General features: G+C 33.8%; 1 protein-coding gene across 4 annotated transcripts; it reads left to right on the plus strand.

Moving 5' to 3' along the window:
- The first annotated feature begins 20465 nt into the window (after nt 1–20465).
- On the plus strand, nt 20466–113853 carry LOC145277043 (coiled-coil domain-containing protein 28A-like). 4 transcript variants are annotated; one of them, XM_080128683.1, is made up of 8 exons: nt 20504–20639; nt 23201–23313; nt 102997–103195; nt 104715–104843; nt 106290–106389; nt 109297–109357; nt 110962–110984; nt 112648–113853. In XM_080128683.1, exons 3-8 carry the CDS (start codon nt 103024–103026, stop codon nt 112730–112732), a joined length of 570 nt encoding a protein of 189 aa, XP_079984809.1. In that variant the 5' UTR covers nt 20504–20639; nt 23201–23313; nt 102997–103023; the 3' UTR covers nt 112733–113853. The 4 variants fall into 4 exon arrangements, with proteins under 4 accessions (XP_079984807.1, XP_079984809.1, XP_079984805.1 ...); XM_080128681.1 differs by lacking the exon at nt 23201–23313 and having other exon boundaries at nt 20466–20639; XM_080128679.1 differs by lacking the exons at nt 20504–20639; nt 23201–23313 and adding an exon at nt 32459–32614.
- Nucleotides 113854–144179: the final 30326 nt, after the last annotated feature.

Genomic DNA, 144179 nt, shown 5'->3' on the forward strand with positions numbered 1-144179 from the left:
TCCGACAGTCAGCTTGTCATCTTAGCTTTTTGTCACATCCATTACTCTCCTTTTAATGAATGTTGCAGCTGCCCTGAACCACTTTACCACTGGGAAATGCATAACCAACTTCCCACAAAATAAGAATGCACTTCGTCAGGTAAGAACACAGAGTATGCTGGGAATCTCATTCCCTTGTTCCCATATCAGACTGTTGTCCCCTTCCTGAACAGGTAGGCCAAGCATTCTCAGACCATTTTGCAGACGCTCCAGTTCTGTGCTCGGTAATTCAAAATTGACCAAATGCTGTTTCATTATGGTTGCAGAAACCATGTCTTCGTTGATAAACACGTTGTCGATGTCACCTGTCGTATATTGGTTTTCCTCAAGCGTGTAACTTCAACAATAGCTCGTGTGATGGATGGTGTTACATTGAGGCCAAAACCCATGTGTATCAGCCAGTATCTCTTTCCTTAAAAGATCGGAGTTTTGTACAACCACAAGGATTTATGCACATGCACTTCAAAGGTCAAGTAATGACACACTGAGCCTTTCCTCCTCATATTCTCATATTCTCATATTCTCATATTCTCATAGCTTTTGTGTGCAGACATCGGCATGCACTGTGTAGGCCTTGATGTGTTCATTTAGCTCACGAAAGTCCAGCATTGGATCCACCCTGGATATCCTCTTGGAAAATTACCGTTGATGGAATAAAACCTTTTGGAGGACCATGCTCTTCCTCAGAATATGGAAGTAGCCATCCATTGCTCAACCACATGTTCAATTCATGACAGTACTCTTGTCAAATTTGTTTGGAGATCAGATACTCAAGTACCTGGTTAGTATGTCCATTGGGTGGCTGTTGCTTGACTACTTCCATGACGCTGTCGAAGCCTTGGTCTGTTCATTGAACTTGGCACTGAAGTCTGGTTCTTCTATTCTGATCGTGGCACAGGCACAAGGCTCCATCCTAGCAAAAGTAGCATCACCAAACTATGGACTCCATCAACATTTTGATTATGTCCATCCCAATTAGCATATCAAAGCCCAACAGTGGTTTATGTTGTGGTGGGTTCATGACCAGAACATCAACTTTCATGAGGCTTGCATCTTTTACTGCCAATGTGAGAGCCCCAATACCCTTGATGCAGAGAATTTCATTGTTGACTGTTAGGAATTCCGATGCTAGCCAACTCCAACGGTCATACACTGACCCAGTCATGAAGGACTGAGAGCATCCAGAATCCACCACCACTATGCACATTGCCACCCACTTTTTAATTTGAATGGGGAGAGAGTGGAGCTGATGTTTTGCTCCTGTTTCCATTTCCCAGACAGTCTCTTGCTAGATGCCCTGTTTTGTTGCAAGAATAACAGCGCATGGTTGGTCTATCTCTCTGGTTGCTACCACTGCCACGCTGCATGCAATTCCTAGCCAGATGGTTCGGGCCCCTGCATCTGAAGCAGTTAATGCACTCCTGCTACCCCTGCCAGGTAACTCTCGCTTCTATTGTGTCCCTCAGTCCTCATTTACAATGAGCAATGTTTCTTATAAAGGGAGAAGAAAATAGCTGTACACTGGCCCGGCAGTTTTCCCTGAGCAGTCGCTTGAGATGTCCTTATTTTATCTTCCTACTTCTATCCTAAAGGGTGCTCAAAGTAAACGTTTTACTTGGGCTGATGTGACATGAACTTTGGATTAACCACTAAGGAGGCTGTCCTATCAGCAGATGCAAAGTACTGGGGCTGCTGTATTGCCATTTGGTGAATAGATTCTAGACCATGCAGTAGCTTCTGGTGGGACCTCTCAGTGTCATATTAGTGGGTAATGTTACGGCTTTTCCTCTATATAATTACAAAACTCATTCTTCCTTCTTTATTTTTCTCTATTCTGCTCTAATAACTCTGCCAACCTTTATCTCAATCCTCAAAAATGAAAAATCTTAAGAAACAAAACAAGATTAGACTCAGAACTCCAACTCCAAATATAGACTCCCACTACCACTACTCTTTCTCTAACATCAGGTGTGTATGTTTCAACCTTCCAGAGGTTGAAATCCAATTACAGGAGACTAAACCAGATTTATTGTTCCTGTGTGAAGCTGACACTGGATTGACTGTTTCCCGAGATGAGCTTGGAATTAAAGGATACTCCAACTTGACATCAAAATCTGACCCCCAAAATCGCCATGGACATGGCATATGTGACTAAATTAGAGATGGCTTTCCATGTGGTAGGGACATCTCTAGAGAAAATCCTAATTTGCCTTACATGTGCTTCAGAGTAGCACTTGCTCACAGTGTTCATATTTGCCTTTTATCACTCCCATAACAGTGGAGATATTATCACTGAGGAAATTGACCACATTCTATACATCCCTAACATTCACATTTGCGGAGACTTCAGTATTTACAATGTTGAATGGCTAGTCCACTAAAAGAAGACGGATGATGAGGGGAGGTATTTTCATGATTTCTCGATTGCCTATGACCTAACACAAATTGTTGATGAACCAACCTGTATGCCCGACTCCAACAGATAATTTGCAAGTCCCTTGACCTTTTTCTTACAACTTGCCCAAAAATGGCTCATTTTCTGTTCTGCCTCCATTGGGATTTTTTGATCACTCAGTTGTCTCAGTTAAGTTAAAAACAAAATGTAATAAACCCTCGGATGTACCTCTCCATCATACTGCCTATCGATACTCTATGGCTGATTGGGATAACTTCCAAACATTTACATCAGATATACCTCTGCACTCCATGTTCAAAAAGAATTTCCTCTATAGCATCAGACCCGACTAAATGGCTAATTGTCTGTATAGACCACTTCATATATTCCAAGAAATTCCAGCAAATAAACTTAATAAACTGCTGATAAACTTATTTCCTCTTCTAGTTATAATTTTTCCTTTTTTTTTTAACTTCCTAACACTCATTCGTTTAGGCATTCAAGCTTAATCCGTCTGCCCGGGCAACACAATAGAAAATTTTGAAGAATGAAAAATTTCTCAAATGATAAAATCTATATCTATCTGGTCAGTTAATAGGATTCTCTCTCTCTCTCTCCAGATTTCCATGTCTTCCATCAGCTGCCTCAGATCTTCAGGATCACAGTTAGTGTCATGTGCAATTTGCTGGATGTATGTGAATCTATACTCGTGCGCCCGTGCCATGGAGTCCACAGCAATACATTCATCACCAGCTCTTGCTTGCTCCTCTGGCAGTGACCGGAAAATCGTAGACAGCATTCCCTGACAGTAGCAGATATGGCAGGTAGGTTGCCATAAAGTTGCTGCTTTGTGGGATGGTTTTGCCAAGATATATTTACCACTGTTCACAGCATATGTGCGTTCGTGCCATCTAGTTTCCTTTCTAATTTTTTATGAGCGGCCAGGTTGTAACCCCATAAACAAGGACAGACTCCACCACTTCTCTGAAGAACTGCCTTTTCAGTTTGTCAGCTAGCCTTGAAGTTCAACTTATCCAATGTAGCCCATGCTTTTGAGATGCGAATTTTGATATATCCCTCCTGGAACCTATGTTGCTGCCCAAATAATAAAGTAAATGCACAAAAAGAAATAAATTTTAAAAATGTAATAAATATTTCATTTGAGTGTTAAATAGAAAAGTTCATATTAAAAAGTGCTTGCTTTTATTAATTACCTCCACCTGGGAAATGCCGGACAGATAAGAGAGAGAGAGAGAGAGAGAGAGAGAGAGAGAGAGAACTAACCGTATTCATCCATTGTTTCCTCGGTAGCAGTATATTGTTGAGTAAAGAGCTTAAAAAAAAAATTTTTTTTTTAAATGATATTCTTATATCAGGATACAGAAAACTTCCCCTTTAAAACCTATTGTTACATATTCGGGACACTACGTTAGTAGCGATTAAATTAACTTGTGTGAATTTTGACAAAGGTCACACAAAGTGCTTGATAACCCAGATCTGTAAAACAGAATCGATCCCCTGGTTAAATGAAAGACGGGTGTCATAAATGCGGTTTGTAATAAAACACTATGAACACGAGTTAGTTTATAAGAGAATAATGGTAATATTAGAAGGGATTTTCAATTATATTACGTTTATTTACAAACATGATGTGTCATACAAGATGGTAAGTGTTGATGTTCTTGATTTCTTTTAGAGTAGTATCTCTTCTTCAGGAGAGAAAATAAAAAGAAATGTATACAAGTGTTCAGCAAGGTTTTCCTTTTGTCTGTTTTACTTTTATTTTTATTTTTATTTAAAAAAAATTTTATTTTTATTTTTTTGTGTCCGTGGTGTTTCCTGCGAACCACATTGATATAGCCTTCAAACACAACTCCTTTCACACTATGCACAATGCTTCAAGCAAACTACAACATCCTTTTCAGGTGACATAAAATTAAGGCAGAGGTCAAACACCGTAGACAAAACAGAGTTGAACAATAACGCATGACGTCACGAGGGAGAGAGAAACCAAGGTTTTTAAAATCCATCTCTTTGTGGAAGCGATGCACACGAGTCGCCGTCAATAATATAGAAATAATCTGCTTGGAATGTAGAATAATCGAAGTGAAATGATACCTCGAATCTGCGTCTGTTTGTGTTACTCAGTTCAGTAAGTTAAAAATTAAAGAAATAAATAATTAGCTAAGACTAACAAGGAGACCCGACGCTGCCCGGAATTGAATGATGATCAACGAATGTATCACATTCCCATATTTTTATTGTCATTGAAATTGGTGAAATCACCCATTTTTCAGTCAAATCAATTGATTGCCTGCTCTAGTTGGGGACCCACCACGGTGCACCAAGAAGAAGCTTTATATGCTTCCACACAGTGACTTAATTTACAATACATCGTAGTCTACATTGCACTGTAGAGAACCTACTGTTGATTTTATAAAATTATTTTTATATATAATGGTTTGAATTAAACTTAAAATGCAAAAGTCAAGTATCATGGTTCATTTATATTCTAAACAGAAATATTCATTTCGAACGTGCCCTTATCCTATCAAAAAACCTACTGTTGATTTTATATGCCTGCCTTACTGCTTGTGCAGTTATGATGGCTTGAATTAAAGTTTAAAATGAAAAAGTCAAGTATCATGGTTCAATTTTGCTTTAAACAGAAACATTCATATCAGACATGCCCCTGTCATATCAAAGAACCTACTGCTGATTTTATATGTGAAGCCTTTCAGCTTGTGTGGTAATAAAGCTTTTCAAATGCAAATGTGATGTTAGGCTGTGTAAGGTGTTAACTTTAGTCAAAATCGCCTGTTCTTTCTTTCATCAGATTATTTCGATTATCAATTATCCATACTTTTCGAAGACATTCTGATGCAAAACATATCTAAGGACACTGCTAGGCACATAATTTTGTGTGAAATTTCATCAAAATCGGCCCAACTGTCTTCCAGTTCATAAAGAACAAAGTTTCTTTTATATTATTGTAAATAGATAACATTAGTCTCTCTCTCTCTTCTGGAAAACTCAGCAAACGTCTCCATGTGTGTCTTTCTTCATGAAAAAAGTTTTATACATTTTAGTTAAACAGATGAGACGATTAATGGTTATTAATGAAATGTGGTAAGGAGAAACAGTGTTGATGACAAGAATAAAAAGACCTCATATAAATACCCGCATGTATGCATTATCAGTTTAATTCATTTTAAGAGTTGTAATATTTTTCTATTTCGCTTATTTATACCTGTGGATATTTTTGTCACTCAAAAACATTTCTTCCTTGAGAATTGCCTTTTGCTTTCTGTATATTTTTTGTCAAAGAAATATCATGACATATGCAAGTTCTGGTTGGAGCTTTTTCAGCACTATAACTGGAATGCCGTCAGGGTCAGTTGCTTTACTGGAATCAAGGTTCTTGATTAGCTTAGCTACCTCACACACAGATATTTGTATGTTGCATAGTGTGTTGTCTGTTATAGGAAGAAATATGGGGAGTTGATGGCCTTTGTCGCTTAGGGTAGAATTAGCTGCAAAGTTCTTGGCAAATAGTTTGGCCTTGTCTGATGCTGACGAGATGATCTCTGGTCCATTGTTGATGGTTGGGATAGAATGTATGCTTCTGTTCAGGATCCTATTTGCTATTTGCCAAAACTGGTGGGATCCAAGCTGCTGCTCAGCTACTTTCGATTTAACGGACTGAGTATAATAATATAACAGGATATATAGCTCCCTTGCATTTTTTATTACTCTTTTACAGTGGTTGCTGGCAGTTCTGAAAGCAGCTTTAGTCTCAGTACATCTATTACGTTGGTAGCTATGAGAAAAGTGATTTCTGTGCGCAATGGCAGCAGCACATTCTGAGGAGAACCATGGCTGGCTGTTAGGTTTTTGTTGGAATTTTCTGGATGGTATTTTTTGGATGATATGAGTTTATGCCTACAATTAACCATTCTGTAAGGTCTGATACTATAGAGGACACATCCTTTTTAAACATGGAATGCAGAGGTAGATGAAATATAAATGTACGGAAGCTATCCCAGTCAGCCATAAAGTCAATACTTTATGGCTGACTGGGATAGCTTCCGTACATTCATATTTGATCCATATACAGTACGGTGGAGAGGTATGTCTGAAGACTTTACATTTAATTTTTATCATAATTGATACAATGGAGTGGTCGGAGGATCTCAGAGGAGATTGACACTGCAAAAGCATGTGGAGCTGATCTCATCCCGGCTGTGCTATTAAAAAAGTGCTCCACCAAAGTAGCTCCAGTCCTCTCCAAACTTTACAACAAATGCCTTAATGAATCTTGCTTTCCTGCCTGCTGGAAAACTGCTTCTGTGGTACCAGTTTGAAAGAATTCTGGCGAAAGAACTGATCCAGCAAATTACTGCCCCATTAGCCTCCTCCCACTTTTTGCCAAAATATTTGAGTCCATAATTAACCAAGCTCTAGTCCATCACCTTACAGATGCTGAACTTCTTACCGACCAACAATATGAATTTAGGCAAGCCCGTTCCACAGCAAACATTCTAACTGTAATCTCCGAGCGTATATACCATTCACTTGACAAAGCAGGGGAGGGTAGAGCGGTAGCTCTAGATATATCTAAGGCTTTTGACAGGGTATGGCACAAAGGTATTCTTAGGAAAATCAGATCGTACGGTATCACTGGAAAAATACTTAACATAATTAAATCCTTCTTAGATAAGACAAAAATCCAGGTTGTCCTCGATGGTCGTACATCTAAACAATATGATATAAATGCGGGAGTGCCTCAGGGGTCTATTCTTGGACCTCTATTATTCCTAATATTCATAAATGACCTCTCTGACAAAATTGTCTGTGAGATGGGTATATATGCAGATGACACCACACTCTATAACAGACACAACAGGAAAACAAATGAACACATATCTAAAGAAATGGCAGAAACACTAGAGGATGACCTCCAATCTGTAGTGGAATGGGGACATAAATGGATGGTCACATTCAATGCTGCCAAGACTAAACTTGTTTCCTTCAATCACTACAAGAAACCTTCTCTACCACCAATAGCAATGGCCAAAGACTCTTTATCTGAAAGCACATCTTTTAAACTCCTTGGCCTAACGTTCACAGGAAACATGAGTTGGAACAATTACATTGAGAGCATTGCCAGGACCGCTGCGTAAAAGGTAGGTTCTCTCTACCGTGCTAGAAAGCTACTGACCCCTAAAAGTATCCTGTACCTTTATAAGGCCACCATTCGCCCATATATGGAGTATTGTTGTCATATTTGGGCCGGTGCATCTGCTACTAGTCTATCACTCCTAGACAAGGTTCAAAAGAGAGTCGCTAACCTAATAGGTCCTGAACTATCATCCAAGCTTCAGCCTCTGTCCCATCGACGCAATGGAGCATCCCTCTGCCTGTTCTACAAGTAGGAGTTTCATTGTTATTATTGTTGTTATTGTATTTCTTTTCCGACCGGTCGTGGTTTTCATAGTCAAGAATTCAAGTTTCACATTCTAAGTTTCAAAGGTGATCGTCTCGCTTCTAGACGTTCGAATGTCCATGTCTGGACTCCAGACTCTCGTCTCTCGTCCTCGGACTCTCTCTCAGATTCTCCCTCAGTTTCTCTCTGCTTAACTCTAAAGTTTCTAACTATAGCGAGAACTTCCCATTTTCCATGACGTCATACACATGTTAAAATATGTGTCTTCTTTCACGTGTTCTGGAAATGCGTGTCCAAAACTTTTTCCTTTGTTTACAAAAGGAATTTTAACCTATATTCCCAGTAACCTATATTTCCAATATGTTAAAAACATGTTTATTAAATTATCTTGTAGTTGCATTCTTTCAATCGAATTTCATAACAGAATTGACAATGCACATTCTTTTCTTTAAACTATTTTATCTCTAAGCTTAACAATGGTTTGTTTTTTTACATTCCATTTGCTAATTCTCTCTCGTAATCTATTTCTAAACCTAAATTACGAGGTTCGAATTTCGTCTATTCTATTTCATTTTCATTTTAACTAAATCTCTCTATTTTTATACTTACATGAAAAGGGGGCAGCCCTTATCATGTAACACAAGTACTTTAATGGTGTATGTTCCAACGAACTGCAAGCACTTGTACCCCTTCTACGTAAATACCTCCGACAAGCCTGACAAGCAGTACAATCCCACCCTTTCACAGTAGAGATCCCTAGATGTAAGAGAGCCTTCTACTCCAGTAGTTTCTTCCCCAGAACCACTAGACTTTGGAACTCCCTGCCAGGTTCCTGCTTCCCCAACTGTACTGACATGCAGAAGTTCAAGTGTAACGTAAAACGACATCTTGTTGCCCAACTCCCCACCTAGTATCCCTGTAGCCTGTATCCCTAATAGTAGCCCCCTACATCAAAGTGGCAATGTGCCTTGTTTGGGGTGAAAATGTAATTAAAAAAAAAAAAGAACAGAACATGAACATAGCTCAGGGGAAGTTGTGAGGAAAAGGTCTAGAAGGCTTGCATACTGACCGGTAGTATCAGACACACAGGTGGGTTCATGAACAATCTGAGTGAGGTCACAGGCAATGGCAAAATCATGACAGAACCTCTCCTCGTCATCGGTCTTATTTGAATGGGTCAGCCATTCCACATTATGGACATTGAAGTCACCGCAAATGTGAATGTTAGCCGAAGGATGAGCAGACAGTATGTGGGCAATTTTCTCAGATATACTCTTAAAGATAGTAACCCCGCTGTTGTGGGGGTGATAGATGGCAAATATAAATGCAGTGGTGCAAGCTAGTGCAACCCGGAAGCACATATAAGGTAAATTAAGGTCTTCTTTGGAGATATTCCTACCACATGGAAAGCCATCTTTAATGTAGGCACACACTCCATGCCCATGGCGATCTTGGGGGTCGGATTTAGATGTTAAGTTAGAGTATCCTTTAATTATGAACTCACCTAGGAAAGTGGTCGGCTCTATGCCAGTTTCATTTAGAAAGAATACGTCCGGTTTCGTCTCCTGTAATTGTGTTTAAACCTCTGGAAGCTTGGAACGTAGACCCCTGATGTTGGAGAAGGAGACATGGTAGTAGGGGTCTATGTTGGAGGATGGGGTTCTAGGTTTATTCGTGTTTTTTTTTTTTTTGAGAAAGGTTGAGGATAAAAATCCTTAGCTGAGTTGAATGCAAGTGAACATCTGCTGAATGGACAGTTAACGTATCACCATCTTCATCATTGTCTTCATTGTAAAGATTTTCGTAAACAACTTGAATCCATTTTGTTTTGCTTCTTAGATTTTCTTTTTCCTTTTGTTGACTTTTTCTCAATTATTTCTGGACATGAATCGCCATTGTCTTGTATCCTTGACAAGACGTCTCTTGTTCTTCGATGAATGGTTTAATGTTTATATATTTTCACATGAAATATAACTAATAGGCTCGAAATGGTCAAGAAAGAATTCTATTTTTATCCATAAAAATATATTCAATGTAGAACCCTCTTTCTCTCAAGTCCATTTTTATCACTTTCTTCCATGTTTTACTTGGTATTCCTCTGTGAACTGGACCTGCTACCTCAACTGTGCTATACGTACTCACCCCAGAATTCTTATCTATTCTTCCAATGCAAAAATACCATTGAAGTCTCATATTTTTCACACATCTTCCTATAATGCTCAGATTTAGTTTTCCTCTGAGGTCATCAGAACTAAGCCTATATTTTTCTTTATAAACATTCAGTAAGTAAACCAAATGGTCACTTTTAGTTAAGTGCTCAGGAAATTTATCCCAAAAATACAGAGTATTCTTTTAGAGAAAAGATGGCACTTGTGCAGAATTTGAACCAGACATAACTAACCTTGGAACATGACATCATTCGCTCGGGTTTGACTGTAATCTGATGTAAGATGCTGATCAATGTGCAGCAAAGGAGCAGACGATCCTTGAGGAAAATATTGGGGAAAAAAAATCAGCAGGACTAGATGGGAATTTCTCAACAGTTATCTTTTCGAGTTTATGAGGAGACAGAAATTTGGTAATGATCATTTTGTTTCCATCTTAAACCATATATCAGAAAGCTAGCCATTTGGCGAAGTTTCTTCCACATCTGCCGTCTCTTCTCCCCCCACTTTGACATTGTTTGTTGCGACCATAGAAAAGTCTACCTAATCTGAAGGGAATTTCCTGCCTGTTTTAATTTAATTTTTAAAAATCGGTTGCCTAGCCTCCCTTCCCTACAAGGATAAAAAATGTTCAATTTACATTATTTACAACAAGGCCGATAGCCATTAGTCGCGTGCTCTCATGTAATGAATGAATGCGTGAATGTAGAATTGACATGAAATTCTTAAAGATAAACTAAAATGACCGAAAAATGGGCTGAAACGACTTAAATAAATAAAAAAGTAAATGACTTAGAATGACTTTAATGAACTTAAGGATGAATCGAATGACCTTAAGAATGACTTGAATGCTTAAAAAATAACTGGAATCCTTCAAAAACAACTTGAATGATCTGGAGAATGACTTGAACGGCTTTGAGACTGACTGGTTGTTAAGGTCATTTTACATTAAATTAATACAGAAAAGTGATCCCCCACTTTATATCACAAAGTTACAAATATAAGTACAGCATGTAGTAAGAACAGATACTACACTTTGATCTTGGCCAAAAGAGCTTAAAAACTAAGAACAGCATCTATTAACAACAGACCTTTGATCTTAACCAAAAAGGCCAAGCACAAAAGTGTTAGGGACAGACGGACCGACCGACTGACAGAGTGACTTGCACGCGACTAAAAACAAAGAAAAAATGCAAAAAAATAATTCTTGAAAAACACATCAAAAAGTGCTATTTTAAAAAAAAACAAAAAAACCTTTGTTAAAAAATATGAAAAACACAAAAAAATGTTTTTATTAGTTTTGTTCAGTTTTGTTTGACCAAAAAAATTGGTTGAAAAAAAAAATATAACTTGTTTATTTTTTTTCACTTAACTTTGTTACAAGAATAAAACAAAAATTGTTGTTTCTTTTATTTTCGTTATATTTTTTTCTGGTGATTTTACTATATTTAAACGTTGTCGTCAGTATTTTCCTTGAGTAGCGTTGGTACGCTTTGATAATCGGCGATGCTTGGCAAAAGTTGACGGTTGACATCATGTTCCGAGCAAAGCCGAGTGGCCAGTTAGTTACGTCTGGTTCAAATTCTGCACAAGTACTGAAAAAAATTTAATGTGTTTAAAATCTTTCATGCCTATTAGTGTAAGAAGTGATATAAAAATTATGTTCCATAGTTATAAATCCCATTATTTTGAAAGTTTAAATTAAGTTGCTCCCCATTCTTTTTTGTAGTAAAGTAGTTGAACCTAACGATTTCAACTTAATTAAGACATTTAATATGTTGGGGGAAAAAATGCTGGAAAATTGGTTAAAAAATGACACATTTTGTGACATTATGTACAAAAAAAAAAGAGAGAAAGAAAGAAAGACAAATAGAATTTGGATGAGTCATTTTTCTTCTTTTTTTTTCTTGTCATTAAATCTGACATTAAAAACCACGTCTCTCATTTAGAAAAGTTCTTCTGGCAAAAAAACAAAACAAAACAAAAAAAAACAATTCATTAACTTTGTGCAAAATGCGTACTTCAATTTGAAAGAATCATTTTTAAGCTCAGCATTTGGCACAAGGCCATTGTATAATAACAACGAAACCAGATCCTGTTGTGATTTAAGATTCACATTGTTAATGACTATATCCAAGTGGAAGTGAATACCGTAATGATAAAGTGAGCAATAGCAAATATATAGTTGTATACAGTTGAAATAGCACATAATTTCAAACACATACTTTTATAAAATAATCTAACCCTATAAAAAAAATTGATCCTAATTACTTTTGGCTAAAACTAATAAAAAGCTGAATCATGATAAACCAGGTGTTTTAACCCTTATAAAATTGGCAATTTTCATCTCAAAAACAAAGACATATTACAAACTGCCAATAAAAAAATCCCATAATGCACAGTGACTGTACAATCCAAATACATTTGTCATAAACCCCTAAAAGACTAAATTTATGATAACACATGCTACCCTGCTTGTTGAACAATGATTGCGAACCTCAACATTGTGTGCCATGGATTTCTTCTTGTTCATCTTCTATCCTAGCCGCGTCGTTGTTTCTAAAATTGGTGGCTGCCATGAGGGGTGCGCATAAGTTCACAAGTATAAAAAAATCAACATAAGTTCACAAGTATAAAAAAATCAAATAAAACAAAATGCAATAACACAAACTCAGACACATCCTGCAAATATCAGTTGCACAGTTTGTGTGTGTGTGTGTGTGTGTGTGTGTGTGTGTGTGTGTGTGTGTGTGTGTGTGTGTGTGTGTGTGACACTATCGACCCTTTACATACCAACTTTTTGTTAAGGTTGGGTTCATCAGTTGATGTCAGTTCAAACCTACGACTGTCCACAAACTGCTTCCAACTGTTGCAAACTGCCGCAAAACACACAGCCATTCCTAAAACTAACTTTTAAATATATTGACCTATGTCTGGCCTTTTGTCTGCCACACCTTGATTAATAATCTTATTCAGCTTCCTTTGTGTTCCTTGATGAACAACTTCCTCTATTGCTCTGTTGATAAACCTATTTCCTTTTTCTTTTGATATATTTTTCCTTGTTTTTTTGTACTTCCTAACACTGGAGAGGGGACGTTAATAATGTCACAAATTAAACAAAATCATTACAGTTTCAGAGATTAATATTTTACTATTAAACATATTTAAAATCAAGTGGGGACACATGAAATATTAATTTTCAAATGAAATATTTTATTTATTATTTTTGTCTCAAACAGAGATGTAAAGAGCCATATTCATTAAGGCACAAATATGTAAGAGGCATCCTAAGTGGGGAGCTTTGCAACAAATATTTATTCACATTACATTTAATTTCTGCATTCTGCAACCTTAGCCAACAAATTTCAGAGGTTTAAATAACCACATGGTTAGTATGACTAGACATCCTACCACTCACTCCTATCCACAATTGTACATATTCTGTATCCGGCATTGTTATAAGCAGAAATATTGAAAAATAACTCTAAAAAGAGTAGGGTTGTCTCCCCTGCCAGAAAAAAACGGACAAAATGGCAGGCTCACATTTATTTACAATATCTTTCTTTGATTGAGATTGTCGGACTGACTTCCTCATCTTGGTTGTTATTGTCACAACGTTTCGGCCGTTTTGCTCTCTGGCCTTTGTCAGATGTTTTGTATCGAACTGGGGAACCGTTTGCTTTTGAGTCTCGAACCCAATCCTTTATTATTATTACGGGGGGGGGGGTACCGTGTTCGGACTCCAGCTAGGCTTTGGGACATAATTGCTGATTCTCTGTTTTGAATGTTACTTTTTCACTGCCTTCGTTCAAGATTGAACTCAGCACCTTTGGGTAACTGTAAACTTTGATACACCGTCTAGGACAACTCGGCCATATTCACTAGGACAATTCTTAGTTGGTTTTTGTTAATGTTAAACCTATGTTGTTATTCAAGGTTTTCTCTCTCTATCAGAGGTGTCCAAATTGCATTCAGCTCTATGCTTGGTTTGCTCAGTAGGTTGTTATGTCCGAGCATGTGAGCTGTTTCTTTAAGTTTTCTCACTTTCCAGTGGGTCTCTCTGTTTATTATTTTTACTTGATCCCATAGGGGGCGATGGTCCCCCCTCTCCATCCAGACATGGTTGGCTATACCCGATTTTTCCGTCTCCCCTTTAGTTACCAGTTCGATACAAAACACCTGAGGAAGGCCGGAGGGCAAAACGGCCAAAACGTTGTGACAATAACAACCAAGATGAGGAAGTCAGTCCGACAATCTCAATCAATGAAAACACCTCATCTCAAAAATACAGACAATTAATATCGTTCTTGTAAAGTTATTTTTTTTTCTATTGCTAATAAATAGTTTCTTGCCTGTACAAATATTCTTATATGCTAATTCTCATAACCAGCAGCAATTCTTATGAACGAAACAAAATCGTTTTTGCTTTGAAAGGCGTTTAAAACATCACTTTCTGTAGGTTTGACGTTTTTTATCACACTCTTTAGATTTGTTCTCATGTCGCTTGATTTCAGGAATTTACTTTCAATTTTTGAGCTTTGCTAGTTTTCTGAATCTAACTAAACTGTTGCAGCTCATATAAAATATTATTAGATAGGTTTCGATGTGTCGAGTGATGTATGTTAAAGACAACCATTGTAATCTGTATTGACACATTTTACGAATGCTGTTAGTCGCTTTAATTGAATCAGGGAAGCAGCGTTTTTTTTTTTTTTTTGCTCTTGTTTATGTTAATTTTATTAATTAGAGGCTTCCGTACATATTTTTTGAAAATAGGGATTAAAATCAAATTACCCCACCCCCAGAAATAGACATCTTTTAACAATTAAAATAATTTCAAGTTGTAGTTAAACTTGCTATTTTATAATTGCCAATAGTCATTTTGGTGCTTATACAGTTTAGTCAAGACATTAAAAAATGAAAATATTGAAAAAAAAAAAACTTATATTGTACGTACTCGTTATAGTCTTAAGTTCTCTGAAAAAACATTTCACTGAATTTCATCAAGTAGTTTTTATTTTACAGCGAAAAAACAATTTGTTATGATACCGAGCAAAAGGTTCGAGTTTTAGGAAGAAAAGCTAGAATTAAAGATAGGAAGGGAGTGTCGGCGCTTTAACTGGAGTTATCTCCCTTTGGCGTGTTCAACAAATTTCGTAATGGTTGACTTCAATGCGCTCTCATAAAAACGTGTTTTTCTGCTGTAAAATAAAAACTACTCGATCAAATTAAATGAATTTTTTTTTCGGAGATCTTCAGTCCAAAACAGATACGTACAATATAACCTTTTTTTTCGATATTTTTATTTTTTAATGTGTTGACTAAACTGTACAAGTGCCGTCATTTTTTATATTATATGAAAATATTTTTTAAAAATTGGAAAACCTTACTCAAAAATCTACGTTAAAAACTTTATATTCTATTTAAATCTTTTAAAAATTAATTATTTTTTTTTTTAGAATTCTGCTTTTTTATGTTCTAATTTAACTAATTATAATATATATTATTGAGAAAAAAACATTGATTTTTTTAAAACATAACTGTAAAAGCAAATAAACACGGACAACTGGAGTAGGGTCAAAGAGCATTTATTTTACATGTGCGTACCGCTCGCGCTATATATTTTGAAAGTTCTTTTTACACCGTTTCCGGTAGGGAAGTTAACTCTCTGTTGTGGAGAGTGTTCAAGGGACACAACTGGGTAAAGTTAACAATACTTCCCCTTTTTTCTTATCTTTTAGATGACCCCTGGAAAAAAAAAATTATTTTTAAACATCAGTTTCTTTGGGTTCAGATACGAACTCCAGTATCTTAAATGAAGGGACCCCCTTCTTGGTTAAGCAGTCAGCTACCTGTCTTTTGGTAGGCATCCAAGAGAACTCTGCTATTTCTTTTCTTTCTAGCATTTCTCTCAAAATAACCATTTCAATACGAAGCCTTTTATCTAGTATTTGGGTGGATGAATGCACAGAGTCAAAGAGACAGGAATTGTCTGTTTTGCAGATTATTTTTATATTTTTGGGTTCATCCTTTAATTGCAGTATTTCTAATAGTAGTTTCCTATAAAATAGACAGGCCTCCGAAATGTTAACAATGGCTAGGGTTTCAGCAGCCAGTGTGCTTTTGACCACTCTTCTAATGCTTGGACTGCCAGGTTATTGATATATATTTGTGGTTATTGCCAACTAAAAAGATTATGTAACCACATTGAGATCCTCCGTCTGTCAGGTTGGCGAATGGGGCATCACTGAAGGCAACAATCTTGAGGTGATTGAGATCTCCTAAGGCAGGAATATCTACCTGGGATTTTTCTTTCTTGGCTTTCTTTACTACTCTATTGGCATGTTTTATACATTCCACATTGCTTTGTTTGAGGATGGAACTTAATGTACTGACATCGTAGCTGAGATCAGGTCTGGTCTGGGTAGCCAGCCAGTTAAGTCGGCTGATAACTTGCCTGATTTCAGAAATTTTTGCTGTGGATATTTTGTCGTTAATATTCCTGCCAGTTTCAACTGGGATATTTTTCAATTTCTTTACTCATTCTGTTTGAGTTTAATGTTTTCCCCATTCTGTTTGATGTTTAATCCTATGGACTGAAACTCTGCAATTTCTTCAGATTTAACTGCAAATACTTGATGGATTTTACCAATAACTTTTCTATGAAAAATCTCTGACCCTGCAAAGCAAAAATCATCCACATGTGTAGCAATTATACCTTGCAATTTGTTTTCAAAATGCCATATAAATATAGCCTGATCATATTTTGAAGCTATAGCTCCTGACTTCATGAATTCCTCCCTGGGTGTGAGATACCAGGACCTAGAAGCATCGGTCAAGCCATAAACACATTTGGACAGTTTCCAAATATAGCCTTGGGGTACATTAGCTTCTTTGGGAGGATTCAGATAAACCAGTCGGTCCAACTTCTTGCTTTGCAGAAATGCTGTTTTAATATCCATGGATTTACATACCCAATGGTTGGATGCCATTATAGCTAATGCTATGCATAAATCTTCTTTGGAGCATGTAGGACAATCATTTCTTAGATTCTCAGCATCTTTATCCTGAAAACCTCGGCAACGAGTCTGGCCTTGAATGTTTGTTGGTTATTGGAATTTTTGCTTGTGTAACTCCATCTGGTGAAGATTTTTAGTTGGCCTTGATCCGGTACTTGAACATACTTTATTTTTAACCCAACTCTGAAGTTCCTTTTGTTTAGCTTCCTCTAGTTCCAGGCTATAATTAGCAGAGGTGATCATTACTTCTTCCTCAGTGCAGGAATCATGGTGCTCTTCATTTTCTTCAGTCTCATCGGTTTGCCAATCGGAAACTCCATGTTCAAAGTCCAACCAAAAAGGTTCATCCTGTTCCATAACTACGTTCATCAAATGTTTATTTTTACTAGTGGCTTTGCCTGCTCTACTTATGACATTTAACTTCTTCCAGTCTGATTCTGTGTCATTGGCAAGCTTGCATTTGATGATTTGTCCAGGTTTGGGAAGTTTGACTTTCCTGGTGGTGGTGTCTCATTTATTGATTATATCTTGAGTCTCCACAGTAGGGCGTTGTTCAGTGTTGTCTGCTATTTCTAAATCTTCTAAAATTTTCTCTTCGAAGTTTGACACTCTTCGAGATCCTTCAGACTCTTGTGGGGTGCCCAATTGCTCGTTGTTACCCTCATTGTGATTTTGGTATGTTTCGGGGTAGAAAGCTAAACAAGATGGATGTACTCTAACATAGGTGCCGCCATGCTTGACAAGCACCTGTTTGTTCTCCCACCCTATGACTGTCCCAGGCCCGAGCCACCTATCACACAAGTATCTTTTGTAGAGAACAGCATCTCCATTTTTATAGGATTGGGTGATACCTGTTCTAACTTGGTGGCGGAGTGCTCGTCTAAGCTTTTCTGAAGATTCACTCGCTATGAAGTGTTTCCTGGCAGCATGCATAGCGTTAAGGTTATTTGAAACAATTTCACTGGTAGAGACACCTTCTAGTGCAGGGAGTTTGTCATTAAGAAAACCAGGTAGGTTGGGATTTCTGCCAAAAACGAGTTGATTGCGACTATATCCATGGACACTTTGAAGTGTATTTTCAGCACTTACTGTCCATTCGAGAGCCACCTCGAAACTGCAGTTTCTTTCTTCTAGGGTTTTCTTCACCATTTCCCCTAAAATCCCATTGTGTCTTTCATTTAGCCCATTACTCCCTGGGCTTTCAGCAGCAGTGGTACGAACGACAACATTCATATTTTGTGCCAAAACACTAACCTAGATTTAAAACAGATCAAGAAACTAAATATCCAGGCTAAATAGAGCACACACAAAGGAACAGGTCAACCAGAGGTCAAATAGGCCTTTGTTCGATAAGTGCATGCTCATTGGCTGATAGGAAGGGCGCAGTGGATAATAGAAAGCTGATTGGCTAACTAAAATCTCAATAGAAGAGGAGCATATAAAAACGATAAACAACCACAGAATTCGCGCATAAGCCTGAAGAGTCCTAGAGTGGATGAAACGCTGAATATTCAGTGTAGCTTAATCGCCATATATATTTTATAAATTACTAACTAGCTCTACCTACGTATTGAGCACTTTTGAAGGAAATATTTAAAGTGTATGCATAAATCTATACTTTCGTATATTAATTTTATGTGAGTAAACTAAGTAGTTATATATATATATATATATATATATATATATATATATATATATATAGATTGTTATGTGGAGATAGGTAACCAACCTGGAACATTCTACATAAGGAACCAAGTCACCGGATTTTACCGGACCCTTGTAAAAAACAGAGACTTCTCCTTGAACATTAACACGCTGTATTTGAATCTATGTAAATATGTAAATAAACTTCTTTTTCAATATTCAAACCACAGTGTATATTTATTTATTTCACGGAATACTTTATCTTTGATTGTCCGAATAATAGGCCACCTTAGGACATATCATATATATATATATATGATGATGATGATGATGATCATTGTTACGTCTTGTCAGACGAGTGCCACTCCTTCAGTCACTGAAAGTCCAAGATGACTTTTTAATCCTGCCAGCGACTTACACACTCTCAAGCAGACATGACACTGAAGACAGTCATTGGTTTGATAGAAACTAACAGCAACGGAATCCGTATCATCGTGTACTTTCATGTGATTAACAAGACCTGCCTTGGACAACTGAGTCCGATCACACACCTTACAGATCCAAAGATCTCCATGATTGGGCGGCAAAGTTTGACGTTTTATACATGCTCTCTTGAGCTTTGCTCAGTTTATCTTGGCTGCTCCAAAGTGTTCACATTATATATACATATTATCACATTATATATACGTTATATATATTATATTTTTTTTTACTATAATAATTAAATACCTAAAGACACTAGTGTTTCATCCTTTCGTGAATCTTCAGTGCAGGGTGTCACGATTAACACCAGTCGACAGATTCGAACTCGTCAACACGAGCCATCTCTAGCTCGATTAGCAAAGACTGTATCCATTCGGTTACCATTAACTGCATATAATAACGTTGAATTTAAACATTTTAATTTTAAATGTTCTTTACGTCAGTCAGTGATCTAATCGTTATACAATGATCTCTGCATAAGAGCTAAATTGACCGTCTTAATTCAACTGAAAGTGCTCAACGTTAAGAAACGAATTTCTTAAAGGGGCTGTCATAATTTCTTTTTTTTACTATAATAATTAAATACCTACAGCCACTAGCGTTTCATCCTTTCAGGAATCTTCAGTGCAGGGTGTCACGATTAACACCAGTCGATAGATTCAACTCGGCAACACAAGCCATTTCTGGCTCAATTAGCAAAGACCGTATCCATTCGGCTAGGAAAAAAGTGTAGTATCTGTTCTGATACTACCCTTCACTTTTTCTGTCCTCGGTCAGTGGAGGAAAAATCCTTCTAGACTGAGACAATTTTTATATTTATTCCTATCCAGAGTGTCCTTTTTGGGAAACTGGATTTTCCCCACATTAAAACCAACGTTGTGTCTAACTCTGCCCTTGAGGGGAGGCAAGTAAATATATATATATATATATATATATATATATATATATATATATATATATATATATATATATATATATATATATATATAAACTGAGAAGAGTGAGCTGAAGGAGGTAATTATTCAACGATTTGGAAAAGTCAGAAAGAGAGAGAGAGAGAGAGAGAGAGAGAGAGAGAGAGAGAGAGAGAGAGAGAGAGAGAGAGAGGGAGGACACTATCCTTAGACACAAACTCTTCTCCACTTTTCCTGTCGCTATTGTTGTGGTCAGCTGAAAACGTACCATTTTTTTCACCGTCTTCTTTCTTTCTTTCCACGCGCGTACACACACACACACACACACACACACACACGCACACACACACACACACACACACACACACACACACACACACATACATATATATAAAATAAACCAAATAAGCGGTCCAATAATAACTTACATGGTGTTATTTTCTTTCGTCTCCTGCAATTTTCACCATTTTCCGAAAAAGGAGTTTTTTTTTCTTTTGATTTTTTAGAACCTAATTTTTATCAACTTCATAACACGTGAGTTTTTGTTTGTTTGCTTTTTTACTGGTTTTTGATTTGTTGTGTTCTGTTTACTTTTTCGACTAACAACAATAACAAAATGATGCAACGTGTAAAAAAAACGGTCGGGGGGGGGGGGGCTTTATCATATACGTGCTCGCTACGGAACGAACATATCATATTCGAGTTTTAAGAAAAACTAAATATTACGATGTTTGCTGGTTTAATACTAAATGAATTCATAATGAATTAAATTCAATTTTTATTGTATCTTCCGTTTATTAAATTGTCAGCTGATTTAGTTTCATCCCCTCCACTCCCTATGCTAAGAATGGGTTTCTGCTGTTCCTATTTACTTGCCTCATCACTAGGGCAAAGTTAGACACAAGGTCGGTTTTTAATGTGGGGAAAATCCAGCTCCTCAAAAAGGGGCATTTTGAATAGAAACAAAAATTACAATTGTCTGTCAAAGAACTCTCCACCAGTCACCACTGATCGAGGACAGAAAAGGTGTGAAGTGTAGCATCAGAACAGATACTACACTGTGATCTTGGCCCGATAGTCCGTATTCTGCTTAAGTAACATGATACATGATTAGTTAAGAAAGGTTTGTAAAACACACGCACGCACGCACGCACACACACACACACACACACACACACACACACTTTCGTTAATATTTTGTTACTTATGCAGTGAGGGTACCGTCACGGCCACCGAGAGTAAGAAGAAGGCCTGTTAACTGAAAAATGTCTGCAGGCAATGTAGGTAAGATTTGTCAGACTGTCAGTACTATATGAGGTCCATTTGAAAAAGAACAATAAAACATTTTTAAAAAGAAAAAGGAACACAGTTCGATTAATACTTAAACTGAACTTAATTCAATATAAAATATGAATATTATCTATGTAAAATTAAGTAATTTTAAAGCAATATACAATTTAAAACTGAATTATGAATTTAGGGAACAAACAATTAAAGAAACATTAAACAAATATTTTTTGGCCTTCAGAACAAGATCAGTGTAGTATCTGTTTTGATGCTACACTTTACCTTTTCTGTCCTCAGTCGGGGGAGGAGAAATATTTCATGACCGAGATTATTTTTGTTCCTATCCAGAGTGTCCCTTATTGGGAAGCTGGATTTTCCCCACAAGATTATATGTTGAAATATTTAAATAACTATTACTTTAAAGACAGAAATTATATTTAAAGTTTTGGTTTTCTGTTCTTTCATGCCCATTCCCCCACCCCTATTTTTCATCAAAATGTGTAGCGTATTAGTTGTTTCACAGGCCATCATCAGTGATCGCTCACTGGCAGTAACCTGTGGTGTTCCCTGGAGACCAAGTGACAACAAGTCTCCCCAGATTTCCAGTGTTCTCCACTTATTGACCACTTGTGCAGATGATTGCATGTTATTGCAACAGCCATTGTCACTAATTTCTCGTTGGCATCGGCCATTGGTGTCATTGGGTGACAAAATGCCTCCCCAAGGTACCAGATTTGAACTGCACACTTCTAGTGGAGATTTGGTCAGTACTCTTTCCCATCTATCTTCCCATCCTCCCTGACCCTTCACAACTAGTTGGTGTGGTGTGGTGCCAGTCGATGTCATCTACACCAGTTTTTTTTTATTATTATTACTATAATAATTATTACTAATAATGGTGCTTGTGCAGTGTACGCACGTGTATTATAAATATTATTTTCAAGTTAAATTAAATTTTTAGTTTGTATCACCGTACACATAGATTCGAAAAAGTTGTCAAAAAACAAATATATAATAAATAAATGTTATCAAAGTTACTTTTCTACCTAACTGGATATGTTTTTAGGGTTTTGTATTATTATACACATAGATTCAAAAAAGTGGTAAAAAAAATCAAATATAGACCAAATAAATGTTATCAATGGCAAGATAAATTACTCTTCTACCTATCTGGAAAGGTTTTTAGTGGTTTTACTCACTTTAAAACGTGTAATCGCTTCGAAAATCATACAATGTTTATGTTTATGTTCCTGCTAATATGAAAGTTAAGTTTGTTATCGACGATAATCAGAGAAAAGAAACAAAAAAAAAAAACAAAGGAATTAATTTTACGGCAGGGTGGGAAAGTTCATTCAGGTCCGCCAGTGAAAGTACAAAATTGTTACAAAACCTTCTCCCATGTTAAGAATGGCTTTCTAAATGTTATTTCAGCACGGTACCTTCTCTGCAAGCACAGCAATGTTTGTTTTTAAAATAACAAAATATTTTTTATTGATTAAAATTTGCGCGAGCCTTTTCTAGTCTCACACAAAAACACGCATTCACATTTTAAGCTATATTACTTGTCATATACATACGCGCACACAAACATAAGCGCCCACATCCACACACGTACATATATTCACGTTCGCGTACATACACTCACATTCACGTGCATATACACACATGCTAACATACACACATGTACTCACATACACGCATGCATGGACAACGTCACTTCCCCTTTCAAAGGAAATCCACACATGCGCAAAAGACCACCGGAAACACTTATAAAAGAAAGAGCAATAAGCGGTTTCTCCCTTTTTCAGACCAGCTTTCGAGCTGTACAGTCTACAGACCGACAGCGTGCCTTTTTGGCATGCACGCGCACGCGCATGCCTCACACCACTTGCTACTATGTAGGACAAAAAGCTAACAGACCGTACGTACACTTTATACGCTTTCTATCTCCATAACCTGGATTGACATTCTCACTCTATCTCCCTTTCGTTTTGGTCCATCAACACAGACATGTGTGCGACTCTCTACTAAGCTTAACCCTTTCTTTCTGCAGGCCGGCTTGCCACTTCGCGTTTCTCTATTGCATTCCCCTTTTCTTCCACGCATGTAGCCGTCAATGGCTGAATGAACACGTGTACACCCAAGACTTTCATTTCTCAACAGAAAATAAACGGCATGTTTATTTTATTCCAGCATTTGAGTTCTTTGTTTCCTTCATTCAATTCGTTTCATTATTTTTTCTTGTAGCGAGTTAGGGTATTTATATCCTAGTCTTCCATGAATTCATTTTTTTTTTTACGATTGACAATATCGAATTTTAAAATTAATCAATGAGAGTTAAATCAATAAAATGTTAGTTAATATCAATTTTAGGGAAATCCTTACAAAAAAAAAACAAAAAAAAAAAAACAATGTCGCTCAGCATTGAAAACTTATTTCTTAAATCTGTTGTTGCAGAGGGGCACAAAAGGTGATAAAACCAAATGATCGTACAACTAAGAATATAAGACAGAGAGGCAAAAAGAGACACAACAATAGCAAAATGAAGAATGATAAAAAGCTGAAGTACGTTTAAAGACAATGAATCGCCTTTTATTTTCGAAAAAGAAATAAGTACAGATAGAAAATTTGAAAGACCTGAAGATTGTGGTCAGGCCAAGTAAATCAGTATTAGCCTGCCGATGGGGGGAGGGAGGGCACTGGAAGGTAGGCATCAGCTGCACGCTGAACTGGACGTCAGTAGGTTCTGGGGTAAGTAACCGGACGTTGACAGGCTCTAGAGTGGGTAACCTGTTTAAAGAGAATTAAATTCTCATTGAATGTGGTAATTTTCTATGATGGAAGAGAAAAAAAGTTTAGCACACGTAAAGTCCATGATCGGTGATTTGACTTCTCAAGGATGGAGTTTCATCGACATGTGTCGGACTGGAAAAATCTGAAGAAAACATTTGATTTTTTGCGGCAAATATTTGAATACAGATGTGCTCGAAAGTTCCAGCCAGTTTGCTGTATCACTACGTGCGAAAACATAACATAGTCCCTTTGTTCCATATGTGCAAGTGGCTTGATCATAATGTTGAGTGCTTGTGCGTTCTTTATATGCATGCATATTGAAAATGGTGATTGCTATGAAAATGTTCCTGCCGGAGATTTATTCCGGTCCTATGTAGTGGTCGTTACAAATCGGTTATATTGAATGTTTTCCTTGACAAATGTATTTTTTATTATTTTGTTTGGTGGACCTTAACAAGAATCACCCCCCCCTATAATTTTTATAGTATACTTTAGTATGTAGTATAGTTTTTGATGTTGGGGGGGGGTATTCTGAAAACCGTTCTTAACATGGGGAGATTGGGTGTTTATACTACACTGGGTTAGATCACAAAAATACCAACTGCAGAATACCAGTTAAAATTATGGGGGTGGGAGTGATTCTTGTTCAGGTCTGCCTTTTATTTTTCTTGCTTGGACAAAAAGTGAATGAATCGTGGAAGAGAAAAGCCTCTTGTGCCGATCAAGTACAACACTGAAAATTGATGTGTCAAATTGGAAGTTAAGAGGAGTTCTGTCCCTTTTTTCTCTGTTTGCAAACTATTTCAGTCATTGTTATAATGAAGATATGAATCAAAAGTGATGCATTGAAGCTGTTTACCGGCGAGGGAGATGTAGTGGTGTGGCTGAAAAGATTGAGGTTGGTAGTGAGATTTCAAAAAGTGGATGATGTGGCGAGAAAGACAGCTATTTACAGGAGGGATTATGTGGAAGTTTTTGTGGAACAAACTGGATTTGAACTTTGCACAGCCAGGTTGTCAGTTTATGTTGCTAATCACTGAGCCACTGGCACCTCCCATTGGATTTAATAACAATTTTTTTTATATTCACCGGTGAAAATATTTTGATTTTTCCTATTTTCTTTCTTTCTCTATTTCTTTCATTACTCTTGGTTGACAGCTGGAATGTATCAAAACTAGCTATTATTAACCATAAAGAGGGAGCTGATGAAGGCCATGGTTGGGAATAAATGACGGAGTGGGGGATTAACTTATAGCAATTTACTAGATCGTTTTCTGCTGATTAAAATCGTAGAATCAAGCTGGAATCTAAAGCAGTGCTAGACTTTGGATTAGTTTGGACTGTGAAGACACGAGATAACAGCAAAATAACTGTAACTTTACTTGGGGAGAGAGATGACCCCCCCCCCCATATATATATTGTTATCATAAACAGCAGTACAACTATCACAATCGTCAAGTCAATAAATGTAAACTATCTACCGTCTTAAGATGAACAATACCGTTGATGCGATCCAACATGGTACCAATCACTTCTGTTGACATGACCCAACACAATCCCGAACAACTCTGTTGATACGACCCGACAAGCTACCAGAGTATTTTTGACACCTTTTTATTTTTTATTAAAAGCTGTCTTTAGAGGAGGTTACCCCGTTCACAACCTGAGGCACATGTGTGATAGCTTAAAGAAACAGCACACCATTTTTTTTTAAACATTTGGTCAGAATTTACTTTTAATGAAAAGTATCTTCATGTCAAAGTCTCTGAAGAGAGACCAAAGACACCTGAGGATGATGTCTTGTAGTCATTCAAGTTCTTTCCAGCTCTCCAATTAGCTAGTTCTGAATAGACATTTTTATTTTTTTACCATCTTTTCTGAACAGCCTTGTTGTAAAAGGTAAGACTACCAGGTTAATCTGTAGATGGTATTCCTCAGAAGCTGTGCTGATCAATTTGGATTTGTCCAAACCATTTGATAGGGGCACCATTATTATCTGGAGGCCAGCTTGTTCAGGTAAATATGTTAATGGCGTCCACTTTCACATATGTTTTATGTGTTTATGTTGAAACCCTTTCTTCACAAGCTAAGAGTGAATTCGACTCCACGGGACATTACTGTGATAAGTGTTTGCATCACGTTAAAGTATTCTGCCTATGACGACACATGACAGTGCTTATAAAATGAAGTGCTGAGATTAGAGTTGTTGACATGGAAACAAGATGGTATAAGACTAGGCACTGCCAAAAATGGCCGCAAAATCAAGTTGTTGTTGTTTTTTAAAACTAAATTACATTTATTAAAATCCATTATTTCTGAGTAACTTTTTTTTTTCCAGAAAGATAAAACCCTGAATTTTATCATATAGAAAACAGAATAATGTAAAACTTTTTCTACTATTTTTAATTAAATTTTAAATGTAAAATTTTCCCAAAAAGTTAACAATTGACATTTTTTGTCTTGCACAAAAAACGTGCTTAAATATTTAAAAAAAAAAGTTTTTGAAATAATTAATTTATTTATTTATTGTCTAACTAAGATTTAGGATGATTTTCTAAGAGAATATGCAAAAATATTATAATATAAGTACCTGAATTTCAAATAATTCCACTTATTCATATAGGTAACCAGATATCTAGCGTCGATCTAGAGTTTATATCGACTCTGTTTACGTTTTGCGTTTGATAAGAAGAAAACTATGGAAGACCAAACAGGCCAAAAAAACTTATTTTTCAGTGACGAAAATTTCAATGTATTATTAAGCTGAGGCTGGCCAGTACCAGATGGGTGACCATTTGTATGAGTTTGGTTTTTAATGTGTATGTGTGTGGGGGCCAGGCTCCCCAAAATGGGGGGGGGGCAATTTAAAGCAGAATAAAAAAAAATTATTTCAGCGAGTTTGGTCCACCGTAGTCGAAAGGCGGCAAACGTTTTCAAACGGGATCGAAAAAAATTATGCTATTTTTAACACAAAGGCACAACATTTATCGAATTTTTTTTTTGTATCGATTATTCAAAGCATGCCCTGTTTAATAATGGTCATGCATTATTCGGCTCGCTAAAAAAAAATTGTTAATTTATTTATCAAAAATTTTAAAATGGCTTTTTTCGTATAAATATTAAAAAAAAATTTTTTTTGTTTTGCTTAACTTAAATTAATTATTTTACTTAACATATTCACCGAATTTCACACTTCAAAACTCAAAAGCGGGATAATTAAACACAATCGAAGTTCTGATATTTAGACGTCAAAATAAGGTATGCAAACAAGTTTTTTTTTTTTTTTTAATCTATAAATCTGTCCCTTACAACAACACAATATGTTTTTTTCAGTTTCAGATGATTATTTTAAGCATATTTGTTCCCACTTCAAAACAAGGGGGGGGGGTTTGTAAGCAAAAAAAAATATATATATAAATATCGTTTATGAAAAATAAGTACACTGTTATAAAGTTCATTCTTCTCCTAATAATCGCTGAAAATTTTGTATTGATCGGATAATTACCTGATTTTTGGTAGATTTTTAAAAAGACGGTCCGTCAAAAAGTACTGACCTGCCCCCCTAGTTTTGGCGGTGCCTATATAAGACACTTACAAAGAGTCCAAATCAACTGTGACAAGTCTGTTTGTTTTACATACTGGTGCTTCGAAGGGTGGATCTGTGTGGACCCTCAAAATCTTTAATTAAAGCAGAGTGTGTAATTTGCACATTTATCTGTGGATCCTATACCATCTTTAAGTTCTTCCACTTAAGTCTGTCACTTTACTTAGTATAGAGCAAACATCATTTTAGTTCTTGTGGCTTGACAAGACACCAAGGATAAAGTAAAAATCCATCTGAAGGAGATCTGGGATGCTGAGGGCTGATGTTTATCAACATTTGCTTTGTTTCTATTTCTCTCACCAAACGTGCATATCTTGTAAGGAAAATGGTGAGTTCTAAACAAGTGACTCTAAGGAAACTTGTTGGTATGTACTTGGATGAATGGAAAGTGTGCAAAATATATAGAAATGAGGTGTTTCTTTTAGAGAGAATGTAGACAAGCCTTTAAATTCCGTTCATGGCTGAAAGGAAGCCTCTCGGAGATAAAATTAATGGTTTCTGTTTGAAGAAAAAGCTAGGCTTACTTTGGTTTTTAGTGTCTGGATAGAAATATCTTGATAATGATGATACAAAAACCTCTTTGGATTCACAACAACCTCTGCTAAGCTGACATGGTTATGACATCTTGTTTTGCTTCTAAAGAAAACAGGAAATCTTATTTAATCTTTTATTAAAAAAAAAATGTGTACATATTTTCATTAGTAGTGTGTGTATACACACTTATACAGTAGTGAAAAAACAAAACAAAACAAAAACAACTTCCGAAATCAAAAATTTTTTATGTTGACATAAAATTCAAATATTTCTGATTTACATAAATATTCTTATGAGATCTGAATTAATCATCAAGATTAAATGCATTTCATTTTCTTAGTCTAAACTATTTTTTCAAGAATGAAAATCATTTAATGAATTTTAATTAAAATTGAAATAAGGATCTTACCAAATGAAGACTTACCTTTAAAAAGTTACTTTTTATGAATATTCAGGTCTATTTTGAACAAATATCACATTTAAAATTGTCCAATGTATTATGTATTGCCGTACTTATGTTACCGTGCTATTTTTTAAAAGTAGTATTTTCAAGATTTAAAATATCGTAAAACTTGAAAATACTATTTAAAAAAATAATGCGATACAATAAGTGCATAAGCATTAATATTTAAATGATTATTTTTTGTATTTTTTGTTTTTATGATAATCTGGTAGATTAGTGTCCAATCGATAATAATCCATCGAAAAAAAAAAATTTTTAATTAAAAATATATAGGGAGGGAGTGCATTGTACATGTTAACCTGGAATAAAAACAACATTTCACTTTTTTTTTTTTATTAAAGGTACAATACAATGGCGACTTTTTAACGTTTTTGGAGGTGCTGAAAACAAATATAACATTTAAAAGTGGCACAGAGTTTCCATGATATGAAGAAATTATTTTTTTTCCACTATAAAACATATATATATATATATATATATATATATAGCACTTTGAAAATAATATACGAAAAACCCTAGGGGCCCATTTCACCAACAAATTCACTAGGAGTTAAAGATGCAAAAAAAAAACAAATTAAATTATCATGCAAGAACAAATACTCGGGGATATACAAGTAAAATAAAAAGAAAACGCGAATGGGAATTATGTAAAATATACATACAATAATATAAAATATACATACAATAATATAAAATATATATACAATAATATAAAATATATATACAATAATATAAAATATATATACAATAATATAAAATATATATACAATAATATAAAATATACATACAATAATATAAAATATACATACAATAATATAAAAAATATATACAATAATATAAAATATATGTAGAACTGAGATACAGGGAGTATGAGAACGAAAAAATATATCTGAGCAAGTCTAATGATTTAACAAATTCTTTCTGTCAACAAAGAGAAGGCTTGCATGAAAAAATTGAGAACCCAATGCAATATTCTGAACCAGTCCATTTTATAGGCATTGGCACAAGCTGGATTTTCAATTAGATGTTGGCCAATGGCAGATTCCAAGGCAGAAGAGGGGGGCGAAAACCACATGGCTTGCCCAGTCTAATTTCTGTTGGTGTATGTTGGTTGATGTGAGCCTGCAGATTCAAGGAGGGTCGGCTCAACTTTGCAGAGATATTTTCATCACCTGCTTACGGGTAAAAAACACTTTGATACAGATTTACTATGGTCTACATTCCTAAAGTAAGGCATCGCACCACTGACTACTTGACATGCCATCTGACGGGTAAACCTATAAAGTTCATACTACTCAACGATCTAGCAACCCTGCCATCAGACCACAAATTTCTTGAACACTCAACCAAAGTACTATCTGACCTCAGAACCTACAACACCATCGAATGTGACACCGAAGAAAGTGCCGTTGCAATGGCAGCCGCATCACTGGACACACTAAAACTCAAAGCCGTCACATGGGAGAGAGTGTTCATGGCCATCACTAGTGACGAACATATGCTTGAACTAGCAAACCTTATAGAATCTGGCATACCTGAATTTCGCCACGAAATGCGGCACCACATTTGTGAGTATTTCCCGTTCCATGATGATCTCTATACTACAGATGATGTTGTAGTCTACAAGAACCAAATCGTCATCTCATCGACATTATAAGACGAGATACTCTACACTCGGCTCACCAAGGCATGATGTCAATGATTGCAAGGGCTGAAGCATCCATATTTTTGTCAGGGATTACATCAGCCATCACAGCATACTGTACAAACTCCACCAATTCCTCCAACAAACCCGGAATACTTCTTTCAGTGCCTCTGTGCAGATTTCTTCACCTATCAAAGACACCACTACCTAGTTGTGGCGGGCTGCTATTCAACATGGTCCATAGTTGAGAGATCCTTAGATGGTGCCTAAGACAGATCTTCGTAACTTATGGCATACCTGTGGAGTTAGCTTCTGACGGTGGTCTTGAGTTTATCACTAACAGAACTAGGCAATTCCTCACTGATTGGAGTGTTCACCACAGGTTATCCTTGGTAGCATTCTCCTACAGCAATTGCAAAGTCGAGATTAGCGTCAAGACTGTAAAACGCCTCCTCATGGACAACACAGGCTGCAATAAAACCATCAATACAGATTCATTTCAACGTGCTATGTTGCAGTATAGAAATACGCCAGATCGAGACACCAAGCTGTCACCAGCCATGTGTATTTTCGGTTGTCCCATTCGTGACTTCATACCTATTATACCTGGAAATTATCAACCACATAACACGTGGCGCATTGGCAAGCACGTGAAGAAAAAGAAAAGTCCTATGAAACCAGCTCATGTGCTGTGCCGTGGCTGCTCTGCTGAGAGACTACTGGAATATATTTGTTTTATTATTTGATAACACAAGAATTTTTTGCGTTTAAAAGTATTTTTTTTTGTTTCATGATAACACAAGAAGTGTTAAAACTTAAGTAAATTTTAAAAATAAATATATGGTTTCGTTTTTCATGTCTTCACTCCGTTCCGTTCCATAATCAACCGTATCCACTTTCGGTAGCTTGATTTTTTCCGAGCACTGGCCTTGGATATTACCAGGTATCACTAGAAACACACACAATAAATGTCATAGTAACATTTATTGGTTGGGTTTCTAACAGTATTTTGTTTTATTTTTAAGTCATTATCATATTTTCAAATATTTAGGTGTCAACTCGCAGCTATTTTTCTTGTTCTCACCTAACGCTAGGGCCTAGCGTCGCTAGGCACTATTTGTTTTTCAAACCAAATAAACTTTTTAAAGTAAAAACACTAAAAACATTTCCAGATAGAAGAGTAATTCATCTTGCCTTTGGAAACATTTGTTTGATATAGTTTGGCTTTTTGACCATTTCCCCTACCAATGTGTATCGTAAAACAAACCCGAAACTCTTTTATCGTCGATCTTTATATTATTTACTTTGTGCGTAGTTTTACATTAATTGAACATTTTTGCAATGAGAAGCAAAATAAATAAAAATGAAAAACATTCTTGTTAATGAAATCGGTGAAGCAAGATTATTCAGTCACCCGCACCCGCACCCGCTCCCGGGGCTCCCCATGCATCACGATTTAGACATGGAGGCAGTTTCGTGGGGTAGAACCCAGCTGTTCCAAATACGGTGCATTAGCAAACTTTGCCGTGATCGGACCCGTCAACAATTTCTGGTGGCGGTGCTTCAGGCGATCAGCAATAAACCAATTTTTTCATAAAATAGGGTAAGTAATGCCTGGGAGGGTAGTCTCCTAAAACCGATTAGAATCAATCCAAGGGTCGGGCGGCAGAATGAGTAAGGTAGGATTAATACAGATAAAGTATTCGTTTTAAGGTAGTTTGAATAACCTGCCCTTGATTTGGAACTCTCCCTCCTCTCCCACGGCCTTCTCGCTTCCTCTCTTCCTCTCTGTCTTCTTTTCTCTCTTCCTCACACCCTCTATTCCTCTCTCTTACTCCGTCTCTCTCTCTCTCTCTATCTTGTTCGTACTTTCTTTAGCAATACTCTCCCTCTTTCTCACTACCAGACTTTCTCTCTCCTATCTCGCGACACCCACCTTCTTCTCTTTACTCCTACTCTGTCTTCCTTTTTCTACCCAAATACTCTCTATCCCCCTGTCTTATTGCCTATAATTACTCTTCCCCCTCTCTGTACCACATACTCTCCTCATCCCTACTTTCTCTCACACTCCGTCATTTCATTCATCGAATTATTCTTCCCATTCGAGGATGGTTTTAATTTTCTTCAAATTATAAGAAATTCCGATTCTTTCCAATTATTATCTAATGCCGACTAAAGTTAAGGTGAGAAAAACATTTTACTTATAGAAAATGTCTTTTTTTTTTCTCATAAAATATGCAAACAAAATATGTTTACCTTCACCTGAATAATGTTTTTTGTTTTTCGTTTGTTTTGGTTTTCGAGTTACACTGAACAATCAATTCGGAATTCTTTTTTTTTTTTTTTTTGAAAATTTTGTTTTCCGAAAATATTTATTCTAATAAAAATCGATTTCGAATTAACTCATTCTGTTTTTTTTTTTTTTTCAAAATATTTTAAATAAGAATCAATAATTTGTATTACTTTATTCGGACTACTATGTTTATTTTGGTTGTTATTTTCACGTTCCGGCCGATATAACCTTCGATCTTCTTTCATTTTTTTTTTTTTCGAATTTCGGATGTTACATCGGCAGAAACGTTGTGAAAATAACAACTTGGATGAGAATAGTAGTTGGAATAAATGTATTCTAACTTTAATTTATTTAACAATTTTATTGCGTTTATATTGAGTAAGGTTTGCGTTAGAATGGGAAAATGCCAAATAACAAAATAAAATTTGAATTGTTTTGTTTTAGTTATTTTTATTTTAGCAAAAATATCGAAAATAATTGTTATTTGAATTCCGTATATTAAACAAAATTAAATAATAAAAACAAATTGAAATTCTTATTTCAGAAAATAAATTTAACATTTGGATTTCCAAGTTAAAATCAAATTGACGGCATCTTTTGTTTATTAAATAATAACGTTATTATTTCATCACGGCCCGTAAACCGTAGAAGCACCAAAGTTTGAAATTAAAAAATTATCCACATTTTTTTAATGATAACATTTTTTAACAATTTTAAAATATTTCCATTTTCTCCCTAGCAATTTAGCAAAATTATTTTATTTATTTTTATTTGTTTGCATATGTGTGTGCATACAGTCAATAATAATAATAATAATAATAATAATAATAATGATAATAATGAGAGGCACTTATATTATTTGTATTATACGAACTATTATGCTCACTTTGATAATATTCACAACGTTTCCACTGTTGTAACCTCCGACCTTCTTCATGCGCACTTTTTTGATCGGACAGAAGTGTTAATTTTATGCTATTCCTAATTATCGTTTGTAAGAAGGGTGGAACCTTCAACATCCAGAAGATTTTCACTTAGAACTGATTGTGGTGACTGGTGCAGTGTGCAGTGGTGTTGGTGTGGTGCTTCTATAAAATTTGAACCAAACCGACTTTTGCTGAATTAAGCCTTGAACTTGAGGATTTTGCTCCTTGTCATATCAGTTGGGAGTTAAGATTAACCCCCCTCCCAAACAGTTGTGTTCAAATTCCGTTGCTGCTACTGCTCGGGTTGTTAACCAACGCTTTTAATCATTAGGCCACGTGAACAATAGTATATTTAAAAGCTTTTCTAGATGTATAATATTACTATTTGTTATTATAGAATTACTAGCGGTTAAAATCAAGTTCCGTCCGTTTTTGTTTACATTTTTCGTCAGCTGATCGTTGTGCTTCATGATGAATGGGAATGCCTTGGAAAAGTCACTTACGAACTTGGTTGCTTTTTTTGAAACAGAATAATTCGAAACTGGTAAACATTAATCAGAAGTGACTTTTCCATGACATTCACACAACGATCAGCTGATGAAGTATAATTGACTAGCTGTACGTGTCCGGTATTGCTCGGGAGCCTTTTTACTTTTTCTCTGATAAGTCCTTGACAAAAAAAAAAAAAAAATAGTTGTTGATGAGTAGAACTCTGAAGCACACAAAAAAAATGTGGACACTTTTTTCTCTGCTTCTCATCAACTGTTGTTTTATGGAAATCACTCGAGACAAAGCAACTAACAAGAACGACATATGATTATTGCAAAGAGAGAAAATGCCTATTGACCTTAGTCTTGAAAACACCAATGCTGTAGATAGGAGGTAAACAGTCAGTAGAAAGAGGGTTCCATAAGATTGCAGTTCTTAGAAAGAAACTACTGGAATAAGAAACTGTATTACAATGTGGTATAAAAACAGCGAATTGGTGAAGACCACTAGATCAACGAGTCAAACGAGCTGAAACAAAGGAAGCTAGGAATAGATCAGACAATTCTGAAGAACAAATGCTATAATAGTATTTATTAGAAAACAAATGCTATAATAGTATTTATTAAAAAACAAATGCTATAATAGTATTTATTAAAAAACAAATGCTATAATAGTATTTATTAAAAACAAATGCTATAATAGTATTAAAAAACAAATGCTATAATAGTATTAAAAAACAAATGCTATAATAGTATTTATTAAAAAACAAATGCTATAATAGTATTTATTAAAAAACAAATGCTATAATAGTATTTATTAAAAAACATGCTATAATAGTATTTATTAAAAAGCAAATGCTATAATAGTATTTATTAAAAAACAAATGCTATAATAGTATTTATTAAAAAGCAAATGCTATAATAGTATTTATTAAAAAGCAAATGCTATAATAGTATTTATTAGAAAACAAATGCTATAATAGTATTTATTAAAAAACAAATGCTATAATAGTATTTATTAGAAAACAAATGCTATAATAGTATTTATTAGAAAACAAATGCTATAATAGTATTTATTAGAAAACAAATGCTATAATAGTATTTATTAAAAAGCAAATGCTATAATAGTATTTATTAGAAAACAAATGCTATAATAGTATTTATTAAAAAACAAATGCTATAATAGTATTTATTAAAAAGCAAATGCTATAATAGTATTTATTAGAAAACAAATGCTATAATAGTATTTATTAGAAAACAAATGCTATAATAGTATTTATTAGAAAACAAATGCTATAATAGTATTTATTAGAAAACAAATGCTATAATAGTATTTATTAGAAAACAAATGCTATAATAGTATTTATTAAAAAGCAAATGCTATAATAGTATTTATTAGAAAACAAATGCTATAATAGTATTTATTAGAAAACAAATGCTATAATAGTATTTATTAGAAAACAAATGCTATAATAGTATTTATTAGAAAACAAATGCTATAATAGTATTTATTAGAAAACAAATGCTATAATAGTATTTATTAAAAAGCAAATGCTATAATAGTATTTATTAGAAAACAAATGCTATAATAGTATTTATTAGAAAACAAATGCTATAATAGTATTTATTAAAAAGCAAATGCTACAATAGTATTTATTAGAAAACAAATGCTATAATAGTATTTATTAGAAAACAAATGCTATAATAGTATTTATTAGAAAACAAATGCTATAATAGTATTTATTAAAAAGCAAATGCTATAATAGTATTTATTAGAAAACAAATGCTATAATAGTATTTATTAGAAAACAAATGCTATAATAGTATTTATTAAAAAAACAAAGACTAAGATTATCAACATCATGTTTGTGAGAGGTTGCAGAGGCACGGAATCATATTCTGAGATCATTTGTTGACATTTATGCAGACAATACAACTGTTTATGGCAGCACTTTGATGAGCATTGGCAATCAAGATATTACCAACTTGGAGCATGTAATGCAATGCTGGAAAACTTACATCGGTGAAAACGTTGTGAATATAAAACAGTTCCAATAATCCAAATTATCAATCTACATCGCCAAAATTCCGAAACCCGCATATTGTTTGTTTGTTTCTTCTTTTTTTACATGGCGGTCACCACTTATCAAGGCCTGGAAGTCACTCGGGGATAAGGGTTATTGCGTGTAGAGTAATCAATGGGATAGTATCGTAGTAATCGTTATTATTGGAGATTTGATAAAGTGTCTTACTTAAGGGGCGGTTGATCAGGAATTTGTTTATGTTGGACTTGAAAACATTGTTGTTTGTAAATTTCATTGTTTGTTCTGGTAAATCCTATTACCAGACAGTGTTGGTAACAATGATTACAAATATAAATTTAAACTTCTGCAAGTACTTACAATAAGGGAAACAGGAACAAGGGAGGGAATTCCAAAGTCTAGCTGTTCAACTATTAGAGTAAAAAGCTTTTCAGCATCTAGGGAGCTCAACAATGAAGGTGTGGGATTTTGTTGTTTGTCACGTTAGTTGCGAGTATGTACATTGAAAGAGCACAACTGCTATGATTTCATCAGTCTATATTCCATAAAAATACTTGTAAAACAGACACAGGGATCGCAGCAATAAGACAGAGGTTAGAGCTTGATGTATTAGATTTGAGACTTTCCTTTGGACCTCGTTTAAGTGAGAGACTTAAAACTAAATGGAACTTTCATGAACAAAGTTTCTTTCCAAGAACTTCTGTTTAACACTACCATTGGACTGCCTTTCAGTTAACTACAACAGGGTCGTTTACAAATCTAATGTTAGAAATTGCTGTTGAGATGTCTTCATCAAATTTTGCCTATTTCGCCCTTCATGTCCAATCCTCTCATAGTGTTGTTCATCGCCAACTAAAATTATTCCTAATTGACCTTTGATTTATTAGTATAAAATTCAAATAAACAAACAACATTGATGGTAAGAAATGGCTTCTTTTTTTTTTTTTTTTAATCTGTTAAGACTCAGCTATTGTCTTTCAATCGTATGTGTGCCTCTTTTCTTCCTGAAATTTTTATGGATGGTTGAGAAATCAACTCTGAAACTTCTTGGTCTTTCTTTCTCATCAAATCTTTCTTGGAGTTCAAATATTAAATCCATTGCTATTTCTGCTTCTTTTAAAATCGGTTCTTTCTGTCCCTCTAAACATTTTCTCACACCTAATGTTATTCTCTATCTCTACAAATCTACTATCAAACCATTTATGGAGTATTTTTTTCATTTTTGAGCTGGTGAATATCTGCCCCATTTGTGATTTTTGATAAATTGCAGAAACGTATCTGTAATTTGATTGGCCAACACTTTCTTCAACCCTTCTCTCACACATGTGATGTTGCTAGTCTCAGTCTTTTCTATAAATACTATTATGCCAAATGTTCTCCAGAATTGTCTGATCTTTTCCTTTGTTCCAGCTTGGTTTAGTGGTCTCCATCAATTCACTGTTTTAATACCTCACTATAATACGGCTTTGTATTCCGATCAATTTTTTTTTCCAAGAACTGCAAGGTTGTGGAACTCTTTCTTCCTGCTATTTTCCTCCACCTACAGCATTGGTCTTTTCAAGGCTAAGGTCAATAGGCATTTCCTGTCTTTGTGATAATCCTCTTTCATTCTTGTTAGCTCCTTACATCAAGTGGCTTCATGCTTTGTCACAATTTCCATAAGAAACAACAACCAAAAAGAAACAATTGTATGGCATGAGGGTCTCCTCAGGAAAATTAAATCATACGGTATCACTGGTAGAATACTGAACATAATTAAATCCTTCCTAGATAAGAGAAACATCCAGGTTGTCCTCGATGGTCGTACATCTAAACAATATGATATAAATGCGGGAGTGCCCCAGGGGTTTATCCTTGGACCTCTATTGTTCCTAATATTCATAAATGACTTCCCCGACAAAATTGCCTCTGAGATGGGTATATATGCTGATGACACTACACTCTATAACAGGCACGACAGGAAGACGAATGAAAACATTTCTAAAGAAATGGCAGAAACACTAGAGGAAGACCTCCAATCTGCAGTGGAATGGGGACAAAAATGTTTGGTCACGTTCAATGCCGCCAAGACTAGTTTCATTCAATAATTACAAGAAACCCTCTCTACCACCTATAGAAATGGCCAACGACTCTTCATCTGAGAGTACATCTTTCAAACTCCTTGACCTAACGTTCACAGGAAACATGAGTTGGAACAATTACATTGAAGGCATTGCCAGGGCCGCTTCAAGAAAGGTAGGCTCTCTCAACCGTGCTAGACAACTACTAACACCCGAAAGTATCCTGTACCTTTATAAGGCCACCATTCGCCCATGTATGGAGTATTGCTGTCACATTTGGGCTGGTGCATCTGCTACTAGTCTCTCGCTCCTTGACAAGGTTCAAAAGAGAATCGCAAACCTAATAGGCCCTTAACTGGCATCTAAGCTTCAGCCTCTGTCTCATCGATGAAATATTGCATCCCTCTGCCTGTTCTACAAGTATTTTAATGGTGAATGCTCTGACGAACTGCAAGCACTTGCGCCCCCACGACGTGAGCACCCTCGACAAACTCGACAGGCTGCTAAATCCCACCCCCACACTGTAGAGATCCCTAGATGTAAAAGATCTTTCTACTCCAATAGTTTCTTCCCCAGAACCGCTAGACTTTGGAATTCCATTCCAGGTCCCTGCTTCCCCAACAGTACTGACGTGCAGAAGTGCAAGTGTAACGTGAACCGACATCTTGCTGCCCAAATCCCTACATAGTACCCCAGTAGTTGTTGCCCCTGATAGTAGCCCCCTACACCGAAGTGGCAATTTGCCTTGTTTGAGGTGAAAATGTAATTAAAAAAAAAAAAATTTCACCAAAAATAAATCTATTTTTCTATTTTTACTTTCATTATTGATTTTTAAAAACATTTCGATTTCATCCCCCCCCCCTTTTCTTTTTAGTTTTAAAGTTGTCCCTACTTGGTATTGACTGGGAGTTTTTTGTTTCGCTTTTTTCTTCTGAATTCTTTTTTAAATTTTCTCAACCAATTGCTACAACAGATAACACTTTATTGGACGTATGTTGTTGCATATTTCAATTAATTAACCTAAAACAGAAAATACTTAACCAGTATAAATTACATATAATGACTAACTAGACGGAACCAAAGTACAAATGAAGACATTTATTAACACATTGACAAATGGAGTACTATCACCACATCTGGGCAGGAGTTGCTAGAAAGGACTTATCCTGCCTTGATAGATTTCAAAATAGACTTCGTAGCCTCATAGGAGATTTCCTTTTCTCTTCCCTGCAACCTCTTTCTCACAGAAGAGCTGTTGCGAATTTGTCTTTGCTTTATCATTATATTCATGACAAGCGCTCGACTGAGCTTCATTCTATGGTCCCCCCTCGCCAAACTTTCACAAGAAACACTCATCTAGCTGGAAACACTATCAATAATCCCCCCACTCTTTATCTGTGCCTAAACCTAAACGTAGATTCCATGAACAAAGCTTCTTTCTTAGAACTACACGCCTGTGGAACTGTCTTCCGTTTTCCTGCTTTCCAGCTGACTACAATCTAATTGTCTTCAAGTCCAATGTAAACAAGTTCTTGATGAGCCGTTCCACTTAAGTTAACAAATTTATCGAATTTCCATTGTTAACGATTACTATATTGCCCAATTTCTACTGTGCACTCTTTAACCCTTATCCTCGAGTGGCCTCTGGACCTTGATAAGTAATGGTGCCTATGTAAAAAAAAAAAAAAAAATGCAATACGGACAAATAACACAACAGAGCAATACAAATGTTCATAACTAACCCACTGGGTGGAGACCTCTATCATCGATAGGATAGATACGAGTATGTTCCACCAATAATATAAGGCTTGTATTTAGCATGGAAGGTAAATGTGTTCTACCCTGTGAAGTTGCATGCTTTCTCTCACATGGGTTTTGACCCACCGTATGGGAGAAGGTGCTTTCTCAAAACTCTTGTCAGCTATCTGCTTACCAAGCCAAGGAAAACCACTCGCTGGTGTATCTACAACTGGCGTGTTGTTGCCCTAATTCCTCTACAACTGTACCTCAAACTCCTCGGCCAAACATTCACAGGCAACATGAATTGGAACAAATGCATTGAGGACATTGACAAGGCTGCTGCAAAAAAGTTGGGCTCCTTTTACTGTGCTAGAAAATTACTCGCATCTGAGAGTATCCTATATATCTTTACAAAGCCACAATTTGCCCATGCATGAAGTATTTTTGCTATGTCTGGGTTCATGCATCTACCACTAGTCTCTCTCTCTTAGACAGGGTTCAAAAAAGTCTCAAATCTAATGGGTTCCACAGTATTGACCAAGTTCGAACCTCTGTCCCATCACCGCAATGTTGCATCTCTGTGCCTGTTTTACAAGTATTTTAATCGGATGTGTTCTCATAAACACTTGTGCCTGTTTGACGTACATACTCCCAACTTACTTCACAAGCAGCAAAATTCCACCTCATCACCGTTGAAGCTTCGTAGATGCTGTAAAGCTTTCTACTCTAATATTTTCTTTCTCGGACTGCTAGATTCTGGAATTCCCTCCCTATTTCCTGCTTCCCCGACTGTACTAAACTGCAGAAGTTTAAATGTAATGTGAACAGACATCTCACTGTTTACTTCTCCACAGTCCCCTGTTAGACACGATCCAATATAGTTAGTCCCTTACGTTCCAAGTGGCAATATGACTTGTTTGAAGTGAAACGAGTATACCTAAATAAATACATCGAAAGTTGAATGTAATTATTAGAACAACGTTTTATCATTAAATTATTCATTGAATAACATTCTTAGAAAATTAATTTTGTTACAATATCACGAAATAATTCGTTATTTAAAACAAATATTAAAAAAAGATTAAAATTGCTGACTTGTTTACGAAGAAACCGAAGTGCATTGTAATGAATTTAATTTTATCAAATTATATTTTTAAGTAGGATTAAAAAAAATCGTTTTATATCACGTTAATAAACTTTTTTTTATTCAACTTAATATTCCAGAATAAAATTCAAAAGAATAATGATTCGATGTGTATTTATCAAAGTCACGTTGAAATAAGCAGACACACGAGAAATAGTCTCACAATTTTGTTAATGTTTGAAATTCAATTAAATACTTTAATTATTTCTACTTTATTTTGTTTCTTGTTGTCTGTATTTTTTATATATCAAGAAAAGATCGCATGTTATAAAATTAAATGCAAAACTCGCGAACAATATTGTATTTGTATGCGAGATGATCGAACGTGGGTGTTAAAACCACGTGAATTGTTGATGGGTTTATTACGTGGTTTTCTCAACAAATCATTTTTTCCCTCTTGTAATCTGAAGTATTTGATTCTTGTTTGTATTTTTTTTTTTTATATTTAATGATATTTCTTTGTGTGAATATTGTAACATTTTTAAAAAATTGTAAAAGTGAATGTTGTGTAAAATTTTCACATTGATAGAATTTGCAGCAATATATATATATATATATATATATATATATATATATATATATATATATATATACTAGTAGTTTAGCTCAGCTTTACTCGGGCTCTATGTACTGTTTATAACTTTATGTGCATATATATATATATATATATATATATATATATATATATATATATATATATATATATATATATAATTAAAAAGTTTGACTCCTATCCAGGTAAGCTACATCTAAAATTTCTAGTGTTTAGACTCCAAATTGACTGACGAGTTTGATAGAGTCTGCAAAGGTCAACTCTTTCAATTTTGACCTCTTGGCAGCCAAATTTTCGCCCAAAAACTGATTAAAAAGCTTGCATGTCTGAATACCTTTTATGCAAAATTTCAAATGTTTAGACCCAAAATTGACAGAAAAGTTTGCTAGTGACCGTTAAGGTCAAATCTTTAGAACTGTGACCCCTTGGCAGCCAAAATTTCGGCCAAAAACTGATTAAAAAGCTTGCCTATGTTTGAATACATTTTCTGTAAAATTTCAAATGCTTAGACTAAATATTGGCTGAGTAATTTGGTAGAGACCGCAGAGGTTAAATTTTGTTTTTAACTTTGGCCCCAATTTTTCCGCCTTAACATTTATTGTATTGAGCTCAAATCAAATTAAAAAGTTTGATCCATGTCCAAGTAACCTATATCTAAATTTTTAAGTGTTTAGACCCAAAATTGGCAGAAGAGTTTGGTAGAGTTTTCAAAGGTCAAATTGTTGAACTTTGACTCCTTCAAAGCCAAAGTTTTAACAAAAAAACGATTGAAAAGATTTTTCCAAATCTCAATACTCCTTATGTCAAATCTCGAATCTGTAGACTGAAAATTAACAGAGTAGTTTGGTAGGGAAATGTACACACACACATGCAAACACACAGAGACAATTTCACTTATATATATATATATATATATATAAGTACGGTTAAAATCAAGTTCCATCTGTTTTTTGTTTACACTCTACATCATCTGATCTGAGATCTATGAATGCCCTGGAAATGTCACTTTTGATTAATGCTTACCAGTATTAAAATATTCGGTTATTCTGAAAAACAAAGTACATTGGCATATGTTAAAACTGGTAAACGTTAATCAAAAGTGACTTTTGCAAGGCAATCACACACACACACACACACACACACACACATTTCAGATCAACTGATGAAGAGTGTGTAGCAACCGCTATGCCCGACCGGAATATTTGAAACACCCACGTGTAGGAATATGACGTTGTGATGTGATTACCACACACATAAAACAAAAGGAACTATGTTATGCTCCCTTGTGTATGAATACAGTAAACAGGCTGGAACGTTCAAGAAAGCCTGTATATTAAGATTTACCTGCCAAAATCAAACCAGTTTTCTCTTCAATTTTACCAGCACACCATGTGTTTGAAGAAAGTCTTTCTACAAGAAATGTAAAAACACCCGTCATGATTTTACGTGTGATGCAGATGAACTTCGATACCCAGCGTGGAAATTTACCATGTATAGCGAGGACTCTGGTAGAGTACAAAATAGACTTCGTGGTTTGGTGGGGGGATGCCCTTTTCTCTTCCCTGCAACCTCTCTCCCACAGAAAAGACGTGGCAAGCCTGTCTTTGTTTTATCGTTATTTCCATGGCAGGTTCTCGTCTGAGCTCCAATCCCTCGTCCCCCCTCGCCAATCTTTCACGAGAAACACCCGTCTGGCTGAAACTACTGTCAATAATTTTCCCCATTCTTTATCTGTGCCTAAATCCAAACATAGATTCCATGAGCAAAGCTTTTTTCTTAGAACTGTGCGCCAGTGGAATTCTCTGCCGCTTGCCTGTTTCCCACCTGACTACAACTTGGACGTCTTCAAGTCCAACATAAACAAACTTCTGACAAACCGTCCCCTTAAGTAAGACACTCTATCAAAACCCCCAATACTAATGATTACTACAATACTATCTCATTGATTACTGTACACGCAATAAGCCTGTATATAAGTCCTAATCCCGTTACAAAAGAAAATAACGAAACGAATGGAATGAAGGAAACAAAGACTCGATTGCTGGAATAGATAAACGTGTCGTTTATTCACTGTTGAAAGAATGAATGTTTTAGATATAACACGTGTTCATGTCCGCGCGGGTGTAACCATCGTTTGTTGCAGGATTGGTAGTATAGAAGAAAACGTTCGGGTCACTGCTGTTTGTTCGCGTGTGGGAAGAGAAGTGAGTAATGTAATGGAACGAGAAATGGCAGTCCATCGTATAGACAAAGAAAAAGATAGAGGGTTGACATCAGTTAAACTGTGCGCCATGTTAGCCGTCAGCTACGCGGTGGTGTTCTCTGGCACAAGTAGTAGATAGAGAGAGAAAGAGTGAGAAAAAGTCAATCCAGGTTACGGAGATAGAAAGCGTATAAAGTGTACGTACTGTTTGTTAGCTTGTGCCCCATACATAGTCGCAGGGGGCGCCCCGAAAGGGGGGCGAATGGTCCGACAACCGCTCACCTCAAGAGCTAAGTCGAAAAGGGCTGGAAACAGCTTGTCCCTTTCTTTTATGGGTGTTTCCAGTGTCTTTTGCGCATGTGTGGATTTCCTTTGAAAGGGGAAGTGACGTCGTCCGTGTGTGCTTACGTGTGCGCTTATGTGAGTACATGTGTGTGTACGTTAGCGTGTGTGTATATGCATGTGAATGTGAGTGTATGTACGTGTGTGGACGTGGGCGCGTATGTATATGACAAGTAATATAGATTGAAATTTGAATGCATGTTTTTGTGTGAGACTAGAAAAGGCTCGCGCAAACCTCCTTTTGAATATTCTGCTTTCAAACAACTGTTCTTATGATATGGACACACTCACATATTTGCCTATAGAAAATAGCCACATGGATTTTAAGCCCTCGTTATCATAAAAGAATTAGTAATTTCAACCTTCTTGCCATACTTACAAAATCCTCACTTCAGTAATCCTTCATTATGAAAGTTCCACACAAAAATTAATTTTTAAATGAACAATTTAAACTAATATTCCTAACACGTAAATAATTGTTGTTTATTTTATGTTAATACAGGGATTTCGTGTTCTTTGTCAAATGTAATCCTAAGGCCTATATCTTATTTAAAGACCAGAAAAATAGTTTAACAATAACCTAATCACTCACTTTATTAATCCAACCAAAGCCGAAATAGGAAGAATTAGTAAAACAATCCTTTCTAGAATTAACAAGCGAATAAAAAAGACCTAGAAGAAACTGAAATGTTAGAAAACTCTCTGAATCAGTGTCTTATACATATAGTTTAAATTTCATCAACATCGGATGTCATGTTATTTGAAGTTTTAAAGCTACTTGGAGGAAGTATGTCCATTGTATTCCACAAAACATTTTATAGATATGATTTAAATTTCATCAAGAAAGGATATATTTAAAATTTGGAGAGGTTTTTCCTCCCATCCTATCCTTGAAGATAAAGGTCTTAAATACTTGGGACCAATCCTATTCTTTTTAGATACATTTTTAGTTTTTATGTAGATTTTTAAATTTTTCTTTCGATCAATAGAACACACACATTTATATTATAGCAATGATTGCTACAAGTAAAACGCAAAATTTAGATACAAAAAAATTTGAAGAAAGATTAAGTCTTCTAATAGCTAGAATAATTGCTTTCTTGGTTAAGCAATCAGTTTTTCAATTATATTCCTTCTATCAAGCCGTTCGCCATAAATCCACGCAATCAATTACAGTTCGATTTTTCAATTGAAATCGACATGCTGATTTTAAAGCATCACAATTTCTTCTCAACTGTTTGAAACGCACAATCATAATTTGTCTGTCTGTTTCATGGATCAGCTAATTGCTTTTTTTGTTTTTTAAATTTACTTTCGATTTATTTCTAATTTCTAGTTCTAAATAAATACTGAATAAAAAAAAAGAAAAGTAGATTAAATATTTTATTAATAATCTAGCTCTTCCTACCTGGCGTTGCCCGGAATTAAACAATCTATATATCAATAAAAGTGAACGTGTCTGTGTACATTTCCCTACGAAATAACTCTGTCAATTTTTAGTCTACAGATTCGAAATTTGGTATGCAGGGTACTGAGATTTGGGAAAATTTTTGTAATCCGTTTTCAGCCAGAAATGTGTGGTTAAGGGGTCAAAGTCCAACGATTTTACCTTTGAGAACTCTACCAAACTCCTCCGCCAATTTTAGGTATAAACAATTGAAATTTTAGATATAAGTTCCTTGGACATGGATCTAACTTAACTTGATTTGAGCCCAAAATAATAAATGGTAAGGGGTCATAATAGGGGTCAAAGTTAAAAAAAATTGACCTTTTTTTTTTTTTTTTTTTTTTTTTTTTTTGCTCAACATACACCTCCAAACACCCGGGCAACGCCGGGCTGAAATGCTAGTATTAAGTAATTTACAAAAAAAAAAAAAAAAAAAAGAAAAAAAAAGCAAGGTCAAAAATGGAACAGTATGCTGCTGCTGATGTTTTTATTGGTTTGTCGGTCATCATTGAAAAATATCATCATAGTAAAATAATTCCAAGTGGGATACAATTTAATTTGATAGAAAGTGAATAGAAATACATTTTCTTGTAAAGAACATGGCCTAAGTTTCTATAAATATTGTTTGCTATTTGGTGACCATGCTCTTCCTTATTAGGTTATTTTCAATAACAACAAATATAGTTCCCTATTCATGTCCTTTATGTATGTGAAGTGTTTGTGTGATGTCTCTTTTTTATTGCCTTGTTTGTTGTCATTGCTGAGACCAATCATGCTAAAAGCCTTGGTCATCAAGCCTTGATCCATTATAATCCTCTCCTTATAGTGGATTGATCCTCTTTTTAGCCAGTCTATAGGGCCTTCTTTATCTATATAGTCCTAGGTGAATTAATCGAAAAATATGTGTTCTGATTGATTGTTTTAATTATTTTGGGTTTATACTAAAAGTTTTTAATTTGCTGAGTTTTTAATTAAATGTAAAATCATAATATTAGACAAAATGATGTTTGATGCATTCAGACATCTCTGTCCATTACTCTGTCACGTTTAACTCTGAAATTTATGATGCGTCTATGTATTTCTATAAGGAGCTTTGTTTGTTGGTCGTTGGTTGCATTTCAACTTGAAATAGAATTTTCATTGATAAACACATAGATTGAATGGACATATCTTTGAATGGATCCAATAGAATTCAAAATAAGATGAAATCAAAAGATTTTATGCTTAAAATTTTTTATCGCTAAATGTATAAATTGGATGGACATCTCTTAAGAATCAATCCGTTCTTATTTCATTGTAATAGAAGATACTACTCACACAAGTAGCATGCTATCTGTTTGGCATGTCATATGCGGGATTCGGGGGAGGGGAAGAAGTAAATAACTTGTGTTTGTAGATTGATCATTTTTATATGTGACATTAATTTGCATATGAGAGGAATAGCGGCTATAAGGAGGATGAATTGAGGAGGATAGACAATTGATTGTTTGACAGCTAAGAGAAAACATCAAATCTGAAATTTGTTGTTGGTGTGAATTGTGCTGTTGGGTCTGTCAGTTTTTCTTTTGTGATTACAACTTCTATAATCTCGTAAGAAAAAAAAAAAACGTATTGACAACATTCATGCGACTTCTTACATTATAACTCTTAAGTGTCAATCACTCGACTCTGTCTTCTCCTGAATCTTTTCTTAACACAGTTAATGCATTCATATGCAAATGAATGTATTTCAAGCCACGCACCCCTATCAACATAAGATCATTTCACATACAAACCCGTGCCCAGATTGGCACTTACATCGCTAAGGCTTCTTACACTTTGACACCAAACACACCTGGGTCTCAATACAAGACCTCAGACATAGCTAGCATTCACTACATGCCCATACAGCTGACTCACACTATGTGGCCAGACACAACTAGCTCTCCACATTCTTGTTGACTTTCAAACATAAAAAGTCAGAATCGAAACATAAAATTTTTTTCCATTACATGGAAACGATGCCAAATTTAAAAAGTCTGACTTGAATTGTAATTTAATCTCTCCCTTTTACAACAATTTTTGAAAAGTTCGGCTTTCAAATTCTTATTTAAAATTCTCCTTAACACCACAACAATTTTCTAAAAGTCCAACCCTCTAATTCTTATGACCTCGGCAAAATAGTTTTAATATAATGGAAAGAAAGAAAAACAAAATCAAGTAAAACAAAAATACCATATTTGTCGTTTATGATTGTATTCTTATGACGAATGAAGTATTTTTGTTTTACTCAAGTTTTTTTCTTTCTTTCCATCATATTAAAACTATTTCTTTGATATAATTTAGTCTCTCTTTATACCTCTACAGAATTAACCATTTTATTTTAATTTAACCCTTTATGACCTGAATTATGATGTAGATGATTTGAAAATATTTATCATTAATTTTAGTTAGTTTAAAAGGTAATGATATCATGATTGTCTTCAAAGTGAAAAAATTATAAAGTTTAATAGTTAAACTACCACTGAGAATTTTTGCATTTCATTAACTTGATTGTTATGCAATAGTGTTTGAAAAAATTGCGGTTATGACAACAAACGGAATCCTCCAGTCTTTGAGATAGATGGCGGCATACTGAATGTAAGCAATGGACAGTTGCAATCTAGAGGTATCTGATATCTACCCAGATACTGAACTATGTACAAGGCGTGTTTAATCAATTCCCACTTTATTTATCACATTATATTCATTCATTTACAACTGAACAAATTAGTTCAACCAGGTCATAAAGAGTTCAATTAACCGTTGACTCCCGGGAAAAGAAAAGCTAACTTATTTCCACCCAATTTGTCTTTTTTCAGAGTATGACAAGTTTACTCGTCCAATAAATTTAATAAAAAAAAAAAAATGCAGGTACAGCCGACTTTTTACAGCAATTCTCTTCATTTCTGTGTATTTCTCAGCCAGAACCAAGCATTCTTCCACGTCTGGAAGCTGCATCTCTCTTCCATCACAGCAGGTATTGCAAGAAGTCACAATGCATCACTTTTTGGCACACAGTTTTCTTCCTCTTTTTTTTTTTTTTTTTAACCGTGTTTGAAATTGTAAGGTTTTCTGAAAAACTTATGCAAATTAAAAAAGTCACAAACACCAAGCACTGAATGACTTGCTTTTCTCAAGTTTAGATTAAAGTTTGTCGATTATGAGTTGCATAAAACTGGGCAGTGTGCACTGCATACCCTTCACGCATTTCATCCTGGTCACTGCTGACATCATGTAATTAAAAAGAAATGCTAATCTATTAAAAATCATGTAATTAAGAAATCTGTCAACAAAAAGCAATTCTCAGAATACATAAAGCCAACAGAGTCGGTTATTAACACAAAAATGATTGATGAGTTAAATCAAAATATCTAGTGCTTATTTTGCTCAGCCTCCAAAGCCACCTGAATCTAAATTATTATTGAGATATATTTTCTCTGTTGGCTCAGGTGAATGGTCCTGCATCCTGTTCAGTTGTGGGAAGTCAATCTGAGCTTTGTCTTTTTGCCCTTTGAGAAGGTTTTAGTTTATTGTTAATCATCTGAAAATTACTGTCAGTTTGTGTAAATGTACATTTATTTAACCAAGTTAATTAATGTAGGTGTGCCTCAGGGATCGATTATTATTCCTGATATTCATAAATGACATCCCTGATAAAATTGTGCCTGATTTGGGTATCTTTGCTGATGATACCACACTCTATAATAGACATGAAGGGGAAAAACAAATACACACGTATCCAAGTCATTGGTAGAAACCCTAGAAAAGGACTTTCATTAAGTACTGGAATGGAGCCACAAGTAGATTTAATGCTACTAAGACTAAACTTCTTTCCTTTAACAACTGTATAAAAAAAAAGTTCTCAACCACTGATTCCTGTGACAACACCCTACATGAGAGCCCATATTTCAAACTCCTTGGCTTAACATTCACAGGCAACATGAATTTCAACAAATACATTGAGGACATTGCCAAGGCTGCTGCAAAGGTGGACTCTTTCTCTACCATGCTAGAAAATTACTCATACCAACAAGTATCCTACCACTCATAGCACCTGTGCCATCTTGAAGTACATACTCCCAACCAATCTGACAAGCAGCATAATTCCACACCTTCACTGTTGAGATGCTAGATGCTGGAAAACTTTCTATTTTAATAGTTTCTTCCTTCATATTGCTAGACTTTGGAATTCCTTCCTCGTTTCCTGCTTCCCTGACTGTACTGACAAATGTAATGTGAACAGACATCTTGCTGCTCAACTCCACATAGTTTTCTGTTAGACACAATTTCAAATAGTAGCCACTTATGTCCAAGTGGCAATATGGCTTATTTGGAGTGCAAAAGAGTAAAAATAAATTTTAAAAATGTTTTATTTCATTCATTCATAACAGATTTTTGTCCACTTTTTCATTTTTAACATTTTAATTGTCAGCGTTGGTCTTGGTACATTGCAAAGACACTATAATCCTCCTCCTCCTCCTCCTCCAAACCAGAATCCACGCTACATTATCAAGAAAATTCTCTAATAATATCTCTAAAAAGGTAAAGAATTGAATCATGCTAACCTATTAAAATGAGTTTTAAATTCATAATAAAATCTTTTAGGAATAAATAGTCTAGTTGTAATTCTAACGCTGGATGTACGTGTTGTCACTTGTCTTTCTGATGCAGAAGCAAACAAGTTCTAAAATATATCATAATGACCATTGAGGAAATTGTTGGCCAAAATGAGACCACAGCATAATTGTTGGCACTCAAGGTTAAGGGTCTTGAGTCGGTTTCCATAGGGCAGATCTCATAGACTCTGCACCATTCGAGTAGCCAGTTTTTGAACTCTCTCCAGATGTTGGTATTGGTATTAGATGTGGAGAAGAGGCCTGCACACCATACTCTAATAATAAAGTGGGAGACATGAATGTTTCTATTTACTTGCAAGGCCAGAGTTAGACACAAGGTCAGTTTTTAATGTGTGGAAATCCAACTCCTAAAAAGCGACACTTTGGATTGCAATAAAAATTGCCTTAATTTCGTTGAGAGAACAGAAAAGATAAAGTATAGTATCAGAACATATACTACACTTTGATCCTAGACAAAAAGCCAAGACAGTACGAGTGTGTGATTATTAAATGATTCTACAAATGAAATTGGTTATAATAGATGATGCATTGTAAAAAACGAGACCCACTCTCTACATTAGGCAAATGATGACTGTAAACGCACACTATGTACCACCTGGTCAGTGATCTGTCTGATCAAAAGTGTTATATCAAAGTTTTCCTTGCAGACTAGTGTACTTATCTATTAGCTTTTCTAATTGATGAAATAGCAGGGCTGCCTGGCATTAACTAAGAACACCTGTGTACTCCTCCTATCCCAATCATTTTTATTATCTTTAATTTCTGTAATTTTCAATCGTTCAGAAAAAACTGTCAAAATATTTAGAGTTATGTAAACATGCACTATGCACACTCGCTTGCCATAATTGTTTCCATCGTTATGCCGGGCTACAGTTGTCTGTCGATCCATGTCGTGCTGTAATTTAGTCCTCATACCAAGCAAAACCAGACGTCCAGTTTATGAAGAAATAATACTTTTTCTTTGAGTTTACAAATAATACCCCCTCTACTTAGGTGAATAATAGATATGCAACATTGAATTGTTGTTTGATCAGACCAAAACGTATAAGTCCTATTATAGACACTCAATTTGTACACAAGAAGAGACATACTAGTCCAACTGCCTTGGTAGCTCTAACCAGAACCAACTTCAAGTCCTCCGGGGTCTCTTCATGTCTGACTGACTCTGGCCTTTTGTTGGTGGTTATTTTTCAGTCAGCCAGAGGAGACATTCCCTGAAGATAATATCCATCTGGTCTTTTGTTGGTGGTCATTTTTCAGTCAGCCAGAGGAGACATTCCCTGAAGATAATATCCATCTGGTCTTTGGACATTGGTTCTCATAGAAAGCCAAACTCATCAGAACTAAACAAAGAGAATATCTCTTGGGTGTTATGTTAATGAATTTTTGAGATGAGGATTAATTATTCATATTATTTCGATTCTTTGAACTACTATTCTCATCTTGATTCTTTTTTTACATTTCGGTTGATGTAACCTCTGACCTTCTTCGGGTTCATCTTGTCGAACTCAGGAATTTGAACAGAATTTCAAACGGAACCCTTTATTTACTTCACGGAGGTAGCATATTCTTGTTTTGTCAGCCATGACTGAATAGAGGTCCTAAGTAATTCGCAATTGTATTTTTTCGGTCGCCCACACTGAGAATTGAACTTTCAACCTTCAGGAGAATATCACTTTTACAATTGATTTTTTTTTTCCAAGGACTCTTACCACTGTGACATGGGTCCTCGCGGATGGCGCAAGTATGAATTTTGGCAGCCTTAAGACTGAGAACAGTAATCTGAAGAATCCAAATAATACGAATCTTGGGTGATCTGACTCTGACCAGAGATATTTTCAACTCTCTGCATTCCATCCCTTCCGCCAGTCCATCATCTAACAACTGCACCATCTGCCAGTCACGTACATCAGCAAAATCTGCTGCACCACATACATTTAGAGAGTTATTTCTCTTAATTTCTTGAATGAAAGAACATTTTTTTGACTCCATAGTCACTTCTTTGGTTTCTTGTTTGTACAAGTTCTTATTAGATCATCAAAGCTATGTTTAAGCCTAGATTGGTAATACTATTTGGTGTACGTGAGAAGATGATGGCCCCTTTATAAGTCTACCTATGTTAAAAAAAAACTAACGTCATCTACGGATTGCAAACTGATAACTACAAATAAATCTTATCGGCTACATGATGCCCACATTCTCGATGTTAAAAAATAAAGTTGTCGGACACAATGTAGAGTTGTGGAGTTGGAACGTATAAAATATCCAACTATTTTTCTTTTTTTTTAAATCTGCCAATATTCAAGATGTCTGTTGATTCTTCAGAGATAAACTCAGACTCCCAGCATTTTTACAAATCTGAAAAAAATCTCCAATTTTGCAACCGTAGCAAAATTTACATGTAAAGAAGAAGAAAAAGAAGAAAGCACAAACGAATGAATATCACAGTAGTTTATTTTTATTATTGGAATATTTTTTAGATGAATAATTTATTTATTTGTTTATTTATTTGTTTGTTTGTTTATTTATTTATTTATTTGTTTTTTGTTTGTTTGTTTTTTGTGTTTTGTTTTTTTGTGGACTATTATCCTCATCTTCTAATTGTTATTTCACAACGTTTTGGCCAACTATTCCTCTTGCCTTTGTCAGGTGGTAAACCGTAGCGCAGTGGATAGACGTTGAATCTCTACGGTTCCAAGTGAACATTGTCTGAAGATAGCGGTTTCAATCCTACCCAAAGCTGGCCAGAGAATTAGTTGGCCAAAACATAGTGAAACGACAACAACTATGGAAGGCAGTAATTACTGAGGATGCAGTTAAGAGACTCAGCATTCCTATTCCATTGTGGTTTACCACTTGACGAAATAGTAGAGGAATAGTTGGCTGAAACGTTGTGAAACAACAATTAGAAGATGCGGATAATAGTCTGCAAATAAATAAATAAATGTAAAAATTGCTCATCTCAAAAGGATTGCAATAAAAAAAAAATATTACATTCGGTATGAACCCGATGATGGAAGACCAGATAAGAATGAAAAAAAAACTTGGATATATAAGACCAAAAAATCCAACCTTAATCGCCCTTCGGGGCCCGTGGCACAGTGGATAGAGGCATCGAATCTCTACGGTTCCACGTGAGCATTGTCTGAAGATAACTGATTCAATCCTACCCAAAGCTTGCCAGAGGATTAGTTGGCCAAAACGTGGTGAGACGACAACTATGGAAGGCAGTAATACTGAAGATACAGTTAAGAGACTCAGCATTCCTATCCCGTCGTGGTTTACCATCTTACGAAGGTCAGAGGATTAGTTGGCCGAAACGTTGTGAAACAACTAGAAGATCAGGATAATAGTTCGCAAATAAATAAATGAATAAATGTATCACAGTAGTTTGTTTTACTTGTTTTAATTGAACTATTGTTCTTATCTTCACTGTTATTTGTGAAGATGAAAAAAATGTTGTTTGTTTTGTTTTTGTTTTTTTGTTTTTTTTACACAGTGATCACCACTTATCAAGGCCCGGAAGCCACTCAGGGATAAGGGTTATTGCAAGTACATTACGTTAGTGTGGAGATTTGATGAAGTGTTTACTTAAGGGGGCGGTTCATTAGGAATTTGTTAACGTTGGACTTGAAGACATCCAAGTTGTAGTCCAGTGGGAAGCAGGCAGACAGAACAGAGTTCCACAGGCGTGCAGTTCTAAGAAAGAAGCTTTGTTCATGGAATTCACGTTTTGATTTAGGCACAGATATAGAGTGGGGGAAATTTTTCACAGTGGATTCAGCTAGACGAGTGTTTTTCGTGAAAGATTGGCGGGGGGGGGAACCAGAGATTGGAGTTCAGACGAGCACCTGCCATGGAAATAACGGTAAAACAAGGATAGGCTCGCAACGTCTCTTCTGTGGGAGAGAGGTTGCAAGGTAGAGAAAAAGGCATCCCCCACTAAGCCACAAAGTCTATTTTGTACTCTGTCAAGGCAGGATAGGCTGTTTTTTGCAGATCCTGCCCAGATATGGCAACAGTATTCCATCCTTGGATGTACTTGGCTTTTATATAGATAGAGAATTGCATCAGTAGTGAGATATCTTCTGGAGCGGTAGAAGGATCCCACCATCTTTCCAGCGACCTTGGCAACAGACGATGTACGTGTTCCATTTCAGATCAGGAGTAAAGGTCAAACCCAGAAGCTTGTCAAAACACGGGGCCTCACCCAGACGAGAGCCATCCATCACAATTGATGCCAGATGGGGATCAGAGCGTTGATGATGTAAGGATAGGAGTTTGGTTTTGGATGCATTAAAGGTAACCAGCCACATCTTCCCCCACTGAACCACGCGCTCGAGATCAGAGGAGAGGGAATCAGAGAGAACTTTGTCATTTACAGCCTTTGATGTGTTGCCGTAGATGGTCGTGTCATCAGCATAGATGTCAACGAATGATTTAAGTATGTGTTTAAGGAGGTCATTGATGTAGATCAGGAAGAGAGTTGGGCCCAGGATTGACTCCTGAGGGACTCCAGCATTTATATTGCAGGCCTCCGATTTTTGTCCATCTACCACTACTCTTATGAGCCTATCGGAGAGAAATGATTTTATGATTGAGAAAACATTTCCAGTTATACCGTAGCTGGAAATCTTGTGAAGTAGACCCTTATGCCATACCTTGTCGAAGGCCTTTGATATATCAAGAGCAATTGCCCTAGAAAGGAAGCCTTTGTCAAGAGATTCACTAATCCTGTGGGATATAACCGTCAGCACATCTGCGGTAGATCTTGCAGAGCGGAAACCATATTGTGTGTCACTAAGTAGGTTATTCCTGCTGAGGTGGTTGACTATTTCTCTATTTAATATGGATTCCAGCAACTTACTCATAACACACAGGAGAATTATTGGTCTGTACTGAGAGAGAGATGACTTATCACCTGAATTCTTAAATACAGGGCAAACTGATGAGGTCTTCCAGGGAGTCGGAAAGCACTTCTCCTTAAGGCAGCGCTTAAATAGTTTCCTAAGTATGGGAGCAAGTTCTGGTTGAAGCTTTTTTAACACTATAATTGGGATGCCATCAGGGCCAGTTGCTTTACTGGAATCTAGGTTCTTGATTAGCTTGGCGACCTCATTCACGGATATTTGTATGTTACCTAGCTTGTTCTGTGTTATAGGAGGAAATATGGGGAGTTGATGGCCTTCGTCGTCGCATAGGGTAGAATTAGCTACAAAGTTCTTTGCAAATAGTTTGGCCTTGTCTGACGCTGACGAGATGACCTCTGGTCCATTGATAATGGTTGGGATAGAACGCACACTTTTGTTCAGGATCCTATTTGTTATTTGCCAAAACTGGTGGGAATCAAGCCGCTGATCAGCTACCTTGGATTTAACAGACTGGGCATATAGCTCTCTTGCATTTTTTATTACTCTTTTACAGTGGTTGCTGGCAGTCCTGAAATTTGTGAAGATGAAAAAAATGTTATTTGTGAAGATGAAAAAAAAATGTTATTTGTGAAGATGAAAAAAAAATGTTATTTGTGAAGATGAAAAAAAAATGTTATTTGTGAAGATGAAAATAAATGTTATTTGTGAAGATGAAAAAAAATGTTATTTGTGAAGATGAAAAAAATGTTATTTGTGAAGATGAAAAAAATGTTATTTGTGAAGATGAAAAAAAAATGTTATTTGTGAAGATGAAAAAAAATGTTTGTGAAGATGAAAAAAAAATGTTATTTGTGAAGATGAAAAAAAATGTTATTTGTGAAGATGAAAAAAATGTTATTTGTGAAGATAAAAAAAATGATATTTGTGAAGATGAAAAAAATGTTATTTGTGAAGATGAAAAAAATGTTATTTGTGAAGATGAAAAAAATGTTATTTGTGAAGATGAAAAAATTGTTATTTGTGAAGATGAAAAAAATGTTATTTGTGAAGATGAAAAAAATGTTATTTGTGAAGATGAAAAAAATGTTATTTGTGAAGATGAAAAAAAAATGTTATTTGTGAAGATGAAAAAAATGTTATTTGTGAAGATGAAAAAAAATGTTTGTGAAGATGAAAAAAAATGTTATTTGTGAAGATGAAAAAAATGTTATTTGTGAAGATAAAAAAAATGATATTTGTGAAGATGAAAAAAATGTTATTTGTGAAGATGAAAAAAATGTTATTTGTGAAGACGAAAAAAAATGTTATTTGTGAAGATGAAAAAAAATGTTATTTGTGAAGATGAAAAAAAAATGTTATTTGTGAAGATGAAAAAAATGTTATTTGTGAAGATGAAAAAAAATGTTATTTGTGAAGATGAAAAAAAATGTTATTTGTGAAGATGAAAAAAATGTTATTTGTGAAGATAAAAAAAATGATATTTGTGAAGATGAAAAAAAAATGTTATTTGTAAAGATGAAAAAAATGTTATTTGTGAAGATGAAAAAAAATGTTTGTGAAGATGAAAAAAAATGTTATTTGTGAAGATGAAAAAAATGTTATTTGTGAAGATAAAAAAAATGATATTTGTGAAGATGAAAAAAATGTTATTTGTGAAGATGAAAAAAATGTTATTTGTGAAGACGAAAAAAAATGTTATTTGTGAAGATGAAAAAAAATGTTATTTGTGAAGATGAAAAAAAAATGTTATTTGTGAAGATGAAAAAAATGTTATTTGTGAAGATGAAAAAAAATGTTTGTGAAGATGAAAAAAAATGTTATTTGTGAAGATGAAAAAAATGTTATTTGTGAAGATAAAAAAAATGATATTTGTGAAGATGAAAAAAATGTTATTTGTGAAGATGAAAAAAATGTTATTTGTGAAGACGAAAAAAAATGTTATTTGTGAAGATGAAAAAAAATGTTATTTGTGAAGATGAAAAAAAAATGTTATTTGTGAAGATGAAAAAAATGTTATTTGTGAAGATGAAAAAAAATATTTGTGAAGATGAAAAAAAATGTTATTTGTGAAGATGAAAAAAATGTTATTTGTGAAGATAAAAAAAATGATATTTGTGAAGATGAAAAAAATGTTATTTGTGAAGATGAAAAAAATGTTATTTGTGAAGATGAAAAAAATGTTATTTGTGAAGATGAAAAAAAAATGTTATTTGTGAAGATGAAAAAAATGTTATTTGTGAAGATGAAAAATATGTTATTTGTGAAGATGAAAAAAATGTTATTTGCGAAGATAAAAAAAATTTTATTTGTGAAGATGAAAAAAATAGTCCAATCCAAACAAGTAAAACAATCAGCCCTCATCTAAAAAATTCAGCATTGTAATGACAGTAGTTTGTTCACCCAAACTTGACTGAGTTAATACTGAAGCAAAATATGATTCTCTATTGTATCTTTTGTTGATTTTCAGTGTTAAAACAGACAACTTTTTTTTTTATATTACTGTTTACTTAAAAGGTAGAGTTAAATTATTTTAAAATAAATAAATAAAACGCCTAAAAGCTAAATCGTTAACTTCAAATGTGAAATTTGGAGTCTGCCATTTTTTTCAGAGTTGGATTATTTAAACCGAATTGTGGTTTGACTGTTTTCAGTCAACTCCTCACTTCTGTTTGTGTTAGTAAATAATGCTAAACAATTCATAGGAATAAAAGACTTTTTTTTAAAGAAACGCCACAAATTTATCAAGTTGATATCCAAACGCACCAGGTGTGAATTTCCCAAAAGTCGGAATGTGTTTTCAGTTAAAACTATCCATCCAGTTTTGCCATTTTAATAAAGTCGTTAAGATGATTGGGAGCAAAACACGTGATAGAAGCTGCTTGTTGTAAATAAATGAATTGTTTCCACTAACGTTAAAAGTGGCCTTTTAGTTTAGGTCAGTCATTTTTTTTTTTGTCTGAAGTTTTGTTATTTCAAAATACAAATACAAGAATTATACTTGTTTAGTGGCATCGAATTTCAGCATTCATTCGAGACATCCATTAAACAAGTTTTAACTTAGTAGGACATCATTTTCTCTTACTCTTTCTTTTTTTGTCTCTCATCCTTTTCTTTCTTCTCTTTATTCTCTCTTATTCTATCCCTATCCCTCTTTTCTCTTAATTTGTTCTTTACTTTTCTTGTTTCTCTTTTATTATTTTATCTCTACCCCCTCTCTCTCTCTCTCTTCATTTACATCCTCATTCTCTTTTCTTTCTCTTCAAACTTCTATCTCTCCCTCTTTTCTTTTTGTCTCTCTTTTTTCATTTTTTGACTCTCTCTTTCTCAATTTACTCTCTCTCTCTCTCCCTCTCCGTTTACTCTCTCTCCAGTCTCCACTTACTCTCTCTTAGTTTAATCTTTCTCCGTTTACTTTGTTGTCTATCTCCGTTTACTCTCTCTCTCTCTCTCTCTCTCTCTCTGTTTACTTTCTCTCTCTCTCCGTTTTTTTTCTCTCTCTCTCTCTCTCTGTTTACTCTCTCTCTCTCTGTCTATTTACTCTCTCTCTCTCTCTTTCTCTGTTTACTCTCTTTCTGTCAGTTTACTCTCTCTATTTACTCTCTTTCTGTCTGTTTACTCTTTCTCTCTCTTTCCGTTTACTCACTTTCTCTTACTCCGATCCGGTTTACCCCCCCCCCCCGTTTCCCTCATCTAAAAATAAGCTGTGTTGTCTGATAAGAATTTGTACAAGCTGAACGTATTGTGTATCAGCAGAACCACGCCAAATCACAACAAAACAAGGTAACCAAAACCCCCTCTTTTTCTTTTCCATTTTTACATTTATTTGCAAACTTGTTTGATTAGCAAATTCTTAATCATTCAAATTATTATTGGATGTTGCTGAATTAATTACATTTGAATATTATTTCTTTTCTTCATTTCTTTTCGCTGACAAGCAAAACTATTTCCCCCTTCTTCCAACTATGTTGATTATAACTTGCTACAAGCAAACACACATTTTCAACTCACTTTTAAGTTTGTACTATTAATTCCCTTTAAGTCCCTATTAATCAGAATCGATGTTAAGTACCCCCCGCCCCTCTGATTGGATGATTTCAGATGTCCTCGGGAGGCCGATTTATTTTATTTTTATCTTTTTACTAAAAAAAAAAAAAAAAAAAAAAAAAAAAAAAAATGGCAAAAATATATATTTTTACAAAATATTTTTTTTGCAGATAATTCAGTATCTCCCATTTAAATCGTACCATCCATCACTTAAAGATTCACCTACTTGTTTTCGGTTCAAAACAAACTGAAAAATAGTGGGCGGTCTATTATTTAGAAAGGGTGGGGTGGGGGTCTTAATAACCAATTTTTTAATTCTTTGTTTTCTTCCCCCCTCACTCCATGCAAATGAAATAATTGTGCATAAATTATTATTTATTTTCATTATTTTATTTTATTTTATTTATTTTTTTAACGATTTGTGAAATTTGAGTAGGATGGCCTCTGGAGTAAATGTGGTATTATGGTGATTGATGATTCTAGCTAAGAATAGGATAGAAATCTTTTAGTTATAGTGACCAAGCATGAACAAAGACACAATTTCCCACACTTTCGAATGGCCTTGTGTCTAATTTGTTTAAAATGTTTAAGATGTCAAGTTTTAAAATATTTTTTTGCAAATAAATAGTTCAAAGTGTATTTATGAACAAATAAAATTTCCAACGAATTTTGCGTTATCTTTAGTAGGACGATCCCCTTGTGTAAATGTGGTATTGTGGTGACTGAGATGATTTTAGACATTTTTATCACTTTAAACCAACGATGATCAATGACACACATTTCCCCCACTTTTCATAGCCTTGTGTCCAATTTGTTTTGAAAGTTATTTTAAATTTTATGCAAATAATTCAAACTGTAATATGTATTCTGTTATTGCATGTTATAGTTTCTGCCCCCCCCCCCGGTCAGTGAATGAGAAATCCTTCTAAACAGACAATTTTTATTTTTGTTCCAATCTAGAGTATCCCTTTTTGGGGGGAGTTAGATTTTTCCCACAATAAAAACCGACCTTGTGTCTAACTTTGCCTTCATGATGGGGTGGGGGTGGGGGGTTAAAGAGAAACAAACAAAATAACATTACTACCCCACGTGGTTTGTTTAGTCCCAACTTAAATTCCATCAAACTTCCACAAGTTTTTGATGATATGTGCATATTGGTTTGTTTTTAATTCTACGGTAGATTTAAGAGGAAGGTATGAACCCCTAACACTGACACTTGATACTTTTTGTTTTGTATATTTTTTTTAATATTTCACAAATGATGCAAATAGTTTGATTCCTGTGTGTGTGTGTGTGTGTGTGTGTGTGTGTGTGTGTGTGTGTGTGTGTGTACTTACAATACAGTTTTACTTAGCAGATCTTTAAAAACAGGGGTAGTCCTGCTCGTTCTGAAGAGACCATCATCTCTAGCATTACCTCGTTTGGAAGGGTGTGTTGGTTTATTATTATCAACCGGGGCTGCTTATGATAGGTTGATTGTTATTCAAAATTCAATCAAACTAGAAAACACATAACTCGTCATGGAACAAAAATGTCATATTCCAGATTTTTTATGCGTAAAAAATCATTTTTTTAAAGATTTTTATTGATTAATAGTAATTCGTAGACATTGCAAATCTGATTTTAATCTCTATTTCAGTATTGGTAGTTCGAATTAAGTTGTCTCTCTTTATTTATTGAATATGGCAGAGTGAGACACGCCTCCTGATAAATTTGATTTTCTTAGTAAAAAAACAAAAGTACTTGACCAATCTATGGTTTTTGCATTATGGTGTTTTCATTCTATAACGGTTTGTACATTATAAAGACTTTTCTGTATTTTTGTTTATTAAGTAGGTTGAATTCTGGACAAGAACTGATAGGTTTTGGGGCATTTGTTCCTACTGTGCTGCTCTCCTTGTGTAACAAAAACACTCCTTATTCTCGAAATAACATTTGTTTTGATCTTTTCAAAAAAAAAAAAAAAGAAGAAATTGAAGCTTTTTCAACATTTTTTTCCAAGGTAAAAAAAATGTCATAGTACCCCCCCCCGCTATAGAACCTCGTTTTGTAAATAATGCACATAAACATCAGAACAGAAAAATGGCTAAGAACAGCTGCAATTATCAGTGGCAATTTTACAATTTCTCACATTAGATGTAGATGCAAATCAACAAAGTCGTATGATGAAACGTCTGTTCCTGGAGTTATCTTTGGTCCACGTCTTTGTACTTATCATATTGTACTTATCATACATCTCATACTTATCATACATCTCATACATATTGTACTTGTCATACATCTCATACATATTGTACTTGTCATACATCTCATACATATTGTACTTGTCATACATCTCATACTTGTCATACATCTCATACATATTGTACTTATCATACATCTCATACATATTGTACTTGTCATACATCTCATACATATTGTACTTATCATACATCTCATACATATTGTACTTGTCATACATCTCATACATATTGTACTTGTCATACATCTCATATATATTGTACTTATCATACATCTCATACATATTGTACTTATCATACATCTCATACATATTGTACTTATCATACATCTCATACATATTGTACTTGTCATACATCTCATACATCTCATACTTGTCATACATCTCATACATATTGTACTTATCATACATCTCATACATATTGTACTTATCATACATCTCATACTTATCATACATCTCATACTTGTCATACATCTCATACATATTGTACTTATCATACATCTCATACATATTGTACTTATCATACATCTCATACATATTGTACTTATCATACATCTCATACATATTGTACTTGTCATACATCTCATACATATTGTACTTGTCATACATCTCATACATATTGTACTTATCATACATCTCATACATATTGTACTTATACATCTCATACATATTGTACTTATCATACATTTCATACATATTGTACTTATCATACATCTCATACTTATCATACATCTCATACATATTGTACTTATCATACATCTCATACATATTGTACTTATCATACATCTCATACATATTGTACTTATCATACATCTCATACTTATCATACATCTCATACTTATCATACATTTCATACATATTGTACTTATCATACATCTCATACATATTGTACTTATCATACATCTCATACATATTGTACTTATCATACATCTCATACTTATCATACATCTCATACATATTGTACTTATCATACATCTCATACATATTGTACTTATCATACATCTCATACATATTGTACTTATCATACATCTCATACATATTGCACTTATTATACATCTCATATATATTGTACTTGTCATACATCTCATACTTATCATACATCTCATACTTATCATACATCTCATACTTATCTTACATCTCATACATATTGTACTTATACATCTCATACATATTGTACTTATCATACATCTCATGCAGCCCAGTTTCACTGGACAGGTACTTTTTGAATAAGAAAACAATCTAAGTTGTCTTCAATGGTTATGCATCAAAACAAAATGATATAAACACGGGTATGCAATAGGGGTCGGTCTTTGGACCTTTATTATTTCTAGTATTCATAAATGACCTCCCTGATAAAATTGTCTCTGAGATGGGTATTTGCTGATGACACTACGCTCCATAACAGACACGACGGGAAAACGAATGAACAAATATCCAAGGCAATGGTGGAAACCCTAGATAAAGAGAGTTTGTAGTGGAATGGGGATATAAATGGATGGTAGCATTTTTTTTTTTTTTAACTGTAGAGATCCCTAAATGCCAGAAAATCTTCCACTAAAATAGTGTTTAATACAGAAGAATCTTTTTATTTTTTATTTTTATTTTTTTAGAAGCATATTATAAAAAAATGAAACCTTTAAAATATAATATTCAATTCTTTCAAATAAAAGAATCTACAAATCATAGTTTATACATATATATTTTATCGGAATCCTTCGAGATGAGTAATTTGTGTATTTTATCTTATTTATTTGCAGGCTGTTATCCTCATCTTCATCGTGATTGTTGTTTCACCACGTTTCGGTTAATTGCGGATACAGTTACAAAACTCAGCATTCCTATCCCGTCGCAGTTAATCACCTGAAGAAAGCCAGAGAATGAGTTGGCCGAAAGGTGGTGAAACAACAACAACCATGAAGATGAGGATAACAGTTTGCAAATAAATAGAATAAAATATTTTAATTTCAATTTTTATTTGATCGTACTTGAGATAAAATAATTTAGTGAAGTCTTTGTGCTTGATGTTTGTGTTTTTATTTGAGGCACTTTTCAATCGAAAGTCTACTTGTCACTTCACTCTCTTCTCACCCATTTGTGTTAAGAATTTGCAAGATTTCAATCAGCTTTAGCATCTCTACTCGATTTCATCAGTTTGTGGAGAAGGTGAGAGAGGGGTTTCTGACATTACCATGTACCAAAGGTGCAAAAATGTAAAAATAGTAAAACAAAACCTGAAATTTGTTTTTTTTTTCCAACCACACGTTGTGAGTCATGCATCCGTATGTTGGGAATGGACTATCTCTGACTTTGTCTCTTTCTCTCTTTCTCTCTTTCTCGGTGCAATTGAAGTTGAAACCCTACCCCATGATTAAACGCAACTTTTATCAAGTAAAATTCTATGGGATATCCAATGATAGTGTTAATTTTATACAAGAGGATTTTACAATATTGTGGAGTTTACGTTTGCACTTACACATATTTTATTTATAACTTGAATATGATGGAAATTTAAGAATAAAAGTGCTTATATAGGGTTCAGAGAACAGCAATACACAGAGGTCCTCATTCATTCCTGTAAATACTAAGATGCTTGTATAAAGTTTTTTTTTGTTATTATTTGCAAGCCAATTTTATTTTATTTTATTTTTTAAAAACAATTTAACATTTTGTTGAAACGTTGGTTAACACACACACACACACACACATATATATATATATATATATATATATATATATATATATATATATATATATATATACTAGCGAGGGGTACCCGGCGTTGCCCGGGTGTTTGGAGGTGTGTGTGGAAACTCCGGGGGTGGGGGGTTAAAAAAAAAAAAATAAGTATGAGGATCGAACCCAAACCTTTGAGGCAAAGTTGTAAATTAAAGTGTGAAAAAAAAAAAAAAGTGCAACGTTAACCGTTGCCCCACCACAAGATGCTAACGGAAACACGTTTGAATTTATTTAATTACTTGGATTTGGCAGGTGACCGTTTTAATGAGTTAATGATATCAAGTTTGACTGCGGGATAGTATTTCATTTACTGTGGAACGGTTTTTTTATTTTTATTTTCCCAAGATGTTATAGGAAAAAGACTAACCCACATGTGGCGAGCGACAAATGTTGAATATTTATCTTCCCGAAATCGAGCAAATTAAATACACAGGCGAGCTTCGTTGTTAACTGTGAGATATTACCATTTATATGTGATGTAAAAAGTTTTAAAAAGTTGTGAACCGACCGACTGCTTCTCTGAAAAAAGCCTTTTGCAGGCATACAGAAAAAGCGAACACACATACATACATACGTACATTTTTGCTTTTATATATAGATGAGTTAACCAACGTTTCAACGTTGAGGGTTGTTCCAAAAGTAAAGCCTTCTATTGAAAAAAAAAAAAAATTAGCTTAAGAACTAAAACGTTGAAGATGGGAGTGGTACCATTCGAACGAGTGATCTTTTGTGCTCCAGATTTTATTTTTCTACATACATTCTCGATTCAATTTTGCCAGCCTCTTTTGAGGCTTCTTTTGCAAAAAGCCCAAAATACACTTTGTCACTCACACGTCCGCCGTCACTTTGAAATCAGCAAACCCTACTAGCATCAACTGCATTGGCTTTGTAAACGTTCACTAGGCGCCGGTGAATGTTGATCGGTTCAATTTTTTCTGTATAGAGTAATTCAGTGACGCATCTTTACTTCTGACACATGTTCATGACAGGAGTTGCTTTCTTAGTCTCATATTGTAAATAACTGCAATAGAGCGATAAAACTTCTAGGTTATGAATGCATAAGTTCACTCATCATAACAATGCAAATTGCAATCTCCTCTGATCCATTCTGGTGGAATAAAATAAATAGGAAGCATTAATTTTGGAACATCCCTCGTGTGTGTGTATATATATCTATAATTCTATTATTTTTTTTTTTTTTTTTGTGTATTGATATTCATATTTTTTTCTATTTATTTAAAAATAAAATATAACTTTGTTATATATGGGTCGTAGAATTGCATTCATCTGCAAAAGATCTAATTTGCATATTCTTTTAAACATTCATTTTAATTAATTCCCTATTAGTTTTTTTATGGTTTGATCTTTTTTAATTAATTATTACGTGTAATTATATTCATGCAGATATTCTACATGATTTATACTTGCGTAATAAGGTTATAGTAAATATAAAACTCTTTATATATATATTTATGTATGCATATATATATTTGTTTAAAAAATTTTGTCTACCAAACTCCTCTGTCAGTTTTTGGTCTACAGGCATGAAACTTAATATATAGAGTATTCCTGCCCATACAAAACTTTATATTTGGGTTTTAGCTGGAAAAGTGTAAAAATTTAAAAAAAATGGAGTTTGCCAGGTGAAGGTCGAACGACGGCATTACGAATATGCATATGTAACGTAATAGCTATTGGTTCATGTTTTAATTTTTAGCCTTGTAGCAAGCATGTCTTCATAGCTCAGGCATTATCGTCAAAGGAAAAAGTAAATCATAAGTTAAACGTTTTGGTTTCTATTCTCAGTGGTGGTGCAGAAGTCATATTTTTTTTTAACTTTTTAAATCATTACTATATGTTGGGTTCAATATAATATAATAATAAATACGAAATCTGCATTAATCAAAATATCATATTTAAGCATATTTTACGACCGGACAATGCCGGGCGGCCTGCTAGTATATATATATATATATATATATATATATATATATATATATATGAGTACTAATAAAGCAATTTGGTTTATCCTTTATATAAACTATTTCATTTTGAATACATAATGTTACTGACACATTTAATAATTTTTGCCCAATTGTTTTTTGAATATTTCATATTGCTGTTCTTAAATCATTTACTTTGTACTTTTTTAAAAGATTTTTTTTATTTTTTTAAACATTTGTTTATTTTTTAGATATATTCCGAGATATTTTATTTTCAAATCTTTTCTCACCCAAGCAAGTTATATATATATATATATATATAAATATATATTATAAGCTTATTTTATTTAGGTCAAGTACTTGATTTATTTTATCCTTGTATATAGTTTCATGCTCAGTCCTAATAGCTTGTCATGGTATCTTAGGTTTCCATAGAAACTTTGAAGATTTTTTATTTTTGCTTTATTCAGGAATTTTTATGTTTATACTTGGCGTTTAAGATGATTTTTTTTTTTAGTTTTTCTTTGAGGGATCATTTATATATCATAATGGAATTTGTGTTGATAAGATCATAAACAAAACTCAGAATCTTTACTCTTATATAAATGTCACTTTGTGTGTGTGAGTTCCTCTCAGGTTCCGAAACGGCTGAGTCTATCTTTTGCAAATTTCACACAAAGCAAATTTATATATCTGACAGTGTTCTTAGATAGGTTTCGTACAGAAATTCATCCAATAAGTCTTGAAAATTGAAAAAAAAATCTGATCTTAAAAATAGTCTTTCTCTCTCATGGATAAAAAAGAAACATTTTTACAGGGGAATATTTTATGAAGATAATAAAATTTCAACAAATCATTTCTTCTTCTAAAAAAAAGGAAAGACAAAAACATATTATAATCTGGAGGTATAGTTTAGTGTTAGAACATTCAACTACAGATCGATCCCTTGATGTACCTCAGCATTTTATTTTACTTTTTTCTTATTAATGAGTTTAATTACGATAAAAGAGATACCATTTAAAACCGCTGCAAATCATTTCTTCATTTGTATATTTTAAAAGTAAACATTAATCAGAAGTGACTTTTCCAGGGCATTCAGCATCAAGCCCAAATATCAGCTGGCATGATATTGTAAACAAACACAGACAGAATTTGTTGAATGATATTATCATTATTATGTTTTATTTTTTATTTTTTGCAAATTAGTCTACTGGATAAATTATTCGTTGTAATATACAATCTATTATTATACGAAAGGCAAAATGTGTGCTAGTGTGTGTGTGTTTGTATGTCTGTTAAACGAACACTAACACAATTGGTATCATTAAAAGATCAATCTCTTAGATGACAAATATGTAAAAATTGGCCAAAAAGATTATTTGACTGTCAACTGGGTCGTTTTTTGCAAGCAGGGGGTCAGTTTTTGCGTTGACATTTTTGCAAAGTCATTCATGCCTCGCGATTTCAACGTAGGTTTAAAATACGTTATTTTGAAGGCCTGTGATGTCACAAATGTGCCATGGGCGCGACAGCTAACGCGTTTACTTTTTTTCACCTCCTTTTACCTCTTTTACGTTGCAGGTTCGACTGTCTACTGTGGCTAATTTTTTTTTTTTTTTTGTGCTTGCATGGGCACTCGCTATTATTTTAGTTGTTATTTTTAGAGGGTTGGTTACTGAATAGTCTTACTATACCACCTCTCGACACTCAGTCAACACCCATGCTAGTCTAATATATAAAAGGAAAAATGAGCGTGAGCAATTGTGTATGTCCGTGAAAAACTTTTTGCATCAGGCTTCTTGCATCGGTTAGATTCCACGAGAAGTTTTCACATACTTCCCAGATCGTAATATCTTGGATTCACAAACAGACACCATCTCTATCTTTTTTTGGTCGAGTTAAACAAATTCCCACTGTGGCGTCATCTTGGGTGTTTGGCTTTTCCGTATAAAGCAAAACTGTTTAAAAAAGCAGTAAAACGAGAAGCTTGGCCTTCGGGCGAGGATTTCTGATGTTGCACTTCACTTAAGTTAATTGGTTCTTGGTCAATGTAAGGGAAACCCTTCATACTGAAACAATTACTATTCTTTTTTTGGATACTGCCAGAGTGCCCCCTTTTTGGGGGAGCTGGTTTTCCCTCACATTAAAAACGACTTTGTGTCTAATTTGCTTTCGTGGGGAAGCAAATAAATACCAAGCATTTAAATCCTCATACGTTTGATTGACTATGCTTAAATTTGACGCACCCAACTTCTGCTTGCGCGATGGCAACATCGGCTAACGCATTACATTTTTTTAACCGTCTTTTCTTCCTTCGCGTTACGAGTTCCAGCCTACTATCACTTTTTTTTTAACGCCTCTCTCCACCCTGTTGTTTCTAACTCTAAAAACCCCACTAGGTTGCTTCTCACCCTTACTAAACCACCGCATCACACCCGAGTAATGCGGGGTAACCCCACTAGTCTATTATAATAAAAGTGAAAAATGTGTGTGTTTACACTTTTTTTGTATGTCCGGCAAAGTCCTTTTTTGGGGAGACAGGTGGAGTGGGCGAGGGGTTTACCACGTCTTACAACTTTTTATATACTCTCTAGATTATAATATCTCTGATTTATGAAAAGAGGTCGTCTCTTTTATTTGAGCGACTTTTATTTTATAAAATTCTTGCTATTCTGCCTTCTCGCCTCTTTGTTTGTAGTTTTCGTATAAAAAAGCGAAACTAATGAAAGCTATTTTCCGGCTTTCTGCCAGGGACGTCCAAAAAGCAATTAAATTTGATCAGTTTGTGGGAAACCCCTCATGTCAGACAATTGCTATTCATTTGGACACCTGGAGCTGGGAACGACCTCGTGGTGAAGAACATCAATACCACAAGAGATTTCATTCCTTCGTCGACTCCTGATCTAATTATCAACAGCTTTTGATTGACATCACTAAATTTAAATGCTTTTCACTTCCTTTGTCATCATAGCACAGCGGTAAGATCTCAGGTTTTCCATCTTTGCATCAGAGGTTCGAACCTACCTGCCTACTAACACTTTTTTTTCGTTCTTTTACACCTCCAAAATTGCCTGGCACCCCTACTAGTCTATAATATAAAAGCGAAAATGTGTGTGTGTGTGCATTTTTTTGTATGTTTGCCAAAGACTTTTGGGGGGTGGGTCACTGTTTTTTTAGAATTTTTTATATACTCCCTAGATTATAATATGTCCAATTTATGAAAGGAGGTCATAAATATCTTTTATTCCAGCGACTTTTATGTTACAAAATTCACGCTGCGCTGTGATTTCATTTTCTCTATGGCGTGATGTTTGATCTAGAAAACCACACGTTCACATTTGTTTAACCACCTGCTTTTTTAAATGTTGAATTTCATCCTTCCTCACTTCTCTGCCCATGTAGCGTTGTGGTAAGTTGTCGGGCTATTCGCCTCAAGGTTTCGAGTTCGAGCCTACTTGCCCACCAAATTTTATTTTTATTTATTTATTTTTTTTACTTTTACACTCGGGCAATGCAGGACACTCCCGCTAGTCTATTATATAAACCTCAAACATCGATTTGTGTGTTTGTTCGCCGTATGTCAATTAAAAACTTTCATCAGCAACATTGGACTTGTCGAAACCAGTACTACCTGAAAGATCAATCCCTCGGCCGCATAATATCTGAAAATTAGAAAAAAAGGATTTTGTGGTGGTCGACTGGACCATTTCTTGCAAAGGTGGTCACTTTTCATGATGTCATGTTTGCAAGTCACGTAAGCGTTTATGAGTATAAACATTATTTTTTCAGGGTCATGACGTCATAAGTCATTGTGGTTCGGTGGGCAAAAGCGTTTGCCATTTACCGTTTTCCTTTCTTTCCCTTTTTTGCATTTCAGGTTCTGAGCCTGCCTATCGCGGCTAATTTTTTTTTTTTTTTTTTTTTTTTTTGCACTCACACGGGCACTCGCTGCTATTTTGATTGAAACAAAAGTTGTTGTGATTCATTTTTTTTTTGGGGGGGGGGGGGTTGGGGTTCAGGTTGTCACCTACTTCTACTTCCATTCTTTTCTGGGGATTACTCAATATCATTAGTATAGCACATCTGTCCAAACCAAATTTCATGTCCACCTGGGCAACACTGGGTATCCATACTAGTAATCAAAGGAAGACTGATTCTATAATAATACATATGCAATCTGTATAAATTAAAATATCATGTTTAAGCGTATTGTATGACCGTGCATAGTAATATTTAAAAAGAACTTACTTTCTAAATCCAACAAATAAGCAGATTTGGCAGTCCATAAATTGATGCAGCTTTAATTCAACTTTTTGAAATGATGAAAGCAGGTCTGCATCTCTGGAAAATCATGCAATCTGTCCCCTAATTGGAGAGAGGATAGCGAAATTATCAAGACAAAAATATTAAAAAAAAAAAATGAGAAGAGATAAGAACAATAAGTAAAAAAACGGAATCTGATGTAACGATATGTTTGAAGTTATAAAAGAGTTTTGACCCGTTTTAGACTGAGTAAACATTCGTTTGAGCAACTCAATATTGTTTTAAGTCAGATGCCACTCAAGACACTATACAATCGCAAAACCTTTACACACCGTTTTACTAAATTTTTCCAGAGCAAGTTTCAATTTTCAACCAGACTATGCATTTTTAAGTGAAAATCTAAATACGGATGAAAGCGGTGAAAATCTCATTTTAAACTTCCTTCCTGCACGTCAACCATATTGTGTAACTCAAAACATATAGTGTTTCTTCTTATAAGTTGTTAGTTTCCAATTAATGCATCCAAAACCAAACTCCTATCCTTACATCATCAACACTCTGATACCCATCTGGCATCAATTGTGATGGATGGCTCTCGTCTGGGTGAGGCCCCGTGTTTTGACAAGCTTCTGGGTTTGACCTTTACTCCTGATCTGAAATAGAACACGTACATCAAGTCTGTTGCCAAGGTCGCTGAAAAGATGGTGGGATCCTTCTACCGCTCCAGAAGATATCTCACTACTGATGCAATTCTCTATCTATATAAAAGCCAAGTACGTCCAAGGATGGAATACTGTTGCCATATTTGGGCAGGATCTGCAAAAAACAGCCTATCCTGCCTTGACAGAGTACAAAATAGACTTTGTGGCTTAGTGAGGGATGCCCTTTTCTCTACCCTGCAACCTCTCTCCCACAGAAGAGACGTTGCGAGCCTATCCTTGTTTTACCGTTATTTCCATGGCAGGTGCTCATCTGAACTCCAATCTCTGGTCCCCCCTCGCCAATCTTTCACGAAAAACACTCGTCTAGCCGAATCCACTGTGAAAAATTTCCCCCACTCTTTATCTGTGCCTAAATCAAAACGTGGATTCCATGAACAAAGCTTCTTTCTTAGAACTGCACGCCTGTGGAACTCTGTTCTGTCTGCCTGCTTCCCACCTGACTACAACTTGGATGTCTTCAAGTCCAACATTAGCAAATTTCTAATGAACCGCCCCCTTAAGTAAACACTTCATCAAATCTCCACACTAACGTAATGTACTTGCAATAACCCTTATCCCTGAGTGGCTTCCGGGCCTTGATAAGTGGTGATCACTGTGTAAAAAAAAAAAAAAAAAAAAAAAAAAATTGCAGTAGACAGAAAAAGGGTTCCAGTTCAAAAAGAAAAAAAAACTTAGTGTTCTACATGCAAACCATGTATCCTTCTGTTTTTGAAGTTTTTGAGATAATCATTGGTTATTCGTAATATTTGGATTCTTCGTACTACTGTTCTCATATTGAATGTATTTTCAGAATGTTTCGGTCGATGTAACCTCCGACCTTCTTCAGGTGTATCTTGTTGAACTCGGGAACTTGGATGGAGTTTCGAAAGGAACTGTTTATTTACTTCACAGGAGTAGCAGTTGTGAATTACTTGGGACTTCTACCCAATCATGGCTGACAGAACGAGAGTATTCTACCCCTGTGAAGTAAATAAATGGTTCCTTTCGAAATTCCGTCCAAATTTCCAAGTTCGACAGAAAAATTCCTGAGTTCGACAAAATACACCTGAAGAAGGTAAGGGGTTACAGCGACCGAAACGTTGCAAAAATGGCATTCAAGATGAAAACATTAGTTCAAAGAATCCACATAATATGGACATATATCGTTCGACAAACTTTATTAATGGCTGAACAATGCAGCAATAAATGAAGGTATGAATCATAGTCTCGTTGGTGTTTCCACGAAGCTAAATAAAAATATTTGTCATTCCTGAAAGCATTTCTTATCAAACAGCTGAAAAATGTTTCACCATTATCGCTAATCGACCATCTCAAATAATGTGTGAATCCCTCTCCTCCACCAAACCGAGCACCTCAATGCTATCATCTCAAATGGATCCCCTCACCATAGGCCTTTTGGGAGAACAGCTGGGTGTCAGACATTCTATTTTTCATCTGTGAGAGGAACTTGAAAGTCTTTTTTTAACACACACTATAAAAGGAGCATTCATTTTGAGGTAATTGTCTCTCACATTTAGTTGAGGATGTGTAGACGAAGCACTCAACACTTGGCATACCGAGACTGCCTTATTAAATATTTGGAAATTCAAAATTATGACTGCTGCTTTCCAACAAACATGCAAAAATACTTATGATTAGCGGGGGAGAGGGGGCGCTTGGCCTCGTTAAGTATGCTTAAATATATTTTAATCCATGCAGATTTCCTATTTATTATTACAGAGTCGATTCTCCATTGATTATTATATTGCACCTAATATATAGTATATATAGTAGATGCCCTTTTCTCTTCCCTGCAACCTCTGTCTCACAGAAGAGATGTTGCAAGTTTGTCTCTGCTTTATCGTTATTTTCATGGAAAGTGTTCATCTGATCTCCAATCTATGGTCCCCCCTCACCAAACTTTAATGAGAAACACTCGTCTCGCTGAAATCACTATCAATAATTTTCCCCCTCATTATCTGTGCCTAAACCTTAACGTAGATTCCATGAACAAAGTTTCTTTCTTAAAACTGCACGCTTGTGGAACTGTTTTCCATTTGCCTGCTTTCCAGTTGACTACAATATGGTTGTCTTCAAGTCCAATGTAAACAAGTTCTTGATGAGCCGTTCCACTTAAGTTAACAAATTTACCGAATTTTCATTACTAACAACTAGTGGGGGTACCCGGCGTTGCCGGGTGTTTGTAGGTATGTATATAGGAGAGGGTGACCCTGTTTTAATCTTCTATATATATAAAAGCGAAAATGTGTGTATGTATGTTTGTATGTGAGTTTGTGTGTCAGCTAAAAACTTTCGACAGACAAAATAAAAATTCACAAACTCGGTATCATATTGAAGTTCCATCCTTCGCCCGAAAAATATCGAAAAATTGGCCACAAACGTTAATTTTTTCACCCTGAAATCGATAATTTTCTACGGGGGGGGGGGGGATCAACAAAAACCGTCCTCTCATGACGACGACCGGTTCTACGCATGCATCAGATGACGTCGTGACCTGATTTAGTTTAAATAGTTGAAGAACTGACTGAATTTCATGTACGTCGTGTTAGCCCAGTTGGTTAGAGCGTTGGGTCATTATCTAAACGTTTTGGGTTCGAATCGTGGTGTGAGATGTCTTCTTTTTTTTTTTTTTTTTGATTTTTTAAATTTAAATATTGAACCAGTGTTATTTAAGCTATTTTTCACGTAACGTTCGTTTTTCTGTTTTTTTTTTACTTTGCTTATTCTTTGGTTTTCATTAACACCCCTGATTGACCACACACCCAAAAACACCTACCGATTTTTTTAATTTTAATATCGAAACCGGCTTATTTAAGCCATTTTTCACATGTTTTTTTTTAACGTTCGTTTTTCTGTTTTCTTTTTTTTGTTTTGTTTTTTCGATTTTTACATTTAACATCGTTCGTTTGCCTTATGTTAGTTTTTTTTGTGTTTTTTTTTTCAATGTTTTGATTACCCCCCCCCCACCGCCCGGGTACCCCCCCCGCTTCGTTTTTATGTTTTCTTATTTTACTTCGCTTATTCTTAGGTTTTCATTAACAACCACACATACATACAAACACTCAGGCAATGCCGGGCACACGCTGGTGCCAATGGTCTCTAGAAAGCGATGTAACGTTTGGTCAATGTCGGCATACCATCATCATATCAGATGGTTGCTTTCATTTTAACACGATACACTCCCCTAATAAATGGAGAGGGTTGTTTTTCCCCAAAGTTAGGTAAAAACAAACAAACCGGGTCATTGACCTCATTAAAAACTGTCCCGCAGAAAATGTTAACTGCTGAATAGCTATTGCTTACGTTGTCATCGTCGTCGTAACGCTCGTACAAAATGTTAACTCTACGACTTCTGTGCGGGCACCTGTCAATTTTGTTCTTACTTAAATAAATTCAAACATCTTTCAGTAACTCATTCTGGCTGGCCGAACGGTTAACGGTTCATGCTTTTTTCACATTTTATTTTCCAAATTCGCCTCAGGGCTTCGGGTTCGATCCTACCAACTTACCAAAACTTTTTACCTCTCCCCCCCCGGTTTCTTTTTAATTTAAGAGCACACACACCTCGAAACACCTGGGCAACGCCGGGTATCACCGCTAGTCTATATATATATAAAAGTGAAAATGTGTGTGTGTTTGTATGTCTCGCAAAAACTTTCGACAGAGGCGACGGATTTTCATGAGTTCGGTATCATTTTGAAGCTTGACATTTTGGACGACAAATATCAAAACATTGATCCAAAACATTAATTCCTACACCCTAAACTAGCCATTTTTGTACAGGCGGGGGTAGCCAAAAACCGTCGTCTCATGACAAGATGGCTCTACGCATGCGCATATGACGTTGGAGCATGAGTTAGTTGAAATATTAAAAAAAACCGACCTAATTTCATCAACGTTCTCTTAGCTCAGTTCATTAGAGCTCGGCGTCATTATCTAAAGGTTTTGGGTTCGAATCGTGGTGTGAGATGTCTTCTTTTTTTTTTTTAAAGGTTTAATATTGAAACAGGGCTATTTAAGCTATTTTTCACGTTTTATGGTTTTTTTGTTTTTATTTTTCAGATTTTTTAAAGAAGTTTTAATGTTTGTTTTTCTGATTTTTTTCCATCACATATTTTTTTGTTTTTGTTTTTCCGATTTTAAGAAATTTTAACATCGTTCGTTTGCCTTATGTTAGTTTTTTTTTGTTGTTTTTTTTAAAAATATTTTTTAAGTTTTAACATTTTTTTAATAATATTTAAATAGGGTGATTACTTCGCTTATTCTTTTGTTTTGATTCAAGCACACACCCATGCCGAGCACACATACCTCTAAACACCTGGGCAACGCGGGTACCCCCGCTAGTCTATATATATAAAAGCAAAAATGTGTGTGTGTATGTATGTATGTTTGTATTTATGTGTGTTTGTATGTCTAGCAAAAGCTTTCAACACGGGTCACGGATTTTCCCCAGATATCATTTTAAAGTTTATCTTTTGATTGTAAAGACCTCAAACGAATGTACCATTTGCTTAAAAAAGCTTTTGGTCCTCAAACACTATCTACATCTCCCCTACTCTCAAGTGATGGAATTGCCCTTATAAAGGATCCTAATAAGATTCTCCTTCGTTGGACCGAGCATTATTCTGATCTCTTTGACAACCCCTCTAATGTTGATGAGGACGTCATCAATGAATTTTTATCACAGCAGAAGCTTATCCATGAAATGTCCGTGTTCCCATCTGAGAATGAAATTAGAGATGCAATCAAGGAAGTGAACGTTGGGAGGGCTCCAGGGCTTGATGGTATTCCTGTGGAAGTCCTCTTACATGGGACTTGTTCATGAAATTCTTCATCTTGTCACTGATGTCTGTAGGGGTGTTCCCGTCCATCAGGATTGGGTTGATGCAATTCTTATATCACTGTACAAGGGAAAGGGGCCCAGGACCGACTGTGGAAGTTATCGTGGGATAAGTTTGTTGGAAGCAGTTGGCAAAGTATTTTCCAGAGTTCTACTCAATAGATTGTTAAAGTATATTTGTCCATCCGTCATTCCAGAAAGCCAAAGTGGCTTTCGTCCGGGCAGAGGAACCATGGACATGATCTTCTCTGCTCGGCAGTTGCAGGAGAAATGTACTGAACACCGTGTTCCACTTTATCAGGTTTTTGTTGATTTGACTAAGGCTTTTGATACGGTGAACAGAAGTGCCCTATGGATAATTCTGGGGAGGTTGGGATGCCCAGCTCAATTTATACGATTAATCAGGGAGCTCCACACTAATATGAAGGCTCGACTGAACTTCAACAGATGCCTGTCGGAACCCATCTCGGTTGACAATGGTGTGAAGCAGGGTGATATCCTAGCACCTACACTTTTTTCAATTTATTTTGCAACTATGTTATCGTATGCCTTTAGGGAATGTTCTCTAGGTGTTTATTTGCGTTTCAGAACCACAGGTAGGGTCTTTGATCTTCGTCGTTTTCATGCTTCTACAAAGACCTTTCAGCACTTGGTTCATGAATTGCTTTATGCGGATGACACCGATCTCGTGGCCCATGGTGAGAGGGATATGCAGGGTATCATGGATCTGTTATCGGGGGCCTGTGCATCTTTTGGGCTTACTATTAGTCTTAAGAAGACAAAGGTCATGTTCACACCTCCACTCGGTAGTTTGTATGTGGAACCAAATATTTTTGTCAACAACCAGAGACTTGACGTGGTTGACACATTTGTGTATTTGGGTAGTACTCTCGCCAGAGATAGAACCCTGGATGCTGAGGTCAACTATAGGATACAGCGTGCCACTAAGGCTTTTGGTGGCTTAGAGAAGCGAGTATGGTCTGACAGGGGTATATTTATTCATACAAAGATCAGTGTCTATCAATCTTGTATTTTATCATCCCTGCTTTACGCTTCTGAGGCCTGGACAACTTATGGTAGACACATAAAAGTCATGAAGAGAGTGCACCAGAAATTCCTGAGACACATTCTGGGCATCAGGTGGAGCACTTTTATATCTGATATGGATTTTCTCATGCGGGCTGACGTACCTTGTATCGAGAAGTTGATTATACGCAACCAGATGAGGTGGTCTGGACATCTGACACGGATGGACGACGATAGATTGCCAAAGCGCCTGTTCTATGGTGAAATTACACAAGGAAAGCGTACACAACATAAACCGAGAAAACGCTTTAAGGATAACATCAAAGATAATCTTAAAGCTCTTGGTATTGACGTGTTCAGTTGGGAAAGTGCTTCCAATGATTGTAAAAAGTGGCGCTCCTTGGTCTATCATGGCTGTGATAGTTTTGAGAAGAAAAAATATGAGCATGCAAAAATGAAGCGTGATATCTGGAAGAAAAATCTGTCAGATATATCAGGTCTGTCGGAGGATTTTATGCAGAACCACACCTGTGATTTATGCAGTAAAATGACTTTATCTGAAGCTGGCCTAGCTAGCCACAAGCGTTCACATGGAGATCAATCTTTCTTTGATGGGGAAAATATTGCAGGGCACAGATGTTCTGTTTGCTCTGTGGTCTGTAAATCGAGTGGAGGCCTAAAGCGTCATATGAGCGTCCACAGTAGAGCAGCACCAGTTGGCATTTCTCAATCTCAGTTTAAGTGTGACCTTTGCAACAGACTGTGTAAGAGCAGGGCTGGTCTGAAGAGTCACCTTCGTTCGCACAGAAAATAGGAATTGATGCATCTTGATCACATCTCCACATGTATATATATGTGTGTGTGTATATAATTTAAAAAAAAAATATTTCAAAAATACATGAAAATAATTGAGTAATCAACAATAAAGCAAGGGAAAGATGGTCTTCTGTCAAGAAGTGACAATCACCATCACCATGTCTCGCAAAAACTTTCAACACGGGTCACAGATTTTCGCCAGATAGGTATCATTTTAAAGTTCCAACTTTCGCCCGACAAATATCGAAAAATTGACCAAAAACATTAATTCCTTCACCCTAAAATAATCAGTTTTTTACAGTTCCTTCATTTTCTCTGCTCCTGCTACTACGACAATGACGCCATGTTTGACCTAGAAAATGTTCACGTTAGTTTCAAACACCTGCAAGTGTTTTTAAAGGTTTAATTTTATCCGTTATTAAGTGTATGTCTCTTTGGTGTAGGGGTAACATGTCAGGCATTTTTTTTCACCTTAGCCTCGATGTTTCGGCCTCGAGCCTGTCTTTCTACCTAAACTTTTTTCCTCTTTTTTTCTTTTTTTATTTTTTTACGTTTGTTCGCTGTTTTGCTTTGTATTGGTTTTTCCAATTTTTCTTAACATCGTGTTTTTTTTTATAATATTAAAACAGGGTTACCCTATCCTACATACATTTCCCCAAACACCTGGGCAAGGCCGGATACCCCCGCTAGTATTATAAAAAACATGATGTTAAAAAAAAGGGGAAAAAAGTTTAGGTAAGAAGATAGGCTCGAACCCGAAACATCAAGGCTAAGGCGGAAAAAAAAAGCCCCCTATGTCAGAGAATCATACAACTGAAAAGGGCTAAAATTAAACCTTTAAAAACACTTGCAGGTAGTTTAAACTAACGTCAATGTTTTCTAGGTCAAACATGACGTCATTGTCGTAGTAGCAGGAGGAGAGAAAATGAAGGAACGATTCTTTCGGAACTCCTCCTTGTAGAAAAGGGTCCAGTTTACGGTGAAGGAATTAATGTTTTTGGCCAATTTTTCGATATTTGTCGTCCAAGATGTCGAGCTTCAAAATGATATTGAACTCGTGAAAATCCGTCGCCTCTGTCGAAAGTTTTGCGAGACATACAAACACACACACATTTTCGCTTTTATATACATAGATAGAAGATAGATTACTATATTGTCCAATTGAATACTATACACTATTTAACCTTTATCCTTGAGTGGCCTCTGGGCCTTGATAAGTGGCGATGTCTATGTAAAAAAGTATTAAAATTAAACCACTTCAATCTATGAATGAATTTGTGCATGTGCAAAAGTAACAGAAATATGTCGGCAAGTTGAAATGAACATCTTATATTTCTGTACATGTTATTCATTTTTCCAAAGATTTTCATTATAAACCTTGATGTGTGATTACTATTTCCTGTTAATTTCAGTGTTATGTGACTAGTAGTTTAAGAGTTTATCGGTTAAATATTTACAGACACACATGCATAAATCTATTGTTTTATTCATATAGAAATTCTTGTGATGTCATAATTAACCCTTTTTCTCTCTCTTTCTTCTCCTCCCTCTCTTCTATCATTCTATTCTCACCACACTATGACTTCATAAAGGATGATGGTAACTCTGGTCAACTTTTGGAAAAGTGAAACACATTTTATGACATAATCCATTTTCAAGTATCCGTTTTTTTATTATATCTACTCTTCTTTTTTATCTGTTTTTCTTTCTCTTTCTTCCCCTTCTCTAATTATTTACAGCATGTCAATATTTATCATCTACCCTTTATTTACATTATTCGTCCTTCTTCCCACCACCATCTAAAACATATACAGATGAAAAGTGTGCACGGTGACAAGCAACAAAAAACATTCACATGTTTTTGTTAATTCTGCCCAAATCCAACGGATTATCATTAAACTTGAAATCACTTCTTCCCCGTTTACTGCAGTATGTTGCTGATCATGCAGTTCTAGGAGGTCCACACTCCCAGGCTTTGCCTTCTCTATTTGACAAGGGGCTAGTTTATTGCTAATCATCTGAAGTATTTCCACTGAGAAATGCCGACGGGGTTGCTCAGCCATTTTTTGCAAATAAATGTGCTCCTTCTCTGAAGTGTTGGCTCTTCAATCGCACATTTCAACCATTGTGTTACATCTTCTTCCCGCCAGAGATAAATACATCATGTATATTTGCCAATATGAACCCATGTTAGAAATTTCAGAATGCAAGGGCGATAACTGCTAGATTGTTCCAATCACGCGATTATTTGACCAATGAAATTGCATTGTTTCAGTTGCTGCGGAGGATTCAGGAATTGTCGGGAATATTGTGTTTCTTCAAACAGATTTCCATTCCGTGTTGAGCAAAGCAGACGCGTGGTGTCTCGCTCCGTGCCAAATGAACTAAGGCAGGGTTCTATTCTATTTGTTATCTCCGCTCACTTAAATGAGGATACAAGCCTGAGGCAAAAAATGTTTATGGACTAATTACATTCATCATCATTGCCCGCAGGAGGGCATCCTTTATTATGGAACATCGATCGCAATGTGCGTTGTTCTTATTTGACCAGTCTAGAAGGATTTCGTAGAACCCTCAACCACTTCTACGAGCGGCCAAATTCAACCAGCATCTTCACAGAAGAAAACTACCTACACCTTTCGAGGCATAAACTACCTGCCATTTGGCCGAAGCTAAAGAGGTGCACTCTTTTGCAAATATGGACTCATTTTACCTTTCTTGTAAATAAAATATTCTTGGAATTTAAGGTGAGCCTTTGTTGCTTTTCTGAGTGTCTCTTTCATTCTGCCAAAGGCAAAAACGAGTAAGAGAAATTCTTACACCCAATCCTAAAACTTCCAGTGCTAAAAATTCCGATGTAAGTTTAACTTTAACCTAAAAATTGTCCAATGCAAAGAAACTCCTCGACCTAACGTCCACAGGAAACATGAGTTGGAACAAATACATTGAGAGTATTGCCAGGACTGCTGCGAAGAAGGTAGGCTCTCTTTACCATGCTAAAAAACTACTAACGCCCGACAATATCCTGTACCACTATAAGGCCACCATTCGCTCATGTATGGATTATTGTTGTCATATTTGGGCTGGTGCATCTGCTATTAGTCTCTCGCTCCTAGACAAGGTTCAAAGGAGAGTCGCCAACCTGATAGGTCCTGAACTGTCATCTAAGCTTCAGCTTTTGTCTCACTGACGAAATGTTGCAGCCGTCTGTTCTACAAGTATTTTAATGGTGAATGCTCTAACGAAATGCAAGCACTTGTGCCCCCTCAACATAAATACCCCCTGACAAACCCGACAAGCAGCAAAATCTCACCCCTTCACAGTAGAGATCCCTAGATGTAAGAGAGCTTTCTACTCCAGTAGTTTCTTTCCCAGAACTGCTAGACTTTGGAATTCCATTCCGGGTCCCTGCTTCCCCAACTGTACTGACATGCAAAAGTTAAAGTGTAACGTGAATCGACATCTTGTTGCCCAACTCCCTATATAGTACCCCAGTAGCTTATGTCCCTGATAATAGCCCCCTACACCAAAGTATTAATGTGCCTTGTTTGGGGTGAAAATGTAATTAAAAAAAATGACTAAACATGACTATCGCTGTAAATGAATTATCTAGCAAAAATACTCATGAGAATGAACAATGGCGATTAAAAATGGTTGAGCTCTTCCAATGTACATTCTTTCACCAATTTTTATGTATATATATAACTTTTGCATGTCAGTACAGTTGGGGAAGCAGGGACCCGGAATGGAATTCTAAAGTCTGTATATATATATATATGCTGCTTAAACTTATGCCGTTATAAATAAGAATAGCGTCTTTTAATTTTAAAGCGTTATAAACTAGAAAAACGTATATAAGCATTAACACATAATTAATATTTAATAATAAACCCCCCTCTTATCATATACACTCCTACTACTTTACATTCCAACATCCTCTCCTTCCACTCCCCTCCTTCTTATCTAACTCCCCTTCATCTGCTACGATTTTTCCATTCTTATTTGACATTATAACTTAGTCCATCTATGAATTCTGACGAAGCTAGTCGGATATTTCTTCTTCTTTTTGAGGACTTCCCCCTAGCTGAAACAATATGTAAGCTTATTCCGGACTCACAGTAATAAATTTCCTATATACTGCTCTGGCTACACATTGAGCACTCTAGTCCGGTTTTTCACCACTGGTAAATATATATATACCTAACCATAAAACGAACATCTTATAAAAATAGAAAAAAAAAAGTAAAATCTTCAGATTTGCTAGTCACATACAGAAGAGATGAGAAGAAATCTTTTTTTTGTTGAAAAAATTTGGATTTGAGAAAGTTTGTGTGACATCATGTAATAAATTGTGAACAGTGAAAGTTTAAAACTAACAGATCTTAAACCCAGCATACTGAGTCCATAATCTCTGTTGGTATCCATTAAACTACATCTATCTTTTATAACTGCACAAAAATAGTTGTATCATTCCGGAAAGTACCTGACCCCTGATGCAATCCTTTATCTATATGATTCAGATACGCCCTAAGATGGAATACTATTGCTACATCTGGGGAGACGCTAGAGAGAGTATTCTTTCTTACCTTGACAGAGTACATGCAATAAAAGACTTGCACATGAGGAAATTAAGTCTTAAATTGTTTAATATTTCTACCGTTTTGCTTTGAACACAAAAAAAAAAAAGTCCAAGTTATTGCGATTTTGAAAAGATATAAAACAAAACTAGAATGGAGAAAAAGCAAAACTAATTAGCCGTAACTTCAGGAATATCTTTTCGCCTGTGATTATTAAAAACTGTAAAACTTATAATCAATAAACATTCCATTCATATGAGATGCTGAGTCATGTGGAATTTGGAACTAACAATAAGTTGTCTTCAAATATCCTATTAACTCTATTCTATTAACTTACACCCCCACTCGCCCTTGTGTATTCAACATTAGGGTTATATCGTGACCTACATAAATATACATATCTTTATTTACATAGGTCACAGTTATATACACGTTTTGTTTACCTTTAAAGCTATTCTGTGGATACTTTTCTCAAACTGAACATGTTCATGCATGAAGGAGAAATCCAATTTATCTTAACATCTGTTTTATTATTGATTATTATAAAAAAAAAAACTAGCAGGCCGCCTGGCATTGCCTGTTTGTAAAATACGATATGATATTTTAATTCATGTAGATTTGGAATGTAATTATACTGTTATTCTTTTATATATGCTCTGTTGTTAGATTTAACTCACATTGAGCTTTTAAACAAAAAGTATTGGTATACACAAAGAGTGAAATATAATTAAAAAACATAGTTTACTAAAACAACAAATAATCACATTGACACACTGGTTCTCATCAGATCACCAAAGTTAAGCAACGATGAGTCTGGCTAGTACCAGATGGGTGACCATTTGTGAATTTTAGGTGCTATGTGTTCTCTGCTCATCTCAGCATTGTTTCCAGTTATCCTGAACCTCCACTTGCCACTGATATTTAACACTGCTGACTCAGGAGAGGTGCAGTTGGAGATTGCACAACTCTTACAACAACAAGTCCATGTGCAAGCACCCTTACTGTGAGTATCCATAGTCTGTCAAGACTGAACAGAGCATTATATATATATATATATATATATATATATATATATTGGACTCTCCTGTCAATTTCGACGTATGTGATTCCACCACAACAACTAAGCTGTTTGGAAATTCACACAGATGATTTGTTTATAGCGGTGAAAGCTTTGTGTAGAACCAACCACACTTTTTGGTATTACTTCTAATCTTTGTTGGTGACTGCCACAAGACAGAAAATACAGTAGACCACTGGTTTTTACATCAGAGTTTCCTTTTCAATAGAGGATTGATTCTATAATAATACATACATAATCTGCATGAATTAAAATATCATGTTTAAGTGTGTTGTGCAACCGGGAAAGGCTAGACTGCCAGCTAGTGTGTGTGTGTGTGTGTGTATATATATATATATATATATATATATATATATATATATATATACCAAAAATAGAAAAAAAAAAGAATAAGAAAGCACCTTCATGAAGTGGAAATAAATCCATAAACCTTTCCAATCGATATCCACGAATAGGCATAAATGACTGTTCTTTTCATTGCAATGTTACAGTTTTTCCCCCCTTTCTTTAGCAAATAAAATCAATAAATGCGCACAGAAAATTACATGAAATTGTACTTTGAATTGCCGATTCATTTTTCACACTGATACATGAGACACATCTAACGGAGCTGTGGTCCATACAACGCCAGGACAATATTCATAAGCCATTCACCTCTAAAAAATATTCCTTCTAAATCAAATCCAACACAAGAGTAAACATGGTCACAAAGTAATTTTTTTGTTGTGCAACTGTAACATGCAATACAAATGAGAAACTTCTGAAACTGACATTGGAAGAACATAAAAAAGTAGCAAGTTGAAATGATATAGAAATGTTTGTTATTGCTTATCACATGCAAAAGGATGGAAAGAGTGCTCAGCATCCCATGTGGAGAAAAACAATTGATAGAGAACAATTCTAGAGAATAAGACAAAGCTTCTTTCTTGTTATTATCTCTGATATTCATAAGTGACGTCCTTGATAAAATTGTGTCTGAGATGGGTATATTTGTTGATAACACAATGTGCGATAATAGACATGAGGGGCTAACCAGATGTAAGGCAATGGCAGAAACCTTAGAAAATGATTCCAAGTATGCATTGAAATAGAGGCGAAAATAGATGGTAACATTTAATGCTACTAAGACTAAACTTCTTTCCTTTTACAATTACAAAACTCTTTTCAACTACCAATTGCCATGACAAATAACACTCTACCTGAGAGTTCATCATTCAAACTCCTCAGTTTAACATGTACAAGCACTGGGACAAATACATTGAAGGCATTGCCAAAACTGATTCAAAGAAGGTGGGCTCTCTCTACTGTGCTAGAAAAGTACTCACACCTGAGAGTATCTTACACTTCTACAAAACCACCATTCACCTATGTATGGATTCTGGATTGGTGCATCTGACACTAGTTTCTCACTCTTGAACAGGTTCAAAAAAAGTTTTCAATGTAATAAATCATGTACTATCAACCAAGTAACGGGAATTTTATGAAGGTTATCCCATTGCACAACAAGAAGGAAAAAAAAACCCCTGAAAGATTACCACGATAAACAATATTTTTTTTTTGTTAATAGATGGAAAAGTAAACAGGGAAAGAAAGATATAGTCAGTTTTATGTTCACCAATAACAGTGTCTGCCAAATTAGTCCCTCTGGCGGTTCTCAAAGAACTCCATTAACAATATTGTAAAGGATAGTAGGGGTAAGAATATAGGTGTAGTCAGGCCTTACTGCGTGTCAAAGAACTTAAATAAAACACCTCAGCATTAATCCTTTTAAAAGAGGGTGTATGTAAATTACCTCCCTTGCGCCATTAACTTAAATGTTCTCATTCGAGAAAATTTCAATCCTCTTGGTTCTGTAATCCAAGAAAATAATCCAAATTTTCTGTGGTTTAATTTATTTCTATAGAAGATTTCTTGGTTCCTTTAGACTTATGAATTCTAACGCCTCACTCGAGTTAGTGTTCTTTTTTTACAAGACCAATTCTAGGCCTTAAAATAGTTCTTTCATCCTTGGTGAAGAGGTCGTTGTAATTTCATTTACAACTCTGATTTTTTAAACAGTCTTTTCTGATTAATTTTGTGTCGTCTTCCTTGACAAATCTTGATTGAAGAAAAAGAAACCAAACCGCTGATTTCTCTTGTTTAAACTTGCGATTTTTAACGTCTTTTCTCTTGACGCGGGATAGCGAGCCGACTTCTTTCTCGTGTTCAAAACTTCCAACAAAATGGCGCACACATCTCCTTTTATCAATCGAAAGACACATATTCAACACGTTATATAACAAGCAGTAGCAGCACAAGATACACCAAGAAAGGGGGGGGGTGAAGAAAAGGAGGGAAAGAGAAGGAAAGACAGAAGGTGGAAAATAAAATTTTTACACAAACTCCAACTCTTGTTCCATCATCATAATATTGCACCCCTGTGGCTATTTTATAAGTTCTTTATGGAATGTGTTCTGATGAATTTGTTCCCCTTCGACATACATGCTCCTACCTTTTGAAACAAGCAGCAAAATCTCACCTCTTCACTGCTGAGGTTCCTAGATGCAGGAAAGTTTTCTATTCAGTTTTTCTTTTGGACTACTGGACTCTGGACTTCTGTCTCTGTTTCCCACTTCCCTGATTACTAACATGCAGAGGATTGGTTGTAATGTGAATTTACATCTCGCTGTCCAACTCCCCAGGGTTTTTAGATACGATCCCAAACAGTAGGTCCTTATATCCAATTGGCTTGTTTGGTGTACGGAAAAAAAATTGTTTGAAAGATTCTGCCGAGGGTTCAGTTGTTCCAACATTCTCTGAAAAATTTCAAAGTCAGCATAAACTGATTGCTTTAAAGAGTCCATGAAAATCTTTAATTGGGTGAGGGAAAAATTGACAGATAATGAGAAATCGCTGTCCCCTCCCCTTGTACACACTTTCAAATATCAAAATGTGTCATAATTTGTGATGGTGGTCGTTTTTCAAACAAAATAAAAGAATTGATTTTCATTTATTAGAAAAATCAAACAAAATAGTTGAAAATTGTGCCCATCCTCTTTAACCTCAAAATCCCGTAATAAATATGCATGAATTATTACGAATGCAAGATAATTTAGGCCAAAGTTTGACCTGTTTAAAATGAAAACCATAGCAGAATACTGGAAGTTTTTTAAGTGGAGTAATTTTTATTTATTTTTTTAGATGAATACAGGCATTATGGCATACATGCAGTTAACAGTATAACAGACGAATGTATTTCTTATTTGTCCTCTACAGAGAATCTGCTAACAGCCGTTTTTTTAACTTTAATTTGAATTTTCCTTTAGATGTACTTTTTGATTTGTGTGTTTGGCTATGAGTTCTGCTATTAATAATTTTTCATTTAGAAAATCTTATTTCCGCAGTCATAGTATGTATGTAAAATATTTGTAATTAGAGAACCAAAGAATTTGAATGCAAACACCATTCGTCAAATTACAAAGCTATCACTACAAAAACTGTTGCATCCCAGCATTCAACTACAGTATCAAATCATATTTAGCATAATATCATATTTAGCATAATATCATATTTAGCATAATATCATATTTAACATAATATCATATTTAGCATATTATGATTTCAGCAAAATAAGCTGTTATTCAATATCTAGATTTAATATATTTGCCCCTTTATTGTTTAACGTCTCGATTTAAACAATTTAGATTTATCTGAATGTTCCTGAATTTTTGAGATGACAACTGATTGTTTGTATCATTTGGATTCTTCGAACTACTGTTCTCATCTTGAGTGTTTTGGGTTCTTCTTTTTCTAAATGTTTCGGTCGATGTCAGTAATAAGTTTTTAATCTCATAATCCAATGCATTGTTACAGTCTCATATTATGCTAAAGCTAATATTTGTTTCCCCTAAGGCTTTTTTTTCAATATATGTTAATAACAAAATACATGCTAAAATATTCATCAGTTTTAGGATTGAGTTGTGTTTTTAAAAAATTCCATTTAAATTGTTCTAATTAACTGTAATTTGTAATTAACTCATCAAGTGACCTATTTTTACTAAGTTTTTGTCTATCACTTTCATCCTCTCTCATTTTATGTTGTTAACTCTATTCCCTTTTATTTTATATACCAGCACAGCTTACTGGTGTTGCCTGGGGTAAAAAGTGTAACGACTTTCTTCAAGTCCCCTGACAGTTGTGTACGCCTCTATATGTTAGTAGGACGTCACCACTGGACTGTTTTCCATTAATATAAATGATTGCACACTAAAAATAATTAAAAAACAAAACAATAAAAAACAGGCTTTCTTCAAGTAACTCCGACGGTTGTTGTGAGCCTGTCAGACTCAATGATAAAAGCCTTGTTTCATAAACATATTTTTATTATAAAACTTCAAAGAAAGGCTATTTTTTTATTTTTATTTTCTTTAATTTCAATAAATCGCTTCTTAGTCTGACAGGCCTGCAGCAACGGTCGGGAGACTTTGCTTGAAGAAAGCCTGATTTTTAAAAATTTAATTTTTAATTCAATTTTAATGTGCAAATATTTATATTGGTGAGAAACAGACTAATGATGACGTCTCGCAAACACAAATTTGGAATGGGGGTGTCAGCAACCGTCGGAGGACTTTGCTTTTAGAAAGCCAGTGTAACATATTCCTATTGAAACTTCTATCTCTTCCCCTATTTCCCCTCCCTTCCCCTTTCTCTTCTGCCAAGTCCATTCCTCTCCTTGAATATATACACACACTTTTATAGATTATTTGAGAAATGAGTTGGCATGAGAGAAATAACTCCTTTAAAATGAATCAGCTACTTTCTTTTAGTTAATACATCAAATAGATGGACCCCCCCCCCCCGACAATATCTGTGTCAGTTTAGGGTTGAAGAATGAATAATTTTTTCTAAATTTTAGATATTATTCAACACTGATCAAGAATATAGCAACTTTGTGGGTTTTTGTTTTGTAGTTTTACTATAAAGAAATAAAAGCTGTTGCTTTTGATTCCTAAAGTATGGTCAACAAAGTTAACCCAAGTGGCAACTTAAAAATGGAGAAAAGCATGAAAATAAGAACTCTTTACATTTGGTCATTTGTAAACATATTTTGGATTGAAAAAAAAAATGCTTCCTCGTCAAAAATTCTTTGGTAAATTTATTTAAACTTCACACAACCACAATTCAAAAGCACTTGGTCCATTTTTGTCTCTGTATTGGAACCCTGTTCAAGCCTATAACACCCAATCTATTATAATTTTGTTTTATCAGTGTGACCTTGCAAGTTTGTTATGTTAATCGGTTCTAAATTTTATAGACGTGCGCTTCTCTTATTTGAGATCCAATTCTGGCAGTGTAAATGGTTTACAAGAAATGCAAAGAATTTTGTGACTTTTGAGTCAGACATTCAATTCCATCATCATTTAAAGCTATTAATGGTGATAATTAATGGACCAACATTCGGCAATTAACTTTGTTGACAAAGTTAATTATCAGCAACGATGACTGTTGAGACAAGGTCTAGAAACATTCGGATCTCACTTCTTTACTCTTCAACAAAAGATTAGGAGGAGGAGGAGGGGGAATGGTATTTAGACACTTCCAAAGTTCCCAATTTTAATATATTTAAATTAGTGGGGGACACCCAGCCTAGCTCAGCCATAAAATATGCTTAAATATATTTTAATTCATGCAAATTCTGTATTTATCATTACAGAGTGAATTCTTTATTGAATATTATGTTGTACCTAATATATAGTACTGATTTACAAAAGTTAAAAAATAACAAAAATGTTGACTGGGTGCCATCAGCTGGAATTGAAACCAAAACATTTAGTGCTCCAGTCACATTCCCTACCATTTGTGTGATTGACAAATAAAGATTTAAAATTAGACCACTTCAATCTATGAATGAATTTGCGCATGTGCAAAAGTAATAGAGATATGTCCGCAAGTTGAAATGAACATTCTGCATTTCAACTTGTTGACTTATCTGTATGTGTTATTCATCCATCCAAACAAAGATTGTTGCAATATTTTTGAATTATAATGGGGGTATGATCTCACACATTTATAAACGATGCTGCTAGGAACTGACGAATCAAATTAATTCACGTTCTGCTACCAACCAATCAGAAACCAGAATTGCTCCATAAAAATTAAACCTTTTCTGTAGCAACTTCGCATATGTTTTCTTCGTGTCAACACGGGAAGAATCTTTTGCTCTGTGGCTTCCAACTCAAGAACTGTTTACTGAGAACCAGTTATCCCCAAGACTTGTGTAGAACAATTAACCATCGGAAACTGCTCTGTTTACTGAGAACCAGTCACCCCAAGACTTGCATAGAACATCTAACCATCGGAAACTGTTCTGAAACTAAACATGGCTTACAACTCTAGAGTATTCATTATAAACCATCCTCGGTGTATGATTACTATTTCCTGTCAATTTTAGTGTTATGTGACCAGTAGTTTAAGAGTTTATTGATTTAAGTTATCAGAATTTTTCAATACATTAACAAAAGAGAGGAATGAGCCGGATGGAGGTGTTTATCAATTAAATATTTACAAACGGACAGACACACGTACATACATCTACTGTTTTACTTGTATAAATTTGTTACTTTTTAATACAAAGCTAATTCGTTAAATAAGGTGGACTTTTAATACACCGACCCGTTTCCCACCCTAAAAATCTAATAGCATTATGAGACCACTTTATGTATCTGGTTTATGTAGCTTTCATAATTACAAAGTGAGTTATTGTTTTTTACTTACTACTAGCAAGGCTTCCATGTGTTTCCCGGGATCATAAAAACCAAGATAGAAGGTTAAAGTGTGTAACATATATTAACTCTCTCTCTCTCTCTCTCTCTCTCTCTCTCTCTCTCTCTCTCTCTCTCTCTCTCTCTCTCTCTCTCTCCCCCTTTTTCCACACCCCTCTCACACCTCCATCCGGCTCATTCCTCTCTTTTGTTAATGTATTGAAAAATTCTGATAACGCAAGTCCTTCACCTCTACTTTATATAATAACATTGGAAATGGTTGAAAAATAGACTCCCTACCCTCCCCGGACGAAACCTGCTCCAGTTAAGCTCAAAGAATAGTCATTTTTTTTTTTTTTTTTAATTTTAGATATTATTAATCCAGGGCAATGCTGGTCAAGAAAATGTCAACCTTGTGGGTGTTTGTTTTGTAATTTTTGACTTTCAGCTGAACATACATACACGCAGAGAACTACCCTTTATATAATAGCTTAATCAAATATTTATTGAAATCAAAAATACAAGTATAAAGTAAATTGTAAAAAATCCTAAAACCTTAGTTGTTCATGAACAGAGAGGAACTCTAACATATGTACATTTGTTCAAATAATTAATTCTCCAAACTCTGTAACAAATGTTCGTTTAGGTTTTTACTAGTAATATAACCACGGTCTCCTCTGGAATTTGGTCGAGCAAATGAATATGGTGATTTGAATTGATATGATTTGAATTTATTTCTGACAATATATTATGTATCATTCTGATCTTGTGTTAATATTTATGGGTGCATGAATAATAAAGTTATATACCTTCGCAATGTAAATATACCTGACAAACTCAACAATCAACAAAATCCCACCTCTTCCCCGTGAAGGTCCCCAGATGCTGAAAATTTTCTACTCTAATAGCTTCTTGAAATGCTAACTTTGGAATCCCCTCCAAGTTCCTTGTTTCCTTAACTGTACCAATATACAGGAATTTAAATGTAATGTGAACAAAGATTTTGCTGCACAACTCCCCACTTAGGCTGCTCCTACGAGTCTGGCTCCTAATTAACAGTCACCTCTTATGTTTCAGTGATTATGTATCTTGTTTAGGTGAATAGAGGTAAAAAAAAAATGATTAATTTAGTCCACAGGGCTGGGAATAAATAGAAAACCATAAAGTGGAAAATAAGACTTACAAAGGGTACGAAGAACCTGTGGCATTGAAAGAGGGATTACTTAACATGGATGATAGATACATGAAAAATTTTTATGCAGCTTCTTTTTTTTGAACTAAAGAAGCTGTTATTAATTTGAAGAATACTTTACAAATCATCATCATCATCATCACATTCTGGCATGTATTCGATGACTTTAAGAAATTGACTTCCAAACGAACCAATCTCTGCTCAGGTCTTTATTTATCCCTCTTTCTCTCAAATCAATCCTTGTCATCCTATTCTATGTTTTCCTCATTCTTTCCCTGTGACTGCAATTTAATTTTAAATCTACTAAACAAAGTACTCTCACCCATTCTTTCAATGTAGCCATACCATCGATGTCTTCTATTCTTCACACATTTCCAAAAACTCATAAATCTACTATATCATTCTCATATCATTTCTATACAACACATGCCAATCTTTACTTGCCATTATGCCTAGCAACTGTGTTCCAAAATTTCTAATGATTGAATAATCGGTAAATTAGTTTAGGAGTGAATCCTGTAAAAACATATGCACATATATATATATATATATATATATATGGGTAAGCTAATTAATCTGGGCGTCTTTTGGACAATTTAAATTGCGAATTATGTGTCTTTAGCTCAGAAATGCAAGTTAATTTGTGTAGTCTGTTTTAATTATATAAACTTTATATGAATATAATATGAGGCAAATTAACTAACATATGTGTGCTAGGCATACATCATCGGAGTTGTAATGGCGATTAAAATTGTCCAAAAGAAGCTCAGATTAATTACATTATATCACACACACCACATACACAGTTATTAAAATATATATGGTAAGCAAGCTATACATAATTTTCCACATTTCATCCCCATAAGCCTGACGAGTCTATACAAGAATGACACTTAGAAAATTCTGTCTAGCATCTTTTTTTTTTTTTTTACAAGGAAGTCACCACTTATCAAGGCCTGGAGGCCACTCGGGGATAAGGGTTATTGTGTGTACAGTAATCAATGGGATAATATCGTAGTAATTGTTAGTAATGGAGATCTGATAAAATGTCTTACTTAAGGGGGCGGTTCACCAGGAACTTGTTTATGTTGGACTTGAAGATATCCAAGTTGTAGTCAGGAGGGAAACAGGCAAACAGAAGAGAGTTCCACAGGTATGCACTTCTAAGAAAGAAGCTTTGTTCATGGAATCTACGTTTTGATTTAGGCATAGATACAGAGTGGAGAAAATTTTCTGACAGTGGTTTCAGCTAGATGGGTGTTTATCGAGAAAGATTGGCAAGGGGGGGACCAGAGATTGGAGCTCAGCCGAGCACTTGCTATGAAAATAACGATAAAGCAGAGACAAACTTGCTACATTTCTTCTGTGGGAGAGAGGTTGCTGGGAAGAAAAAAGGGCATCCCCCACTAAGCTACGAAGTCTATTTTGTACTCTGTCAAGGCAGGATAGGCTGTTTTTAGCAGATCCTGGCCAGATACGGCAGCAGTACTCCATCCTTGGACGTACTTGGCTTTTATATAGATAGAGAATTGTATCAGCAGTGAGATTTCTACTGGAGCGGAAGAAGGATCCCACCATTTTTCCAGCGACCTTGGCAACAGATTTGATGTACGTGTTCCATTTCAGATCAGGAGTAAAAGTCAATCCCAGAAGCTTGTCAAAGCATGGAACCTCCCCAAGACGAGACCCATCCATTTCAATTGATGCCAGATGGGGATCAGAGCGTTGATGATGTAAAGATAGGAGTTTGGTTTTAGATGCATTAAAAGTAACCAACCGCCTCTTCCCCCATTGTACCACGTGTTCAAGATCAGGAGAGAGAATCAGAGAGAACTTTGTCATTTACAGCCTTTGATATATTGCCAATGATTGTCGTGTCATCAGCATAGATGCCAACGAATGATTTAGTATGTGTTTTGGGAGATCATTGATGTAGACCAGGAAGAGAGTTGGGCCCAGTATGGACCCCTGAGGGATTCCAGCATTAATACTGTGGGCCTCTGATTTCTGCCCATCAACCACTACTCTTATGAGCCTATCAGAGAGAAATGATTTAATAATCGAGAAAACATTTCCAGTAATACCGTAGCTGGAAATCTTGTGAAGTAGGCCTTTATGCCATACCTTATCAAAGGCCTTTGATATGTCAAGAGCAATTGCCCTAGAAAGGAAGCCTTTGTTGAGAGATTCACTAATCCTATGAGATATAACTGTAAGTACATCTGCTGTAGATCTAGCAGAACGGAAACCATATTGTGTGCCACTAAGAAGGTTATTTTTGCTGAGATGGTTGATCACTTCTCTATTTAACACTGATTCCAGTAACTTACTCACGACGCACAGGAGACTTATTGGCCTGTACTGAGAGGGCGATGAGCGATCACCTGGATTCTTAAATACAGGGCATACTGATGAGGTTTTCAAGGGTGTTGGGAAGTAATTCTCCTTAAGACAATGCTTAAACAGTTTTGTAAGTATGGGGGCAAGTTCTGGTTGAAGCTTTTCCAACACTATAATGGGAATGCCGTCAGGACCAGTTGATTTACTGGAATCAAGGTTCTTGATTAGCTTGGTGACAGCACGCACAGATATTTGTCTAATTGCCATATATCCTAACTTACTACTTAACTCTACTAAGGTATTGAGCATTGTTGAAATAAATACTGAAAAATCAATACATGAAATATTATATCTCCTTATAACATTTTATGTGGATATAGGAAATAATTATATATACTATTAAAATAAAAAAATCCCGAATTTGTATTCAAATATATATATTAATAACGCAATGTTCATTTAGATAGCTCAATAGTACAATATTAGAGCTATACTTTTATAATATACCACTTCACTGGGGCTGAAACAATTGTATACTTTTATCTATATATATAAAAGCGAAAATGTGTGTATGTATGCATGTGTGTTTGTATGTGTGTTTGTGTGTCTGCTAAAAACTTTCGACAGACACAACGAAAATTCACAAACTCGGTATCATGCTGAAGCCCCATCCTTCGCACGAAAAATATCGAAAAAATGGCCAAAAATGTTCATTTTTTTTCACCCCGAAATCGACAATTTTCAGCATGGGGGTCAACAAAAACGGTCCTCTTGTGACAACGACCAGTTCTACGCATGCGTCAGATGACGTCATGACCTGATTTACTTTAAATACTTGAAGAACTGACTAAATTTCATGTACGTCGCGTTAGCTCAGTTGGTTAGCGCGTTGGTTCGTTATCTAAACGTTTTGGGTTCGAATCGTGGTGTAAGATGTCTTCTTTTTTTTTTTTTCGATTTTTTGAATTTAAATATTGAACCAGTGTTATTTAAGCCATTTTTCACGTAACGTTCGTTTTTCTGTTTTTTTTTTTTTTACTTCGCTTATCCACCCCCGACCACACAGCCAAAAACACCCGGGTACCCACCGATTTTTTAAATTTTAATATCGAAACAGGCTTATTTAAGCCATTTCTTTTATTGTTTTTTTCGATTTTTACATTTAACATCGTTCGTTTTGCCTTACGTTATTTTTTTGTGTGTTTTTTTTAATATTTTGATTACCCCCCCCCCCCGCTTATGTTTTAACATTGATTTCTTTTTTTACTTCGCTTATAACAAACAAACCTGGTCATTGACCTCATTTGCTGAATAGCTATTGCCTACGTCGTGCACGCACCTGTCAATTTGGTTCTTACTTAAATAAATTCAAACATCTTTCAGTAACTCATTCTGGCTGACCGATTTTATTTTCAAACTTCGCCTCAGGGCTTCAGGTTCGATACCAACTTTTACCCCCCCCTCCCCGGTTTCTTTTTATTTAACTCCACACACACTTCCAAACACCCGGGCAACGCCGGGAACCCCCGCTAGTAGTAAATAAAACTGAATCTTTTTTGAAGATGAGCATAAAAATAAGTGCCTGTTCCCAGAGGAGCAGTATATTATAAAAAGTATATAGTTGTGTACTTTACTTTGATTTGTGTTCTTAGATAGCATGCCCCACTCGTTGGGTGACAGCAAACAACAGCACTTTGAAATATTTATTTACGCAGAATATAAAAATACATTAAACAACAACACGAAATTGATGCTGGCCAAAAATACAAATCTATTTGAAATGAATCATATCAGGATTTATTATTCTAGTCACATTCTTTGGTTTCGTTTTCCACCGATCAGTAACATTTCATATTTTCATGCATTTTCTTATCCTTCTCTAACAAAACAAATCTCTATATATAAAACTGAAACACTTGGTATATTTGTTTTCGATAAACTAAAAAACTAAAGACCTGTTTTTCTTCACATTTTGCGACAGCGTTTTTAGCTTAACTAAGCATGTTTTTTTATATGCTTAAAACAGAAAAATATTTTTAAAAACAGTTTTTTTTTTAATCGTTTTGTTAACGTGCTGAAATAATACCGTTATTATTTTTTTCAGCCATTTTTACCATGGGGAGGGAAGGGTGTTTTGTAACTATTCTTTGCTTTCAACTAACAATTTTTTAAAAAATAAAAGATATTGTGAAATTTGAATTTAACAACATGGACGGCACGTTCAACATTGTAGCTGGTGCCTAATTTTTTAATTTTTTTTTTTTTTTACCGTAACTTGTTAGGTTAAAGCTTTTTTTTTTTTTTTTCAACAATTTTTATAACAAAATTGGCAGTTCACGTTTTTTTTTTTTTTTTTTTTTTTACCGTAAATTATTATGTTAAAGTTTTTTTTTTTTGTTATTTTTTGTTTTTTGTTTTTTTCAAAAAATTTTTTTAAACAAAATTGGCAGTACAGGGTATTTTTTTTTTTTTTTTTTTTTTTGTAAACAGAAGTTGTTTTTATATAAGAAAATATTAATACTTTTTTTTATTAAAACCGTAAATTGTTATGTGAAAGTACAGAAAAGTTTTTTCCAAGAAAACCGTTATTTCTTCAGCTATTCTTACCAAGGGGTTGGGGGATGTTTTGTAACTATTCTGTGCTTTCGACTAACAATTCATTAAAAAAAAGATATTGTGAAATTTAAATTTTAAAAATAGTATGGTACCAAAAATAAAAATAAACAGAAAAATACCCCCTTTGGGTTTATATCACTATACACAAAGATTAAAAAATGTTGTCAAAAAACAAATATATAACAAATAAATGTTATCAAAGGCAAGATAAGTTACTTTTCTATCTAACTCGATAATTTTTTAGTGTTTTTATTTAATATAACGTTTATTCGGCTCGAAAAACATACAGTGTTTATCAGTATATTTGAAAAATACAAATGGCGGTGGACTATGATGATTACATAAGTTTGGAAAATGAGTTAAAACTAAAAAACTATACAAAATACTGTCAGAACCCACCGAATATATGCCAGCTTATATCACAGTAACATATATTCGGTGGGGTTTTTTGTATAGCTTTTTAGTTTTAACTCACTCAAAATACTAATTAAAAACTCACATTTTTTAAACAAAAAACAACAAAAAACTTGATTTAGCATTTCATTATTTTAGCAATGCTCGGCTTAATCTAATGATTGCTGGTCAAGCCCAAGCCATGATTGACGGAAACTTTTGAGGATTGTGGTCAAATTCAGCTAGAGTATCATTTTTTTCATTTTCGCCTTCTTTTTCAATTTTTGGACCAGATTGCTGTACTAAGAATATAAGAAACATGCATTTTCTCTTTTTTTTTTTTTTTAGATTTTTCCATTACACCAAATTGAGCCACAGCAACGCGTGGCAGGGTACAGCTAGTATATTATAATAATAGTAAAACTTTGAAAATATAAAGGAAAATGAAAACATCATATCTGAAAATATTGTTATATTATTAGGATTCATATATAAAAAAAACTTTTCTGAATTAATAAAATGATGTTTTCATTTCTTGTGTGTTTAGCTCCCTGGGTTTTTTTTTTTTTTTTATTTTAAATTTACTATTAATTGATGATTTATTGAAATAAAAAATGCAATATTATAAAATCAAATTAAAAAAATCCTATTTAAAAATATTTAATTATAAAATGAAATCCACAAGAATGGATTTTGCTTTCTTTATAAACAAGTCAGTCATTTCATTTTAATATTGTGTTGATAGTTGAAAAAAAAAAAAGAATGGATTACTTTGTGGTCCTTCAGATTTTGGAGCCTTTAAACTGTCAAATAGAAACTAGCTTTAAAATTCTTAGTAAAATGCTCATAAAGCTAAAAAGTTCAATATAACCAACATTTCTTTTTAAGCTCTATTAAATACGCAATCAAAATGAACAAAAATACATCTGTAGTTTTCAGATAATTTTATTTAAATTTTGGTATAAATTTATAAAATATCTTTAACAATTAGTCTAAAAATTATTAACCGTTTACGACCTGGTTAAACTAATTCGTTCAGTTGTAAATAAATGAATAGAACGTCATAAATAAATGAATAGAACGTCCTAAATAAATGAATAGAACGTCATAAATAAATGAATAGAACGTCATAAATAAATGAATAGAACGGCATAAATAAATGAATAGAACGGCATAAATAAATGAATAGAACGTCATAAATGCATGAATAGAACGGCATAAATAAATGAATAGAACGGCATAAATAAATGAATAGAACGGCATAAATAAATGAATAGAACGTCATAAATAAATGAATAGAACGTCATAAATAAATGAATTGAACGTCATAAATAAATGAATAGAACGTCATAAATAAATGAATAGAACGGCATAAATAAATGAATAGAACGTCATAAATAAATGAATAGAACGGCATAAATAAATGAATAGAACGACATAAATAAATGAATAGAACGGCATAAATAAATGAATAGAACGGCATAAATAAATGAATAGAACGTCATAAATAAATGAATAGAACGTCATAAATGCATGAATAGAACGGCATAAATAAATGAATAGAACGGCATAAATAAATGAATAGAACGGCATAAATAAATGAATAGAACGGCATAAATAAATGAATAGAACGTCATAAATGCATGAATAGAACGGCATAAATAAATGAATAGAACGGCATAAATAAATGAATAGAACGTCATAAATAAATGAATAGAACGACATAAATGAATGAATAGAACGGCATAAATGAATAGAACGGCATAAATAAATGAATAGAACGTCATAAATAAATGAATAGAACGTCATAAATAAATGAATAGACCGACATAAATAAATGAATAGAACGTCATAAATAAATGAATAGAACGTCATAAATAAATGAATAGAACGTCATAAATAAATGAATAGAACGTCATAAATAAATGAATAGAACGTCATAAATGAATGAATAGAACGTCATAAATAAATGAATAGAACGTCATAAATAAATGAATAGAACGTCATAAATAAATGAATAGAACGGCATAAATAAATGAATAGAACGTCATAAATAAATGAATAGAACGTCATAAATGAATGAATAGTGAATAGAACGTCATAAATGAATGAATAGAACGTCATAAATAAATGAATAGAACGTCATAAATAAATGAATAGAACGTCATAAATAAATGAATAAATAAAAAATATAAAATAAATAAAAAAGATAAAACGTTTGTTTGTTTGTACTTTTCTTGATAACCACACCTTGGATTTAAAAAAAAAAAAAAATGGTCCTGGATATGACCTTAAAGTATATCCAGTGGTGAGGCCCCAGTCACCCTTTAATTGCCATTGCTCCCAGGTCCACTCTGACCCGGAGTGGTAGTACCTGTTAAGGTCCCAACTATGGGTTAAATAGAAACCGACTTGAAAACAACAAATATATTCTATTAAAAATTTTTTCTTCAAAATCTTTGGATTCGGCATTAAATAACCTGAAAAGGGGTGGATATGCCATAAAACAAAAACAACCAACCAACCATTAAAAAAAAAAATGTTGCACAAACATTAGTCATGGTGAAAGTAAATTTTTGCCAGAACAGATTTTCTGGTAATTTTCTTTTTTTTTTTTTTAATTTTTCGCTCCAATTTTCACCCCAAACAAGGCACAGTGCCACTTTGCAGTCGGCGGCTACTATAAGGGGCATAAATTGCAGGGGTATTATGAAAGGAGATGAGTGGCAAGATGTCTGTTCACATTACATTTGAACTTCTGCATGTCAGTACAGTTGGGAAAGCAGAATCCCAGAAAGGAGTTCCAAAGTCTAGCAGTTCTGAGGAAGAAACTATTGGAGTAGAAGGCCTTCTTACACCTAGGGATCTCTACTGTGAAGGGGTGGGATTTAGCTGCTTGTCGGGTTTGTCAAGGGTATTCACGTCTAGGGGATACAAATGCTTGTAGTTTGTCAGAGCATTCACCATTAAAGTACTTGTAGAATAGGCAGAGGGATGCAACATTTCGTTGATGGGACAGAGGCTGAAGCCTAGATGACAGTTCAGGACCTATCAGGTTGGCAACTCTCTTTTGAACCCTATTCAGGTGTGAGAGACAAGTAGCAGATGCACCAGCCCAAATGTGACAATACTTCATACATGGGCAAATGGTGGCGTCCCAGAGGTACAGGATACTTTCAGGCGTAAGTAGCTTTCTAGCACTGAAATAATAACGTAAGCCATTTTTGACCTAGGGAAGCGACTTTGGTTAATAGTATAACACTGGAGTAAATAGGAGTAAAATTGCCCGAAATCATTTGTCCGTTCATTTGTTTGCACTTAAAAAAAAAAATTTGTACAAACATTAATCATGGTAAAAGTAAAGTTTTCTCTTGTGGAGGGGAACCTCACATGCTTGGCTTGTTCATTACACCACGGGTTAAAAAATAATATTGCAAATTATTTAGGATTTCTACTCAGCCCTGCATGATGGAACGAGAACATGCTACCCCGTGGATTAAATAAAGTGTTCTGTTCAAAATTCTGTACAGATTCCTGAGGTGGACAGAAAGATTCTTGAGTTCAACAAGATACACCTGAAGAAGGTGGGAGGTTACATTGACCGAAACGTTGTAAAAATAATGCTGAAGATGAGAAGATTAGTCCAAAGGATCCAAATAATATGAAGCCTTTATCAATTATTCGAGCATACTCCAGTTTTAAAACTAGACGACCTATTGACCCATTTGATCAACGTTGACACATTGTACTAAATTGTAATAAAACAATAAAAAATAAACAAATGTAATAAAACAATAAAAAATAAACAAATGGTTTAACAAGTTCAGCAATATTTACAACAGCTGTAACAGTCAATAAAGTTTCCATTTCAACATGTCCAGTCAAAGACCATTCTAAAATATCTTTCCTTTTTATTTACGCCATTTAATTATTTACAGTATTCCTCTCCTCCCACTATTTTGGTCCCTCGATTTATCGGAGAGGGGCCTATGTTTTCAGTGGCATCCGTGTGTCCATTAGTCCGGACTATTGCCAGATAACCATCCATTAGTTTTTCCTGAAATTTTGCCACAAATTGTATTTCATTAAATAGATGTGCACAGTAAAAAAAATTTTTTTTGCAAAAATTTCCGTTGCGCCCCTAGGGCTCAAAAGAGGTAAAAAATGCTCCCAAATGGCTCAAAATGACACATTTTGCCCCATAACTTTTGATCCATCCATTAGATGTTTTTAAAACTTGGCTAAAATGTGGAGCCTATTGGTCTTAATATAAATCCAGTATGGCAAAATTCTGGTTCGCGTCCTCGGGGACTTTTAGTGCTAAAAACACCTTTTTGTGGCTCTTTTTTCATATTTCTCAACAAAAACTTGATATGTCTAACTATACAGTAGTTTTCCATGGTACTGAATTCAAATATACGTCTTAAGGCGTGAAACTGCATCGTTTGTCCATTTTCACTGGGATTCAGCGTTCCCAGGAGCTCAAAAAGGGTCACAAATGCCCCAAAATTGAAAAGAAATGACACTTTTTACCCCATAACTTTTGGCCCATCCATTAGATTTTTCTGAAACTTAGCGAAAATGTGAAGGCAAGGTTGACCCTTCACACTGCTCACATTCATCATTTCTTCACTATTTTTTGTGTAGCGTCATCTCACATGCAGCACAAGAGGGGGACCACGCACACGCCACTTGTCTGATTCATTCTTTATTTATCTCCTTCTCTTTTCAGTTACCATTTTATTTTCTCCTCCATCCACCACTTCTCATCCTATTTGCTTTTCTCCCTACTTTCTAAAACGTAAATAAAAAAAAAAAAAAAAAAAAGCCAGTACATCTACCATTAATCTCTTGGAGTTCAAAAAAGAGTCGCCAACCTAATACGTCCTATACTATTAACCAAAACCTCCTCCCTACCCTATGGCTTTCTAGTAGTGACGTTATTATTTCAGCATGGTTCGTAAACTGCACATGTACCGTTGTTTTTTTTTGGGTTTTTTTTTTTTTTCATTGAAATTAACATACAATAACTATTTTTGGTAAAACAAAACGAATAAAAAAGTAAAAAAAAAGAAAAGTTTTTGTTTGACATCTTCCTATGATTAACATTCCCTGAATCCAACCGTTAACGGTATAAAATGGCAAGTGTAAAGGGAGACAACACAACGTCTGTTTGTCTTTCATACATCCGAGTTGCTCCCCTTTGATATATAGCGTAAATCATTTTTTTATTATTATAAAAAAACTGCTTTTATTTCTTAGTTAAATTAATTTACACATGGATCTGTGACCTCCTCTGTTTTTGTCACACTAATTCCAACTTACTTTCGTCACAAGTCAGTCTATCTGTCCAACTCTTCTCTCTCCTGGGCATCCAAAAAGCACTCTGTTAAATAAGCATTTGTTTATGCTATCCGCCATCAATTCTGTCATAAATGTCTGTGATTCGATTCCGAATCACAGTCTTCTCAAACAATACCACTCTTTTTGTTGATCATGCTTTTTGATCTGCTGACATAATGGACAAGGAATGTTATTTATTTACTTCAAATCTGTTTTCAAATGTGTAACAAAGCAGTATGCTCTCTTGATATCATAGGCACGTGTGAGAAAATCAGCAACAAGATAGCTGATTAGCTAAAATATTAGCAGCAGCAGCCGCTAAAGCATGTATGCAAATTGGAAGTGTGCATGCGCTGACATCATGGGAAGAAAAAGAAGGAAAGAAAAAATAAAAAGGACATTACATGGTCGAGCAAAGGAAGCAATTGGACGTGTTTTGACTTTTGGGCGTCGAGAGAGAAAATGCGCAGCGTGGTCAGAAAAGCGGAGAGAGAAGCAGTGTGTGACACGTTGAAACGAGATGACACATGCGCGATAATAAAAGGCAGAAAATAGACATGTTGTTGAACAAAGGAAACGACCAGAGGTGTTTTGACTCCTGTGTGGTGATAGAATAAATGCGCTGCGGGGTGAAGTGTGTTGTCGAAAATTACTGAAATAAATGTTTTTTGTATTTCCCTAAGAAAATGGTGAGTCATATTTTTTTATGCCCTTCCTTGTTCGTTTGTTTCTGTGATGGTACCAGACAACGTGTGGGTCTGAGTGGTTGAAATGTAACAACACGGTTAAAATTTTACAGTTACGTTACAGAGGACCCAGGTCCACAACCCATTTTGTAACAATAAAATTACATATTAATTTTCTTTCTTTTATTTATTTTTTTTTTTCAGTTTTTAAATTTTCCGGAACCATTAGACATGGAACCTGAAGCACCGATCACCCCTTCAAGTGCACCCACAACGCAGGTGAACACCACGAATGGAGCCACTGCTGCAGCAGGTGCCGGGAGCCAAGTGAAATGGAAGAAGAAAGAAGTTCTCCCTGACATTGAAGGTGAAGCTGAAAATGGGAAAAGACAGATGCCAAAAGGTTAGGTTTTTCATTTGGAAACGTGTCTGTTCAACAAATGCCTCTCATGAAACGGGACGGAAATTGTCCGTTATATGTTGGAACTTTGACACATCGTAAATAATAGGTCCTTACAGTTTAGAGGCTTATACTCTCTTGAAAAAATAAATTAATAGTGGACTTCCTATAATTATTGACCCATGCGTTCGATCAACGTTAATACTGTTACCAGACATTTAAATCTCATTCAGCCTCAATTTCCAATCTCTGAGAATGTGCCAGGTGTTACCTCCACCATTACACGTAAGAAAAAAAAAAAAAAAAAAACTGTCTGTATTTCCTGGATAAAGAATATTTTATTATTCGTAAATTTGAAAAAAAAAAAAAAAATCAATTTAATTTTAATAAATAGAAATGTTTATTAAAATCAATTTTGCGCTTGTCTGGTCTTTCAACCGTTAATTCTTAAAAAAAAAACATATTTTAAAAATGGTCTGCTATAGATCTATAAACTAGCTGATCTACCCTTCTATAATATCGGTGTTATATAACTCATCGATGAGGGCTATTAATGGTGTTTGCGTTTCAGGACTAGCATTGATGTGATCAGGATTCTTTTTCCTTTGTCATACTTCTGGAAGAAAGAGATAGCCATTATTTTATCTTGAAATATATAATTTATTATGAACTTAACTATTTTTGGATATCCTTTTTCCTTAACTAAGAGTTGCTTCTAGCGGGACATACCCCCATAAGATTATAAGCACACCTATCTAACATGACCTTACATCTTCCTGTGCGGTTTCCTCACTAAAATATCTTCAACATAAAATTTATTTTAAATTTCTGCCTCACTTACATACCCATTTTTACAAGGCAAGAAATGATAACAATAACCTTGAATCTTACAATTTTTCATAACAGGCAGAATATTATTTATCGTAATTATTAGCGAAAAACTCATAAAACTGCAACATTCTTGGACTCTTTTAATAAGTGCAAGAGTTTGGACACCAAATTCAAAAAACTGTATGATAATAGAGAGATAATGTGACTAAAGTTAAGGTTTTAGAAAAATTTTAATTTTGTGAAGTTAAAACCTCATAAAGTTTTTTTTTAAACAATCTGAATTTATAAGAATTTTGTCAAATTTATCTCAGAGTTAAATTTACTTCCGTTTAAATTTACTTCTGATTGAAAGTTACTTCTTGCTTGTATTTAGTTCTTGTTAAAATCTACTTTTGGTTTAAATTTACTTTTGGTTTAAATTTACTTCTGGTTTAAATTTACTTTTGGTTTAAATTTATTTCTGGTTTAAATTTATTTCTGATTTAAATTTTCTACCAATTCAAATTTATTTTGATTAAAATTTTATATTGATTTAAATTTACTTTTGATTTAAATTTTCTTCTGTTTTAAATTTATTTCTGTTTTAAATTTATTTCTGATTTAAATTTATTTCTAATTTAAATTTACTTTTGGTTTAAATTTATATATTATATATTAAATTTTTATAATTGCTTTGTTTTTTTATTAATAGAAAAGGTGACGGCTGATCGTCCTTGCAAGGAACATACGTTCCTAACTGATGTTGCTGATGTTCGGATGATGGAACAGGGATTGTTACAACTTTTGGATGATTTTCATTCAGGAAAATTACAGGCTTTTGGTAAGGAGAAATATATTTAATTGTTTTATCAGCATAGTTTTAAATATATTTTAACAGCATATTTCAAACTATGCTGTTAAGACATATTTCAACTACGCCATTAAAACAGCATAGTTTGAAATGTATTTTAACAGCATAATTTGAAATATATTTTACTTGTAACAGCATAGTTTGATATATATTTTAACAACATAGTTTGAAATATATTTTAACAGCATAGTTTGAAATATATTTTAACAGCATAGTTTGAAATATATTTTAACAGCATAGTTTGAAATATATTTTAACAGCATAGTTTGAAATATGTTTAACAGCATAGTTTAAAATATGTTCAACAGCATAGTTTGAAATATATTTTAATAGCATAATTTGTAAATATGTTTAACAGCATAGTTTGACATATGTTTTAACAGCATAGTTTGGAATATATTTTCATAGCATAGTTTGAAACATGTTTTAACAGCATAGTTTGAAATATGTTTAACAGCATAGTTTGAAATATGTTTAACAGCATAACAGCTAATGCTGTTTATACTGCATTGTCAAAGAATCAAAGACAAAATAAATTGGTGCTTCTATATAATAGAAAAAAAAATTTGAATTTCAAGTAAAAACAAACGGTACCTACATATTTGTCATGTGGCAAATAGTAACATATCTAAAAATTACGGAAAGCGATATGGTAACAAAATAATTTTTAATGAAAAACAGTTTTCAAGAAAGTTTCGATCAGGAATAAAATTTGTCTGACATCATGAATTGCATTCATTACGTGGCATAAGCAACTGACTTAATTATATCCCCTGTCAATTTATCTTTATTTATTTTAATAAACGTAACATAATGATTTTGCTTCATTTAGAAACATTTTTTTTTCACTAATAATTATTTTTCTTCCTCACCATTTTTTTTTTCATTAATAATTATTTTTCTTTCACATCATTTTTTTTTTTTCATTAATAATTATTTTTTCTTCCTCATCATTTTTTTTTTACATTCTTGGATATGTTACTATTTGAGGACTGATAATTACATAGGTAGCTTTTGCTTCAATTGAAATTCAATATTTATTTGTTATTATAGTAGCACCAATAAATTTACTATTTACATCTCCATCAGTTTGTGCTTTTTTTCCTTCTTTTCCTTGATTTATCTGTTCATCACGCCCTGCTAAAATATACAGCAGAATACACTGACCATCAAACAATGTGGACTGCTCGTAGTGTTTTGTCAACTACTGTATGTTTTGTGGTAGGGTGAATGTGAAAATGCCAAAACTACTTAGGGAAACAAAAAAAAATCATTCTAGGATTGACTATAATTCAAAATATACATGGAGATCTTTTTTCTTTTTTGTTTGGTTTATCTAAATAAGCAAGTAAGAAATTGCTCACAGTATAAATGTACTCATGGCTGAATCTTGTTTTTTCCATTTCTATTTTAAAGGAGTAGATTCATCGTGTGAGAAAATGGATCAAATCCGAGAACAACAGGAACGGCTGGCACGATTACATTTTGATCTAGATCTTCAGCAAGATCTCCACAGGTATTTACTATCTGGATCAAGCTTTCTTGTTTTGGTTCTTCTCCAAAATTCCCCCATATTTAAAAAAAAAAATAAAGAAAAATTTGAATGATGTACATACTTGTGATGAAATGCAAATATCATATTCCAAAAATCGTATAAATTGATCAAGTAGTTTTATTTTTATAAAGAAAGTCCATGTTTAAGCGATTAATGGAAATTTGTAAGCATTACAACAGAAATCTAATAAGTATGAATTATTGTTGAGTTACCTCCCTTCGCTAAGATTTTTTTTTTACATGATAGTCAAGATCCCTAGATGTAAGAGATCTTTCTATTCAAGTAGTTTGTTCTCCAGAACTGCTAGACTTTGGAACTCGCTTCCGGGTCCCTGCTTCCTAACTGTACTGACATGCAGAAGTTCAAGTGTAACGTGAACCGACATCTTGCTGCCCAACTCCCTACATAGTACCCCTGTAGCTTATGTCCCTGATAGTAGGCTTCTACATCAAAGTGTCAATGTGCCTTGTTTGGGGTGAAAATGTAATAATAAAAAAAAAATTTTTTAGTTTAAAAAAAAATGATATTGTGAGTACATTTAGGAATAAAAACGTGATATTTTGTGTGGTCAATTCAAAAACAATAAAATTAGTTTTACGATCTCGAAAAAAATCGAAACTAAAGTGTGTGATTATAAAAAAAATAAATAAATAATATCTGAGGGCCATATTAACTGGTCTGACGGGTCAAGTTTTGGTCCGCCTGTTGCCTATTCCTGAGAAATTCAAATTTACCTTAAATCTGTTTGAATGATAACGGGCAAGAGAACAATAGTTATCTCCCTTGCATAATATTATCTCTTTTCTTCTAATATGAAAACCTTGAGCGGTTTTGTTGTTTGGAGTTTTTTGTTTCTGAATAATAATTTATTTATTTATTTATGTTTTTTAAATTCCTCTCGCTTACCTTTTGGTGCACACAAATATTTTTTCACTGACAAGTTTTGCTGTTATTTTATTTTTAAATGGCATTTTTCATTTGAACATCTCAATAAGAATAAGCACTATACAAATGTGTCTTTCTCGGCGAGCCAATTTAGCAAAAAACATTACAAGAAATTGTTTTATTGCATTTTCATGCATTCAATCAAGAATCTGAAAATGTCAGTTTCCACCATATTAATCACCCTGTCGGTGGTGCTATGAATTCCCTGACTGTAAGCAAAGGTCACCCATTTGTTGTAGGTGGTGACCTTTGATTCCATAGAATAGAATTCTGGTGTCTACGTATTCGTCCATTTGGTTGATCATATCATGCTTTAGTATCGATAGTTCATCCGCAACCGTTTTATTAAATCTTCAAAAATCAAGACCTTATTTTTATTTTTTATTTTTCTCCCCAAATCGATACTAGAAGGCAGTGATGGCTGAGGGTCAATCGTGTTGAAAACCATTTTTAACGCAATTTACAACTGAATTTGGATCAACTTCTAGATCAGCTGCATGTTTTGACTGATAGAGATTGGCAAGAAGCAACGCCAGAACAAAGAGCGATATCATCAATATAGATATTAATTTTCTCAATAATACAGGGTGACCCAAAAAAAACAGAGCCCCAACTTTAATTAGGCCCCGTTTCTTAGTGTTTTGTCTGAATGAAATGAAACTTTGGTCATAACTAGTTTATTATATTCAAAACATCCCATCAAAACACTAAGGTCTTTGGTCTTTTTTTCTCCGTTGGCTATAAAATGTTCAGAAAAACAATTGAATGTCCTCTGTTTTTTTTTTGGGGGGGGGGGGGCACCCTGTATTCTCTGGAAGATTATTAATATAAAGAAGAAACAGTGTTGCACTTAGATTAGAACCGTGAAGAACACCAGCATTGATAGGAAAGAGAAGGAAAAAACACCATCTAGAGTTGCAAGCTTCGATCAGTAAAAAAAGAGCGAATAAAACTTTACCGCTAATTGATTATAATTCCGAGGTTTGTATAGAAGACCAAAATGCCACATTCTGTTGCACACCTTCAAAATGTCAAGTGCAATGGTTCTGTAACAGAACATCTATGGGTGCGTGTGAGAAAATCAGCAGCTGCAGAATGGCTAGCTAGTGAAGGTATTAGCAGCAGCCGTTGAAGGACATATGCAAATTAGCAAGTGTGCATGAACTTGCATCACAAGAAAAAGGGCAAAAAAATACACCACATGGTCGAGAGAGAAGCAAATTGCTATCGAGGAAGATGGACATGTAAATACGAAAATGAGAAAGCACTGGTTAGTACTAGTGTCAGGTGACGGGGACAGAGACTTTGAAAAAGTGTGTGTGTGTGTGTGTGAAAAGACTTTAGAAAAATAATGAAATGCATTGTTTTGGAAGAACCATGAATAAATGCTTTTCATTTTCACTTTAAAAAAATGCAGAGTCGGATTTTTATTTCTTTCCTTGTTTGTTTGTTTGTTCCTGCAATGGTACCAACGTTACAATTCTACCATCTCCTGAATTATCCATAAACTGACAGATCTGCCCAGTTACAACAATTAAAAGATCAGCAGTTGAATGAAAACCATACTGAAAATCACTAAAGAGGTCCAAACTTTTCCGAATGTGAATCGAACAATATGACCTGCCTTTCCATTTTGTTAACACATGTGAACAGTTTGGGGGCAAATCTTTCTTGATTTGAGCAATTTTAATTCTTTAACTTTATCCTTGTGGGGAGGCAAGTAAATAGAGGCTGTACTATTTAGTTTTTAGTGAAAAATTGCAAAACTTTATTACATGTGACTTCCCAAGGATTCTTTATGCAAAATTTGATTTCATTCAATACATTTGGAGCTTGTAAGTTTTTTTTGTTTTTTTTTTTGTGGTGGTAGTCTCAATAGTAGTAATATTTTAATTGTTTTTATACTTCTTTTAATAATTTCAGATTAGATACTGATATGGCAAGGAAAACAGCTAATGAAAATCTTGGAAAATTAATTGATCAGGTATTTATAAAACGCAACTTTGTATTTGGTACAGTAAAAACTACAAATGATATTACAATATTTACTATATTATGAGGCGTGTTCAATAAGTTTCCAGACTGTTTTCATATTATGTACACCTGCCTTGTCTAGAGCAACTTCCATAAAAAAACTGCCAGGTCAACAAATCTGAGCAGCATCACAACACAAGTAATGCATCTATAAGATTTGGCCAACCACCAACAACATAATATCTACATGATTTGGTACAACCGTTATATACATACAGAATATATAACCCCATTACGTACATAATATACGCCCCTCCAAGTTATGCAGAACTTGACAATATAACAGTAAAACTAAACAAAAAATCCATGAGCAAAGCATCTTTCTCATAACTGTTCTTCTGTGGAACACAGTACTGCAGAACTGCTTCTCAACTGACTAGTCACTTTCAAGTTCAATATAAACAAGTTTCTGCTGAGCTGTTCTCTTAAATAATTAATTTGTACTCAATTTTTACCATCATCGATCATCACGATGTTGTCTCACCTGATTCTCATTAGCCCTTATCCTCTAGTTGCCTCTAGGTCTTGATTAGCAGTGACTCCCTAGTTAAAAAGAAAAAGTTCTGATTTTAAGGTTTGTCGATGTCCAAGGCTCGTCAGCAAATGTAGACATGAATTATAAATATTTGTCAATTTATTTCATAGGAATTTTTATTTGTTTGTATATTAATTCTTACGTTTGTTAAACACATTGTTAATTACCATAGTTTGTTAAACACATTGTTAATTACCATAGTTTGTTAAACACATTGTTAATTACCATAGTTTGTTAAACACATTGTTAATTACCATAGTTTGTTAAACACATTGTTAATTACCATAGTTTGTTAAACACATTGTTAATTACCATAGTTTGTTAAACACATTGTTAATTACCATAGTTTGTTAAACACATTGTTAATTACCATAGTTTGTTAAACACATTGTTAATTACCATAGTTTGTTAAACACATTGTTAATTACCATAGTTTGTCTTGTTTTGTCCTTTGGTTATTTGGTGCTTTTTCATTAGAAGAGTGAAATTTGCAAAACAAAATATTGAATTTCAAATAAAATTGATGGTATCTATTTAACTGTCATGTCGCAGTAATGAACATATCCAAAAATTATGAAAAACGATATGGTAGAAAATTAATTGTTAATAAAAATAGTTTTCAAAGACAATTAGTAAAAATTGAGTTTTGCTAAATTGTCCTTAGGTTTTCAAAGTTTTCGGAAAATAATTACCTCCCTTGTTACAATTTGAACTCTCCAGTTTCTTTTTTTTTTTTTTTTTAGCAAAACTCAATTTTTATTAATTGTCTTAGAAAACTGTTTTTATTAATAATTAATTTTCTACATCAGTTTTCATAATTTTTGGATATGTTCATTACTGTGACATGGCAATTAAATAACATTGGTTTTACTTGAAATTCAATATTTCTATTTTCAAATTTCACTTATATAATGAAAAAGTACTGGTTATTTTTCTTTTGTTTTTATGAAATATTAATGCCATAAAATACTGTTCATTTATTCACAAATACATTTTTACACATTTTTTTTTCATTTCAGTTGCAGTGTCTCAGCACATCTATGTATCTTTTTATTAACGCATTCTGTTTTCCTTATTTTCTTCATGTCACAACGTGTATAACATTTAACACTTTTAGATGAACATACCACAACGCTCGAGACAAGAGTTCACTTCAACACCTAAACCTAAAAAGCATTAAAAAAATTATAGGCATTTTGAGAAACATGCAATAAAGTGATACTTAAAATTACCAGAAAATAGAAAAATTAGCATAATTTTCAAAATATTTGTTCAAATTCCACAAAAATCAGGGAAATAAGGCACCTTCTCTGCGTTTCATATAAATTTCAAAATTAAAAAAATAGTGACCTACAATAAAGCGATACACAGGGTTTTTTTTTAAAGAATTATCAGGCTGAATAGATGTAATTACTAAAAATTTACATAAATAACCAGATAGTCAGAACCAAATATTGATTTGTCAGATGGATTAGTATTTAGATCTAAGTTAGAAAATCATTGATTTTATATATTAGATGATAGCATTATAATTTTATATATTAGATGATAGCATTATAATGCAGTAAAAAATGACATAAATATCAGAATCGATATGGATTTGTAGATGTAGAAGAGTTAAGGTAAAAAATTTAGTGCATAAAGGAAGGCCCAGGAAAATATGGTATGATGTGATAAGCATGGATTTGAGAAAGATGAATGAATAAAGACCTGGCCAGAGATAGGTTAGTTTGAAAGTTAGGTTCTAAAAGTATAGGGAGATCACCATTACTAGCGATTACTACGATATTATCCCATTGATTACTGTAAATGCAATAACCCTTATCCCCGAGTGGCCTCTGGGCCTTGATAAGTGGTGACTTCCTTGTAAAAAAAAAATGTGTGTAGAACAAGAGACTCTGATGGTATAGCTGTATTGAAAGAATGGATGAGAGTTTTTGGGTTAGTCGATGTATAGCAGTTGCGGTAGCAGGGAAAGGCTAAAGAAAAACATGGGATAAAATGATACGAATGAACAGGAGAAAGAGAAAAGACCTGGCCAGAGATAGGTTAGTTTGGAAGTCAATTTTTAAAAGCTGTTCAATACATGTCAGTGTGGACGTTAAAGCAAATATAATTATCATCTGAATATGTGTTTTTTTTGTGAGTTAAAATTAAACAATACAGCTTCATCAGCATTTGTGTGCATAACAGAGAATAAGTTATCTAGCAGGGATACCCAGCATTGCTTGAGGTCATATTAATTAAAAAAGAAGTGAAATTATGTGCAATATCTTTATATTAAAATTTCTGTCTCTCCCTCTGTCTCAAGCCATCTCTTTGTTTGAAAGTCTGCTTTTAAAAGTAGTTCAACGCATGCCAGCACGGACATTAAACCAGATATGATTATGATCTTAATATGTATTTTTTGTTAAAATTAAATAATACAACTTCATCAGTTCACGAGAAAAAGCCGAAGAAAACATGAGAGGAAGTGATAAAAATAGACGTGAAGGATGAAGACCTGGCAGAGATAGGTTACTTTGATAGAGATAGGTTACTTAAAGCTGTCCAATATGTGCCACCATGTAAAATAAATGTTAAACTGATTATGATACTTCGGTCAACCAATCATTTTTGTTTTTTGAAAAATTAACGGTGAGTTTGTTTTTTTTTCTTTTTGGTTTTGATTCAAATTTCAAATTCCTTAACCTTTTTTCTCCCAGACAAACTTTACAGAAGAATGACACTCCAGCAACCTCCACCACTGCGGCCACCACTACAACCACCACCACTTCGACAAATGCCTGATTCTTACATATCATGATGAACCCACTGTGCATATCATTTGAACTCCCCCTCCCCACATTCCCATACAACAACAACAAGAACCACATCTTCTATCGTCATCACAACTATCATTTATCAAAATTAATAATCTGAGAAAAATAAACGTTGTCAGATATTTTGTGTCATACTTCTAACAAATACGACAAAAACCAACTTGTTCCACCCAAAAGTTTCAAAATTGAAATCTCGGTACTTGTACAGTTTAGTCAAGACATTAAAAAATGAAAATATCGAAAAAAGTTTAAATTGTATGTATCCGTTTTGGGACGAAGTTCTCTGAAAAAAAATTTCAATTAATTTCATCAAGTAGTTTTTTTTTTTTTTTACAGCGAAAAAACAATTTGTTATGATACCGAGCAAAATGTTGGATTTTTAGGAAGAAAAGCTAGTATTAGAGATGGGGAGGGGTGTCAGCGCTTTAATTGAAGTTATCTCCCTTTGTCATTTCAAAAATTTAAACAAATTTTTAAAAAAAATCCAAGATGGCCGCCTTCAACGCGCTCTCATAAAACCGTGTTTTTCCGCTGTAAAAAAAAAAAAACTACTTGATGAAATTAAGTGAAATTTTTTTTCAGAGAACTTCGTTCTATAATGGATACATACAATTTAAACTTTTTTCGATATTTTCATTTTTTAATGTCTTGACTAAACTGTACAAGTACCAAAATCTCTTTCCGCAAATGAATGAGGTTTATCCAAACTCGTAACTGCAGTTGCATGGTTTATCAAATCCAAATAAAAAACATGATTTACAAACCCATGACAGAACGAAAATATCATATTCTAAGCACATAAATTGGTCAAATAGTTTTATTTTTAACTAAGAAAATAAAATTTTATGAGCAAGAGAGAAGCAACTATCTCATGTTGTCATCTTGAAAATAATCACAAGAAGCAGGGGAGATTACTCAACAGTAATTTTAAACTTGCGAAATTTTTGTTGTGATGTCTACAAATTCCCATTAATTGTTTAAAAATAAATTTCTTTATAAAAACAAAACCACTGTATCAATTTATGTGATTTTTGGAATGTTATATTTTCGTTTCATCACGGATACATACATCATGCAAATTTTTCTTTATTTTTATTTCTTTATTTATTTATTCTTTTTGTATAAGGGGGATTCTGAACAAGAACCAAACTCTCATTCCATCAACTCACCGAGTAACGGATAAGAGAGCTAAGTAATAATCAATTCTAAGTGGCAGTCTTCTGACGGTTGAAGATTCAGTTCGCAGCAGAATACAAATCTGAATTTTTTTGATGAACGCTGATTGTATTACTTGTTTTGATTGGACTATTGTTCTCATCTTGAGTGTTATTTGTGCACAACAGTTTTCAAGAGTGACTCGACTCTCAAAAAGCACCTAGTACGAGTCAAGCTCCTGACTGAAAAGTCTCATGACAAAAAACTGCATATATGAGATTTCATGCAAGTGTGAAAACCATACAAAGATGAGACTTGTTGCCCTTTAAAGGTAAGTCTAGGAGAACACTGTAAAGCCGTGACACGGAAGGAGATCGAAAAATCGGGACTAGCTGATAACATATAGAAAGAAAAAGGAACACGCTTCCTTTCATGGGATGAGGTCAAACTAATTAACAGGGATGCAAGATGACTTAAAAAGTGGCACGTATGCTAAAAAAAAAATAAAAATTACTAAGCAGACCGAGCATAGAGATCAGCAGTATACGGAGAAACTGTAATTATAATGAAAAACAAAAATTGTACAACCTCTCTTTAAAATTTCGGCTGTAAAAGGAAGATAATCCCGTCAAACTTTATTAAAGTTACCTCCCCTTGTCAACCAATTTTTTTTTTTTTAACAAAAACAACTCCAAGAATACAAAACCATCTATGAAGCCAATAACTTTTCTCCTTTCTTTTCCAAGATGGCGACCACATTGCCTGATGAAGGTCGGAGGTTACACTGATCGACACGTTGCACAAATAAAACTGAAGATGAGAACAATCAACATCATCAACATTCTAATCCACATCTGTCATCAATTGAAATGAATGGCTCTCGTCTTCAGGAGGCCTCAAGTTTTGACAAGCTTCTGGGCTTGACCATTACTCCTGATCTTAAATGGAACACATATATCAAATCTGTTGCCAAGGCCGCTGGAAAAATGGTGGGATCTTTCTATCGATCCAGTAGATATCTCACTGCTGATGCTATTCTCTATCTATATAAGAGCCAGGTACGTCCAAGGATGGAATACTGTTGCCACATCTGGGCAGGAGCTGCTAGAAAGGACTTGTCCTGCCTTGATAGAGTTCAAAATAGACTTCGTAGCCTCGTAGGAGATGTCCTTTTCTCCTCCTTGCAACCTCTATCTCACAGAAGAGATGTTGCGAGTTTGTCTCTGATGTATCGTTATTTTCATGGAAAGTGTTCAACTGACTTCAATCTATGGTCCCCCCTCGCCAAACTTTCACAAGAAACACTCGTCTAGCTGTAAACACTATCAATAATTTCCCCCACTCTTTATCTGTGCCTAAACCTAAACGTAGATTCCATGAACAAAGCTTCTTTCTTAGAACTGCACGCCTGTGGAATTGTCTTCCGTTTTCCTGCTTTCCGGCTGACTACAATATGGTTGTGTTCAAGTCTAAAGTAAATAAGTTCTTGATGAGCCGTTCCATATAAGTTATCAAATTTTCATTACTAATGACTACTATATTGACCAATTTCTACTGTACACTCTTTAACCCTTATCCTTGAGTGGCCTCTGGGCCTTGATAATGTGGTGATGCCTTTTGTAAAAAAAAAAAAAAAAACCCAAAAAAAAAACAATAGTATGATCAAAACAAGTAATACAAATCTGAATTAAAACTTCTACCCAATAATGACTGACAGAACGAGATCAAGTTACCTCCAATGGATTAAATAGAAGTTTCTGTTTGAGAAATTCTGTACAGACTGTATTCAACAAGATATACCTGAAAAAGGTTGAAAATTTTGATATTGACTTAGTGGTTAATGACACTGACTGAAAACCTGAGTGTGCCAAGTTCAAATCCAGTTCATTCCACAGAAACATTTTCACCAAAACAAACACTTGACTTTGTGTCTCATATCTTGGAGAGGAAGTAAATAAAATAGCATCCAACATGAGAACTGTGGTTTGACTTCTATCGTAATAATGCAAATAATATTGAAATGCATAAAACCATTCACACATTTATTGATACAATTTTCATGATGTCATAATATATGAAGCTGCAGTAAAATGTTTGGATTAAAATTTATTATTTATTCTTATAAAGCTCCACCCGAAAGGATACTCACTTCTTTATGTGTGCAAGGTCTACTCTCTTCATTTGACTTCATTCCGATTTTGAGAATTTGATCATTATGTTTACATATATATATATATATATATATATATATATATAATTCAGAATAATGAAATGCAATAAACCTACTGGTATGCAAATCTAGTGATTATCGGTCTTACAAAATATTCTTGAATATAATATTTTATATAAAACAATCCCAGCTAAATAAAATTGCTCATTATACAGGATAGAGCAAATAAATCATAATTTAGTGATTTAAATTTTATGATTTGAAACAGATAATTTCAAATCTAGAATTTTTATTATATGCAAACAAAGAATACATTTTGATAAGTATATTTACTTAACCCATGAGTTTTCGATGTTTATTCATCTCCTCAAAGGAAAAATATTAGCAAATATTATAAAATATTCTAATATTATAAAATATTATAGGTGCAAACCATTTATAATATTTGCTAATATTTTTCCTCTGAGGAAATGAATAAACATCGAAAACTCATGGGTTAAGAAAATATACATATTAAAATGTATTCTTTGTTTGCATGTAATAAAAATTCTAGATTTGAAATTTAACCGTTTCAAATCATAAAATTTAAATTCCTAAATTATATATATATATATATAATTTAGAATAATGAAATACAATAGATCTATTGGTGTGCAAATCCAGTGATTATTGGTGTTACAAAGTATGATTGGATGTAATATTTTATATATGACTATCCCAGCTAAATAAAATTGCTCAATATACTAGACAGAGCAAATAAATCATAATTTAGGAATTTAAAATTTGTGATTTGAAAAAGTTAAATTTCAAATATGAAATTTTATTGTATGCAAGACAAAGAATACAGTATAGTAAAATATTATTATTATACTGTATTCTTTGTCTTGCATACAATAAAATTTCGATATTTGAAATTTAACTTTTTCGAATCATAAATTTTAAATTCCTAAATTATGATATATATAATAAAAGTGTATATTTTTAATTTCAAGCTGTTGACCATCTTACAGTTTATTTCTATAAGTGCATTGACATGCACAATTCTTTGTATATGCTCTGTAGTTACATTGAGCTTCATACATTAAGGGATTGGTATCAATAAAAAGTGAAATATTTCCCCATGAACACACACACACACACACACACATATACATACATACATATATATATATATATATATATATATATATATATATGTATGTATGTATAGCACACACTGACTTCGGTTTTTGTCCAAAATTATGTAAATTGATCAAGTAGTTTTATTTTTAAATAAATCAAATTTTATAAGTATCCTAAGAGTGATTATTTTGCTATTTTGAAAAAAAAAAAATCTCAAAAGGCAAGAGAAATAAGTCAACAGTAATTTATAAAATGCTTAAAAATGATTTTCTCATTTAAAACTACTTGACAAAATTCACATGATTTTTGGAATATGATATTTTCGTTTTGTCACAGATGCATACAAATTTTTCTTTTTTTTTTTTAATATAGGGGAAATTCTGGAATTCTACTGCTTATTTGTACTGTATTTTTTAAATTTTACTAATCTTTTTTTATTTCAGAATCGAAAAAGATTAATGAATCGGTATCAGTAAATAAGTATCATAAGCATTTTTGATTCTTTATTCATTTTCTGGGGATGATGAATAAAAGAAAAAAAAATCTTAAGAAAAAGAAGAGAATAAAAAAACACAATATAGAACAATGTATGAGGTCGTTAAACATCAAAACAACTTTTTTTTCATCAGCTTTTTGTTACCTGAAGATGATTCGACAAAGAATCGAAAATGTTTGTGATACTTATGGAGTATTCATTAATATTTTTTATTTAGAAACAAAACAGATTATTAGTCAAATCCAAAATAATAAATTGAAAAAAGAAAATAATTGATTACATAAAAGAATATTAATTCTCTCTCATATCTCATATATATATATATATATATATATATATAACAAATTTGTAGTATTCCAAATTATACTGGGTTAATATAATTCAGTAATTGTTCATATACCAATAAATTTAAGCCAAAAAGGAGAGATGACTTAAAAAATAAGCTACAAAATTATCATATTTCATAATTGAGCATTCATATACTGTTTTAACAAAACCAAGACTTCAAGAAATGGGTTGATAGCAACAAAAAGTGTATTTCATTGTTAGTTACAATTGTTTCAAGACCATTTCGACAAATTCAAACAATATGTCGTTTGAAAATTTTCACAAGAACAGCCTTTCTTCAGACTTATTAAATAAAAAACACTTCAACAATGAAACATTATGGAAAGAAACATTTCCTTTATGAGGAAAAGAAAACAAGCGGGGACACTTTACCTCTGTCGCATCCTTACTATAATATATATATATATATATATATATATATATATATATATATATATATATATCTTTGTAAATATTAACCTTTATATATATATATATATATATATATATATATATATATATATATATATACAATTCAAGGTTAACATTTTACAGAGATAAAGCAACAAATGAAGTTTTAATGAGGTCAATGCCAGAGTGCTCAATACTAAAGTAGAGCAAAATATATTTTTTATTTGTTTTGCATAAGCATTAATATGTCATTACACATTCATGAGCATGTTTTGATCAGCCAGTTACTCGTAATTAGAAAACTCTTCAAGCAATCTTGCTTATACAAAAGTTCAGATTACAGACTAAACTTTTGTATAAACAATATGGCCTGATGCGGTCTCTAGTTACTAGTCACTGGCTGACCGAAACATGCACACATGATCAAAGAGTAAATCTTGAACAAAGCAAAACTTATCAAAATAAGAAAAGCTCAACACTATTAAGAGGAGCGAGCAATATTAAATGAAAGATGAGAAATAAAAGTTATATATAACTTTATTATATCATCAGAATAATAAAAAAAAGTTAAGGGGAAACTAAGAAAAAACCTGTTTAGACCATTTTGAAGCTAAATGTTTCTTGTATATATAATTGTCATCTCCTTAGGTTTATTAGAGCTTTATTTTATTTTCTCACTTTTTTAAAATAATAAAATATTTATTTTGTATGTAGGTGGTACCTTTTGTTTGTGGTATGCCAGTGATGTACTGTTGCAAATTGGCATTGAGAATAGAGATAAATATTTGTTCATTTTCATGAACAAAGAATAAAAATTGTGTTTTTCTCAAATCAACAATTTAAAAAAAATGCATCTTGGGGAAATAAGAATTAATAATTATTGATCATAAGCCTGAAAGTTCAGCTTTGTAGAGCAAATATTTCCAATGATAATTACAATACAATAAGATTTTTTTCTGAGTAATAATATATTTTTGGAACAAATTATTTAATCAAGTTAAAAATTCAACTGATGTAAGACATTTTCAGGAAAAACTGAATGAATTCAGAAATTATGAAAGGGCATTTTGGAAATTTGATAAAATATTTTGACAGTTTGATTACAAATTGACCGTTTTATATTTTGTGAAATTATACATGTGTGTGTCTGTGTATATATATAAACTTGAAAGACCTTATTCTGGAGATTTCGAAAAATGCAATTCTCATCTTTTGCAGGTTAATGCATTGAAAGAAACAAACAATATGAAGTAAGTATGATTGATTTCATATTTGTAGTTTCTTTCAATGCATTGACCTGCAAAAGTTATTGCATATTTTACAAACCTCTTTCATCTGATGAGAAGAATTGCATTTTTCAAAACTCCTTGGAATAAGGTCTTTCAAGTTTACACTCTTTGTCATTTGTTAATATTGACAACTTTCTGTAAGGGGTGTACTCACTTTTGTTGCCAGGGATTTAGCTTTTAATGGCTATATTTTGAGTTATTTTGAGGGTAAAATAAATTAACTTTGTTATATATGCTGCAGACAGACTACTTTTCATTGTGTCAAAAAATTATTTTCAGTGTTGTTCCATAAAGAGATATACTTAAATATTTGAAGGAATTTGAGGGGTGTATTCACTTTTGTGATACACTGTGTATTTTTTTTTTTTTTTTTTTTTTTTTTTATTCAATTTTCACCCCAAACAAGGCACAGTGCCACTTTGAAGCAGGGGGCTACTATTAGGGAATTAATTAGCGGGGTCATTATGAAGGGAGAAGAGTAGAAAGATGTTTGTTAACATTACACTTGAACTTCTGCATATCATTGCAGTTGGGAAAGCAGAATCCCGGAAGGGAGTTTCAAAGACCCGCAGTTCTGGGGAAGAAACTATTGGAGTAAAAGGCTTTCTTGCACCTAGGGATCTCCACTGTAAAGGGATGAGACTTAGTAGCTTGTCGGGTTTGTCGGGGGTAGTTACGTCGGGGAGGTACAAGTGTTTGCAGTTCGTCAGAGCATTCACCATTAAAGTATTTGTAGAACAGGCAGAGGGATGCAACATCTCGTCGATGGGACAGAGGTTGAAGCCCAGATGACAGTTCAGGACCTATCAGGTTTGCGACTCTTTTTTGAACCCTGTCCAGGAGCGAGAGACAAGCAGCAGATGCACCAGCCCAGATGTGACAACAGTACTCCATACATGGGCGAATGGTTGCCTTATAGAGGTATAGGATACTGGCAGGCGTAAGTAGTTTTCTAGCACGGTAGAGTGAGCCAACCTTCCTTGCAGCAGCCTTGGCAATGCTCTCAATGTATCTATTCCAGTTCATATTCCCTGTAAACGTTAGGCCGAGGAGGTATGTGTGTGTTTATGTCTGTGTGTGTATGTATATATTATTATTGTTATTATTATTTCATGTATCAATATGGGAGTAGAGTTAGCATGCTATGAAAGTATATATAGCAATTAAGCTGAACAGAAATATGGAAAAGTCTGTGTAGCTTAATTTCCATATATATATTTTCATAACTTTACATATATATAAAAAAAAGTATTTTTTAATTTAGAGTCACCATAGTTTTACAAGTGCCTATGTGATTTTCTGGTCAAGAAGTTTACACTGGGTAGTAACAATATGATGAAGTAAATTCTAATTTCAAATATCGTCCGTGTGTATGAAACGAAAAACAACTAATCAATTTAAACAGAGAAGGCATTGAGCACTGTATACAAATGTAAATTAAGACTTTGAACCAAATACAAAAAAAAAAAAATTCTCACAGGTATGAGTGTGATATATATATAAATCCCCGAAACAGTGTTTCATGGTAAACAACTGATGATCCCTTGAAAAATAAATTATTGGTATTATAGTAAATTCGAGAGTGAGTTGATGCAGTGATTGCAGGTGATTAAATGACTTACTGACTAGATGGTTTTCTAACGAATGATAAAAAATATTTTTTTGTATAGTTTTAAAGGTTAAAAACTTCAAAGACTAATATATATATATATATATATATATATATATATATATATATATATATATATAAAATTATTTTTAATACCTATGGACACTAGTGTTTTATCCTTTCATAATCCTCAGTGCAGGTAGTTATGATTACCACTGGTTGTGGGATTCAAACCCTGCAACAAAGCAAGGAACAAACCACCGAGCCACCATCAACCACAACGATATTCAAGTGAACTTAAACATTTATAAACGTTATACAAGAATGACTAAATTGATTTTATTGAGCACTATCAACAACCTCATTGAAATTCAATGATTTTTACTTTTGGATGTTTTTAACCTAGAATATATATATATTTTTTTTAACCTAGAATATATATATATATATTTTTAACCTAGAATATATATATATATATATATATATATATATATATATATAAGTGAAATTGTCTCTGTGTGTTTGCATGTGTGTGTGTACATTTCCCTACCAAACTACTTTGTCAATTTTCACTCTACAGACTCGGGATTTGACATAAGGAGTATTGAGATTTGGGAAAATCTTTTTAATCAGATTTCGCTCAGAAATTTGGCTGTCAAGGAGTCAAAGTTGAACGATTTATAATTATTAATAATAATAATAATAATAATAATTTTAATTTGTTTTGATCTATTTCGTTCCTAATGAATCAAACGCTAGATGCCGCATCTCCACTATGTTACCTAACATCTTCTCTACTCTTCTGATGAGAAGCATTAGGCTTCGAAATGTCTTGGCATAAAGTGTCCCTTCTATCCCCAACCAATCGATTGGTTCATTTATTCAATAAGGGAATACAATCTATATCCACCAATATATAGTTATGTGACTTAATTTCCCACTTCTATTGTTTTCATATATATATATATATATATATATATATATATATATATATATATATATATATAAAGACCTTCTCTATGGCGAACTTGCCTCAGGCTCCAGAAAGAGGGGGCCACCCCATCTTCGCTACAGGGATATCTGCAAGCGTGACATGAAGGCTTTCTCGGTGGACAGGAATACATGGGAGGCCTCTGCAGCTGACAGAACTGCCTGGAGGAAAATGATACGCCAGGGGATTATCATCAGCAAGAGGACCGTCCATGTTGAAAACGCTGCAAAGAGAGCTAGGAGAAGAGCGAGTGTACAGGTGGAACAGCCGGACGAAGCGGCAAATTGCATAACAACCTTCGTATGTCAAGGATGTGGCAGACTATGCAAATCAAGAATTGGTCTCTACAGTCACACAAAAGGATGCATACAGGCAACATCTTAATACGGCGCTGATCCATAGTCGAGTCGACTGACGGATGCCACACACACACACACACACATATATATATATATATATATATATATATATATATATATATATATGGACACCTCGTGAGATTTGAGCAAATAAAAATTTAAAATGAGATAAGAGAAATATGCATATATTACTTTTGGGACGATTAATCGGATTTGGAAATGGGAATAAAAAAAAAAAAAATCTTTTTATGTATTGGAATCAGTACCAGAAAAGGAAAATTTTGTGCCCATTTTCTGATGCCAAAAACCGATTATTTTATTATTGCTGGAAAATAGACTTTAAATAAGGTCATAGCTGAAACATGTATCTATATGTGTAGCCAAAAATGCGTGTATAAATATAAAGGTATATGTATATGCAATTATTATAAACAATTGAAAAGAGGTACCGAAATAGTACATCTAAACCTATCATCATATTGAATTTCTATGAAAATGGATTCTAAAATATCGAATAATTTATTTTGTAATTATGATTTTTCTACTTAAAGAAAAAAAAAGAGAAGTCAAGTGACAAAGATGATTGACTGATAAGTAGATATCACCTTATATCTATAAAAACACACACACACACACACACACACACACACACACACACACACACACACATGTATATATATAAGATAAGTAGACGTCACCTAATATCTGTAAAAACACACACGCATATATATATATATATATATATATATATATATATATTTATAAGGACACAATGTTTATCAATGATTTTATACAAATTTGGGTCGTTTTTGCTACTAAATGGAGCTTAGTTAAAAATTTATCAAGTGTTATCTGTCGTATCACTCATCATAGATCAAACATCGGTGACAAGCAATATCACGGATAAACCTGGTAAAGTTTTAGTCAGGCTTTGTTTAGTCATGAAACTGTGATATCATGAGATTATCTAAGCTTCTTCAAACTCATGTATATATAAATATAGATTTTTGCAACTTTTGCAGGGAAATGTCGAGGTCGCCCTACATAAACTGCCTGGTATTCCCAAATTGGCCCACCGTCTGTAACTGACCAGGCTCAACATTGCTTAACTTCAGTGATCTAACATGAACCAGTGTGTCAACATGATTATGCCAACTATAAGAAATTATAGATGTGTTTGTGTGTGTGTGTGTGTTTGTATATGTAATGACATTAAGATCTAAGCCTTCAATCTAAAAAAATAAAAATCAATTTTATTTTGATAAGAATTTGTGATTTTTACTTTGTTCAAAACTAGAAAAAAATTGAGTTTTATTTTTGAAAATCAATTTTTTTTCTAGATAATGCAGTAATTGTCTCTCCAAATATATTTAAAAAAATAAAGAAGCAGATGTTTTAATTTAATTTTTGAATTAAAAATATGTATAAAAATTGAACCTTGAGTGTTTGTCTATTGTTTTTCATGATTACCTGTACAAACAGACAAACCAACATACAATTATGTATTTGCATGTAAACATACAGTCAAAAATTATTCATTATACATCCATGAATATTTTGAAAGTGTGAAGACTGGAGTCAGCTCTGTATCCTATAGTGATATGAACATGTTGAATACAACTTCGGTTGGATAAACACATTTTTTTTTTTTTACAAACGAATCACCACTTATCAAGGCCCAGAAGCCACTCGATGATAAGGGTTAATGAGTGTACGGTAATCAATAGGACAATATCGAAGTAATTTTTAGTAGTGGAAATTTTGGTAAATTGGATTACTTAAGGGGACGGCTCATCAAGAACTTGTTTACGTTTGATTTGAAGATGACCATATTGTAGTCAGCTGGAAAGTAAGCAAATGGAACAGATTTCCACAGGTGTGCAGTTCAAAGTAAGAAACTTTGTTCATGGAATTTACGTTTAGGTTTAGATACAGATAAAGAGTGGGGGAAATTATTAATAGTAGTTTCAGCTAGATGAGTGTTTTTCATGAAAGTTTGACAAGGGGAAACCATAACTTGGAGCTCAGCCGAGCACTTACATTCTAATTAAGGTTAAGCAAAAGATTAAGCAGGTTGAGAAAGATTTTTGAATGACTCAGTCCAAGATGACTTCAAGGAAGAACACATTGAAACCAAAGTAAATGATAGTTTCATGGGTAAATTACTTTGTGCCACCATGGACACTGTACAATGTGATATGGAAGAAAAACATTACGCAAAGTCGATTTCTTGGAATTTAATAATCGTGTGATGGCAGGCTTTTATGTTATTAGCACAAAAATAGAATATAAGACTCAGTTTTGAGAAGAATAGGTTTAATTGGATCAATTATATTTGAGGCACCCCAAAATCATAAGTGATTACAAAGACACATTAGGGTCAAACCCGATTTCTTTTTCTGGTGCTTGTCCAGAATTCCCACCATATGAAAAAAAAAATAAATAAAACATATGTGTAATGTACATACCAGTGATGATAAAAAAATATATACTGCAAAAATCACGTAAATTGATCAAATAGTTTTATTTTCAGATAAAACATCAAATTTTGTGACCAAACTGTGATGATGTTGTGACACCATCTTAAAAGCAAAATAAATAACTCCAAATAATTCGAACTTGCAAGATTTTAGAAAGCCATTCTTAACATGGGGACATTGGAAAAACTCAACTTTGCTTATAAATGATTTTCTATAAAAATAAAACTATTTGATAATTTTTTGCGGCGAGAGGACAGGGGCTGGAGCGTGGCTAATACTGCAAGACCTATTGGATCCAAGGCTCTCTTTTTGACTTTGTCCAAGACTAGTGGGGAGATGTGAGATCCCAGATGTGACAACAATACTTATGCATGGGCGAATGGCGGCATTTTAGAGATCTTTTTAAATAGACATTTTTATAAACGTTTGTGATCGAGGGAGTTTGTAAGTACAAGGTCAAACGATAAAATTGCTGTCCTAAAGAAAACAACGCTACAACTTTATTTTAAAACTTTTATTGAAAAGATCAATTCAGGTAACTTGATTATGTGGTAGAGTTGACATCTGTTCAATGTAGCCACCTTCAGCCTCAATCACTGCCTCAATACAGGTCCAGAACTGGGAGCATGTCTTTTCCACAAGTGCCGGCGGTAGCTTGGTAAGTACTTGGCAGATGGTGGTGATCAGGCTGACTTTAGTGTTGTGGGAGGTCATGTTGGTGATGTTCTCAACGTATGACCAAATAAAGTAGTGCAGTGGGTTCAAGTGGGGCGAGGAAGGAGGGGGCCAGTGAGAGAAGGGTACAACGTCGTAGCACTCCTTCTGAAGCCAAGCCTGGGTGTCTTTGGACTTGTGGGCTAGTACCGAGTCCTGCTGCCACACCCAGGATCTGCCAGCAGCCACCTCATTGCCCCAGGGGATCATTGCACTCTTCAGTACATCCAGGTACACTTTGGTGTTGACTTTAAAGTTGACTTTTTTTTTTTTTTTTTACACAGTGATCACCACTTATCAAGGCCCGGAAGCCACTCAGGGATAAGGGTTATTGCAAGTACATTACGTTAGTGAGGAGATTTGCTGATGTGTTTACTTAAGGGGGCGGTTCATTAGGAATTTGTTAACATTGGACTTGAAGACATCCAAATTGTAGTCTGGAGGGAAGCAGGCAGACGGAACAGAGTTCCACAGGCGTGCAGTTCTAAGAAAGAAGCTTTGTTCATGGAATCCGCGTTTTGATTTAGGCACAGATATAGAGTGGGGGAAATTTTTCACAGTGGATTCAGCTAGATGGGTGTTTCTCGTGAAAGATTGGCGAGGGGGGACCAGAGATTGGAGTTCAGACGAGCATCTGCCATGGAAATAACGATAAAACAAGGACAGGCTCGCAACATCTCTTCTGTGGAAGAGAGGTTGCAGGGTAGAGAAAAGGGCATCCCCCACTAAGCCACGAAGTCTATTTTGTACTCTGTCAAGGCAGGATAGGCTGTTTTTAGCAGCTCCTGCCCAGATATGGCAACAGTATTCCATCCTTGGACGTACTTGGCTTTTATATAGATAGAGAATTGCATCAGTAGTGAGATATCTTCTGGAGCGGTAGAAGGATCCCACCATCTTTCCAGCGACCTTGGCAACAGACTTGATGTACGTGTTCCATCCCAGATCAGGAGTAAAGGTCAAACCCAGAAGCTTGTCAAAACACGGAGCCTCACCCAGACGAGAGCCATCCATCACAATTGATGCCAGCTGGGGATCAGAGCGTTGATGGTGTAAGGATAGGAGTTTGGTTTTGGATGCATTAAAGGTAACCAGCCACATCTTCCCCCACTGAACCACGCGCTCGAGATCAGAGGAGAGAGAATCAGAGAGAACTTTGTCATTTACAGCCTTTGATGTGTTGCCGTAGATGGTCGTGTCATCAGCATAGATGTCAACGAATGATTTAAGTATGTGTTTAGGGAGGTCATTGATGTAGATCAGGAAGAGAGTTGGGCCCAGGATTGACCCCTGGGGGACTCCAGCATTTATATTGCAGGCCTCTGATTTTTGTCCATCGACCACTACTCTTATGAGCCTATCGGAGAGAAATGATTTAATGATTGAGAAAACATTTCCCGTTATACCGTAGCTGGAAATCTTGTGAAGTAGACCCTTATGCCATACCTTGTCAAAGGCCTTTGATATGTCAAGAGCAATTGCCCTAGAAAGACAGCCTTTGTCAAGAGATTCACTAATCCTGTGGGATATAACCGTCAGCACATCTGCGGTGGATCTTGCAGAGCGGAAACCATATTGTGTGTCACTAAGAAGGTTATTCCTGCTGAGGTGGTTGACTATTTCTCTATTTAATATGGATTCCAGCAACTTACTCATAACACACAGGAGACTTATAGGTCTATATTGAGAGGGAGATGACTTATCACCTGAATTCTTAAATATAGGGCAAACTGAAGAGGTCTTCCAGGGAGTCGGAAAGCACTTCTCCTTAAGGCAGCGCTTAAATAGTTTCGTAAGTATGGGAGCAAGTTCTGGTTGAAGCTTTTTTAACACTATGATTGGGATGCCATCAGGGCCAGTTGCTTTACTGGAATCTAGGTTCTTTATTAGCTTGGCGACCTCCTGCACGGATATTTGTATGTTACCTAGCTTGTTCTGTGTTATAGGAGGAAATATGGGGAGTTGATGGCCTTCGTCGCATAGGGTAGAATTAGCTGCAAAGTTCTTTGCAAATAGTTTGGCCTTGTCTGACGCTGACGAGATGACCTCTGGTCCATTGATAATGGTTGGTATAGAATGCACACTTCTGTTCAGGATCTTATTTGTTATTTGCCAAATATAGCTATGGAAAAAGTGATTTCTGTGCGCGATAGCAGCAGCACATTCTGGGGAGAACCATGGCTGGCTGTTAGGTTTTTGACTTCAAAGATATGAGGTGTCATGATGTGGCCCTCACATGAAACCGCATCAAAGACCATAACCGCGGCTGGAAACTTTGTTTTCATCACCCTGGGCATGTCCCTCAAGCGTCGAACCGTCCAGTTGTCATAACTTGGATTGGTAGAGAGCATGAGTTGCATGGCAGCACATCTCTGATCTCGCTTGTTGAACATTGTGTCACTTTCAGACATGATAGAAGTTCTTATCACTCTTGGGATTTGTGCACAACTGGCCAACTAGTAGATGGTCTGCAACAACAACAAAAAAACAAAACGGTTTTCATCAAACGGAAATGGAATCATGTCTTTTCTATGGCGACAGTTTTATCGTTCCACCCTGTAGACAAAAAGAACCTGTGGTCAAGACGATGTATGTAGGTATATAATGGCTTACGCAATAGAAACAGGAAGTTCTGGTCAATCACTGTCCTTTTCAGAAAAATGATTTTATTAATCGTATATTTTCTTCGGATGATCATACTTTTTGCACTTCCATTTGATCAGTTACAACGAGCCACAATCACTCTTTTAGAGCTGAAGCATAACTTTATCAAATGTTTGGTTAGAACCAACTCGCCACTTCTATCTTGCCACAAGTGATTAGGGATCCATCTTCTCACCAAGGCATACTTTACACATATAGCATTCCACTTCTTGCATCAACTCCATAACACGTTTCGATATCTTCAGCATGAGGGTTTGAGGTGTGAGTAGGTTACAGCATCCAAAATACCAAAACTGGATGATAAAAAAAAAAAAAAGATCTGGTAGGATTAGCACTCTGTACATCTGATTCCATAATCCACGGCGCTTTATCCATTCAGTCAATTCCACGCCCCAATGACAGAAGAACAAAAATTGAATTTGATAAATAATTCTTTATTATCAATCAAAAATGTTCAAAAATTATTTTTAATTAATTTCTTTATTTTGTATTTGCCTTTTTTAATCATTATCGTGAACAACAATAACATTCGTTGCCAAAAAACAACAAAAAACAAAAAAACAAAAAAATCACATAAAAAAATGAGGATAAAAACAAAGAATCAACCAGACTCTGAAACCAACTTAGAACCCACTGCTCACTTCACCCTACCCATTTCTTTAACCCTTTCCCCATAAAGAACCGCTCTCTCCATCATATCTTCTGAGCTGCAACCTGAAGAGAAAGAAAAAAAATTCAACAAAAAAATCAAGTGTTTTTTTCTACCACTCATATTATGAAAGTACCATTTTTCAAAATTCGACAAAATTCACATTTTAATATTTTTTCCTTTTTTTTTTTTTTTTTTTTTTGTATAATTCTTACAAAAATCCTGTTTATATAAAGTTCGTATTTGTATTGCTATTTTTTTTTCTGTTTATTTTTCAATTATGTTTTAGTTAATGTGGCCTCCAACCTTCTTCGGGCGTATTGTTCCCCCATCGTAATGTTTTTCACATGACAACATTAATTAAGCCAAAAGGGGTTGATATGCCATAAAACAAAACAAGTGAATCAAAACTCCATGAATAAATATTTGAACATTCGAACTTGGAGCATAAAAACTTTTTTTCCAAAATTGCTGGACTCAGCAGTAAATAATCCAAAAATGATTGGCATGTGATTGTTATCACAAAAAAAAAACAAAAAAAAACACACTCAATGTCTTTGTTCATTTGTGTATTGTATATCTATATCTATATATATAAAAGCGAAAATGTATGTATGTATGTATGTATGTTTGTGTGTCTGCTAAAAACTTTTGACCGACGGAACAAAAATTCACAAATATTAAAGCCCCACCCTCTGGACGACAAATATCGAAAAATTAGCCCAAAAGGACCATCAGAAGTGCGTCAACTGATCGATTTTCTGCAGGGAGGGGGCCCCAAAAAGTGACATTTTAATGTTAAACATTACATATTTTTAAATCGATTTATAACTGCCCCAAAAATACGAGCGCCAACTCTTCTACATAAAGTATACACGGGGCCGTTTATTTTGAGTCAACTTGTATTTAAAACCCACTGAGTCATGTCACGTGATCTTGACGTCAGCAAGCTCTAATGGTGGTCTGAATTCACAAAAACATGTTATCGGTAAAAAAAAAATTAACCCTTACACAAGCTAAACTATGAACTTCTACGCTATGGCAACGTTACCAAAGTTATTAGCACATTCAAAATAGTTAGATACGATAGTTAAACGAAAAATAACAAGCCAAAAATGTGAAGTAAAAAAAAAATACGCTTACAAAAAATATTAACGATCGAAGTTTTTACAAAAAAAAAAAACAGCCAGACGCCATTTTCCAGTCTTTAGAGTAAGGAAGACGAAGTGAGAGAGAGAGAGAGAGAGAGAGAGAGAGAGAGAGAGAGAGAGAGAGAGATAGACACACACACACATACACAAACGCAAACAGAGAGAGAGAGAGAGAGAGAGAGAGAGAGAGACAGACAGACAGACAGATAGATAGAGAGAGATGTCTAGACAGGAAACGAAATACGTAATTTAATAAAAAATAAAATACTGCTACGTCATCTCGTAACGCTCCCATTTAGTGGCTATCTGTCAATCAAACCTCTTTCACTCGCTTTATAACCCTTATTTTAACACTATAATCAATTCCTCTTACTCTTGGCCTAGACAGTTAAGTGGTTGGAGTTAGTTTCACCTCTGCGTTCTTGGTTCAATCCAGCCTCACGACCAAAACTATTTTTTTTCTTTTCCATCTTTAGACACGCGAGCAACGTTTCTTTATTTTTTTTACTTCGCTTATTCTTTAGTTTACTTCCCCCCCCCCCATACACACAGCGTTTTGTTTTCGCTGTTTTTTTTTTTTTTTTTTTTTTTTGATTTTTCCGATTTTTTTAACATCGTTTCAGGGTTATTACTTATCCCCCCCCCCCCATACACACACCTACAAACACCCGGGCAACGCCGGGTACCCCCCGTAAGTATATATATAAAAGGCAAAATATGTGTGTGTGTGTGTGTTCGTATGTCTCGCAAAAACTTTTGACACACGACGAATCCTCACAAGATCAGTGTCATTTTGAAGTTCAATGTCTTGGATGACAAATATCGAAAAATTGGCCAAAAACCTTCAACTGGGCAGTTTTGTACAAGGAGGGGTCACTTTTTCATCAACATTTTTGCAAAGTCATCATACGCGCTTGCAATGACTAGCCTTAATTTGAACGGCAGCAAAGTTGGATGTCATGGTGGCCACTTTCAAACGTCATCCGGTCTTTGTACACATTCTTTTTATAGTCTTTTTGTTCCTTATGGTGACGTCATTTCACACACGGCTTGGCATTTGCATACAGCCACCATACTCTGTTACAATGTGACAATGCGGTGATGGGACAGAGGTTAAAGCTTGTCTGATAGTGTGGGACCTATTAGATTTGAGATTCGTTTTTTGGATCCTGCTGAAGAGTGAGAGACAAGTGATACGATGCATCGTCTCAATTTCAAATTGACGATCTTTTAATGACAACAATTTTGTCGATCTACAAGTGTTTTGTTGAGAGGATATTTTCTGTAAACCCGACATAATACAAACATGAACCATACTTTTATGTTTTTTTATTGTTGGCGTCCTTCCGTCTTGATAGACAATGGAGAATCACGGCTGAAGGTTGTCATGTTGAGTGGTGGCAGCTGCTGTGCTATGACTGAGTAGACCGATACGGGAACAGCAGATTCTGTTGCACCCTCCGTTAGGCTCTGCCGATGCTGCTGCTGATGCTGCTGCCGATGCTGCCCTCTTGCCCCTGCCTCTTTTGTACACATCCTTAAATCTGAGGAGTCGTCTACCAGTTGGTCTGCTGCCGACTGAGAACTTGCCATACAGGATGTCTTTAGGGATTTATCCAGCCTGCATGTGAACGACGTGCCCCAGCCAGCGCAGCCGTCTCTGGAAGAGGAGGGCAAACATATTTGGGAGATTTGTTTTAGTGAGAATGTCCTTGTTTGGAATGCAGTCCTGCCATGTAATGCCTAAGATCTTTCTGAGATTGTACAGATGGAAGGTGGTTAGTCTGCACTCTTGATATTTTCTATATTTATAAAATTATGTCAACCGGATTTTAAAAGTTCAACCTAAATAGCATTTATGCTGACAAATCAAATTTTGTTTCTGACTAGTTATTTTTCATTCGTTATTGTTGTACCATTTTATTGGCAATACAATAATATACTTCGCTACAAGTTATTTCATAAAAATATGAGTGTTATATTCTGAAATGTTTTTTTTATCTAATCACTAAAAAATTAAAATGTTTTTTATCTAATCACTAAAAAATGAAAATGTTTTTTATCTAATCACTAAAAAATGAAAATGTTTTTTATCTAATCACTAAAAAATTAAAATGTTTTTTTTTATCTAATCACTAAAAAATTAAAATGTTTTTTTTATTTAATCACTAAAAAATTAAAATGTTTTTTATCTAATCACTAAAAAATTAAAATGTTTTTTATCTAATCACTAAAAAATTAAAATGTTTTTTATCTAATCACTAAAAAATTAAAATGTTTTTTTATCTAATCACTAAAAAATTAAAATGTTTTTTTTATCTAATCACTAAAAAATTAAAATGTTTTTTTTATCTAATCATTAAAAAATTAAAATGTTTTTTATCTAATCACTTAAAAATTAAAATGTTTTTTTATCTAATCACTAAAAAATTAAAATGTTTTTTTTTATCTAATCACTAAAAAATTTAAATGTTTTTTATCTAATCACTAAAAAATTAAAATGTTTTTTTATCTAATCACTAAAAAATTAAAATGTTTTTTATCTAATCACTAAAAAATTAAAATGTTTTTTTTTATCTAATCACTAAAAAATTAAAATGTTTTTTTTATCTAATCACTAAAAAATTAAAATGTTTTTTTTATCCAATCACTAAAAAATTAAAATGTTTTTTATCTAATCACTAAAAAATTAAAATGTTTTTTATCTAATCACTAAAAAATTAAAATGTTTATTTATCTAATCACTTAAAAATTAAAATGTTTTTTTTATCTAATCACTAAAAAATTAAAATGTTTTTTATCTAATCACTAAAAAATTAAAATGTTTTTTTATCTAATCACTAAAAAATTAAAATGTTTTTTATCTCATCACTAAAAAAATAAAATGAAAATGTTTTGCAACGAAGAGTTGTCTACCTTACAACTTTTTTTTTCTGTCTAAAAAAACAAACAATTAAAAACTAAAATGATTTTATTGCATCCCGGGCAACGCCAGGTAGATAGAGTTAGTGACGTATAAAAGTGTAGTGTGGTCAACATAGAGGTGGGACAGACCAAATTCTTACAAATCTATGTCCTCCTTTCTCGAGAATTCCATGCATCCAGAATATACATACAACATTTCCAACAATATTTAAAAAGAAAATATTTTTAACTGGCATATTTAAAAAAAGAAAATTTTTAACTGGCATATTTTTAAAAAGAAAATATTTTTAACTGGCATATTTAAAAAAGAAAAAATTTAACTGGCATATTTGAAAATAAAAAATACAAAATAAAGAAAAATCTTTATTGTATTTTTTTTATTTATTATTTTTTAATCCTTTGCGATGAAGCTTCATTATTTATGTATTCTTTCTTTAGCGAACTGTTATCCTTATCTTCATAGCTGATGTTTCACTATGTTAACCACCTGAAGAAGGCCAGAAAATGAGTTGGCCGAAACGTAGTGAAACAACAACTATGAAGATGAGGATAACAGTCTGCTAAAGTCTGAATACAAAAATCTTTGAATTAAATTCTTCAGAAATAGATTTTCGAATCAGCCTTGTACAGCTTCGTAATATGTGCGTTAATCACTTAACAATTATTTTATTGATTAATTTACATGATTTTTGGTGTATGCTATTTTCTTTCCATCATGGGTATGTACATCTAAAAGATCCGTCTTTATTTTTATTTTTTATGAGGAGGAGATTATAGACATGCACCCATTTTTATTTCACAAAAGCTTTTTCGTGTGAAGATAATGAAACTGTTTTTGTTCTGTATAAGTTAACATTCATGTTGTGATATCAAAGAACCCTAGCAGACATTTTGGTCTTATATTAGATTACAAAGTTGGAAACTGATTAGTGTTGTATACTTGCGACTTTCTCTCTGGCTTTTCTGTGCTAACCTTACTGACAGAGCAGGCTGTGCTGGCAGGGTTACCTTCAGTACATGGATTATAGTATATGGTCTAGAAAAATTGAGAGCATCATCATCCCTGGCTCCAATCCTCAAGGCCACCCACAGGAAAGATGGACTGACTGCATCAATGAGGATTGGAACAACACCAGCTTCAAACCTGAACAAGCAATGGATCTATAGTGATGGTGAATGAACATCGGACCTGGTTGACATGGCAGAACTTCCAAAACATAGGGAAGAAAAGGAAGTAAAATCAACGAGTACGTAAGTTTTCCCAAAATCTTGGATAAGAAAGATGAGGAAAAAATAACATCATAAATTATCTCCTTGGTTGGAGATTATCTCCCTTGACTAATTAAAACTCTCCTGTCAATAAAAACTATAAATAATTAATATGCTGCGATTTTGTTATGCACACATTTAGTATATCACTTAATCAATCAATGAATTAATCGATAGATCAATAAATTAAGCAATAAATGTATACTTTTATCACCCGTAAATCATATTTGTGCTTATAGTTTATCTGGAGATGTGAAATTTAGTAGCTGTAGATTGTGCTCCCCACCACCGAGGGGTTACGGCATTCTTAGTCTCTATAAACAGAAATCTGAAATCTGTTTCATCTTCAATCTTTTTTTAATTGGCCTTAAAATCGATCATTATATATTTACTAATTAATTTCTGCCCGGAAATGAAACTAAATCTGGTCATCAGACCCCAATTTGGAAGAATATCTGAACATATTGCAAACTTTTGCCAAAATGATTGGATTCAGTATTAAATGATATCTTGATTTGCCATAAGTTTGTTTGAAAGTCATGTCAAGCTGGTATAATGGTTATTGTACTTGATTCACTGTCTTTAGATTTTGATTTCGATCTCAGCTCGAATATTTTTTTTTACTTGCAAACAGTAAACTGTTTAGAAAAAGAAAACAATGCTCACATGCACATGTCTCAGTTTCTTTCCATTTTTTTTACTTCATTTTTCAAGGATTTAACATTACATTTAATATCTATGGTATTTCTGTTTATTAATATTAATAATAATTTTGTATTAATAAAAAAAAAATATTTATGCATATTTTACGACCGGGCAATGCTGAGCAGCCTATATATATATATATATATATATATATATATATATATATACATATATACATATATATATATATATATATATATATATATATATACATATATATATATATATATATATATATACATATATATATATATATATATATATATATACATATATATATATACATATATATATATATATATATATACATATATATATATATACATATATATATACATATATATATATATACATATATATATATACATACATATATATATATACATACATATATATATACATACATATATATATATATGTATATACATATATATATACATATATATATATACATATATATATATACATATATATATATATATATATACATATATATATATATTGTGTACAGAAAGTTGTTAGATGAGACAAATCATTGGTACCGTCGGTTTCAAGCCCGATAATAAGGACCGTTTAAGGTATCCTTCTCAAGCTCTCTTCAGCCAATATTCGTCTGAAGAGAGCTTGATAAGGATACCTTAAACGGGCCTTATTATCGGGCTTGAAACCGACGGTACCAATGATTTGTCTCATCTAACAACTTTCTGTACACAAAATATAAATACGCTCTTACATTTCAGACTTTCCTTTTAATTGAGCACTCTGCTGGATTTCTTTTTCCAAAAAGACTAATCATATATATATATATATATATATAGTTATCTGCAGTCGACCATTTTTCTCATCTACGAATCATTGATGTGGCTCTACAATGAGATTCAAAACTCAAAAAGATGGTTAGATCCAAATAGAATTAGCAGTGAAGCCAGGCACCATATACGTTACACACACACACACACACACACACACACACACACACACACACACACACACACACAAATCATTCCAAAGCCAGAAGATGCATTTAATTCACACTCATCAATTTTTATTCATTTTTTTTATGAAGTACGTCTTACAGGTGTTTTTTTTTGTATGGAATGAAAATGGACTTGCTTAGCGAAGAAAAAAACGTATATAAAAGAAATTTCCTGCAAAAACATAAATTAAAATAACAGCTTCTATAAATTGTACATTAGAATTCCAATCTTCAATTTTATTTTACATTTTTGTTTCAATGTTTTTATCTGAATAATAATTATCATAAAAAAACAAAATGCTTTAAATGTAAAATTTCCTCATATTTTCTACATGTATTGAACTCAAAAACAATTTTCATTATAATTCATACTTTACCTAATTAACAGAAAAAAACAGAATCAGTATTAATTCCAGTTGAAAGACATATTTAACTCCTGATTAGATGAACTTCAGTGTGATTGTATTTATATATTAGATCATTAATAAGATATATTGTTTATTCTGCAGCCCGCAACATACATAATTGAGTTTAGCTATTTTTGTCACAAAATTACTTATATGGGTTTAAAATAGGCTAGCATAGACCTGTTTCTATGGAGACAATTTTGTATAATTTCTTGGTTTTTATTTAGCAAATTCTTATTAGATGTAACTATATGGAAGGATTCCAAAGTGCATAAATTACATTTTTTCTCTTGTTAAGTATATATTTATTAACTTGACTTAATATTGATTATTTTAATTCATAATGAACACTATTTTTAACTAATTCCCTAACATATTTAACTAAAGAATTAGGAATTTTATAAACCCCAGAATCTGAGTCAATTTTTAAAGAACTCAAGTGGTTTCTGTATCTTTATTTAAAAATAGTATCAGCAGACTTGACATAAACGTTAGTATTATTTCCCATAATTACTCTACATTTGTATACCACATGTGGAATTAAACAGTTTCTACTTAATGGGCAATTATTCTTATTTATACAACTACAATTGTTTCCCATTAAATTAGTCATATTAATAGGAACACAGCCGTCAATTACACCATTTGCATGTTGTAGTTTAGCGTTATTATATCCTATTACAGATGCAGTTAGATTTTTGGAAGTATAGAAAGATAGTTTAATATTATTTTTATTAAAGAGTTTATCCAATTTACTGTCCTATTAATAAAGTTCCTATTAAAGATAACTGTAAAAACTTTTTGGAATATCCAGGATAATATGCTTACTTGATGGCAGATTAAATCATATGGTAGAATGTCGCCTCTTTTTTATTATTAGTTTAATTAAATGGATTGATCCCCTAAATTTGTTTTGATCGTTTGTTTTCACTTATATTATTATTACTTCCATGTTTAATCAAATTTAATGTAACATACAAAAGACTGACTATACTATATTGATATCTATTGACTATACTATATTGATATCTATTGACTATACTATATTATATTTAAAGATTTATTTTCTTGAAGAATTTATGCAGCATTTTTTCTCCTTTTCCAAACTGAAATTAAAAAAAATCAAGGCATCGTCTCTATATACCTCCCTACTAATTCAAGAATGTCTTTGTGAAATTCCTGCAATTGACATGAGTCTGGAGCCTCTTCAGTGATATGAAAATTATCCTTTCTATTTACTAGTTCATAGCTTATTATTATATTTAGTTAATGTCTTTCTAGCTAACTTAATGATGTCAATTTCTAAGTTAATTATATCAGTTTAATCCATATTAAGAACCTTGTCCAACAAAGAATGAGATATACATGGATGCAATTCATAAAATACATCAATCAGATGTAATGGGCCACATCGTCAATAATGTTGTATATTTAAGTGCATAAAGGATTTGAGACCTCTTCGGCTACACGGTACAACTGGTATTGATCAAATGCCAGCCTGTGACCCAGAGGCCACAAAAATGTATATGATGTGAAAGGTGTTTAATGTAGAGGGTCAGCTGCCAGCTCAGCCAATCATAGAAATTTATGCTGATTCATATGCATGCAAACATTCTGTGATAGTAGAGTAAGTCGTTTTAGATTGTTGGTTCATACCACTATTATATGAAGATTCTCACTCTGCACAAAATGATGCAAAGCAAAACTGAACGCTAAAAAACAAAGCAAAAAATAAATAAATAAAATAAAAAACAAAAACAAAAGAATATAAGAGAGACCCAAAAAAATAAAAACCCAAATTTTATTGATTTCATTGTTTGGCAAAAATTTTAAAGGCAAGTTTTCGGCCTGTAACTACAAGGAAACAGAGGACAGATTATTGCACCCAACACCGAACACAAATTTGGGACTTTTATTTAATTTTTTACATTTTATCTTTATTTTTATTAATGCATTTTTCTTTTCTTTTTTTTTTTAACCTAATTGTTACTGTGACTCAATATCGTACAAATGTTTTGCGTCTCATTACACTGCACATTTTAGTGAAATTTCATTGACTCAATCATAAGCGTCCACAGCATTTTTTTCTGAATGTATCTTATGAGACTATCTAATTACACAATCGTTTTCCCTTTTGTTCTTGACGTTCAAATTACTTGACGTCCGACTTTGACATCAGACGATTTTTTAACAGTAATCATTCCATGTAGTCAATTGCTGTAAGCAGCTAAAAATATTATATCAAGGTCAAAAACTATCCAACAGTTAGATAGATACAATCCAACTTAGAAAAACAGCAATTCTTCCCCTTTTGTCAGAAACATCGTTCATGAAATATGAGGACTAAAGGATAAAACAAGTGAAGCAAGAGTAATGAGGCTCTCAAAATTATTTGTTATTGAATATGACTCATCATAATTATTATATGTTATTATATCGTAATCATAATTATTATATATCATAAGTATTATATGTTATTGAATATGATTCATCATAATTATGTTGTTGAATATGACTCATCACAATTATGTTGTTGAATATGACTCATCATAATTATGTTATTAAATATGACTCATCATAATTATGTTATTAAATATGACTCATCATAATTATGTTATTGAATATGACTCATCATAATTACTATATGCTATTATATCATATCATAAGTATTATATGTTATTGAATATGATCCATCATAATTATGTTATTGAATATGACTCATCATAATTACTATATGTTATTATATCATATCATAAGTATTATATATCATAAGTATTATATGTTATTGAATATGACTCATCATAATTATGTTATTAAATATGATTTGGTGTACACAAGTCAGAGTCAGTCACCCTAGAAATGAGATGATAGACAAAGTAATAATAGGATGTTGATACGTATTAGCTGGGAGGAGTGAAATAATACACGTAAATGCAACAAACTGTTTATTTATGAACAAATGTACGTAAATCCAACTGTTTCTCCCCTTTTTTTTTCTTTTTCTCTTCCTACACACATATATGGGTTACACCCGATAACTCCATGTGAAACATGGCGACATTGTCTACGAGAAAGATACACTCGACTTCATGGTCACTAAAAACACAAAAGATAGACTATTCGTTATATTCCTTAGTTTTTCAGAAACAGCAAGTTAGGATTAAAGATAAAACAGTCTCATTTAGGGTAGAAAAGGTGAAAATGCTGCCTAAGATGCCAACATTCTGTAGAAAAAAATGGTCACAATAACAGAAAAAAAATGGTCACAATAACAGAAAAAAACAAATCTGTACAAATCTGTTTCAAGTTCATTTCACACTGGCCTGCTATCCTTGACTTGAAATAGAAACATTAAAATTCATAAAATCACAGAAGTGCAAGGAATAATTTTGTTGAGATTAAGTAATTGCAATAAGACTTGAAATAATTACAATGACATAATTATCAATGAGAATTTCTATTCAAGTAATTATAATTATGCTTTTGATAATTATAATTGTGAGTTTCATATTTATAATTGTGCTTAAACCAAATACCATTACAAGAATTGCAATTTAATTAACTTAAATTTCCATTTTCATAAAATACGATTTGATAAAGCGAGTTTTAAAATTATTATTTTTATATTAAAAAAATGTTTGAAAACGTTACATTTTGTATGCATTTATATTTGACTTTCAAATAATTATATTTGACCTTCAAATAATTATATTTAACTTTAAAAAATTTCTAATAATGAATTTAGTAATTTTTAAAACTAAAAAAAAATAGCTGAGATATAATTTGTGAAGGTGTTAGCTGGGTGATTATAAATAAAATATTTTGTTATTTTAGTGACTATTACAAAAATAATTATCAAAGGAATTTAATTTGGATTTTTAATAAAAGATTCGAATAAAATTTTATTTACACATTCAATGATTACAAGTCAGTTTGTTATATTTTAGGGTATGTATATATAAAATTTTATTTTTAGAGTATAGATATATCAATTTATGTATAAGTGTATATACAAATACACCGTTTCACGGCAATTCATTCTTGCTTTTGCAAATATCAAGTGATATTCATCCAATTGAATATTTAAACATGTTTTAGATCATAAAAGCCATTCAATGGAATCAATCTTACTTGATGATTCAAGAGAATGAAACAACTGTCGCAAGATTATATATATATATATATATACTCAATTATATTTCACTTTTTATTTATACCAAACCTTTATGAAGCTCAATATAACTACAGAGTATATACAAATAAATAATAAAAGTCTATAATCTAAATTTCAAGATGTTGACCATCTTACCATTTATTTGTGCATAATAGTGCTCATGCTGAAGAATGAACCTTCAACCTCCAGAAGACTGTCATTGGCACTTATATACGTTACACCACAGATCATGCAGTGAGAATAGCATCCAAGATAAGAATAGTAGTTTGAATAAACCAAATAATAGAAATTATCAATCCTCATCTAAAAAATCCGATATATAATATATATATATATATATATATATATATATAATTTAGTTAATAACTATTACATGTTTTATCAAGAGTAAAATCAATATTTTTTATAAATTAAATACTGCAGGTAAAATTAAGCTCAATGGTTAACTCATAGAGTTAACAGAACCAGTATATATATATATATATATATATATATATATATATATATATATATATATATATATATATATGTATTTATATGTGTGTGAGTGTGTATTTACATATGTGTATATATCTATATATATATATGTGTGTGTGTATATATATATATATATGTATTTATATGTGTGTGTGTATTTACATACGTGTATATGTCTATATATATCTATATATATGTGCGTGTGTATATATATAAATATATATATATATATGTATGTATATATATATATTTATATAAAAAGAATTTTGTTTTTATTAGCTGCCTTTGTGTATTTTTTTTTATTGCTGTTCGACCTTCCTAATCAGAATTTTCTTTGATGTTACCCGTGAAAGTTTTGCTTGATATTCGATTAGCCAAAGTCACTGTTCCATGCAATTTGCATTTGACCAATTCGACTGACAAGCCATTGTGTTCCCATGCAAACCAATGCAAAACATTATATTTCCTAATTATATGAAACATCCGACTTGAAATGATTCAGTCAAAGAAGATGACGTCAAGCAATTTCACCTCGAAACCAATCATAAATGATAAAGTTTTAATGGAAAAAACCACTTTGCGTCGCTGTGTAACATTTAACGCGAAAGAACATGCATGTCATCGCAACATTTACTTTACTACTTCATGCAATGTTTAAGGCTGTGCCAGCTTAAAAAAAAACACTGAAGTTAAGCAACATTAAACCTGGTCAGTATATGTATGAGTGATCATAAGTACCTAACAGTTGTTGTAAATTTGAAAAGGTTATAAAGGTAAGAATCCATCTTTTCCCCTTCTGAGCAGTGGATTTTTATCCCCAACCCCTGAAATCAACAGAAGTTATTAGACCATTCCTGTAATGATCCAGTTCCTGTTGATTTTGTGGTGGGAGTTTAGTTCTGTGCAGTTCTAGGAGTCCTACCCTCCCAGGCTTTGCTTTTTCTCTTTGAGAAAGGGTTATTTTATTGCTAATAGCCTGAGGTCCCCATAACCGGGGAATGCCAATGGGGCTGCCCAGGCACTTCTTTCAGGTCAGAGTGCCCCCTTCTCTAGGGCGCTGAATTCTCAATCCCACTTTCCACCCTGGTGTGTAAGTTCTCGCAGAGGGAGAGAACTAAACAACATCTTGGCAGATTAGGCCTCCATGTCTGAAGAGAATGGCAACTCTGGAATGACACTGATCGCTTTCCGCCTCATCCATCATTGCTTGTAGTAAAATTGGAATTCTCATTGTCAGTGATCTTAAACAATAAGTGATCAGAAGTGCTGCTAGTGATTGCACACACTTACTTCATGTAGACACTCTTTCATAGGATATCCATTGTCTCTAGCAATAGAAAAATGCCTCTCATTTGATGTAAATAAATTTTACTTCTTAAAAAACACATTTTTGATATCAGATGTTTATGATGATTAATGATCACTTAGGATGTTGGCAAACTTCAAAACGAAATGACTGAGTTATTTCAATAAATGGTCAATTAGTACCGACATTAAATGATACAACTTATTCATGTAAAAATGGGTTTAATAATTTTCAAATCGTAAAATACTTCAGCCATTGCCGGTTTGTTTGTAAATTGCAATTAGAAATATTCAGGCCGATATGGATCCTCAGCTAAAGAAGTATCAGCAATTATTGTTGTATTATAGCATTTTTATGAAAATAATTATTGCACTCAAATTTGTTCATTCACACATAAGAAATGAACCCTTATCCAGTTTTTCTGTCAATGTAAAAATAAAAAATCATAATTTTCTCCAATATTAAAAAAACATATTTTTTCCCCAATATTCAAAAATCATAATCTCCCCTAATATTACAAAAAAAAAACAAAACAAAACAAAAAAAACAACATAATTGTACAAAACCTTTATTATGTGTTTACTTATTAGGTTAAAAAAAATGCTGTACACCCAAATTTATGCAAATTCATTTGGTATTTTGATTTTTACAAAATAAAATCATCTCGTGCAAATTTTGGAATTTATTAATATTAGAAGAGGTTTGGGTTATGTCCCTTTGACCTTAATGAAGATGAAAAATGGCAAATGCGAGAATTTGACAATCAGAAAATTTTTTTTATAACAATTTGCATAATTTTTGATGTACTGGCACTTTTTAACCTAATATATCAGCACATAAGCTTTTCATGCAATTTTGTTCATTTTCTTTTTACTAATAATTTTAAATAATGGGGTGAAACTGGATAAGTACGAAGAAATATATTGGTCTGTCATGCTTATAGTTGTTTGTGGTCTGTTTAAAATGTTTAAATGTTAAAATGTTTAAAATGACATTTTCATTAGTAAATGTACAGATGGAAAAAGATCCATTCCTGTTTTTCTGTAATTTGAAATAATTTTTTAAATTCCATTCAAAATAATTTTTTAAATTCAATTTGAAATAACTTTTTAATTCAATTGAAAATAATTTTTAAATTCAATTTAAAATAATTTCTTAATTCAATTTGAAAATTTTTTTTTTAAGTCAGTTTAAAATAATTTTTTAATTCAATTTGAAATATTTTTTAAATGTAATTTGAAATAATCTTTTAATTGAACATGAAATAATTTTTTAATTGAGTTTACAGGAATTTGATTTTTAATCTGATTTGATTCATAAACAAAATAATTTTGATTTCTGAACAAGAAATGCGTTCCAACCACAAACGATCCTTTGTCTGTATTGCACATTAATGCCAGTAAACATAAGCTGTAATACTGAAATACCATCATAGTTCCATGAGGGTTTAATGCCATATTATTTCAATGTGATTTTTATCAATTAAGTAGTAATAATTAATAATCATTAGTAATAATAATTTTGTCGTTATTATTATGGCAAGTTTATTGAATATCCCTCATACAAGTAATGCCTACCGTCAATTAAAG

The sequence above is a fragment of the Euprymna scolopes genome, chromosome 5, assembly GCF_053919585.1.
Source record: "Euprymna scolopes isolate OS-2025 chromosome 5, ASM5391958v1, whole genome shotgun sequence".
In the NCBI taxonomy this organism is placed as follows: domain Eukaryota; kingdom Metazoa; phylum Mollusca; class Cephalopoda; order Sepiida; family Sepiolidae; genus Euprymna; species Euprymna scolopes.

Coding starts and splice junctions, on each gene's coding strand:
- LOC145277043 (XM_080128679.1), top strand. Junction 104,844..106,289: donor AGGAAAATTACAGGCTTTTG/GTAAGGAGAAAT, acceptor TCTATTTTAAAG/GAGTAGATTCATCGTGTGAG. Junction 110,985..112,647: donor CAGTGTCTCAGCACATCTAT/GTATCTTTTTAT, acceptor TTTTTCTCCCAG/ACAAACTTTACAGAAGAATG.